This window comes from Eleginops maclovinus, chromosome 4 (genome assembly GCF_036324505.1).
Source record: "Eleginops maclovinus isolate JMC-PN-2008 ecotype Puerto Natales chromosome 4, JC_Emac_rtc_rv5, whole genome shotgun sequence".
Classification (NCBI taxonomy): domain Eukaryota; kingdom Metazoa; phylum Chordata; class Actinopteri; order Perciformes; family Eleginopidae; genus Eleginops; species Eleginops maclovinus.
The window spans coordinates 14,516,203-14,633,473 of record NC_086352.1 but is presented as its reverse complement, the minus strand read 5'-3'; the positions used below and the strand labels follow the sequence as shown (position 1 = coordinate 14,633,473).

The window sequence follows — 117,271 nt, the reverse complement described above, 5'->3', positions numbered from 1 at the left end:
CCCTCTTTATACTCTTATTGCAATTAAAGTATGTATACTTCATTTCTAATTCAAATGCAATCAAATTAAGTTGGAGAGAGGTGAGCTCGGTAAATGCTAGATGCTGAAGTAAAAATGTGTAGGGTTGAATGATCCCTCTGAGGCTGGAGGCGTAGGGCTCTTGGGGGAGCATTAGATATGTTTAGTAGTTGAAAAAAGGAAAATGAAGGACTATCAGGGGTCAGACGAAACTGCAGTTCACTTTGAAAGAAACATATCCCACTCCATCTGCATTTTTGTGTTGCTTAGAAACATGCCAGCATTTCTTTTTGCATGGTCTTTTGACGTGGATGTCGATTGTTGGCCACACTGACTCCCACTCACTCTCACTGCTCTCTAGAGTATGCTTTATACCCAGCATATGATTGAGCAGATACAATCTACATTAAAGATTAGTCCTAGTATTCTGCAGCTTAAACAAAAGACAACATAGAAACAGAATATGAGGGAGGCAGCCTTTGCATTCATAGTGTCAACAAATGAACAACTAACAACTTTGCATTTCGTATTTGAAATTTAGGAAAACACATTTTTAAAGTTGAAGTCTTAGACTACAAGAGCAGGAGACCCCTTTTAATTTAGGGCAGTAAAGAATTTTTGAATAGTATCATTCTGGCTTTATTCTTCAAATTACAGCTGTATGGTAAAAGGTTCATCATTTCAATAACAATTTTAAAATGACTTACCATCAGTTCATCCAAACATAACAAAAGTAATTCAATAGCTGTGCTTTTCAAGATGTCTTTACCAGTAGTAAGTAAGAGTGCATATTAAGTGATCAAAGTTCATGACACTAAGCATCAAAACCAAGAGCTGAGTGCCAAATTAAATGGGTTTTTTTCTTTTGTCAACTTAGAGTTTAAAACCTTGTTATACAAATAGTGGGGGTATAGAGATTACTCTCAAATCAATATTTTGCAGGCATATTTTGGCACAAATACCTGCATTGGCAACGTGTGTTAGGGACTTTGAGTTAAGACTATTTTGTCAAACTAACTGTTATTCAAGCCAAAGAAAATGAGAGTGTAACGAGAGAAGTTGAATATCAAAATGATTGACAGAGGCGGCTGACCCAGTAAGAGGTGACAAATGATCTCTCCATTGCAACAAGGCACTATTAACATTGTTCCGTCCCCTTTCTCATACCCCGCAGTGAGCTCATACAGTATATCACACATAGATACAAGCATGCTTACACACAGCTTATCCACTCCACAAGGTTTTAAATTATGCAGAAAACCCTTTTCTATCTCAGTCTAGCTCGATATTTGAATGTGACAGATAAACCATCCACAAAGAAGCAAGATAAATTAAATCCCAATGGAAAGGTGATTTTAATTAGACCAATCTGCTGCATCATTCACTCTCTCCCTCTCATTGTCTTTCACATAATGTACCTCATCAGCACTGACAAAATCACTCCTCATCAAACACGGCAGAACAGCATGTCTTTGATAAAAGTGATGTCACTTTATGCCCTGCTGAAGAGTTGGTATCCTCTCCAATCTTATGGAAAGAAAATAGTGTCATAAAACGTGTCAAGGTGCCAAGTTACACTGGCTAAATGTCTACCACGGAGGTACAGTTAGAATACCACCAGCCATCTCTTTTGAACCTCTAGTTGACAAAAGTTAGAGCTGTTAGACACGGTCAATATACTTGGGAAGTAATTCATGCAGGAACACAAGCATTCATCTCCAAATGATTAGTAAATCTAAAGTCAATTTCTTTCCTGCACAGTTTATACCGTCTGTGATAAATTATTTACATCTTATATTTACCAAAATAATGAAATAAAATACACATTTGCAAAAAGTATATCGAAAAACCCCTTTCACAGTACATCTTTGTTGGTGGCTACTTGTTGAAAAGGTTATGTGAGCTCAGTTATTGAATTAAAACACCTTGCCAAGTGCACGGTACATAATAGGCACACATGCCCCGTGGATACAAAGGTAGAAAATTAAATGAAGGCTTGTGAAGCAGTTTGAGAAAAGTGCAGAGCATACAGACGTAGATAAGTACACCTACAGGCAGTTACCAAAGACGTGGACAGATAAACTCACTGGCAGATTGACAAAATCCACATTGTGCAAGCTAAAGAACAGCCTCAGGGATTAACATAAGGAAGCTATAGTAGCACATAAATGACCCAGTAACCAGAGATACTTAAACACAAGTGTAATCACACTAAATAACAATCATTATGACACCCACAGCATATAAAGATCCTGGCCCTTATCTCACCCTGTATGACAACAGAATAACAAGCTCCTAACACACAGGCTGAAAGCTGTACGTACCCATCGTTACACTGAAAGTGCCATGGAAAATCCTAAATATTTTACACTCCATAAAAAACACCTGACGTTTCATCACATGTAATGCAGTTTTAACCATGTCATAAAAGAAAAAAGGTTACACTTTTTGATTGACTGGTTGGTTTGAAATGACCAGCAAGCATAATATATAATATACAAAACAAGCTGAAGTCATGAAGAGTTTTCATAAAGCACAGCATGCTCCAAATGTTCAGGTCAGGGCTTCAAAGCATAACGCTTATTCTCTTTTTGCCGATTGTCATTTAAACTTGTGTTATACTATATCATTTTATAATCAGTAATCAAAAAATCCAATACCGAGACAATAAATGAGCTGGCCCCCTGACAGTGTTAACAACTACTCGAACGACCGACAAATGTTTTTTAAAACAGCAACTGCTGCTCTGACTCTCAGCCACTCAATTCCCTAGAATTATCTGACGACCAATTTTAACCAATTTAGATGTTTAAAACCTCAGGCGGTACTATTCCTACCCCTAATTTGTATGCAGCTCCAGTCCTTGAACATGGGAAAAGAAAGAAAAAGGCTGCCATTGCCGGAGGTCTTTGAACTTGTCCTGAACCTGTTCCTTTTATTAACTCTCAGTCTGGTCATTTTATGAGTGCACAGCAAGACAAGAAGAGACCAAGCATTTTTGATTAAGACGTACGAGACACGACTTCACATCTTAACAAACACGTGTTTAAAAGCACACACTTTCAACAAGTCATGAAAAATAGAATCAAATATTTTGTGATAAACAAACCTTATCATACCTTGTATTGAAATCATGTCCAGGTAAATATAATTACATCTTCAAATAGAAAAAGAGTGCATATGGGGCCATTTTGCTATCTGACCCTACTGTTACTAATTAAAAGGAGCAATTAAGTCCCAGAGAAATGTAAGTCAATGCATACGATTTAAGACTAATTATAATATCGATGTGGTTTACTCATTTGGAATATTTTTATTCTTTATATGCCCTCCCTACATTCTCTTCATCAATCTCAGGAAAAAAGAGAGCACTCTGGTGTGTCCACATTTCTTTCTCATTTCCCTTTAGGAAATCTCTGTCCTTCAGATCACCTTAGTTAGTTAATTTGAAAGAGTTTTCTTCAAAGGCACTGGCCTAACACATGGGGAGGGTGGTAATGAGCGAAATTACAGGGCTTCATTTAGGTACTTTTTCTCTCTTTAATCTACTTTGTTGAAGTAAGTGTGACTCTGTGAGAGAACTGTTAACCTCTCTTTCTTCTGGAGGCTGGTCTAATAATGAGATGGATGCATTTCCCCCTAAGACAATCTTTCTCACATCACGCCCATTTTCGCACTTAACCTTCATTTTGATCTCAAATACACATCTGTATCTGGCACTGTCACACGCTGTCACATTGACATCTGTCCAAACACAGACAGACGAACATACACACTGTAGTAGTTCCTGCTACTGAAGGTGTGTACAGGACCACATTTTGACATGATGACACACACACAGACACCCAAAAAGTGAAACATCCTGCATCTGGTAAAGACAAACAAAAGCTGCCTAATAGTTAATCTTACTGAAATGTACCTTCTGTTCTCGCTTCAATAGTTTCACCAGGTGATGTCATTTTGGGACATCAGGTGAAACAACAAACCTGAAAATAGACAAACCATTTCTCTAGCATTTTCTTTCCGTAAATGAATTATAAAGGAGTCAAAATGCATTTCCAAGTATGTAATCTGAGGCTTGAGAAAAACATTGTCATAAAATAATTACGTCTAGAGCTCCTGGAAATAAATACACTCTTCCAAATGACAATTTTGGAAATGTTAATTGAGTTTGGATAATTCAGTCACTCTCTCGATATCTGGTAGATTGAAATGATTTTATAGTGTCAAAATAATGAACATGATTAAAAAAACTCATTTAACAAAATATGACAAACATGTTTTGTTTTCATTTTCTATGAAAGTTTATACTGAATTAGTTGCGGATGCATTTGTTGCCCGCAGCAGCAGAGTAGCTTTCTCGTTTCATTTGAGTACTAGGTGGTCATTACAGAGCCTCATTCTGATGCCATGTTTGGTGCTCTTGCTGGGTTTGCAGTTAGCAAAGATCATTCAAACATCAGGAGGGCTGCAGCTGGAGGGAGTGAAATGTAATAGCCTGTTTGGAGTATCCCAACAGCAAAACTCTGTGTTGTTTGTTCATTTGAATCTTCAAATGTTTGCACCCATAGAGAGTCTAAGGCAACATCTAAAACATACAGCAACCTCTGCTTTGCTGTATTTAAATGGCTCATAGTGTTTATATTCCATAAAGAAACCATGTGTTAAAAAGGCCAATAAGCATACATTACAGCAATTTATTTCAACCTTTGAACTCCATATTATTTAAATATTCTATAAGCAGACCTAAAGCAAACTTGATATCATTTTTTCCCTTAATTTGCATATATGCCTGACTTAAGGGGCATCCAAATATACTTAGGTGGGCTAGCCTCAATGATTATGGCAGCATTCCCAGTCAGGAGAAATACTTTCAATAAACAGCCATAGATCATTGTCCACACAATAGGCCTAAGCTTATTAATTAATGGTTTTGTTGTTACATATAATTGTTTTAAACGTTTTAATTAGCTGGAGATAAATTATATATATATACAATTTAAATATACAAAGCACATAAAGACAGATCCTTAAGCTGAGCAGAAATAAATGAAAATCTGTGCCGGTTTTCTTGGCTGGTTTGAAATACTGAAGACATTTGGTGCAGTATCCCATAAATAACTTCAATCTCATATTTGCTCCTTTTCATAACTGGCGCTTGTACAATATTGTCCCGAAATATAGCTTCCAATAATCTCTGTCAATCAAAACATGACACAAGGCCACAAAGGCCCATTATTGTCCGTCAACAGACCGACCAGGCTGTCACTGTTGTCTGAAAAAGCAATGATGGATAGGCATGAAAAGAGAGAAAGAGAGTAGGCATGCCATTCAACTACCGGGGCAGGGAAATAGCCATTAGGCTTTATAAACAGAGAGAAAGGGAAAGAAGGAACCAGCATTGTGTTAGTCTGTTGACAAAGCTGCACACTGGTTGATGGTCAATATGAGCAGCATAGCCACCATTACAAACAACAAGGACTCGACTATTTTTTGTTTGTGTTGTTCTTTTACTTTTTTTTTGTCCTATAGCTACAACAATGCGCACATAGGAACAGTGAGTGCCGACACTTCATCTCTTCCTGTTCAAATACCATAAAGTATAATATTCTTAACAGAGCTACAGTGAAGTGTCATCTACGACCTCCCTCTTCTTCTTCACCTCTGAGATAGTAAATTAGATTCATGGGGAAATGAGTGCAGAGGACAAAGTAATCAGAGACTCCAGCTGCTCCATACTAACCAGGGGATCTATGTAGTGCATGTCTCAGGTAAATTAGTCGATCAGAGAACAATGACATTGAAAACAGTCAAGAGTGAATTTTAATCTGAAAGTTTTCTCTGTGGTGCCAAGTCAGTTATTCAATACAACAGAATGTAAGGGCAATTAAACACAGAGTTGTATTAAAATACAATGCCCACTGATCTTTAAGGTTATTTCTACCCTTGGTTTAACAGAGATAGATAGATACAGTATATTGAATTAACAACGTCATGCCAGACTCTATCATGCATGGTTTGGTTAAATGGTGTGTGTCTTGCCAATTGTGTGTATTGTGTAAGACAGCTATAAACAGCTGAAATAAATAGCAGATTTATCATTGAGTTGACTCCCAGAATTGGGAGACTATTTTGATAAACAAAGAAAAACAGGTCAAATATTTTCTTATTGCAGCTTCAAAAGGAGAGAATGTATCTTGGGGGATCTGAAATCAAAATTCAACACAGTAATATTGGATATTGGACTTCTGACATTTCAAATTGGGCTGTCTATTTCTAATATGTGTATGTTCAAACTGAGATATATATTTTTTAAAAGCTGTTATAAAACAACACGCACAACAGGTCTTGGGTCACGATGGTCCTACTTCTCATGTGTGCATAATTACAACTGCGTGTTTGAGTGATCATTGACAAATCACTTTGGAAGGGTGGTGTGAATAATGGGATGCCTTGAAGGATTATAATGAACTACTCTAATAGAAATTCACCTTCAATGTCCATTTTCAAAAAAAAATTCAATACAAGATCTATCAAAATAAGCATTCAGTGCCATCGCTGAGTGTTTCTGCCTTGGGACTGCAGTTTACCAATGATAGTTTCAGAAACGTGGAGTCAAACAGCTGGGGTTTGATACATGCCTAAACAGAAATCAAATTCTTGCAAGGTGTGGCAATGAATCAGTATTTTGTACATTTCACTATTTTAAAAGTTATGGCAGGGACATAAACTTTCGAACAAACTTTAATATCGTATTATATATTATGTTTAACACCCACTTGTGGTGTTTCAGTCACAGAACTCAACATTCTGATATGTATGCTAGTCGCCTATTTTAGTGTGAAACAGACCCCTCATCTGGGTCTAACATGTAAGCCTGAAGTATCCCAATGTTTCTTTAAACAAAGAAAAAAGACACTCAAACTATAGCACAGCAGATGACGAGCCTGTGGTTGAGCTATACACCACCAGAAGGTTGGATTAAAAACTTCTCAATCAGGAAAAAAAATAAGATATGCCTTTGTGTTTGTGAGGAAACCATGTTCAAAGAAACAAGGTAATTCCTGCACACGCTTTTATCACCTCTGGATTGATTTATTTAAAGAGTCGACATTTCGGTCACAAGGACCTTTCGGAAGACATATCCCATTTATTCTTTTAAATTGGATCTTCAGGGGATTTTGTTCCTTGCATCACAAAGGAGACAAACCAAGGGATGTGTTATGTCTTCTATTCTTCCTGTGCCGGAAAACCATTATAGGCAAAATAGAAAACATTGTGTTTTTACAGACTTAAAAAGGTGTCTTGGGGAGATATTCAAAATGCATTACTGGAATATAACTGCCCTGTGAACTCATAGTGTAAATATATCTCAATCAAAAGTAAGATTTCACAATGATAACAACGCTTCAGTGGCTTGATATTACACTGACTACATTAATTAAGTGATTTTAAAGTGCTGTCATACACTGCCTGGCCCAAAAAAAAGACTCTAATATTCGTTGGACCGCCTTTAGCTTTGATTACGGCACACATTCGCTGTGGCATCGTTTCCACAAGCTTCTGCAGTGTCACAACCTTTATTTCTGTCTTGCATTAATTTTTCACCAAGATCTTGTATTGATGACGGGAGATTCGAACCACTGCGCAAAGTCTTCTCCAGCCCATCCCAAAGATTCTCCATCGGGTTCAGGTCTGGACTCTGTGGTGGCCAATCCATGTGTGAAAATGACGTCTCATGCTCCCTGAACCACTCTTCACAATTTGAGCCCGATGGATCCTGGCATTGTCATCTTGGAACATGCCCGTGCCATCAGGGAAGAAAAGATCCATTGATGGAATAACCTGGTCATTCAGTATATTCAGGTAGTCAGCTGACCTCATTCTTTGGGCACATAACATTGCTGAAGCTAGACCAGACCAACTGCAGCAACCCCAGATCATAGCACTGCCCCCCACAGGCTTGTGACTTTTTTTTTGGCCGGGCAGTGTATAAGCACAGAGAAAACTTCACAAACAACAGGCCATGACTTTCTGACTGTCATAATGCCTTATTAAACCAAGCTGTGTTAACAATTTTCAGATGTAATAAAATGTGACCAGAATATCTCTGACTAGATGTGGTCGGTGTTTTAAGAGGGGTCGTGTAAATTGCGGATATTGCCACAGACCCCTGAGGCACTAAAAACAGCCCCGCTTCAGAGTAACGTAGGTGGCAGGGGGTCCTACTGTATACCTCTCTACAGGGAGGCATACAGAGAAAAACAGGGCCCAGTGGGGACCAAAACCACAGCTTGGTGAAGAGGCAAGGTCCATATGAGGCTGTAAAGCTTGCAGATGGAGCCCAAAGCTACATACACCCTGGGCTTTTCCAATCAGACCTCCAGCATTGAGCAGGCCCTACAGAGGATCTAATCCAAGCAGCCACCACTGGCCAGCGGAGTGGGGCAAAAGGGCACGACGATAAAATTAATGGGTACGCTGGAAGTGAATCACATGAAGAAGCGGGAGCATCATCACAAAATGGAGTGCAGCACAATACTTTTTGTATCTCAATTAGCTTGCTTTTTACAATTGTTGGAAGCTTAAATTGTCATTGGAAATAAAATGTAATTATTCTCTAAATCCTTTTGCTTGTGAGTTTGGGAATGCAAGTGCATTGTGCATCAATAAAGTAATATCACGCTCCCAACTCTACAGTGAGAAGGCCTACTCGGGGCTCAATCTGACATCTCACTATTTAGGACCATATGCTCACACATTGGCCGAAAGGGGCTTTAAAACAGTCCATTGTCCCTGGATAGAAAGTGACAGAACATAAAGAGCCACCACCAGGATGCAGTGGATGATTAAGGGGAAATGACATTTAATATGCAGTCCTTAGGAAATCCACAAGGACACAGCAGTGTCCTTCTATTCCTGTGATACAGCGATGTACAACAAATCTCTCATATCTACATACCTTCCTCTCTGGGCTATTCAGCAATGTCAGATTGTTTGAGTGTAAGATATGGGGTTGTCAGTATTCACCAGCGAGGGTGGTGGTGTGATAGAACTGCAATTTCCAAGCTGTAGGCTCTGTTGAAAATCATTCCCCCACCTATGGAAAGCCACATATTGTACAAATCACTGCCTCACTGAAACGCTGTTGTCCTCAGAGAGGATAAATACATGGAACTGTTCAGAGCGGAACAAAGAACCCCTGCTGTAAAAACATTTTTTTCAGAACAAAGGGAAAAGAAATGAAAGAGTTTGTGTTAGATGAAAATAATATACTCATATGGGTTCAAGCTATCTCCCCATTTTAGTTCAGTTTAGACAGAAAGGGATGAAAAAGACGGAGAGTCAGCCATGCGTAGAATTGCCTCTTCAATGGGAGCCCATCTCTTACATAGCAAACTAACATTATAAATAAAACAGTAAAATGGATGTTATGGCATTGATCCCATTGCAATTGTATTACAAGAGCATTGCCATCTGGAGACTTGCACGTGGACAAGAGCAGTAAGACTAACTTACAGTATGGGATAACTCAGCATCATCTTTTCCATCATGTGCTATTGGTGACATGTTACAGCTTGGAGACACAGAAAGTGGTCTTCTTGTGTCTAAAAGGGCAATCCCTGTCTAAGATGTAATTCTTATTCAGTAGATCTGCATTTTGTTGTATCAAACATATTTAAAAAGCAACTTTACTGACCAGCACTCTTATCGATTATTGGCTGTGATATTCAACATTTCATTTTCCTCCATCTTTCAACCGATTGCAGTCAAAGTTATTTCAAAATGAGCTACTTTTGATCTGTCACTGTCATGACTCTCTTATTGTATTGACCCCTCTGTGATATCACTTATGCCGCTTTTCCACCAACCCGGAGCTGAAGCCGGAGCTGGAGCTGGAGCTGGAGCCGATAAAGATCTGTTTTTTTTCCGTGTTTCCACCGCAGCGGCGTCGGCTTCAAGCGCCGAAAAACCGGATCTTTCTGGCCCCACTCCGCTGCTCGTCAAGATCCAAGATCCAATGAGAACCAATACGTCACGCTTACTTTGGAGGGGGGAGATAACCTGAGCAATAACAGCTCATGGCGAGTACAGCGAGTACAAGTAACAAGCAGTAGCCCTGAGCAAAGTGACTACAACGCGACCACACACTTATACAAAAAACACCCTTTATACAGTCAGGCAACATTTAACAGGCTTAGTTTGATTCTGTTTATTTTTTACCGTACTTTAATCACCATCCGTTCACTGTTATTGATCATTGGGAAGAGCAGGCAGACGTTTTCCTGTTGTTTTGTATTATTGCAGCTAGCGGATGGAATCAATACATTGGCTACTGTAAGAAATTCAAATAATCAATCTATTGAAACGGAACATTAAAAGATAATTCACTGTTTCTGGACTGACCATAGCTATTTGTCCAATTCCGGTATTACTACCGGATGTTGTTTTTAGCCTCAGATAGCATGTAGTTAATATTGTATTGTATATATGAGTAGAGGGAGAAGGACGCGTGGAGTTACATACTAAACACACCGCCTCTACCTCTCACTCATTGATGCTGCAATAATACTATTACGTGTTTAATAACCAATAAACCTCAGAAGAATTGCATAATAACAATATCGTGGGTGGAAGCTTCTTGACTACGCCAACAGATGGCGACGGTGACGTCAAAAGACGACCCGCCTCTGACGACGTCAGCCAATAGAAGAGACCGGGAAACACCCATGTGAGGACAAGGAGCCAACAGGATCCAGCCCCCGCTACCAACCAATGAGAGAAGACGAGACCGGAACTCGTCTTATTTTGAAGTTTATTATTATGACTGGAAAGGGACAGTAGCATAAAATATGATTGGATTGTAAAATCGCTCTTTGTTCCCTACCGCCAGACAGATATAACCGCTTTGAGTTTCGACTCTTACGTGGCCTGTGGAAGTGGTTCTGAACAGTTGAGCCACAGCTGTGAAACTTTTGTAAAACTTATTGCTGCGTCATTTTATTAAATACTCCTTTTAATTCAGTCAATTCAGACTGAAACGCATTCAGTTATGGGGAAGGGGGGTATGCATCAGCTGCTTGTGTGACAGTCAGACAGTGAATGGGAATCATTGATAAGAGGGCACATAAACGTTTAGTCATGACGCTAACGATGACGCACTGACGCAGCTCCACTTGTACTCCACTCGACTCTGAGCGGTGGAAACACAAGGGGTGCTCCAGAAAAGCTAAAGATCGGATCTTGAACTGGATCCGGTTTGGTGGAAAAGGGGCATTAATGTCCCGGCCACAGCACTAACAGCTTATACAGAAGGCTATGTCACAAATAACAGCCTTTCAACACTACTGAAGGCTACTATTCCTTAGACAGTGTGCTACAATAAACATCAAAGTCGTTTGCTTTATGGCAAAGTCAAGCAGCAGATATTGATGCATTAAACATCACAATCCTCAATGCCTAATGTATTTTTCAAAGTGTTCTTTAAACATACGCTTAGAGGCATTCAAACAAAGTTTTTTGATGGAGGTGATGTTTTCTTGAATTCAGTCACTAAAATTTACATTTTTAAAGCAAATGTACATGTACATCCATTATCAATGTAATAACAATCAGCATCAGCATTGAATTAAACGTAGGTCGACCCCTAGTCCTGAAATAAAGGTCAGACAAGAGTGTGCCCCAGAAGGGTGCCTTGCTGTAAACAACATCCAAAAGGACTAATAGACTCATTCATGCATGCTCCAAACCCCTTTTGGCTTTACAGCTAGTAGATTAGCAATCAAAACCTCAAAAAGGATGCCACTTATGCCGTCTGCATACTTTTTTGCATTCCCACAGAATGAAAAAAACGGTCAAATAAAGTTAGAGGTGTAGGGGTATTTTTAAGTTTAGAAGTGTGGCAGCACTTAACTATTCACATGAAAAGATCAGATGCATCATCGTTGTTTGACAATAAAATATATATCATAGAATATTTTAATATGCACAACTTTAACACATTATTGTGGTTCACACACCAAAAGATGCAAGGAGGATCCTCCAAAGACACAAAAGTACAGAGTACATGATTCTATAAAAGGTTGTTGGTAGCCGTTCATCCACTGGTCCTATTAGTTTGGAAACATTACGTTTTATAGAGTCAATATCTTATCCAGGTTGCCAACATTTTTCAGTACAACCATGATTCACTGGAAAGTGTGGACAGTTCAAACACAAACAACAACTCTCTGAAATAACCTATTTTGTCCTAACAGTCCCTCAGAACTTTGTTCTCAAGAAACATTCAAAACAGCACACCTGCGAAAAACAAAACAAGACACCTGAAAGAGCCGATAACTGTACTGTATCCTTGAAAAGCCTGAACTAATCACACTCACACTCTGGCAGCCCTGAATATCAGGTGCTCTCATATATTATTTATTTTGTGCTTTTGTGTGTGTATAAATTAAAGAGCAAAGAGCATGTCACTCCAACAAAAGTACAAAGGTGTTTTGCAGTGCATGTAAAATATATTAATAAAGAACAGCAGGGGCAGATAACTCATTGTATGTGGCTCCTTTTTTTCATAAACGAAATTAACGGCATGAAAACACCATCACTCCAGGGAAGCTAAGAGGTGAAAACGGGTTCATTTATGATGGACAGGAAGAAGCTCACTTTGTTGCTTTCTCAAAGCTTGTCATTAACTGTAAGGTGGATTTTTTTTTGCAAAAACAAGGTTGCACAAAGAATGTTTTTTCCAACACGAGGGTCTGCAACAAAAGTGTTAATTGTGGCTAAGAGCACTTTCTGTGCTACACAGTGAAGTAGCAAAACAAAAGGTTAACCTTCTGCAAGTAATTTATCCTTAAAAAACATTAGGATACAGCAATCTGTCTTTGGAATATTTAATTGTCATGTCTGGGTTGTCTTTGTGATCCACAGCATAGATATTTTTCCATTTTTTTAAACGCTAAATATTATTACCAATGTATTTTCTACACATTTACTAAGAAATATAATGCATGTCTTAATCACTCTGCACTGTCAACACTAAACTCCTACATTATAGCCTACATTGGCGTCCTTATAAAATCACATTTGAATGCATTTATTCATCCTTATTTCCATGCAGTCAGAATATGTTATCTAGTCCTAAACTAAACGACAGCTTCAATCAAGTGGGAAAGAAAAATAATGGTACCCATCCCAAACAAAACACTTCATGAAGACATCCTGTGCATAATTTAACTCATGACTTACATAGAGCTGTCAGCCTGTTGCTGACTGCCACATCAATATTTACTTTACTACATCAACAAGTTATTGTAATTTGGGGGCATAAAAACATGATTCACAAAACACCTTTTTTAATGTGAGGAGATTCATTTAGCATTTTTAAAGGAAAGAATGTCTTTTTTTGAGGGTTCAAACTACTTGGTTAGTACAAATCACAAACATTTGACCCCTCCCATTTGTCAGGCTCTTTGGGGAAGACACAGCCCAAACTAAATGTAATTGACTGCAGAAAGGGCCATTCATCGAAACGGTAGCTATTTCTCGTCCAGCTCAAACATCTCACTTAATAAAGTCACCAATATGACTCTCTGCAGAATCATAATGGGTAAGGCTGTAGGGCTGGCTCCATTTATACATCCTAAATGGCAACAGAAAATTTACTGTCACCCTTTTCCTTTTTTCTACCTGCAAAAGGTCCAGAAAACTGGCAGCTTAAATGTAGATATGGTCTACAGAAGGATTGGCAGAAGTGTCTAAAGGTAAAGAGAGTTGAAGGATTGCGAAGTAGGGAAAAGTGAAAGTGAAGACATGATGTAAGAGGTGGACATGGGATCAGAGTTCATTAACTATCTCCCCCTTCTAATGAAGCTTTTTCTGGCTGAGGGATTTTAGCAATCGCTGCAGTAAGGCTAGTGAGGCATGAGGAGTCAGGAGCCTACGAGCACAAAGCCAAATTCACCCGGCACAGAGAGCAGACAAATTGGGTCAGGATCAACGTCAACCTTTAAAAAGCAGGGACTATACACTCCTAAATAAATGTGACTCCGAAAACTTAACTGCAGAGACAATCACAATTGAATTGAGGAAATCATAGGGGTGCAAAAAGATCAGAGCTCAAATTGATTTACATGTAAGTTAACTTGTCACAGTAATTTGAAAGTGTATTATATGTTGCTTCAGAACACACAGTAAACACTACTTAAACATATTTAATTAACAGGCATTTCTTTTTACTAACGGCCACAAGTATATATAAAAAAGTCAACAATGGAATTACTACAAAGGTGTGTTGAGAAAATGTCTAAATGCACTACTGCTCCGTTAAATATGTGTGTTATACATTCAATCATGATCTTCTCAATGTGCTACGAAACACTACAGATGGCAAACTGCAGAAGGTGAAATACATTGAGAGGAAAACTGGATACAAGATAAGATGCTCATCTGTTCACTGAAATGAATATTGATTCCACATATTCTAAGCGAAGAAGCTGCTCAGATTTCATTTCAGACTTACTACAGTGCATCACACTTCCACCTTGTAACTAAAAACCTATGCATTTGTTTATGTTACATCACAACAATTCTGCCTTCATTCACATCCTTGATTACATTACCATAAGAAGAAACCTACCAGTCTGGACTTAGTAAGAAAAAGGCTGGACTTTGAATGATATCTTAGATAGAGTCTTGACATTCAGTCTGATCCGTGACAATAGCATGAGTTTAGATCTGGATTTCCTATTGTTTTAGGAAATAGTTCACAAGGACAAGCTGGGATATTATGGTTGCCTGTTCAGGTATGAACTCTGTGTGTCTTTGCACAGTGCCAGAGATTAATGCTGCCCCCATCGTGCTGAGTAAGTGCCCATTTACCCAAAGACGAAAGAAGCACGAAGCAGAGCAGTAACCTAAATATTGCTTGTTCTGCAATAACCCCAAATTCCTGCAAGAGAAGGAAGTGTGAGGAAAGGAGGAAAACCAAATAGAAAACAACAGAATAATGTCTTCTATCATTGGAGTCTTGCCTCCTAGTAGTATGCCTGGCTGTGTACCATGATATACAGAGAAGTGGTAGAGATCCATTAGCAATGAAACAACATACCCTCCAACCAGGTAGTGATTTATATATATACTAAGCCTCTCTGGCTTTCATTCCCTCCTTCCCCTCATTTCACTTCCTTATTCTTGACAGAAGCAGTAAGAAAAGACACAGCAAGAGGAAGTCAAATCTAACAAGCAAATTATCATATAGGTGGGAATACAACTTTTCTGTTCATCTGAGTTCAATTGACATCTTCCACACCAGCCTTTCCTATAAAGATTTGTTTTGAAAGCAACATCTTTGAAATCTGAGAACAAAATCTATTCTGTTCCAATTTAAAACATTTATAAATTGCTAAAGCTACAAAAGAAATATCAATGATTAAACAACAAATAGCCCCATCATGACAGGGCCAGCAGGGAAAATTGCTCTGAGAGCAGAAGATGAGTGAGAAGGTTAGAGGACAAGAGGAGGAGCCTTGAAGGAGAATCGGAGAAGAGAGAAGGGAGTGCATAAAGAAGTGGCAAGTGAGGATCGAGCAGACCATTTCTGCTGACTACTCTGTTTTCAAACAGCTGGGTAGGGAAACTCACAGCAGTCCTTAACATACGGTATCACTGAGCAATTAATCTACAGAGGGAAAGTATGGGAGGGACAACAGAGAGGGAAAAAGAGCTGGCAGAAGGGGTCATGAAAGTAAGAAATCAGCACAAAAAAAACGTTTCAGGAAGAAAGAAAGCTGCTTACAGTAACACCCATTAATTTCCCCAAAGACAGGTGTTGGGGATATTAATCCAAATAAGAGAGCTAAGCTTTGCCAGCTTTTCCGCTTCAGCTTTAGCCAAAGCTCTGCATCTCCTATAAAGCCAAAGATGCTTTCACTTCAACTGAGGGAGAGCTGCTATTTAATGGCCAAGCTATAAAGGAGAAACCCAGCCTGCTGTTTACCACAAAATACATAGCCTCCAACCTAGTTCTAAATTTACTACAAATGTAACCTCACTGCTCTATGTTGTTGTGTATACATAGAGACACTAACTATGGCCATGAAATTCAAGGATTTACATATATATTTATTTTTTACTTGCAGTATGGCCAACAACTGTAGTTAAAGTCCCATAGCTTTGATGAGTCATATAAAGAGGAGGTATATGAAGGAGAAGAGTATACACAGGGATCAGATTTAAAGTACCATTACATGATTCAACAGCAGGAGCTTTACAATACTTCTGAGCCTTTACACTACAGCTGTCTCACCCTCTATTGAGCCAAATCAGACACTTGGAGCAGTTCATCCCACAGTTAGCATGGAAGAATGGGCCTAAATGGTTTTATAGAGTTTGCCTTCAGGAAGAACACATTTAGAGGCTTTGCCTCAGCAGCTCTTTGAAAAGAACAAGGGCAGACTGAAGCAATACTGGTCTAGTTAATTGTTGTCTGATGCGATGTGAGCTTGTATTGTGTGTGTGTGTGTGTGTGTGTGTGTGTGTGTGTGTGTGTGTGTGTGTGTGTGTGTGTGTGTGTGTGTGTGTGTGTGTGTGTGTGTGTGTGTGTGTGTGTGTGTGTGCACCTTGTGCATAATTAACAGCTAGCTAATCAGCTTCCTCTCAGTACTTTGCTTAAGTTATGATGAGCTGACGATCTGACATTTTTCTTTGATTGGACACATGCTTTGGTTGTCACAGCCACTTAAATAGCTTGTCATTGAATTTCTATTTCAGTAAGTTTACAAGAAGCCTGTTCACTTTACCAATACAGCTCCAAATAAAAATAAAAAGATTCGTACACATGAAAGTAATTATAAAACGGCTTATTGACTGTCTTAAGTAATGATTAATCATAGAATAGTAGACAAGTCCAAATGTGAATTGTAGTTGGGAGACTGTTACTGTATGAAAATCGACATAAAATATTTCTCTGTATTCCTGCAAAACCCCAAAATCATGCTGACTAAATGCCTATGCTTAGGTTTCTTTGGGATGCAGGTTAATATGCACAAGCTTACTTGCATAGAAGCATTAAAGAGTCAGTTGTGAGACTGTCTCTTTAATGCTTCTATGCAAAATGTTTATGTATATTTTTTCTCCATTCGGGATTCCCAAAAGAAAAGAAAATCTACTTGCTTGACCCACACAACTCGTCCAGAGTTGGGGTTGTTTATGTCAGCTCCACTGTCAGCCTGTCATAGGTGTATTCCTTAATGATGCCAAAGGTACAAAATAACCATGCCATCTTTTCTAAAACACAAAAGGGATAAGTAATTTCTCCCTATCCAGGCATGAGGCAAAAAATTGCATTTCACTAACTACATGTATTCATTCACCTCTGGCTCATGCATACGTGTGTATTAGAAAAAGTTTCAGTATGCTCATGGAGCGTAACAGCAGGCACACGTAAGCGCAACAGAATAAGGATAAAAAATGAATCAGGCTAAACCTCATCCATCTACAGTATTAGCTTTATCCTTTAAAGGGGATCCCATCTCACATTGTGCAGGAGGCGGGATAACAACCTGGACAGGTCGCTAGACATCTCAGTGCGACACCTTTAGAGGCAGACAATCATTCAGACCCACATTTACAACTACGAGCAAGAGAGCCAAATACAGTTTTATAAAAATGAATCTTTCTACCCTGGAGGTATCTAGTCATGCAGATTGGGCTATCTTTGGTTTCTACATTTCCTTCCTTAAGAGACTTCTGCCACAACCCTTATAAAGTAAATGGGGCAGGGCAGTTGCAGTACTAATGTCAAAGTCAGGCAATCAATTTAGTGAATTAAAACTATGTTTAGCAACCTGGACCAGTAATATTGAATACGTTTTATTCAGTATAAAATAACAATCCTTATTAATTCAATCAAAAGATGATTATTTTTCCTGGAGATGAAAAGCTATTGTGAGCAAAGGACCAATTTGTGATTTTAAAAAGTCTTAAATTGGTAGGTTTTATGCATGCAGATGACGCAGCAGCTTGATCAGAGCATAAGCACTGCATCTAGCTTTGACTGTGTATGATAGAGATGTCTTTAGTTCATTGCCTTTCTTCAGCAGTAAGGTGGTGACTGAGGTCATGTTACATCTACATGGTTTATCTTGGACAGCCCCTAGTGTCTTCAAAAAGCCAGTACAACAAAGTTTAGAAGAAAGAGAGTCGTAAATGAGGGGGAAGACTGAAAAGGGCACACAGTTATCTCACTATTGTGCAGGAATGCAATAACTAAGACGTTTTACACTCACAGTAACCTGGTCATAACAGCACTCTGATCACTTTTTGAGGAGGTGGACAACTCATGTGGACTAGAATTTGTTAAAGTGCACTGACCGAAGTAGGCAGAGAAATAATCAATACAATCTCATGAAACAGCAGGCTGAACCACACAGAAGTGCTGTTATGAAAACACCAAAGGTTTGTCTATTTAAAGCCTCACTACTCTGACACAGAAAAAGTTGCAAAGCTTTATTTACTGAAAGCATATGATTCATTTGAACTAAAGCATCTGTTGCAGAGGCACGACGAGCGATACGGTAATCTTAATGTTGTATTCCAGTGCGTAGTTCAGAGGCGCCTCAGTTAATGAGACTCAGTCAGTCTGGTTTGAAGGCTGAATTTCAATCCACCACCCACTGACATATTAAAATTGCACCACTGGGGAAGAGCTCAGTCAGTGGAAAACAATGTGACATTTTCTTCCATATCAAATGATATGGATATACGAGGAAAATGCAATCTTTTATTATTGTCACCTTGTCATTAGATAACTTAATGTTGAGGTAATGTATCATTGTATGTCTCATCAAGTACTCTACTAGAGTATCTGTGACTATACTTCATTTCACAAATCTCCTCCAACACCCCAGGCTTCCAAGCAACACTTCAGTCTGAATTCACTTAAGGGAGAAATGAGAAAGTGCATCAGGAGAGTAGAAACATCACTTTTAGTGTCAGAAACAGTCTGACACTAAGTGTTTTCCTTGACCTGTCCTTGCAAACTCATAGTGGTAATTATGTTATCTATGTGCCGATGTCTACTCAAGAAGGCTGTACTATAATTACTTTAAGCAGCCTTTATTAGAGATAATGGACCCTCAGCATTAGATCACATCTAATTAGAGCTGCCAAATTAGGCTTTTACTATCTTCACTAAACCTGAGAGAGAAGACATTATCAAAACAAGTCGTTTAACACATGTTGTAAATACTGATGAGTTAAAATGAGGATTTGCCATAAGGAGATGTGTTTAGAAAAGTACAGAAGTGATAACTTTTGACATCTAAAAAAAATCCTGTGTTAAAAAAACTAATGTATTATTTCCTTTGACAACTGACATGATTTATTCTTGATTTGTAAAACACTTAAGTTATTTTTGAATGGTTAATAATGATGTCTACAAATGGCAACCAATAGACTTTATTTTGCCCACAAATGTAATAATCCAAGCACAACAATTACTTTAAAACACATTTAGATCATTTAGATATGATAATCTAAATGATCTAAATGTTGTTATATGACATTCATGGATTGTATGTTTCACTTATTAAAATTGAAGTTGAAATTAGATTTTATATCGCTTCCTGCATCTGGCCCATTGCTTTTGATACACAAGAAAACGCCATGACAGAATTGCTGTCAAAACGTTAACACACACGTCGAAAAAGGGGGAATTTATTGCAAAGCTAATGTATTAAACTATATTATACAGAACTGACTAATGTTCCAGTTATTTTGTCCAACCCTCCCCATGTAACATTTCATGAAATCCTCCCAGTGAATGCACTGCCCTCGCTTCCTTTCCCTCTCCCTCTCGCTCTCTCAATCTCTGGAGGAAAATCAAATTAGCATTGTTCGTACTCGCCTAATTTACCATTTCGATAAGATATGCTTCCCTGGACAAGAGAGAACATTTGTTTGCATAGCTTAAGGCTGAACCCTGGTGGGAAAATGCTGAACTACAGATTTACACACACACACACACACACACACACACACACACACACACACACACACACACACACACACACACACACACACACACACACACACACACACACACACACACACACACACACACACACACACACACACACACACAAAACAATAAGGTCCAGGCACTGGTTCGGGCAACTGCTTACCTACACATTCTTTTTTATATAAGGGAACACATAAATTAAGTTAGTAATGTAAAACATAGAATCAACACAAGTGTTTTTCTCGTTTCCGATCTTTTCAGTAATACATTTTCAGAAACACTGGCTGGTCTTTTCAAATAAAAAATAAAAAATGGGAGCGAACAACTGAGCGTTTAGATGATTTATCCTTGGTTGAACATCTACTTAAGCGTCTGTGTATTACTATTGTGCTTGTACAACAAAGACATAATAATATAATTATAATAATAATCTATATTGAGTTTGGAGCTGTACTGTACCTTTAGAAAAACTATTAACTTACTAGGAGAGAAACTCTTGAAGATGTGCTATGAACTGAGCTTGCAGGGGATTTTACATTTATATTTCAACAAATGTCTTAAACTAAAATGTTTTTTTTACTGTTCAGACCTTGCAATCGATGACCTGTGGAGAGCACAGCAGCAGCAAGCTTGAGGGTTAGCAGCAGGAACTTAGTTGAAATGTAGTTAGCTGGACCACATCTTTTGGCACCCTGGGCACTGTTCAATTAAGACATCAACTAGCCTTCATACACAATAGATTTTTTCTCATATGAGAGGGTTATTCCTGGTGCAGGGTCTGGAAAAATGTAGAAAAGGGTTTGAAGGTCAGGGGAAAATAAACCACACACACATGAAGATGTAACAGTTACCATGCAAAATGCAATATTACTTTGTCTACCTAGCTCTGTGTATGTTTCCTATATGCGCATAACGCCTAATGACAGGTTCTGTACTTTAGTCTGAAGGTCTGAGTTGTTCCACACAGTGAACACACAGAGATCATGCCTGCTGTATGGTGACATGTTATTCAGCAGCTAAGTCTTCTGTGTTTCAGGCCAACTGGATCAGTTTGGGTCTGAACAATGATGAATGTTGTCCTGGTTTGAAATCTTTCTCAGTCTCAATTTACCTCTGTACACAGCCGTCTGTCGAAGCTAGTCTGGCGGACTTTAAAGACAATAACCCCAACATTTAGGCCAGCTTAAATGATTGGCATTCATACCATTAGTGATAGAAATAACAATAAAAAACATCGATATCATTCGGGTTCAAATTACAGAAAAGATAAGGAGGGAGTGGTTTCATAAAGTCACCTGTTCAGGAGTTCTTCCTCGCTCGCCCCCTCAAACACTGCTCATGTGTAGGCCTTAGCGCACAGTGCTGCCACTGGTGGTTGGACATTACATTACATAAATATTGAAAAATAAAAGCGCTTCAGCTTGTTGTGAACACACACACAACGCAGTAGCCTGGAGCTATGTGTGCTGCTGAAAATGTATGCAGATTAAGAGTCTGCAGTCAGACATGTCATGAATGCCAAATTAACCAAGCCAGCAGCATCACATCGATCTGTGGGAGAAGCTTAAAATAACATGGATGAGACTTGTGGATTAATGGAACGATGAAATTATGAGATGGGTTGTGTAATATGTTGCATTTTCTTCTCACTGGTTGTGTTAAATGTGCAATATGTAGCTGTGATGTGCATACATGCTGTTGATTTTTTAAATTTTTTTACTTGCTGTGTAGTAATACTATAGAGGCAGCTATATGGGAAGAAGTGTCATGTGTGCAGCATTTGAGCCCAAGAATGATTTCCCTACGGGGACATTAAAGTATGTTGTTTTGTATGGTATTCTATTTTACAAGCCTCTGTTGGGGAAGATGCTTCTGATTGTCATCGATCCTACATAAGATTGTAGCTCAATGAATGCACTAAAATACCATCCATCTTATCTTCACCACCCACGTAATCCACTCTAAAAATGGCCATAGCCTGAGTGCAGACTTCTAACATTTCCTTTAAGAGAAATGGTATGAAGTTTGTCACAACTGGATCATATCATCTACCATCCAGTGACTGTGCTGAGTGTACAGAGCAGGTGTTAAATGGGGAGAAGAGCCTTAACAAAGCTGTCAAGTCTGTCTGCTGAATATCGGGCAACCATCCAGAGCCCTACTGGAGCCCCACCTGCTGAGCTGCTAATGGACTGCAGGAACAGGACATAGTTGGACCTCTGTGCTACGCAAAACAAATAGAGCAGACGGTGAGAGGTAAAGTTGGAGGGTACAAAGGCCAGAAATGCTTTCCAAAACAGGCTAGTGTTCTTGGAAAGTGAAATTTATGAGGGAGATTTGGTGAAAAGGAACTATAATTGTCCAGGGTATGAGAAACAAACTGCATCCAGTCTACAAGCTAAGAGCTGTATGGTAACATACGAATGTGTAGAGATTATTTTAACCAAAAGAACACTTCACTGAGTGATCCCCGTTGATTATCTGTTTCTTTTCTTTTTCTTTTAATATCTTCCCTCTGTTCATAATAGTACACCAAAAGGAACACAATTCTGTCTCGTTTTTGACTTGGTATAGCATCAGCACTGTGAGAGAGGTAGTATCAGCTGAGAGTACACAACGACCTCTGAGTGCCTTTATCTTTAATCATTTCTCCTGTAGCAAGGGAGTTAACTTATATTTAATGCATTATGATACAACACATTTTTCCCACTGTGTGTTGTAAACACCTGTCAACACAAATCATCTCTACTACTAATTGGTTCTAAAATTATGATATGGTCACATAGTTTAATGACAGGGAAGTCTATAAAGGTCCAGCATCAGTGCATCAGTCCTCTCAGCTCTTTTAAAACTGCTTATCTGGAAATATAACATGTACAAAGTAAAAGAGGTATTAAAGACACAGGTGATGGTTGAATCTTCTAATAAAACCTTTTATTTCATTTTAATCATGTAGGCTAATATTTCTCTCATTCTCCATCCGTCTCAAAGTCTTTCTGTTGAATCAATCACTGAGCCACATCAAATATAACAAGATCAGGCAGATGAACAAAGGAAATTAGAAACAAGTCAGGAAGACAAAAAGACATCGATTTTTAATAGGTTTAGCTCACTTCATATTTCATTGGATAGAATAAATACTCATCATTTTTCTAAACCAACTAAAACCCTCTTATTTAATAACGCCGAGTTTTCTCAGTTATCCAGCATGAGAATGTGGAAAGGTGTTCATTTCTGGTAAACACAAAAATGGTTTCACTGTATCTAGTACAGTTCTTAAGACATTAAGTGCTCCTCTGAATGATGGGTAAAAGGAATATTGGGAAAACAAGCTACAACAAAGTTCTTGTTAAGTTTAAGACAGACAGTATGTTGTTACCTACAGTATTTAGACAAAAACAGGCATGAGTATAAACAAAACATGTTAGGGGGTTAGGGTAGTTGTTGAAAAGTAAAAAAGCTTAAGTCATTAAGGACTGCTGTAAATGAACTGTGTTAAACAAAATGAAATAATGATTTAAAGGCATTTTCACTCATTCTTGTCTTCCTGTGTAACAAATGCCATCTATCTTATGACAGCATTGCTTATTATTATCAGCTCAGTAAAGCATTCTGCAAAATGTGCAATATTATAGGGAAAAGTAGGCAACAAGAAGTTAATGCAAACATGTTGCAGAACCCCTGCTATTATCTGGAGGCAATCCCCCTTTCTATTCCCCAGGCAGCAGTTCCACATTAAGAGTTCATCATAACCCCATTGAAGACTTTTATGCCGCAGTGAAATATAAGTATGAGTCTGTCTGAGAAATGTGTATTCCAATAATTTAATAACCTGTTAAAAGGGAGTCTTATTGAAAAGTGTAATGTTTTGTTTTGAGCATTACCCTGGTTACGTGGCCATAGTCTAATTTCATAAACAGACATATGACAGTCGATTAAGATGGCCAGGTAAGTAGTTCAGATGAAAATAAGTGTGGTATTAACATGTTAATTGAACACTGTCATCAAAAAGAGTAGTTGAATCCTCAAATTGCCAAATTTTCTTCTAAGTAAAGAGTTGACCCACTCAAATTGATATTTATGACAGTTTATGTACCCGGTAGGTATGAGCTTGTTCCTTGGCCTTGTGTGTATGATTTAAATTATGATTGAATCCAAAAAACAAATGTAAAAAACGCATTGTAAACAAACTTGCAATGATAAAATTACCTTTTGAAGTAAAATGTCTACCTCTGCATAAATTCATTTGCACTTTACAAAATATATGATCCCAGAGAGCACTGATGCTCCACAGTGACATGTTCTCACTGAACAGGGTGCTTCTGAAACATTTCTTTGAAAACGACGAGTGCTGTATTACAAACTCAATCCAGGTCGATTCTCAGGCAGACATTCACAATTTTACACAACGACTTGTGCACTTACAACTTCTTATAACAGGAGTACCGATGTAGGACCTTTCATCAGGTCAAGATCTTACATGAACTTTGTATTTCATTCATGAAATGCATCCGTTGAGACCTCTTAAATGTTTAAAGGCAAGTAAACAAATGATGAACTCTCCTTGTTAAGTGTTTTTACCTTCACAAGAAACTGTGGCAGCAGCGAAGAGAATGGTTTTGTGAGAAGGGTTTGGGGGTTGTACTGTATGTGCAATAAATCCTCTGTGCATCTCAAAAGCACTGGGCTAGTAGGAAAACTCTTACTCTGTGCAAATGTGAATAAACCTGCATTTGGGTTTTTGAGAGCGTGTCTATGTTTCTTCTTTTTCAAAACAAAACAATAGTTTGGTCAAAGTATTCACGCTATGTCAACCAAGTCAAGGAACCTTGTGCAAACAGATAGAGAAATACTTCCCTCTATTTCATATAGATGAAGGCAAACATCTATATATTACATCGTCATGGATGCAACATCCATGTTTCAATTGGGTTCAACTAAAAAGGCAAATGCTTTTGTACTGTGTTAGTCCATTTGTTATTTAACAAAAACTAATTTAAATCTCTAAAATAGTTAGCCAACCAAGTACAATCAGCCATATGTTTGTTATTAATGTTATAGTGTAGGTTTGGGATATGAAAATAATAATGAAAATATATAAAATGTGTAGTTTGATGTGGGATGGATGCTTGAATGAACTGATATTGATGTAGCCTGTCTAGCTAATGGTTTATAAAAGGAGATAAGATACATAATGTCCTAATACTGTACATGCTCATATACACTGTGGTTTATACTTATACCATCTGACAGGAAGTATTTGGTCCTCTCAGTACAGACAATAATGCTTTTCTCTTTTCAATCGACTCTGATTAACACAACAAATCGTGGGAATAAAATTATATTTTCCATATTAAGCGTATCCTATTGACATATCTACAAAGAAGAATTGCATGTAGTTTCTAGGGACATCATCAATAGAGGGCGAGATCTTTTATATTCCTTTAAGTTTGGAGCTGCAAAACAACAATTGTGTGTATAAAGAAATCAATCAGTGGGTAAAGTCCATTTTACAGTAAAAACATCAAAAATTAGTCTGAAAGAGTACAGACTTTTGTGTACCGGTTAAAGACCAATGCACAGTCACCCTTCCTGCTCATAAGGGGATTACAACTAGAACTCAAACATGTCATTCTGCTTCTTCGCCAGCTTGGCCACCTCCTGCCGGATAGCCTGCACCAGTGCAGAAGTGGAGAGGCTGCTCAGGGGTATGCTGTCCATGTCCTTCACCAGCTGGGGCAGGCTTTGCTGGGATGCTGTGCTCGGGGCAGTGGGCGGCGGCTCCAGTGCCTGGTTATACTGCAGGGGCAGCCTGGGGGGGCTCCCCTGTGGGTAGCGAGGATGAGGAAAAGCTTCAACATACCCGGGCAAGGGCACCTGGAAAACAGAGAAGACATGAAATCAGTACTACAGTTAATTTACAATATTATTACCGACGAAAGTAATTGCTGCCAATGAGATAATTAGGGGATGACAGTATGTGCAACATTTTCTCTTGCAGCACTATTTTAAAATAAATTAAATGGGATATTTAAAAAAATACACGCAATCGAAAACATATTAGAAATGCAAAAAAACAGGGAAATAAATGAGTGTGAAGATGTACTGAGTAAGTGTTTGAAGTTTGAACTCCAAAAACAGATTACTTTTCAACGTTGATAAAAAAATCTTTAAGTATTAGATATATTCGACTAAAAGTAGGTTTTCATTTAAGAAATTATCAACTTCCCCAGTGTTTTATTGTGTCCACTCACCGTCAGTCATAAATTCAGCTCAGAAAATGGTTTCTAAATGACACTGGTTCTGCAAAAAGACACTTGATGAAGGCATCTGGTAGAAACCGGCAAATAAACAGGGGGAAAATGTATAAAACATTCTTTACAAACAAGGAAACGTGTGTGCAGGGTAAGGGAAGGTCACATGGGGTGTAACAGATCTGACCATAGACTCTATATATACAGTCTATGGATCTGACGGGAAAAAAAAGGAACCCGTCTTTTTTAAATGGAAAACAGATCAGTAGGTGAAGTGAAGAAGTGAAGACTTTAATATTCAAGGGTAGTCAGGAAGAAAAGAATAAAAATAATCATGTTAGTGTCGAGACGGTCTGCAAAATAAAATATTTAATATAACTATACTGATATCCCAAAATTTCCGAAACACATTACATTACATAGCATTTAGCTGATGCTATTATCCATAGCGACTTATAGCGACAATAAGTGCAATACACTATAGCTCTCAATTTAAAATCCTGGAAACACAGCTTAAACAGTAATGTTTAAGTTGTCTGTATTCAATTAAAAAGGATTGAACTCAGTACAATATATAGTCAAGACACTGGCTTCTAACGTCACGTCACATTTTTTCGAAAATTCAAGACTTACATACAAAGATCCGTTAGTGTAATGGGAACAATTGTGACGTTCCTAATTATATCAAGACATCTGGTCATGTTATTCTGTCACTATAATCTAGTTATCAATCTATTTATCTGTTAGTAGTATTTGGTGCTTCCCAAGCAAGATATATAGGCTTTCTTACAGAATCTGCCCACTGTGTTGGTAAATCCTCAGGTTCAGGGGGATAGGACATCCAGGAGGGGCTGTGGTAGGAGGTGGTTGGCGTGGACACAAAGTACTCTGAGTACCCCGGCCTGGTGGCTGGGATGGCGTAGACAGCTGTTATTGGGTTTCCTACAGAGAAGAGATGACATTCACTGATGAATGCATTTCAGGAATGTGTTACCATTCTAGAAAAATGTATGCTAAAACACATTATGGTTTCTTTTAAAAATGCCAAGTCATCTACTCATATGCTTACCTGAGTAGTTGGACACAGGCTCTGCAGCGATAGATGGAAGTGCCGCTCTAGTTGTTGGCCCATATGGGTTGCTGTCACGTTGGCTCTGCATTTCAGTGACAGATGTCTCTAAACTCCTTCCCTTAGGCCCCAAGTCAGAAGTGGAACTAAATTGCACAGAGATTGTAAAGGCATAAATGTAGAGTGTCACTGAAATACTTGACCAGTACCACTAGATGGCAGACACAATCCATTTTTGAAATGCTAGTACCTCATTAACATTCTTGCCATCTCTCAATGCACTAGTTCAATATTCAAATTTAAACAAGGCCTAAAATCACCCTGGCAAAAACACATTACCTGGCAAATGTATCTCGTCCCTGAACATGAATTTAAATGTGAGAGAATGTGGAATATCTGATGGGCTTTGGGAGGCTACAGACAGTATGTGTTTGTCTCTGTCTGGCTGTATGTGTGTGTGTGTGTGTGACCTATTCAGCCTTACCGTCTTAAGGGGTTCCCAGGGGGAGGACCAGTGCGGGGCGGTAAGGGGGGAGGAGAACCAATGGCCATCTCAGGAAGCTGGGTGAAGCGAAAGGCCTTAAAAACATAGTGAAGGGCATTTAAGGTTACATAAGCTCCAACAAAGCTCTAACAGGAGGAGAAAAAATCAAATCACACTTACCGGTTTTGGAAGGCTGCAGTCATATATGTCTGAGCCATAGGATGGTACCCACTGCAGACCCTGTCCACAGCTCATTGTACCAGGGGCGCTGGTTACGACGTCTGCATAGGGAAGGGGAGGCGGCGCGGGGCTGTAGTGGTCAGGAGGATGGTGGTGATGGGAGTGCCTCCCGGATGTGGATTGCCCCCCCGATGCCAGGCTGAATGCCTCCTCCAGCAGCAGGTGCATCTGCTGTCGCACTTCATCAATGGACGGCTGTGAGCTCAGAGTGGACGTCTCTGAGTGGCCTTTCAAACCACGGCCATACATGTATCCCCGCGGCCCCATGAGACGGTCAACATTTGTCTCCTCAATCAACTCAGGCTCAGTCTAAATAACATGTATAAAACACATTTAAAAAAAGAATATGAATTGAGACAGAGTACATGAAGACAGTGTAAACTATTTCATAACATAATGGGCAAGGGATCTGACTGAGAGGCAAACAGAGTAGCAAACAGAGTAACAAACAATATGGAAGCTTTAATATAAACTGGACAACACTGCAAACTGGTTTACAATTTTAAGAAGAGTACCCAAATGTTAGTTCTATTGTGATTGCTTGTAATGTTGAATCTGCAGCAACAGCCAGGTTCTGGTTCGTACTTACACCTTGATCAAATATTAGAAAATCAAACCTTTCCTTACTGAATTAGTGAGATATAGATATAGAAGCACGTGGAGAAAGCTAGAAAGTTATATATCCTGTAATGCCTCCTGTCCTTCTCTCAGCGGTTTGTTGACAGTTTGCTGAGTGAGCTCGAAGAGGCTGTTTAATGTTTGCAGAGCTGGAAGAGTTGGATCCAGCTGTGTCACTGCTTGGTCACAGTACGTTTACGCAGCAGGACCAGGCAGTTTTTTTCACTGAGTGCTAACCAGCTCTTTTCTGTACTGAAAAGCATCCAACAATACTCAAGCAGTTGCTAGAGGTCTTTTGTCTGTGTGCTAATGCTATTCTGCATCTTCCCTCAGTTTCTCCTTTCTTATTTTCAATACATTATATACGGTTTAACCAGTATCATGTTTCCCATGTATATTCATTACATCCCCATCTAAATTATTTACCTGCTACCTCACTTTTCCATTCTCTTTCTAACATTTTTCCCTTCATCGGTTCACACTCTTTACTCTTTTGCCATCTCCCAGCCTCTTTGTCCATCTTTTTGGTCCTTATATTCAGCAATAAATGAGTTCAGGCTGCCCTACTTCCTGTTCGAATAGCAGGTAGCCACAGGAGACCTAGCGTAGTGCGCCTCATAAATCAGCCAGCCCTGCAACAGGGTACGGCGGAGGTTTGCATCTGCAGTGATGGGGTCTGCAGCCACACTAGTCTCATTGTACAGGGCCAGGAGTTCTTTAAGAGGACTGTGTAGCTCGTACGGACTATAGAGCCTGCTGAACAATTAGCTACACAGGGTTTAACCAATGCAAATACAACTGACCAAAAGTCATGACGTAGAAGTTTGGATAAACTCATTTTGTAGAGCTTGTAATTCTTCTTAACATAATTCTGGAGTCATATAGCCTTTTGCTCATGGCACCACCCTGTCGTCTAAAGAGTCAGATAGATATACGTAGATGATACGGACTATGAACAATATGCATAGGAGGCTATTTTTAAAGCAGACATAAGACCTGAAATAGCACTGTATATAATAACTTGTTTTTTTACCTTTGAACATCCCAGTAACAATACCAGAGTCAGTCACAGTGTCATGTGTTTGCTGTGAGTGGTCAAAATGGCTGGCAGGTCAATGGCAGTTCAGTGAAATATTCTAAAGCCGGTCATGTTTATTTTACAATAGCAGAGCTCAGATTGAAAACACTTTTAAGGAACAGTGTACTGGATGACTCAGGAGCTCATATACTATTACTCTGACGTCATGACGGAAAGAGACATATCCATAATAGAACAATATGAGAGAGGAGGCATAAACCAGCCATCCTGAGAAGCATTACATATCAAAATGACAGAACCTTATAAATTGTAATTCTGAATTATGAATGAACCAGTTCCCTTCTTTGCTTTGGCATAACTGAAACCCTGTCTGGGAAGAACATGTCTGAGTTCTACCTCAATTGCTGCACAGTGCCTCAAATAGGGCAATACGACTCAATTTACCACTTACAAGCTCTGATTAATAATGACGTTTTATATTTTTATACTTCATCATAATAGATTGCAGTGGCATTTTTTATTTTGGAATTTTACCTATATTTACTTAGAAGAATATGAGCATATAAATTAGAAATGTTTTGAATTTGAATAATGAATCCTTATTGAATCTTTATTACAGATAAAAGGTTAATAGTTGACTATTTTTTAACAGCTTTTATTTTATGAGCAACAGCACTGTATGTTTTAGCAAATCCCTTTGTTAGAGTATGTTTTCATAATGGTAGAGGAGGCTTCATATGGATCTGAAGAACAGAGAGGCAATTCACTCATAAAGTTGAATTCTTATGGTAAGTCAGGGGTAGCTGGTGCTGACATGTGACTCACATCATAGCCACTGTTGCGGATGCCTCTCCTGGGTCTCTCCCTCATGACAAGCAGGTCCATCTCTGTCCCGCCAGGACTGGGACTGCTCAGACTCTGTCTGCTACGATAGGCCGTCTGTCCTACCTGCGAGTGCCTGTCAATTAGTAGAGAGTAGATAGAGGATTCATTACAAAACATACCTGGGGTGTAGTTATTATTCAGCTTTCATACTTTCAGCTATGGTTGTGCGCCTGCCAGTGAAAGGCAGGTACACAGTACAAGTGTTGGAGAACACAATAGGAGAATGTTAGGATTTCTCATAAGGACAACAGCTAAAAGAGCTGTATCAATAGTTTGCATAATAATGTTGTGCCGCTTGCCAGGTATCGGAGTATCCATGAGGTGTTGCACAGCAAATGTAATACTGATAAAGCTTCTAGCAGCACACAACATCAATCATTCAATCAATCAAAGAACAAGATGTATCAGCAAACCTGCTCAGATATGATCACTTTTGAAGGATGTTGGACTAAGCAGTGATCCAAAAGCCACACAGTCATGTATTTCGACAGTGAATGGCTGTTAAATTCATTATCTTGCTCATTTTTATCAACACACAGGCCAAAATCCTGCTTTCCGTTCTGAAGACAGCTAGTATAGCTACATGTTAATCTAATGTGGACATGTTGATCTGAGCCGGTAATAAGCGAAGATTCTGTCAGTCTTTATGTGCATGAGTAAAGTAGAAACAGGACAGAACCAGCAGAGTTCGACACCCTGCCAATCCTCTTATCTCCGTTATGGGGGCTCAGGGCTTGGATCAAACTAATCAGACAGGCCTGATGGGTCTCTTTCTGCCGACTAATACTGGATAATGACAACATTAGAGGAGACAGTTTTTCTTATCAATGAGCTAATTAGGCAAGGCAGCGGTCAGCAGAGATGGATAACTGTCTATGGTTAGAACCCCAATCCACCATTGTGAACTGCTACATCACCTTTAGCACTTTCTGACTGCTCAAATTGTTTCGTCACACCCTTGCTTTCCCACTCTTCCCTCACCTCCTGTGAGACTTGACATAAGTGGATCCTCGCTCATCGTCAGGGTCCAGTGGTCTGCCATGCTCACCGGCTGCCCTGTCATGGCTGTGCCGCTGTCTCTGCACCACTACTTGACCACTGCTGCTGCCGTCTGTGGAGGGGAAGTCATAATAGCCCTTCCTCTTAGCTTTCAGCCTCAGCTTGTTTCTGTAGTGCTCAATGTCTGACTTCTGCTTCAAAGCCAGGTTCACCTGCAGAGAGGAAGGAGTGCAGGATGTTATTTTTCTGCATGTGGTTTGATTCTGCTTTGTTCAAAATGCATGTGTGTGGATTAAAGACCAAAAGGTTTCCAGGAAGAAACTCATAAAAATAAAATAATAACAGTCTAAAGAATTCAGAACTATTGTTTTTAATGTCTATTATATTGCTTTAGAAATCCCACATTAAAATGAAAACTTAAAGAAAATAGAGAGGTCACCATACTGTACAATTTGTAGATATATATTTGACCTTTTAACACTATACTTATACAACCCCTCAACATATTCCCATGTGATCATTTGAGGTTCAAATCAAATGCCACAAATAAAGAAAATATTTTAAAGAAAAGTTGAGTTGAGTTAATATTGTATTTAACATAAAGCCCTGGAACCTTCTTTAAGTTAATATAATTTAGTTTGAGACTCAAAGTCTGCCTAATCAGGACAGCGTATGGGTGGTTTATTCAAATATGATTGACAGTTGTGGCAACATAATGTAAGCAACGCTTAACCTGGCATTATATTTTAATCCAAAAGTTATTTAACTGTGATTGTTGAGTGACTCTCCCATCAGAGTCTGCTTTAAACCAGTAAGAAAGACTGAAAATGTAAAATAACAAAAACTTTATTTAACTTCGTCCTAAAAACAGAAATAATAAGAAGCTGTTAGAGAAAATATGTTTGGAAGGCCTTTCATGCATTTGTGCATACATGTTCAATGTGTTCATATACATACGAGTGCCCATTATGAAGGGATATGTGCATGTGCATCACCTCTCCATTTACGATGGCTGATTCCTGGCTGCGGTCAGACGATGCAGGGTGTGTGTAGTGGGGCTGAAACGCAATGGGCTTAATGGAAATAAGCTGCAGGGAGCCAGAGGAGGTGTCATATGGATCTGAAGAACAGAGAGGGAGTTCACTCACAAAGAGACTACAAATACCTCTAATCTTTACATTGTCAGTCAAAGGGGTAACAAACTGTCAGACTCCCTTATTGTCTCTCCGTTTGTTTGCCCACTCTCTCTCATCACCTTGTTTCTCTCCGGCAGACACTGTGGGATTATGTCAAACATCCAACGCCTGTGTCAGCAAATGAAGTGGCGGATGGAGATGACAGATCACAAAGATAGCGTTGGCTTCAAAAGGTTGTGGCAATGCATCTCTGTGATAGATGAAGGGACCTGACTTTGCACTTTTATTCTTTACCTGACATCAACTGGATTTAATTCCAGTTTCCCTTAACTCAGCTGATGAATTATTCAAATCCAGCCGTTAAGAAAATCATAATTTAGAAGGCTCTATCACATTTACGAGCAAAGTATGTGAACTCGATTAATTTACTTCACACCCGCCACATGTGGAACATTTAGCAGCTGTGGACAAGAATAAAATGGCGAATAGTTCACATTCTGAAAAGGCTTTTACCTAAACTGCTCTTCATCTTAGAAGAGCACGAGATGTGTGACCAAATGTGGTATTTCTGAATATTTGTATTAGTGAAAAGTGTGTTTCTGCCAGTGTCTATGGTCACAGCATCCACTAATCTGACATACTGTAACATGTCAGCAGAGTGTCTGTCTAATGCATATTCATCGGGTCCATCTTCGCTTACTGCTGAGTGGCTACCTTTCTGGCTGTAAAAAAAAGAAATCTGCAGCGGCGGTGCATTTCTCTGAGAGTACCTGTGTGCATGAGAAAGAAGGACTACAAAAGTGTTTCAGGCATGAGAGAATGGGAAAAGATTTTTGGACACATTTGTGACACCTCTGTCCAAAGTAGCAGTAGAATAAATAATTTGTATTTGCATCAGCGTATGACTCTCACCGTCCCTATTGCGCGTCTCCTCCTTTGTCAGTTTCTGCTGTGCTGTGACTTTCAGCACTGACAGGCCCCTGCTGGAATTCAGCTTCTCTGATTCGTTGCTGATGACGGAACCATCCTCGCTCGGCAAATTGCTGCAAGTAACCATAGCAACAGGAAAAGGCGGTGAGCTCTCAGGAAGCTGGGCTCACAGCCAGGTTATGTCATCCCTCCTTAAACAACCTCGCCTTCCCCTCTCCCTTCCTTACATGTGTTTTGTACATTCACCTGCATGTTGCCATCAATAAACTTGTGTGTTTTTTTTATTAATATGTCTCTACCTCCTTATGTATGGGTCAACCATTGTGATTCATGTCTAATGTAAAAAATAGTTCTTCCATTAATTGGATAAACAATTGCTTCATTCAATTCTTGTTTCACTAGCTTCAAACGCAGTACTGTAGTTGGAATTAGAGCTGATCAAGCAGCAACTCCGAGGACCTCGAGGCTGACATCAAAGCTCCGTGGTCTATCCCCTAATTGTCTGGTAAAAATGATAACAGCAAAGAGAGACAGAGGAACAACGGCTGCCCTCCCTGCTGTCGCCGAGGCACTGCTGCACAGAGCTAACTCCAGTCACAGGCTCAACAGAGACGTGTAATGTGTAATAATTAATTGAGGTGTATGTTTGATCCTGTGTTGGTGTTTAGAGGCTAACAGATGTGTGACCTTGGTACAAATGAAGGGATTTCAGAGAGGAAGGAGCAAATTGGACGTGATTGTATACAGCATGTCTGCGTGAATGTGTTTAAAAGTGTTTGTATCCAAAATGCTACACATAAATACATGAATAATCCTATCTACAAAGATTACAAGGTTGCACCTTCACTCAGACGTCAACAGAAACTGTGGGTCTGATTGATTCAATGATTCGCTTGTCTGTCAATCTTGCACTTCCTGAAAATTAAAGAAATAGCTTGTTTTATCCTGGGATGATAGCTTATGACTCCTTGAAAACCGGATAAACTGATGACTTGTGACTTAAGATCGGAAAAAAAAGGAAACCTTTAAGACCAACAGTTTGATAAAAAACATATGAAAGCCTTTGCTGCCTCAGGAATCTCATAAATCATTACTGCAGGACCTCCAGTCTATAGATTCCCTTTTCTGTCACATACATTTCATTTGATTTTATTATCCCACAAGGCGTTGAGAAATGGCTCCCTTTAATCGAGGATCGCAAATCCTCGATTTAATAATTTAGCATGATTTAACATGGCAATTAATTTCTGAAACAGCGCTTCTGACTGTCAGATGAGGAAAATGGTCAATATAACCTGCCCACACAGAGCGCTCTGTTAATGACCGCCTATCATTCAGCATCGGGGTAGGATGAGGACAGACAATCGAGCTGGAGGGATCCTCATGTTTTATCATCCTGCCTCTGCCTATGTGGCCCAAGAGCTTTCTGGCACAGCAGTGGTGCAATTGTTGAGATAACTGCACATACTGTGAGCATTTGTACTTTCCTTTAGGAGGGTGCTTGGCTAGGGTTTGATTTAAAAGGGAAACCTTAAAAAATGTCTGAAGAAATTGAGATGATTCAGCTTATTATTTTCTTTTTGAGGAAGCAAAATGTTTCCTTCCAACATGCTTACATTTTAACCAAGACAATTACATCTCAGATAAGTAATGTGAAGCCAAAATCTACAGCTCAGTCGTGCTTTTTAAGGGAGGTGAAGGAATCATAATGGTGGCTGTACAGAAGATAACATCTTTATGCAACGCTCAGCTTTCTTTTAATTTTTTTTTATCTCTAGGTCAGTATTTTAAATAAACGTAAAGATGTGCTCAGCTCGGTTATAAAAAGTTAGAATTTGTGATGGTACAGATCACAACATGAGGAGTTGAAGCTGTGTAGATATGATGATACCTCTTGTGTTTGTCAGAGGAGAGGCTTTTCTTGTTGGCAGTCCCATCTTGCTGCAGTGCCTTTTCTAGTGAAAGTGGCGTGTCCCGAATTTGTAGAGACATCACAAGTGTATCCTGACTGGCAGGCAGTCCCTCCTCATCTCCTCCCTGTTGGCCTAGGTGTTGCTTGGCATAGTCAAACCCCTGGACTGGCTGATGGACAAGTGTCAAAATGGAGAAAGACAAAAGAGACAGCTTACAGTATGATAAGAACACCAGAAGTGTAACGTATAGAGAGTCCAGAGGACTTAGTAACATAACTGGGATTTCTGTGCAGCCTTAAAACAGATAAGCACAGAATCAACTAAGGCCTTTTATACATCTCCTTCCAAATTCTTGTCAAATAAATGACTTGCAGTGGGTGGTGACTAGATGAGATCGACAGTAATACTGTAGTAAAGGCAAAAGTTATAGCATAAAAAGGAGGAGGAGGACACTGGTTTATATTGGATGTAACTACCAATAGAGCTCAAATGCACACACTCATGCAGAAACACACACACACACACACACACACACACACACACACACACACACACACACACACACACACACACACACACACACACACACACACACACACACACACACACACACACACACACACACTGAAATATTCAGGACTACTCTCATTGCAGTGTCATAAATTGTGCCTCAATGCAGCCATGCTGTGGAACAAAATCAATACGTGATACTCCCCCGACTGAAGAACATACATCCTTTCTCTTCCTATAGCAAACACACATAGATATAGAGAGTAAAGATTGTCTTTGGATCCAGTTTTCTCACAACTAGAAGTGCTAACAGGGCTGGTATCAACAGTTGAAACGCTAACAAGGGTGTGTGATGAAAGTGTTTGGCATACAGATGGTGAAAGCAATACAGAAGAAGCAGTGCAAGAGCCTCATTTACATTTTTAGGAGTCACTGTTTCTAGCTTTCCATTACTTGTTGGAAAGAAATGGCTGTACACTCTGCTTAGAATGCTATGTTTTGTCAGAAGCCACCCAATGTTGTTTATAAATAAATGCTGTGAAAGTAGGACTGAAGTGTGTTTCACATTCAATGAAGATGATTTTATTACTTTCGATTCACTGAAATTCAATAAATAAAGCAGTCGGATGTTACAAGCTATACGACATTTCCATTCTTCTAAAATACCGTAAAACAGTGAAGACAGCAACTGAGCAGAAAAAAACAAAAGACTTGGAGGTGCAGAGATAACTGTGACGAAGACATTGTGATGACACCCTTGATGGAAACAGTTCTCAACACAGACAGAATCTCAATTATAAGTATTTTCTGTAAAGCTTCATCTTTTAAATGTGACATCTGGAGACCATTATAAGAACAATAGGCAATACCAGCCTTTCATCCAATAAAAGCCGGATGTGAAGGGTTTGTTATTCAAAAGTGTTTTGTGTTTGCTAAGTTTTCATCAGCACAGCCGATTTATCGAAATTTAACGTAAATTATGTCTTTCCATAATACTTTTCAAATCCCACTAATGCGCAGTTAAGCCCTGAAGATGAAAAAGCAGATCGGTAATGAGAGGATATACAGAGAGGCAGATACCTGGTGATAATAGCCCACATCTCTCCGATACGCCATCTGAAAACAAGAGAAAATATTTTTAAATAGTGAGTTTTTTGTTCACAAGATTGACTTCTATTCTCCCAATGCAGAATAACACAACCCAGGGCAAACAGAGGGCATTATTAGGATAGCAGAATACAACACAATAGACATTCTGTATACAAAAGTCACAAGCATTTGACCATAGCATAACCACATTAGACAACGACACAGCCCGAACCACAGTCTGCACAAAGAAACTATGAAGAGAGAGACATACCTTAGCTCTGGGATTGAGGTTGCCGATGGCATCAGCTTTAAAGTCATTTTTATTCTTCCTGCACAGCACAGCTGTGATGATGATGATAATGAGTGTTACTACGGCAATGGGTGCCAGCACTGCAGCGATTATCCAAAGGTTATTAGGAGGGTTCTTGACCACAGCTGAAAAAAGAAAAACACTGTTCACCATCATCACTTTCTAACACAGCATCCAGCAGACTTTAAACAGTAAGTCAATTGATTGTCTTGTTGGAAGTATAATACACAGCTCACTTTTCCTGCTTTAACATGCAGAAGCATCCGTCACACCCACGCTAACTGACATTGTGTACAGCTCAACCTGATATACAGTGCGCCTGATTCAGCTATTGTAGGCCACAATCTATAAAATAATGCAGCATGCACTCTTTCTTTTGTTCCCTCTCTCCTGACCGGCTCTATCTCCACCTCTACACCATTATTCTCCATTTTCTCTTAGCAGTGAGCAGCACTGCAGCCTAAACAAACCGTGTCCTGCCGGGAGCATTTCAGAGAGATTAGAGAGCACAGAGTTTTCTCAACCTTTTCTTCTTCTCCCCTCTCCCCACCACCAGCTCTTCTTTCTAAACTCAGCATGAGTCATGTGTTTTGCTTTGCATGTCTGTCTGTCTTTGTCTCTGTCTATTTGCCTACTTGAAAAAGCTTGAAGGATGCTGTGCTTACGTTCTGCTTGCACCTGGACAAAGTAGCCCAGGGTGAGCGCCATGGTCTGAGAATCCACTGTGTTCAGGACTTTGGCAGCAGACGTGCCCGATAATGGAACGCCATTGTGCTGGACATAGTAGGTCATCTCTGCTGGATTCTTCAACACTGGCACCCTGCGGATACTCACCATCTGATGGGAAAATAGGTCAATATTAGCTTTGGCAGACCGATATAAAAACTGGAAATGATAAAATAGCACAATATCCTTTCTTCTTTTCTCTTTGTGTCTCTTCCCTCTCCCTTTTTCTCTATCTATTTTCTGTATGTATTTTTCTTCATTATGTGTTAGGATTACTGATAAAACTGTGTGTTGTAAATACTTTCAGTATCCTCTGTGGGAAACAATAAGAACAGAATTAAACATATATAAAAAAGGCTGTAATGGAATTGGTATTTTCAGAATTAAAATACCAAAGTAAGACCATTCATTTAGGCTTGCAGTCTCATGAGAGGAAGAACTACATAGACAGAACAGTACTTGTTTGGTTAAACATTCAACCTCTGGCTTGTTTTGATGAGCAATTAGCAGATGATGAGCTGAGAACCTCCCTAATTATTAAGGGCTGACCACAAGTAATCATGCAAGCTTGCGGATCAAAGTGTACATCTCGTGAAATATTCATACTGTAAGAAATAAGCCAACAAAACTATTGGACTAATTTGTTCATTAAATTTCTGACTAACAAGCGTTCTGGCAACATATCAGAACATTTTCACTGTTTAACCCAGAGCTTCTCAGACTGTTAGTTTTCCCAGCGAAAGTCAGACTTGGCATTCTCTGTGGGATGCTGTGCCAGTTTCTTACCTGAACAGTGTAGCTGCCTACAGCGGTGGCTCGTTTGAATCGGGTGCCCTGCTGCCCTGCCAACACAAACAGCTCAGCCAGCCGCTGCTCCATTAGACTGGCAAAGCTTTGGTACTGTCCCTCCAGGCTGGCATTATCCACATCCTGGATCACTGCAAATGGAGACGAAAAACAAAGGATGGCCAGATGGTTAAGAGAAAATAAATGATTGGGGAGGAAAGATTCTCACAAAGAAAGAAGAGATGCAGGAAAACATTTAATGTGAGTGTGTGAGACAAAAACATACTTGAATGTCCTTACTTTTCCCATATTCCATATTATATTAACCCATTTCCCATAATTGGGGTGACTGTGGCACTGAGGTGGAGGGAATGTCTACTAATTCCCAGACCCTGTATTCAACAGATGTGTTTTTGGGCAACATACTTAACCCCAAGTGGTTTCCGATGGGCAGGCGCATGGTGTGTGAATGTGTGGGATCGTTAGTTTCTAATGCAGCTTTAATTTATTCTATTTTATCAACAGTTGAAAAGCAATAACCTTTGATGTACAAGTTGTTAAGTGTAAGTAAATCCTATTATACAGGGGACGACCTTAGACTCACTCGGCCTCTCATTGTAGTAAGTGCAGGGTTAAGAGCCACACAGCCTGATCTGAAAAGCCCATCCATTATACAGCATAGCAGTTGGGTGCCCTTGAATATTGTAAAATGTATTCATGCTGCTGGGTGCAATCATTCATAAAGCCAACAATGAATATATATTAACAACAGACAATCCAGGAGTCATGGGCATCTCGCTGCTTTAGGTTAAGGAGATTTCCGATCATTAACACAAGCAGACAAATTATTTGCTCAAGTTCCCATAAAAAGTTCACTACACAAAGGCACACTTGGTTCAGCTGTATTTTGGTCTATGAGTTGTAAATAAAGGAATAAAACGTATAAGCACTGCAGAATTATGATGTGTGCATTAAACAACAAGAAAACACGTAATTTCCCCAAGAATAACATGTGTTTATTCATATTTAGTTTAAATAGTAATTTTATGATTTACCCACCTGTAATTACCCAGAAGTCTCTAGTGGCAACAGAGGTGTTCAGATTGTGGTACTCCAGAGCTGCAATGACACGAGAAAATGATGTTCCCCGTCAGCGTCAGCATTAATAAGTTGTGAATCTTTATGGAATAAAATGTTAAATGTACACTTTTTCAAATATCCAAAAGCAGTTTTACTTCCTTGGATACGATTTTATGGAGACATTTTCATTCAATATTAAAATACACTCCCCTTTGCTTCTAACTGTAGCAAAATAGAAAATAATATAACACAGGTTTCCACAAAAAAATGTAGTAAAAATAGACATGGAAACAACATGGAAGGACATTAAGTGAAAATGAAAGTTAGATCTATAGAATAACATGATGAAAAATGATGCAACTGTTATCATTGCCATATGAAACAGTTCTAGTGTGGTTGATATCTCAGTTTACATCCTCATTATCACTGCATCTCAGACAAATACAGAAGCGTGGAAAGCTTTCACCTGCTTGAGCTCTGCTTGTCTCTGTTCTTTGACATCTATTTCCTGCCTGATTAAGCTCTTATGCTTGAGGCTAGTGGAGTGGGAATGTTGTATCACTGGCCTCTGAAAGCATGCTCTCTCTACAGATATGAACACTCAGGCATGACAGGAGAGAGGAGAGAGGTGTGAAGGAGGAGCAGGCTGAGAGAAAAAGTAAGGCCTTTATTATTGTTAATGGATAGAGCTGCAGGGCTTTCAGTTCACCATTGTCTATAAGTTAGGATAATTTGGTATATTAGTCAGTGAGAAGGCTTCCCATGAGCCCCTGCTGTTGTGTGATGAGAGCCTGGGGTCATTTCAAGAACAGGAAATCACTTCAAATTCCTAGAAAGAAAGCCAGTATTAAAAGAATATTTCATTTTGTGCATCAGCAAATGGTATAAAAAAAGATACATTTTGCAAAGAGCTCTACTCATATTCCACCTGACAGAAATATTTGAAGGGCAAAGGGGGAGTAAAACAGCTGAGCGCAGCCATCCAGCCTAAACAAGCGCCACAGGAACGACGGGGAACTCTGTGGTGCAACAAACAGGCCGGGTGTGAGATCCCAGGCCTTTTCTGTCAGAGCAGAGCCCAAGGTGGTATGATAATCCCCCACTGTTAATTATTTACTGAGATAATTGCCTTTGAAGTGAGGAGGCAGCCACTGCCAGCATATGCTCACACCCTCCGCAAATACTGTAATACCACTAATGTTGAGGCTAAAAAACAAACATCAAAATCAGTGTCATGAGCTCTTTCATACTTTCTTTTATTCTGGTGCCTTCCTGGATTGTTCTCTATGTCAGTTTATGCTCTCTCAGAATCCCTTTTGGTCTTGAGCGGCCTCCCTCTCTTTTCTCTGCTCCCAAACTGAATCATCCTGCCTGTGGGTAACTTCACTCTCTGACTTGATTCAATCACAACACAAAATGAGTTTTAATTTAATGCTCGCTAGCAGAAATCCTATTCATCTCAACTTAGACAGTGAATCAACCAAATGTGCCCTCAGAGAAGCTGATGTTGTATCCTAATTGAGGAGCTGCATCCTCAGAAACTGTATTAAAGCAATGTGAGCCCAGAATAGTTATGTTTTGGAGGAAACAACCAAAACCAGGCATTTGGTCCAGCTAGTCTTCAATCACATGTGAATATATGGCACCTTGAATATGTCATTGCAGGAGGTAAATAACAGGGAACAGGCATGTATTTGTTCTTGTAACATACCATTCATTTAGGTCTTTGTACAGTTAGGCATTATTCAACTAATCGAGCAAGGAAGCAGTTTCAGCCTTGCCTTTCACATCTCCAAACGGACATTCCAGTCGCTGAATTTGGAAATAGTGTTCTTATTTCCAGACAGACAGATATTATCCAACATACTCCAGTCTTAACAGCACTTGATTGAACATTCATTTTTGTTCTAAATTCTGCTCAATATGGTCCAGCCAGGTACAATCTGAGCCTGTTGTCACACTTGGCTCAGCAAAGGAAAACAGAAGAAACAACGTTTCAAAATTAAGATCAGCTAGATGGTAATACAGGGAAGCCCCAAACATAATTCCTGGCTTTAAGCTGTGCTCTGCTTTGACCCTGCATGGCCTTGATGTGTCAAACTGATTATAATGTCTGGAGATATTCCAGCAATGCACCTCCTAGAAACCATTAAAAGTCAGCTAGTGAGATTCGTTCCTGCTTGAAAGGAAACCTAACCACAAACCTCAGAATTTCTAAAGTCTTTTTGACCCAATGTGTCTTTATATAGATTTTCACTTTAGCATTTTATATCAGATACATTATGGAAGAAACTGAGGCGCCTTTTGCACTCTTGTCCTCTGGCAGTGACTACACAGGATTCGTTCAGGTTCAGTTTCGTGATAGCCCTACTGAACTGTATTTGAAAGCAGATGATTGAACTACACGCTCTCCTTCTGTTTTACTGTTCTGTCTTGTTATTTCTTGTCTATTGTGGTGAAGCCAAAGACCATGTTTCCAGGATCGACAATAACGTTTCTAACCTCACCTGAGTTTTGGCAGTCAGCTCAGAGTACAATGCACTGTCACTAGTGTAATATGAAAGAAAATAGTCTTGAAGCTCAGAAATACTCTTTGGGTTGCGGTACACATGAGAGTAAACTGTGTGTGTAAAAGGAACTTGAATCCCTAAATCTGCTGTAGGTCCTTACATCTTTTGCTGAACCTATATTCTGTATTTACTCTGAAGGCATAAAACTTCAGGGATCAATACAGTACCATAAAAGTGATGTCTCATATATGTCTCTACATCTGTTATATCTCCCCCTATTGAACCGTTTACATATCACACGGTAAAAAACTACACATTGGGATTCCACTAAGATTGCTGTTTAGACTCCTGCTGATTCCTTCTTGCAAAGATGGAGAGCTTGGCTGAGTATGCACTTAAAGGAGGCTGAGATGAAAGGCATGGGCTTAGTTGTGTCCCTGCATCAACTATATTTAAGTGACTCAATCATTGAAACACAACTGTGGTCGTGTAAGCAGCAGAACAGTCGCAAACATCCAATTACTAAGAGTCTGTCAGTCAAGTTTAGTGATTACATTTCTGAGTTCTACCATTGCTTAGATAGACTGATATACTAAGGTACATATAAATGCTAAATAATACTAAGAAGATAAGTAATAGCTTTCATTACATTAAAACAGCTACAGTTTATCACATTGGATTTGTACTTGATTTCTTTTAGTATGGACAATTACTATATCAGTTCCTTTGTTAAAGGTCTATACCGAAGATATGAGATAAGCATGCTTTGTGAAAGTCAAAGACGAAAGGAAAAGCACAAATTTAAGTCTTTATTTCTAATGTATTTAGTATAGCATGCTCCATTGTTGGAGGAGGCGGGGACTCCATTGGTTAAAACTATGCTGTAGGTATTGTGCATACGACAATAAAGCCTTGAATCTTGAATCACTTCATTGTTGAATCTACTTTGTGTTTAGGGAACAAATCGTTCCAATAAAACAAAAGAGCAATTTCTTGTGGTTCCTCTTGTAAGTCGACTGAATTACTCCTGACTAACAGATGTATTTTTAAATGTAAATTGTAACTTACGCTCAGCAATTATAAGTGGTGGATAGAACAGGAAGTAGCCCACCAGCTCAGCTGACAGCTGACCGAGGAGGTTTGAGGCAGCGGTACCATTAAGGAAGACAGTCCCGTTCTTCACAGTGTAGACCAATGACACAGCAGGAGAGTCTGCTGTCTGGGAGACATTCAACATCTGGGAGAAAGAAAAGTAGAGTACAGGCTCCGAGTCAGAAGAGGACACAAAAATTGTTAAACCACATTAAACGTAAAATAGTTGTAACTTCTTAGACAAAATGCAAAAAGGATGAGATGTAAAAATCAAGTAGCACAATGGGAAACTGGCAAAGTACGAAGGGTGTAAAAACGTTGGAGCATAATTTTTTTTCCTCCATGCATAACCGTCAATAATGCATTAATATTGGGTGCACTTTAATGTGTCAGTTTATAAAAAAATATTTAAACATTGCCTCCCTAAACATAATTAATGTTCATCCTTAAAGCTGCTCTTGTTTGAAAGGCAAAGCCTGAAGGGGACAATTTTGCAGAAATTGCAAAGTTTGCAGCAGCAAAATCTCCTAAACCACATAGTTAAATTGATCTGTTATGGCAGGGGACAAAACATTTGAAGTAACAAATATGCGAATATGCTGCATTTAATATTAATCAGACTCTAGCTTAACTTCTGTTTGGGTTGCTGGATGTTTTGTATACATGTTGTACAGAAAAATAAATCATCAGGGACATCAGGTCATTATCAATGTCAGAACTCATATCGTTTTGATCCATTTAAGTGCAATGAATACTTGAACACTGTACTAATGCACTTCTACACTGGCATTATATTACAAATCACAGCATTACCACTGTAACAGTAAGCACAACACAGGAAAACACCATGCTACACCACTGTTACACAACATTACCTGAACAGAGAGTCTGTTGTTTGTGTTGAGCACTTTTGCCTGCGCTTCAGAAAACACCTTCTCAAGCCTCTGCTCCATCATTTGAGAGAACCGACAGGACCGAGGATCATCGCCTGCTCCCACAAACTGCAGCACTAGAACATAAAAAGAAATGGGCTTAAAAATCTATAAATATTACTTTTAATAATTCTTTAGTTTACGACAAAATTCCCATATTTTGATGTGTATTGGGAACGCTTGGAATATGATATATGTTACCTTAGGTATTATTTAGCTAAACTCTAAGTAAACATGCTCTTGTCATTTTCTGCTCTGATGTAGATTTATTTTTTATTACTTTGCAAACCTAGTTTCCTCTAAAAAAAAAAAAGGCTCCAGTGCACAATCGCAGCAGGAACAACTACCCGTATGTCTCAAGCTGTTGTCTGACTTATATCTTTTCTTTCATCCTGAGTGAACACTAGCTGACCTGTTTTCAGCTGGAAGCCAGGGGCCGGGCTGGATCTCCATAACGCCACAGGGAGGGGCAGGGCTGTTACCATGGGGAGGTACTGTCGCAGGTCTGAAATCAGCTTATCACGGCCGTAGGAGTCCAAGCCTTGCATCACCACAGAGGGAGAGTAAACCATGTCCCCTCCAGTCACATGATAAGCCACCGTCATGTTGGGAGAACCAAATACAGTTTCCACCTGAGAGAGTAGAGTAGAGAACAGACGTACATATTAATAGTTTGTACCAGTAATTGAAAATGCTAACAACTCAGTGGGCAATATTAATATTTCAGCTGTTGCTGAAAGTTTTGTGCACGTCTAACCTCTAATCCCATCAGCATCACCTTAATTATTATAGTCAGGAGTGTGATTGTTGTAGCAGGTATCACACCTCAGAGTGATGTCACAGGGTCCTGTATTACACTTAGATACACTGCCCGGCCAAAAAAAAGGTAACAAGCCTGTGGGGGGCAGTGCTATGATCTGGGGTTACTGCAGTTGGTCTGGTCTAGGTTCAGCAACGTTATGTGCCCAAAGAATGAGGTGAGCTGACTACCTGAATATACTGAATGACCAGGTTATTCCTTCAATGGATCTTTTCTTCCCTGATGGCACGGGCATGTTCCAAGATGACAATGCCAGGATCCATCGGGCTCAAATTTTGAAAGAGTGGTTCAGGGAGCATGGATTGGCCCCCACAGAGTCCAGACCTGAACCCGATGGAGAATCTTTGGGATGGGCTGGAGAAGACTTTGTGCAGTGGTTCGAATCTCCCGTCATCAATACAAGATCTTGGCGAAAAATTAATGCAAGACAGAAATAAATGTTGTGACACTTCAGAAGCTTGTGGAAACGATGCCACAGCGAATGTGTGCCATAATCAAAGCTAAAGGTGGTCCAACAAATATTAGACTGTGTGACCTTTTTTTTGTCCAGGCAGTGTATAACTACATCGAAAGTAGACATTAACCTACCTATAAGTTAGGTTACTCTTTAGTTAAACGTTCGTCAGACTATACTATAATCACCTATTAACAAAACAGTGGAAATATATACTCACTAATAAAACCGTAGATAAGCAAAGTTCAGTATAAAACAAAAAAAAACTGTTTATTAAGGCATGCTTAGACTAAGTCCTAATTAATAACTTCCTGACAAAGTTCTGGGTAGGACTATTTTGTGTATTACCTGTAGAATAAAAAGGAATTTCATCACATTGGTGCATTAGTTGAGTATATTCAATGTAACCATAGAGCTTTTTATTTGCAGCATAGTGGCTTGATTGGCATTATTAGCCACAAAACGACAACAGGTGATAAAGTAATAAACGATGCGATGAAGTCCTGGAAGGGTGACACATTTCACCTTGTGGCATTCACACTGCCAGTCTTTTTCATAATACCATCCCATGTTTTTTGTGTAATTCTTTACTGTTCAGATTGCTTTTAATTGATTTTATTATAGTATGAAAATGCATCAAACCGATCAACTATGACATCACATTTGCATCAAGTTACCTTACGTTTACTTTACCTTCTTTGTCAAAGCAATTATTGTGGGGTAAAATGTGGACTGAATTTATTTTAGTTGCTTCACTTTAAGGCTCCTAGTACTTCTGCATGCTGGCCCCCTTTCACACTGTCAGAGCTTACTGGTTCACTCTGTGCAACACCTGTGCTATTTCTTACTGACATAGTCAAAATGTCTGCAGTTAAAAAAGGCCTGTCTGAAGCAGGTTTAAAGGTTATTTTCAAGCCATACTCAAGTAATAAATGAAAAGAAACCATCCACTGCATAAAAACTAGTAAATCCTTCCTTTTTCCCATTTCTTTAAAAATTGATCAACTATGCTGTGGACATTTTTTTGTGAATCAGCAAAAACCGATTGGTGGTATGGTCCTTTAGACAGGATGAGATGGTAGCATCAATCAGTCATATTAACAAATGAGCTGAATGACAGGATGTTAAACTGTAATGGATTGATTGAGCACTTCAAGAGTATATTTCAACGCCTCGTTAATGAAAGCTACATTAGATGGAGTGATTTTGGAAAGCAGATATGTGGAAAGAGAACCAGGAGGGACTGAAGGGCTGCTGGCAGAAAGAGAGGAGAGTAAAGATGAGTGAGACATGGGAGAGACTGATAAATAGGGAGTTTGGGACCAAGAGGATTATGTTTCTTCACTTCTAAGGGCCGAGCTATCACAGCATTCTCATTGTGACACAGGTGAATGAATGTGTGTGTAATGGCATGTACCAATGCATGTGTTTGTCAGTAAAAGTTTGACTTTTTGGTGAACTCTACATACACGGAAACCGGAAAGGGAATGATGACAGGTGTAGTGAAACTAGGTGTGTGTAGGAGAGGTGAAACCATTCAGGTCTGTTATCTAAAACCATCTGAAAGCCTTTGCTGACAAGGAGACTCACTGGCCAAAACACTGAGAGCCTATCCTCTCTGGAGCTGAGAGTCACCACTCTGCCTCCTCACAATTCAGCCTTGTTGGGAGCGCTGTGAAAAGAGCCCTTTATCATCGCTTTATCCTCTCAGGCTTCATCCGTGTGAAGGTGTTATTAAGAGATTGTATTTCCAGCAAGCCAGAGATTGGTAATACACCCACTAACTCTATCTAAAAGAGTGTGAATACGGCCAACAGATTAACCCAAAGGATATAGTCAGTTATCTAAAAAGTTTCCAGTCCCTGCAGAGCCCCGGATAAAAGGCACAAAAATAGCATACTTCTACAGTGTATACATTCTTTAGAGGTTTTAAAATGGTTTAAGCCTTGTGGTTCAATTCATTTGGTGTCTTTCTCATCATCTTTTTTAGCATCAGCACACTGCTCTCCTCCCAACCATTTATAACCTATAATTAAACACAGAGGCAATTTCCCTTGCCAACAGCTTGCTTCCCATTGGATGAGAGAGCAGTGGTACCAAAAGGAACCCAAGCAATGTTGAAATGGGTGACAAGTGTGCAGTGAAGCATGACACCTTCAAAGACCAAACAGAGAGAGAGAGAGTGTGAACATATGAGATCATTGACCTTCACATCCACAGGACAAACACACAGTCTCCCTCAATTATTTGATACTTCCACTTTGAGAAATACAACACGTCGGGACATTTCACCGGATTGCAGCTATAAAACACACACAGATGAATTTAAAACTTGCTCAACATTGCAACACTGTTAAGGCATTCCAACCCACTGGAGACCAGGAGGAGAGGAATTATTTATGTAGGGAATGAATACCATTCCTGTTTTTTTAAAACCTAATTTATCTCTGGCTTTTGATTTATTTTCTCATGTTCAGTGAATGTGCAGAAAGCATACAACCTTAAAATCCTTCCCAGGGGTTTGTATTCATCTCTCAGGCACTATCATTGAATCAAACATTCATATTTCTACTTTTCACCAGCAGCTTTTTAGCGTAGCTTCTCATAGCCAAGCGGAGGCATTAGAGGCTTTTTGAAAGAGAGAATGGTTTTGGCACAGCAGGAACCATGATTGGTTCCACAAATGGCTAATCCCCAGACATGAAGATCATTGTGTGTGCCCTGGATCTGCTGCTGCTGCTATTATTGCAGGGGAAATGCTGGGGTTGGTTTCCTCCTGAGTTTTTGTTTAAACTAAATATGGTTTAGGAAAAAAAAAACAGGTGCCATCTGGTTCGATGCTGTGGTAAGATTATCTTCCGGTAAAATGGGATTGATTCTTTGGACTCTTTATTTGTAAATAGACAAATTAATTAATATGAGGAAATTAAAGCAACAATCCTAATCTTCATTTTGTTTGAGTGTTGGTACAGCTTCTCCAATGTGTGACACCCACAGCCTCCAGGGACACAGACAGTCAACCTAATTTCTATATTTGTACTCATGTCTTCACACATAGCCTACATGACGGTCCTTGCGTGTCTCATTTACTCCACGCTAATAAAGCCTAAAATTTCTGGTTCACAATAAGAAACTATTCTCTATTCAGTATGAGAAAAAATAAGGATTATCAAGCAAATATTAAGCAAGTTATATCAAGTTAAAACTACAAATATAAAACGTATATGAGGTACAAGCTTCAAATAAAAAGCACCTTTTATTTCACTTTATGGACAACTTTTGTTACTGCATAAAGAACCAAGAATATTGAAGCACCAATTATTATAACAGAACTTTTAAAACATAACATTTTTTTATTGCTTTCTGACTGAATTTGAAATTATTTTCAGCATTTATTTGGATTCTCACCCCATTTTAGTAAGCACATTGTTTGTTTTTGAAATTATGTGGAGATTGTGATGTTGCAAAAACTACAACTTAATTAATAGTCTCCGTATGTAAACTCAGCATGCTATTCGTAATCTGCCCTCGGGTTGAGATAACTCCTTCAGATTTAAGTAGCTTTAGTGATAATATCAGTAAAACATAAACTGTTAGCACTTCTTACATAAGTTGCTACAGCTTCACAGCCACAGTATATTCTTTGTATGTGAAGTAAACATACAGTCTGTCAAATTATCTCATGAAGTTTTAGACAAAAAGTAGTGATAGAATTTTTAAGAGTTGTCCGTTTAATAGGTATCTAATGCTTTGGTCCTTTATTATCTGGTAATTGTTCTAAAATATGTATTAAACATTTTAGTCACTGTGGAGGTCCCATTGGGATTAAAAAATCTCTAATCAAAAGAGATACTGGCCCAGACTGAAGCAATGGTGCTTCAAAACAAAATACATTCAAACATATAATCATTAAAACTGTATATATGTTTTAATGTTTATTCAAATATGTTATCCTATTTATCAGCTGAAGAAGCTATATTTTCTTATGTGATTAACAGTCTGACCTGTGCTTGGGCAGAAGTATCATTCAGTGCTTTTCGGAGGCCCTGACTTAATCCCCTCCGTAGGTTCTGCCTCTGAATGCTGTCCAGCCTGTTTCTTCTCACATAGATGGAAACCACTAAGAGAGAGATAGAGACAGAGAGAACAAAAAGAGGCAGAAGCCAAAACATTTACCGGACAAAACATGTTAGAGGAATAATTACCTTTTACAACTAAACATTTTTTTGTTGCAAAATGACTGTTTACCTGTTTTCATCCACAATCTCTCTGTGATGTTGCACTGCTGTGGTGGAGCCTCTGTAGTTGTGGTGAAAGGGGAAATAAATATGGTGGTGGCCACCCTGGGAGGGCTTGTTCTGGGGACAAGTGGTGTGAACGTTCTCCTGGTGGTTAGAGTCCTAGTTGTTGTTGTTGTGGTGGTGGTCGTTCTCCTGGTGACAGGCACAGGCTGTGGTGTTGCAGACTGCGTGGTTCTGGGGGAGACGCTTATCGAAGGCATGGTTGTGATGGGGTTTTTTGTTTTCGTGGCTGAAGCTACAGTTGTGGTGGTAGGGTGGACAGATTCTGTCGGGGTGTCCTGCGGATAGGGCAGAGGTGATACCTGAAATGTCCTCTCGGTGGGGATTCTGACTGGTTGAGAGGGGGCTAGACTGGCCGCTTTTTCTTTGGGGAAAGTGGGCGCAACTTCTCTGGATGTGTCATCCGTCCCTGCTTCTGTAAGGACAACAAACGTCTCAGTCACTTCCTTTGAGCGACCAGGAACTATGGTCAGACTTGGTGATGAGGATGGAAATGTGGCTTTTACGGACATGGATGAAGAGGCGGTTCGTGGGGGCATGGTTGTTATTATTGACAATATCTTACCAACTGAATGTGAGGTTGACAATGATGTCGATGAAGACACTGAAGTAGGTGGTTTTATATGTAAGGATGACTGAAACATGATACTGCTGTATGATAGTGATGAAGTCACTGAAGATGATGATGAATGGAATGAAGAAGACGATGGCCCCAGCTCTGTCGGACTTGTTAACCCCCTCTGTCTCAGATCAGTTGTGTTATTGATTGTTTCAGTGTCTGTGAAATCGAATGCAGGGTTTGTTGAAAGTGAGACAGCATCATCAAATGCATGTTCAAGAGAGTCAACATCTGCCTGAGGGGTGCTGTGTTTGCTCACCAATGAAAGAGTAGAAGCTTTAGAAGATGTTACAGAGTCAGTGTCAGAAGCAGCTGAACCCCATGCACCATTGACAGTGGCTCCTTGCTGTACATTGACAGAAACAGCAGATCTCAGATTAGCTGGAGACAAATTCAGTGTCTGTTTTTCATATTCAGATGTGCCTTTTACATATGTAAAAGATGGATGTTCTCCAACAGTTGGATATAACAAATTTGGATCACTGGAGAGTACATTTGGATCGTTTGAATTCAATAAATGCACATTACCCTCTTGTCCATCTTCCAGCTTTGGATGTTCATGTGATGGGCCATCTGCTGGTAAATTAGAATTTCGCCTATCAAAGTCAATAGATGTATTTTGTAATTCAAAGGCGGGGCTTTGAAAAGACACAGGCTTGGTGGCTTTCCCTTTGTATATGATGCCATTAGTTTTGTGCCAAAGCTGAAAATAGCACTAAGTGATTCACTGCTGTTATGTCTATCACTGGATGAAGTAGTTGCAGCAGAGATGTCATTTGAGGGAATGGTTCTTTGTCTGCCTAAAAAAAAACTGGATCCATCATTTATCACACTGGTAATTGGTTGTTGAGAGAGAGAAGCAGTGTTTGTCTTCGGTGTCATGGTGATTTCAGACCAGAGGGATAGAGAAGACTGCTTAGAGCTTCTTGTAAGTGTCACATCGTCTTTACTAGACATACTTTTGAGAGGTGTAGCACCAGATGTTACTGGAGAAAAGGGGATTTCAGTTGGAGATCCTTTGCCAGAACCCTCAGAGCCTTTATTCCTCTTGTCTAACTCTTTTGTAGTTATGAAAGATGGAAACTGTGTTGTGAACTGCCCTGATGAAACAGTGTCTCTGTTGACAGTAGACTCCTCATTTCCATTAAGGAAAGAGGAAAATGAACTAAAATCATTTTTGAGGAAGCTCTCAATAGGCATATATCCATGTGTCATTTGAACATCTGAGGCAGGTGAGTTTCCATTACTCCCTGCAGTAGGAACACTGCGACCAGTTCTATCAGATTTGATGATATGAGCAGAGATTTCAGCTGTCTGGTGAGATTTATTGGGGGGTGGAGTTGGACCAGATGTTGCATAAAATTTTTGGAGGAACGTAGGTACAAATATTGTTTCCAAAGGTCTTTGTGAGGCGGTGCTTTGTGGTGATATTAAGGTTTTGGGTAGCCTTGAAAATATAACCATACTATTTGCAGACAGGCCAGTGTAGTCAACAGTGTTGTATGGGCTGTGACTAAGAGATGAGCGCAATATGTTTGTAGGCTGAGTGGTGTGTGAAAGACTTTCATATGTGGTTGTATAGGGCATATCCTTAGCCACACTAACTGGCAATGCTGAACCAGCAAGAGACTTTGTCTTACTATCGGAGTAAAATATTTTTTTAGGCGTTATCCATCCTCTAGGCTCCTGAGTAATGCCCTTGGAAGACCCTGTTTGTGCAACAAATTCTCCAACATTTATGGCTTCATTAGTTGGTAAATGAAGCAAATCTGATTCTGATGATGAGGATGTTTTTCCAGTGCTGGTGATCGACCTGGGGATAGCTCCACTGGTTGAGTCCAGCCTCGGCGCTGGGGGTGAAAGTGAGTTATTCTGGTGATCCTGATTTGAAGTGGATTTGAGCTCTGCTGCTGTTATATCACCCTGGTTGTAATTTATATTGATGGTAGGAACTCTGAAGCTGCCGTGACCCACTGCCATCAGTAAATCACCAGGATTAGTTGCATGCTCTGAGGACACCATGCCAGAGTGTGTAGGAGTCGGCTCAGTGATTGCAGTTTCAGAGAGAGATGTTTTACCTGCTGGTGTCTCACTGGGTCTGAGGGTCAGCGCTGGTGAAACTGTTGGATTAACAACATTTGAACTAAGAGGGGATATGGTTGTATCTCTTGCACTTCTGTGAATAAAAGTCTGACTATTTATTGCTATCTTTTTCTCCTTTTCCACATATGATGTTTGAGATAACATCTGCTGTGTGACATGACTGGAAACTGAATAGCCTTTAGGATGGACAGACAGCAGTGCTGATGTGGGATTTTGTAAAGCTCCCTGCTGCCTTTGAACAGCTTGGCTCTCTTGATTGGAGGGAAATAAGCTGCTAATTTCAATATTATTGGCTGTTACAGAGTTCACACCTGGGATCTGGCTTTGAGAGGTTTTGTATAAAATCTTTAAAACAATTGGAGTAGAATATGAGGTGTATTTGCTTGTTGCTGGTGTCTGGATCACTTCTGTGCTTGCACTCCTTATGTATGCTCCACTTACTTCATAGATTTTATCGACGGACGAGTATAATGAGTGTTTTGTCACTTCATTGCCCTTTTCAATGCTGGTTTCACTTAGAAAGTGTGCTGGTTTGGGTGTTGTGCTTTGCAGTCCTTGTATGACACGTGGTAGGTCAACATATGAATGAGTAGTTGAGTGTGTGGTTGTAAGACTGTCTGTCGAACCTAGATACCCTGTTGGTGATAATGTCTGTGGGTTAACGCTGGACACTATACTTTGACCTTGAGATAAAGCTGCTTTGTTTGTCCTGCCAGCAGAAAATAAAGACACTAAGGATGATAACACAGGGGAAGTGGATGGAGCTGATGAAGACAATGATGATGACAACGAAGATGGTGGTACTGTTGATAAAGACACAGTCCTGTCTCCATCCATGAAGGACACACGTGATGGCCCAGAGACAGTCGACGTTATGGTAACAGCTTGAGGAGGTGTGGTGTGTTGGTGAAACATGCTGGAAGTCAGACCTGAGCTGTCTCCCGCAGACGACGACGAGGAGGACATCTTTGAGCCCTGGCTGGAACTATGTGAAGGCCATTGGGTGGTGTAGGTCTCGTCCCTGGTGATGGTTGGAGAGGTTATACTTTGATCCAGGCTCACTGGATTTTTGACAGTTCCTGCCATCACGGTTAAGACAGAAGAAAAGGCGGGCTGCCCTGATAAACCTTCCCCCTCAGACTCAGAGTCACCATCTGAATGGATGACTGAGAAAGGCAGGTCAGCCAATGGATGGGCAGGAGCAGCTGTGACTGCAGGGTCACTTGGTAAAGATGAGAAGCCAGAGGCATCATAGGTGGGTCTTTCTGTTAACAGGAAAGAAAGTGAAGAGACAGGTTAATATTGGAAATCATGCCAACACATTTCTTTTATCTTATACAACTATTTTTTAATTCCATTTCAAGTGAGAACATTAAAATGTTAATACATGTTAGTCAAATCTCTCAAAAGGCACTCTAAGGATGGGTCAAGTGGTGGAAGCAGAACCTGGTGTTTAATTGAAAGTTTACACAACACCAACAGTTTGAGCTGGTTTTGGCAAGCTAGGGTCTGACATCATTGAAAAAACTACATCAAAAGAAGTAGAAAAAGCTTTCAAAGGAAAAGAGGGAAAACCTTAAATCAGCTAGACAAAAGTATGCCTATTGGTGAGCAAGTAGCAAGCATCCTCAACTCAAACAAAGAACTTTCTATTCTAAACATTTTAACACTTAGATAACAAAAACATATCACTTGTTTGGGTAATTAACAAAGGTTATTTCTTAAAAGCCAGCTCTTGTCAGGCTCTATGCTCCTTTTTATAGGGTTTATAAATGAAGACTAATGGCTTTATGTATTTTAAACCATGTATCTCTATGCTTTGGGATGCTGTCAGGTGGCCATTAATAAAGGAAGGTTTTTACAACGCTCCTTCAAGTACAGTCTGCAGCTGGGATAATAAACGGATGTTGGGGTGAGTGGCTCTGCGACTCTTCTTTAGCCAATTGGAGAGAAAAGGTATATATTATTCTCCAGAAGGATAAATACCAGCCAAATGTTTTCTCATACAACATATCGAGCAAACGTGGTTCTTATCAATGGCTCAGAACTAATATACAAAGCATTCGAGAATGATTCATGAAAGCCATTGTGTACACCTTTTAAACATATCATAAAAGGTGCTTTATTAGAAAGTGGTACCAAATTCCTGTGGTCTATAAGCCAAACAAAACATTATAATACGACACAGTGATGCTCAGTCCTTTTAACTGGCAGCGTGAATAATCTGACTGCCTAAGGGGTGTGTGCGTGTTCATTCAGCCTGCATGTCAGATGAAGCTATTACAAAAGGCCAGATATGTCACACCACCTTGTAAGACACCTGAGTCCTACACTACACTATGGTAGAAACAAGTTTTGAGACACCTACACATTACAACTACAGGAGCTTTTATGACATCCCATTCCAAATTATTCTCAGGCATTAATGTGAAGTTGTTCCCCTTTTGCAGCTATAACAGCTTCCACTCTTCTCAGAAGGTTTTCTACAAGATTTTGGAGTGTGTCTGAGGGAATTTTTGCCCATTCATCCAGAAGAGCATTTGTGAGGTCAGACACTGATGTTGGACTTGAGGCCGTGGCTCGCAATCTCCCTTCTAGTTCATCCCAAAGGTGTTCAATGGGGTTGAGGTGAGGGCTCTGTGTGGGCCAGTCAACTTCTTCCACACCAAACTCATCCAACCATGCCTTAATGGAGTTGCTTTGTGCACTGGGGCACAGTCATGCTGGAACAGAAAAAGCGTCTTCCACAAACTGTTTCCAAAAAGTTGGAAGTATAAAATTGTCCAGAATGACTTAGTTCCAGTGAAGGGGATTCTTAATGCTTCATCTTACCAAGAGGCCTAGGCCAACCCCAAAAAAACATCCCATAGCATTATCCCTCCTCCACCAAACTTTACAGTTGGCACATTGCAGTCAGGCAGGTAACGTTCTCCTGGCATTCGCCAAACCCAGACCCGTCCATCAGACTGCCAGATAGAGAAGCATGATTCGTCACTCCACAGAACACGTTTCCACTGCTCCAGAGTCCAGTGGCGGCGTGCTTTACACCACTTCATCCCACACTTGGTGGTCACTTGTTGCAACGGTGGTGTCCTATTAAAGTACCACGTTTGAGTTCAATGAGCTCTTTAGTTTGACCCATTCTTTCACACATGTTTGTAAAGACAGACTGTATGGCTAGGTGCTTGATGTATACACCTGTGGCAATGGGACTGAATGAAACACCCAAATTCAATGATTAAGTGGAGAGTCTCGATACTTTTGTCTATATAGCTGGAGTTTTACAACACATCTAATGGTGTTAGATAGGCTGTCAAAGTAATTTAAAATGTTTAATAAATTGACTTATGAGGTCAGTCTTTTGATTGACTGTTGAGACACTATCAAAACATCAAATGTGCCAAGGTGAAAATCCCAAACTGCTCTCACGCAGGGTTTGAAGGTGTCAACACATCCTTGTAATAGCCAAAGACAGTACGATGCAGTGTGCACTAAGGGGAGACACTTATGTATTCCCAAAGGAAAGAAAAAGAGATACTCTTCAAAGTGGAACAAATAGAATTATTCAAGAGATGGAAAGTGTAGCTTAACAAACAGTGGACTCATGTTGCAGTGGTTTGTGCGCAGAAATTACGTTTCAATAAAAGATAGAAAGAGAGAAAAGATATGGAGATATATATTACAACGACTATCATGAAGATGATGGAGCTGATTAATGCACCAAGACGGTCGTCATGAAGTTGTCTCATCCGTCCCTGTCCTCTCCTCCACTTTCATTCTAAGCACATCCATGACACATTCACAGAGGGGTTCTTTTATCCATTTGTAAAGCTTTGCAGTCCTGTCACACCTTCCACCCCCTCAGCATGTTTCTGCTGCTGAAATGCATCCAGCCAGCACTCCCATCCCTACAAGACCTTCAGTGTTAGGGGAACATTTTGATGACAAACTTGTACCTAAACAAATACTCACATATCATTGATTGTTATTCAAACCTTTGCCCCAGCTTGCTTAAATAAAACACCCTGAAAAAAACTGTAAACTTCAGAGAATGTTCCAGCACAAACTGTGGAAATTACTGAGGCCCTTGAGTCCACGTTTTCTGAATTTCACACATGATGGTTAGCCTAAGGCAGTGTGTACTCACATGCTGGCACTGTAAAGCTATCTAAAAAAAAAAGGTCTCTGTCTTTTGATATTTCCAACCAATGCATGTAAATTGTAATAGGATCTTTTACTTACAAATTCAGTCAAGTTCCAGGTCACCAAATCTGAATGTATTCTTAAATGTCACCAATACAATATCCCATAGAATTGGCACAATGCTTTTTATAATTTGTTTTCAATGAAATAAATCTCTGCATTTCATTTACTGCTGCTATTCATTTATTAAAGACAGCCCTTTCATGCTGTATTCGCTATCCCACTTAATTCCTTTTCTTCAATAAATCACTAATATGCTCAGATGTGATTAGGGAAAATGCTATACTGCAATTTGTAATCCATTATTAAAAACTGAGGTATAAGACAATGAGGTGTTCTGTGATCACAAAAGACCTCTCAGAAAACAAAAGGGTATGTGTCCTGCTTCAAGGCCACTAAAAGTCAAACCCCCTGGTCATTAACTTCCTGTTCCCCCCTCCCCTGTTTAGTGTGCCAACATGGCAACATGAAATTGGGTTTGCGGGACGGAAGCCAGCCCTGACGGAGATGTGGGGTCCACCTGTGGTTTGCCACCTGCTCTGACAGCGCTGAGCATATGGGATGATTTTAACAATGGACGAGAGAGAGAGGAAGGTGTGCAGATAAAAAGGAGACAGTGATGGAGGCTGAGAGTGATGGGAGAAGTTGGGTTGTGAAAAAAGAAAGTCCCCCCAAGAACAGAGAAATAAGTACAGCAGTTGGATAAAAGAGAATGAGAAAATGATTGAATTTGCAGAGAAGTGTCTGCAGTCTGCAGGTGCTTTCCAAAGTCACTAATCCTCATGATTCCTCATTCTTCAAGCTTCAGCCTTAAAGGGCCAAATATCAGATTGTGTCACATTACTACAGGCAATGTTAGGTGTTGTAATACTTTGTGGTATTATGTTATATTAAGTGCTGAGGAATAAGCCGGGTTGACTTTCTTTAAATAAGTGGAACTCAAACAAGTTAAGGGTTTAAAATGACCTTAGGAAAAATGTATCAGCATGTTTTTAATTAATTCTTGTTTTTATTCCTTGATGCATAAAAACCTGTCAATGGCAAAACTTTCCATCTTACGTATGTTGTAAATTCACAACCTTTGGGTTTTGTCATGTTGAAATAATAAGTCTTTTTAAATTGTACCCTTGGGTTGTGGAAAATTAACACATCATAAAATAATTCTTAGTTACTGCTATCACTGATGGATATATTATTACAAATGTGTGCTTTGCTGCCAAAACACAGGTATCTCTTCACAGTTTGTCTCAAGCTCATTGTTCACTAAAATGGAAAAGGGGAGTTTTTGGGAGTGTATCCCACAAAGGATATCTAGAATAGTTTCATTTGATGGTTGCTGCCATAAAAAACATTGCATATTTTAATCAGTGTAAACATCCTATAAGGTCAACAAAGAGCTGATACAGAACGATGTGTAAGATAATGACAAGCAGTGTGGAATAAGGGATTTCCTAAAAGCCATTTCATGAGAAATAAATGGGGAAACTGATTGTGAATTGGGTTAAATAACAATTGAAAATCAAAATTAACACTTGAAGCAATAATAAATCTATATCTATAAAACGTTTTTTCTTTAGCCACTTGACAGCTCTATACTCCTGACTTGTCCCTTAAACCTCCAGCAACCACCACAAACCACAGACCTGATTTCCACACTCATATCCCCTCTGCAGCCGGCACTATCTAAGAGCTACCAGGACACAGACATGACACTGCCGGGCCTCCCACTGCTCAACTCGTATTATACACTGCTTCTCCTTTTGCTTTGAGCTGTTTTTGTTCCCTTGTGTGAGGGGAAAACGGTAAACAACAGAGCATAATTCAATAGTGAGGTGGATGGAACCCTAGCAGCAGGGAAACAAATGTAAGAAGCCTTGTCAAATGCTTCTGAGGAAGAGACTCAGTAGTCCCTCATGTGTTTATGGAAGGCAGCAGGATATACGACTGCTTTGAGCTGTTGTTCTATCAAAATTAAAATAAGAGCTTCAGTAGTAAGGTGGAGGGACGACTGGGAGAAGAGAATTTGATTGAAAACATTTGCATACGGTATGTATTGCACATACCCTCTGTGTGTTGTCTCAGTGTCTGTATTTGGAGGCATCGTGTCTGTGCAGGGATGCAGGGGGATGGCGGCAGTGATGCCAAGCACCGCTGAGGTGACAGTATGGAAGGGAGGGAGGATGTCACACACACCCAGCACCGGGTTTTTTTTTTTTCAGAGTGTACAAACAGCACAGCAGGATGGGACACACATCAGCTGTCTGGAACACAGCCCAACAAACACTTAACCCTGTAACCATGCAGAGAAGCTTACATGATATTAAAAGAGATGTTCCTTCATTCATTCACTCATTTAGCACTGCTGACAACGAGGTTACAGTAGTTTTTCTCCAGTTTGACTGTTTGTTGACTCTGTGGCCAGGGAGAAGAATACAGTTTGTTTTATGGAAATGGTTAAGCCACTGCAAATAATGTAAAAAGAAACAACAAAAACATGTGTCTACATAAACAAGTAAACATTGCTTCTATAGCCTTTATTGGTCAGATATGATGAATAGTTTATGGTAGCTAATGTTAGCTAATATCTATTAGATATAAAATAATTTAAATGTTCTGCTCATTATGCCTTGGTTCTACGCATGCACTTCATTTCAGTGTTTACCATCTTGTGAAAGTCTCTTGTTTGCACAGGAGTAGCTGTTCAGCCTTTATAACCCATCGGTTAACATTACAACATAACAGGGCATTTGTGGCAACGATTGAACTAAGATTAATGGGACATTTCGGGTGCACTAACCAAATTGGGATGTAAGTGACCTTTCATTATCTGCATTAGCAGCTTTCTAAACATTTCTTGTTACTGTAAAAAAATAACACATTGTGCAGATATGTGTGGTCATGGTGGAGGAATGCATTCATGAACGCATGAAATTATTGCTGTAAATATGGATGTTGTGCATTATCATCCAAAGTGCACATCTAACAATTTCCACATCAAAGCTTCTTCTCTCATTCATGTTAAAAAGCAGGAACCCTTAGATTGACACTTGCATTCTCCCTCTTATGAAATCATAGGAAATACAAACTTGATTTAAAAAAAATCAGCTCTGGACAATCCACTGGCTCAGAGCTCTCTCTCTACTACAATATTTTCTGTCCTCATTCTCTCTGAATGTCGCTGTATCTCTATCTCTCTCGCTCCAGATAAAGTAGGCCCATGCACTGACTGACGCTGAGGCTCTTTGTCTCTTTCAGCCCGACATGTCGACACATTGCCTTCTGTCCTGATGCAGCTCAGGACGTTGCAGTCATGGCTTATGATGTTGCTCCCTGTCCATTCCTATCACTGCTCAGCGAGGCACTCCACTGTCCTGTGCTTGGGCTAGCCTGATTTAAGATTTGGTGGTATTATCATATATGTGAGGTGAAAGCAATTTATTGAAAAATGTGCAAGCAGTCACATTCAAGTGAAATACTATTGGTATGGTATCTAAATGATCACTGATACTGCCATACATTTTAATCAGTCCAAAATCAGACATCACATCAATCATTTGCTGTCTCTGTATTTCCCTATACAAAGCAGACGATTAGGTTCCTATTAAGTGTCTGTTTTCCACTGCAGGCACTGGCTCAGTTAACGACAACAGAGAGCCAGTATTCAGGGCTTTTAGCAAGCTTTTTGGAAGGTGACACATTCTCTCCGCATTCACATGAGGGATCGTATAACTGCTGGCTCAAACCCTTCTGGAGAAAAAGATGAACGGCAGCCAGCTTAATTGATTTTTGGGCCTCGTTAAATTCAGAAGTTAAAGTCTTGCAACCATTTAACGGATAAATGATATAGACACATAAAGATCCTCGATATGATGTGAAAACACTCAACACTTTTACAATGTTGCTGTATTATGATGGGTAAAAAAAAGTCATTCTCAAGAGATTAAGTCCCTTAATGTGGAACCAAATTTGCTGACCAATGAGTTATAAATAAACATGATGTCCCAAACATTATTAAGAATATGCTTATCAGTAAGCTACTTTGGTTTTTCCTTCAATATTTAACTGGCTGCAATTTACTGTTTTTTCAAGCGTCTGTCCATGTTTAGTTTTAATGTGCTGACTATGTTGACAGTTATTGCACGCTCAAGCAAATTCATTCAAAAACTTTCTTTATGAATCATTGTCTATTGTGGTCCCAAAATGAAACTCAAACTGAGCCGGGCATCACAACTAATACATTTGTTGGGTATTGTTTTTTGAAGAGAGCACAAAAACACTAAGATAATTCAGAAGCATTTCTTTCTGTATATGTATTTTTTGTCTGACAGTAAACAATGTGCCTCAAATAAACCATCACATTAGCAACTATTATATCAGCAGTAAGGCATCTATGAAGAGCAAATTAAAAGCATGCATGTATTCCTTGATTTTGTGCCCTTAAAATCTTTTTTTTTCTGAATGAATTTGCTCTTACTCTACATTTAATTCTAAAAGTCATAAATAAAAACGTTCACAATTCTGTCAAATAATGCTGAAAGTCAAACTGTTTAGGCAGTTTCAAATAACATTTCTAGAACTGAACTGAACAGAATAAATTCAGCATGTAGTTGTAGCTTTGATGGAAGCTCTTCTAAGAAGCTCCGGATCTTTGGGAGTGTAATGGCTGGGTGGCTAATGCAATTTTAATATTAGAAAGACGGCACTATGGCATCATCAGCAGAGTAGTGAAATAAAATGTGGTGCTGTTTCCAGACGAGGAGGATGAATTGCCAGTGGCTATTGCTGAAGGAAATCTAATACACCCTTACATTGCAATGTACTGTAGTGTTGAAGAGTAGCCTACTACTAAGTACTGAGAGAAACAAACCAAAGAAAACTACGATAACTTAAAAGAAAACTTGCCTTTCCTCTTTTAGAAATCACAAATACACACATGCCGATGCGGATTCTTAAAGTCTATTTCGATGTGTCGAGACTATTTTCGGCGGATATTCGACAAAAGCACTGGTGAAAGCAACATTACGTTATTAATGTCACCTGTGTGTTTCCTCTGTCTGAATCAATATACCGTTATTCTAGATCCTGTAACGAATCATTTATTGGATTTGAAGAAGACTGGTTAAATTGAGTAAAACTAGGTGCGCTTCATCACGAAAATCAATCTCCGAAATGCACGAATCGTTGCGGATTAATGGTACACTAAAATGTGAGAATATTTTCAGGGTGAAATATTCCTTTAATGCAAAGCGATCAGATGAGACCTTGCTGGGGCCATCAGGATGACTGGAAGTGAGAGAACTCAGTTAGGGTTCTGCAAGCAATCTCACTCCCATTAAAACCACCAGAAAGTAAGTCATCTTTCATTTTAGCACCCAGAGGCAACATTGGCCTGTGAACAGTTAAGGTTGAAAGCAGCAAGAGCATGTACCAGAGGAAGAGATAGAAGCAAAGGTAAATGCATGTAGCCTCTTCCCATGAAAGCATTATTCAAATTCAATTAAACTATTTAGTTATTTCTCTTCATAACATGTATCACTCAAGCTGTACAAATAATATTAGAGGGATTAAAAAAAGATTCTGGTCTTGAAAAAACGATTACAGCACAAAAAGGTTAAAATATTGATATGTTCTCCTGAAAGTTGCTTTAAGACAGACTTAATAAAACAGTGAAGCTTTCTTTTATGGTAACCATCACTTCTATGATGACCTCAAGCTGCTAGATAACATTAGCACACCGCAGATGTCTGATCAACACAGGGTCTAGAAACATTAAACATTTCTAGACCCTTTTTTTTGTATACGGTCCGTCTTGGTAATCTGGAGACAAATCTTATTAATCATCAAAGAAATATTACATCCCTTCCCCTTCAATAAGGCTCTCCGAATGTCCTGGTTTAACCTCATACACATGCAGAGAGAAGGGGCTGTATCAAACTGGAGCTAAAGGCATCCCCTGGGGCCGTGCATATCAGAGCAGGCAAGGGACGAGTCTAGGAGTTTGGCTGCATGCTGAGGCCATGATGGGCTTGGGGATTACAAAAGCCATTTGACATGGCAGGCTGTGGCTGTGAAATGACAGGTGGGGTCAAGGGGGGGCATCCAATAGTGGCATGGCAACTGATGGGCCTTCAGGGGTTAATATGAAGGTCTCATCCTGAGTTATGTATTTTCTATGCTTATTTTGCACAATAGATCAAATAAAGAAGTCATTTTTTTGCATAAAGGTTGAAATATTGAAGCAGTTTTGACCTCCAGTAGCACTATGGAAGGGTTTTTATTTGAGTGCACAAGGACTTGCATGCAAATAAAAGTAAAGCCCTTTTACTGTTTACACACACACACACTCATCTGATGTGACACACACTCCTGCCAATGCGTTCACACTACTGCACTGATATACAGGCAGCAGAAATTCTCAATGGCATGCTGCAATGCACCGGCAAAGGCAATCATAACTGCAAGCCTGTAATCATGGAAGTAGACATCCCGGATTGTAAATTTCCTATTACAGATCCTTAAGAATAAAGAAATTCTGATGTTAATATTATATAGGGAACACATTCGACATGTTTTTGGGCCTAATGATACACACTATGCATTTTGGTGAGCAACACTTTCTGTAAACATAGGTTTTGTCTTTTTACAGAGAAACTCAATAGGGCTTAAAAAAGCAAAAATCATGACAACATCTATAAGCAGACCTCTAATTTTAAAAAGAAACAAATAGCATATGTGCATTTACTATACTCAAGTGTAAAGTCGTTTGATACTGATCAAGCATAATAGTCATTTTATATACTGCAGCTGTTTCGGTACTGGGTCAAGATGTATGATTATATTCTTAACCTAGATTAGAAAAGTATAGGAATAGAAACTCGAGGGCCTATTTTAGACAAATTGGAGGCAGATAAGTAGCCAGCTGAGAGAGATTCATTCATCCTACACGCATTGCTTATCCTGTTGAGAGCTACTTTGCGTCTTTAGGTAATTTTATACTTCAGACTTCTAAACTCTGTAACAGTCAGTGTGGGAAATAATTGGGGAAAATGTGAAAAAGGAAAAAACGGGACAGAAAAGGATGGGGTTAGTAATTGCAAAAAGGATACAGGTTCAAATTAGGCAACCCTATTATAAGACATCTCCAGATTTCACTACATGCAAGCCCTACAAACAGTAATGTAACCTTGTTGGAGAGTTAAGGCCTACAGATTGCTTTAAAGACAAAAACAATACTGTGCATGACAGGAAAGAAAGGCAAGGAAATGTCGGGGTCACCTGTGACAGTCTGAGCAAGAAAACACAAAGTTACTCTGGTATCACTGTTGGGAAAATCACATGGCTTTTCCTCTGATTTTCTAATTGGGCCCTCAGAGAGACTTCAGAGGACGTCAAAGCTCATCTAAGTGACACTATGTTGAATGTGCACGCCTGCTGTGTCTTACATGTCCTGTGTTCACCTCCTACACAGATGTGACGTCCCCCTTTCCCCCTTATAGGGACAACTTGTTTCTATATCATCCTCATAATTGCACTATTTTCTTTAAATGACCTCAAACTACCATGCATAAATGTAAACTTGATTTTAAAAGTTGCAACCTTATTATTCAGCTTCGTGTGACTCCGAAGAAGGAGAAGAAGAAACGAAGAAGAAGAAGAAGAAGAAGAAGAAGAAGAACAACAAGAAGAAGAAGAAGAACAAGAAGAAGAACAAGAAGAAGAACAAGAAGAACAAGAAGAACAAGAACAAGAAGAAGCAGAAATACATTACAGTGCATCATTTGTAACGTGAGTGCCAACGTGAAGTGCATTCAAATGTGTGCAATTTAGCTCCTCCTTTCTCACCCTCCTCATGCCCTGAATACCGGAGATTGACTGATAGGAGGATGAAAGAGATGATCTACCTATTCAGGTCAGCCATCATAGGCATAACCGTCGTCTTCCTGTTATATGGATAATTCAAGCAAAAATCCAACCCCAAAGAACATCTCTAATAACGCAAGCAGGCAAAACCTAATTGATCTTATTTATTTATGATAATAATACTACTTCACTTTCCTGAACCTCTTGTTTTTGACATCAATGTTATAAGGGCACAAATTATCTGCATTCTCTTTTGAATAAAGTGGGTTTGATTCTGTCACAGTGATAAATAATTCATGACTCCCATGTCAAACCAAATTGCCTCTCGAGTGCATTTACATAAACATGATGCAAAAAAAGGCTCAAATACACATTGCAGCAGTTGTCCACTTAAAATGAAGCATCCTTACACTTGACCTTGATCATAGATGCACAATGGTGAGCAGCCAAAGCAAACAGAAACCTCAAACATGTGTTATTGAGTAGCTCCCCCCCCCCCCCTCTCTGACCGAATATATTGGCTACAGGCAGCAGAGTTTAGCAGAGGACTGAGGAGGATGGAGGAAGAGGACAATGGAGGATAACAAGGTGGGGTAAGCCTGTTAAGCCTCCAGGATCCCCTCTGAAATGCACACTTAAGTCAAGCACAAGAATGTCAAAATGTATGTAATACAATCTCAATGCTCTATAATCTGCGGTCACTACAAGCAGCAGGCCACACATATCGTTGCTAATGTTTTTCCTGGTGACAGTGTCAGGAAAAAGACTCATCAAATATATATACTTTTACTGTATCACAAATATGTCTGTTGCTTCGTTTATAAAATCCTATATGTTAGATAATAGGGCTAATCAACAAAATATTTGAAAATACTTTAAAATAATGAATCGTTTCACATTATTTTACTTTTAAGCAAATCCCAAATAATGAGTTGGTATCAGACCTTAAGATGAGAGTATTTGCTACATGTTATTCGTATGCGTGTTGGGCTGATGACTGGCTATGTGATATTAACATTTAAATATATTTAATTTTATTGTAATGGGAATTTCTGACAGTGTAATGATTTTTTTACCGGACAGATGAGTGAATTGAAAATAACAATTGGCCGATCATAAAACCCTGAGATGCTCCTCAGCTCTCCGGAGGTGAATGGAGCCAACACTTGGAGCCTCTATCCAATAATATGACCACTGGTTATATTGTGTGTTGGTGAGTCAGAGACAAAAAAAAGTGGCAATAACTGAAATATATATATCACTGAAATATTACCCAGACTTCAAAAAACGTACAGCTGCCTCTCGCCAAATAACAGTTTAAAAACACTTCCTGTTTTGGGCACATACGGAGACAGAAAGTGATAAATCCTTACGGTAACAGCACGCTAGTGAGAATAAAAACATGACATTATGCTGTTTACCAGAGCTGAATAACAGGTCGAAGTCGAAAAACAGCAAGACTGTCTGTGCTTCACATCACAGCAATCAAACATCCGACCTTGACATCCACACAGTCAGAGCAAACACAGAGATCACCAGCAACTCTGGAAGGCAGAATGATGGATGAGCTCTCAAAACAGAAGCCTCGGCCGCATCTTCAATTCAACACCACCGAGGGCTGAGTCACACTGCAGCTGGCTGTGATCTTTTTTCACATAAGATCCTATACTATCATGGCTTTAATTAGAGTCTGGGGGCTCATTTTGTAGCCATTTACAGCAGGATAGTGCAACGTGAGCATCCACCTGAGTAGCTTCAGAACACAATGTCCGCTTCAAGGGGCATTCCAGTATGCTTATATAGAAAACTGCAATTTCTATCCTTAAAACTAAGATTATTTCTTATTCAGATTTTCCCCAAGGCAACAATTGGTTTGATTAAATACTTAAAAAAGCAACACACTCCAGACCTACTGTCAGGTGAAATTGTCTTGCATTATAAAATGTAACTGTAATTGCAGATTTCTGTTCAGAAAAATTACAAATTACGTCTTTTTTCCCCCTGCACTTTGAAAGGGTTGCAATGAAATGATTTAGAAGCAATTATGTAACACTCTTTCAGCCGAGTAAAAAACAAACATCTAATTAAGCAAGTTAATTATGAGAGTTGCTCAAAACAAAGAGCTTTTAGAAGGGCATATCCAATTTAGGGCATGCAAATTTAAAACCATGAAAACTAGCTTTGCAAAGGCTGTCTTAAATAACTGAATTATGAAGTTAGGGGGTAGGACGTTTTGTCCGCAAGTAACACCAGAGGTGAGACATAGGAGTGGATATAAAACATAAGGCTGAGTGGAGGCTTGAAAACAGATTTAGCTAATGTTTCTAATTTCCCAGATAAACTACTGCATAGTAATGGAAATTCGCAAAATCAATGCATAATACATTTAAAATGTTTAGGTGGAAGGAGCACAAAAGTTGGTCTTGAATTGTCATATTGATTTTTGTTCATCATATACTGTACAAATACAGATGGCCACTGTGTGATCGATGTAAATGAGATTCATCATCAGCAGCACATGTTTTAGCATTATGGATAAAGATCTCTTCAGTTTAATATCTTGTGGTATGGGTAATGTACTTGTGCATCTGTGTGGGAGAAGGACAGACCTATCAATATATTCTCTTCTTCAAGACAAAGTATTAAACAAGAATTAAAAGGGAACACATGTTAGATTTTTTACATATCTTTGGAATGAGGGGTATGGGTATTCACAAGAACACAGCGGGAAAAAAATAGCTTTTGGTAAATGATGAAGTTGACCTGCTAAGAGAAGGTGGCTGTGTGGCAGTCCAGTTAAGATTAAATGTTACTATAGCTTCTAAAGTGTAGCACTGACTGGCAGCTCTGATACACGTCAAAACACCAACACAGATTGTTTCCTGAAAGCCAGCTCACTAAAACATCGAAATGCCTTGACTATCAACACTTTGGTATACACCACTGCCTTGCATTTCTCAGAATGGACCTGATCAACTCCACAAAAAAGCAGGAGTTTTAAGACATTTGCACCCGTGATCATGTCAGAGAGTTTCAATGGTTTAATGACAAAATAGACTTAAAGCAGATTCCCAAAACAGGCAAGAAACAGCAGTTTCAGCAGTCGATCACCTAAACATGGAAAACACACAGATTAAATACAGAGACCCTAATCAAATGAAACACAGGTGTGGTAGGGAAAGGGGAAGGTAGGAAGCATATTTAGACATGACACAAGAGGAGAATGACTACCAAAATAAAACAGGAAACATCTACAAACACAACTGGGACCATGACAGATTGCATTTGTCACATTTCAACTACTTTCGCCTACGTCTTTTCTCCATATGATTTGTCCTGTTTGCACTATTGTGATACATTGACACGACATTATGCCATGCAGCTGGTCAACGTTGGAGCTGCATAAACCTGTATCCTCTCGAAGGCTTTTAAAAGAAACAATTTCAGGCTGGTACTTATCAGAAGGATACACCAAAAGCTCCATTCCTTTTGAAGTGCAGGGTTAAAGGGAAAGCATCACTGTTTTGTATCAGGATTAATAAGGGCTGGAGACATTTGTTGCAAGTAGAAAGGTAACTCTTCTAAGAGGTAACTCGCCTCCAGCCAAGACACCTCCTCTGAGCTTCCACATCAACACTTGGACTGAGTATCAAAGTTCATAACCATAATGGAGCCGATATACTATCCAATGATTTTTTTTCACTTTGTCAGAAAATGGAGCTCTCAGATCTCACTTACTGAAAGTGCTTAATGTAGAGAACAGATGATTTCTTTCCTAAATAATAAAACCGTCTACTTCAAGGTACTTAACTGATTCTCCTGGACACTGTTCAAGATGTGGGTGGGCACATAACGCAAACAGTCGGAAGTGTCAGAGTTCAGATGAGGCCGTCTGTTATAGGAATGTCTTCTAATACAGATTTTCTTTGGCAGAAAGTGTGTTATTTCATACAACGCTTACAAGTGCTCATTTAAATTTTGGATCAAGATTATACATCTACTCGCAGTAGCACACTGTGGTGCTGCAGATAATATTAAGAGGATGGACGCCCCAAGGCAGCCACCTTTTCAGGAACAGCTTATCCAGCAAAGCAGCCTCCTTTGAGAAGTTATCTTTCAAAATGAGAATTAGGACACATCAGAACATATGAAAATATGACCAATATCTAATCTGGTATATCAATGGTGTCATATTATGAAGTGTGTATGGATAATGGTATGATGCATTTGAAGTATTTCTAATAGGAACTTTTCCAATGCTTTTAATTTATCCTTTTTTGTTTGTTTTTGCAATCTCTTATATCATACAAATAAATGACAGATAAACAAGTCATAGAGTTTGGCTTTTAAGCTTTTTGATACCAGGTTTAAGATATATAAACTTTTCTTAATTTTTGACCAGTGAATAAAAGATAAAAATATGTCTTCCATCCATTTGAATTGACCTCATTTCAACCTAATACTTTGTCCTCTATCCTTACATCACTACTCTTAGGATTGGATATTTTCTCTCAATATGAAAACATTCACTTCGCACATCTTAATGGGGGCCATCCATGACTCCTAACGGTGTCCACTGTCAAGGACAGGCCTGTCTCCTAGGTGACAATGTTGTTACTGGGATGTATGTATGAGGCACCATGATCTAATACTATGAACAACCAATTGACCTTCACATCCGGTGACATTGAGTAAGAAGCTCTCTCAGTCAGTCTAAATTACATTTCACCGATATTGTGCAATAAAATGTTTATTTTGGTTTACATATCAAATGTCAAACGGGGACATTCATTGTGGTTATGCAAGTTTGAGATCTTATGCCTTACTTTATTTGCAGTTTTAGATATATTGATGCAAAACACTTTTTATCTAGAGACAAATTGCACATCCAATTTAGGAGCTACATAATTAAAAAAGGAATATTAAAAAAGGAATGCTCCCACTCTGTAGCAGGTTACAAAGTGCTGAGAGTAGCATCTTCTGACACTCACACATGCATAGGCTCTTGTGGGGATAAACTAATAAGGTCTCCAAACTCTGAACCTTGCATAGACATTTAGGGAGGAGTTGGAGGATGTGTAAAGGCTTTGTTTGTGTGAACGTAAAAGGTTAGCTCTCTGGCAGCAGCAGAGCCACCCACACTCGGATTATCCCGATAATGAATTGGCCTTGGGGGGGGCAGCGCATCTGAATTCAAGACTTAAGGGGTTACTTCAGTGCACTAAAGTAAAGGCATAAATCAAACAAATGCTTCACGGTATGGATTTATGAATGTGCAGAAAGTGAGTGTGTGTGTGTGTGTGTGTGTGTGTGTGGGGGGGGGGGGCAGGGGTTGTATAGGAGCTGGGCGGCCTCACTGCAAGCGTTAGTTTTTGGCAGGATGTTAAGCACTGAGGTCTGCACAGACACTTTGCTGAATCCTGGATTGCCGTACATTTTATTCACCAGAGTGAATATTTTTCGTTGTGCTGATCTGGCGGCAACAGTGTGCTTTGTGATGAATCATGCACAGGTTGAAGGAGCTGACAAGATTGCATTGATTGAATTGTACTAAGAATAATTTCAGGTGACAAATAAACTGATTGAATCTGTGCAAACTACACACCTGTGCCAACCGACACAGTGAGGAAGAGCCTGCTGCACAGCTGACTGACTCAGATCTGGATGACCATAATGATGTTGACCTAGGCGTGGGAGGCTTGTGTCCGGAAGGGTAGATCGCATTGTCCTAAAAATCCTCAAAATGACTCGACACATTTTGAATGCAGCTGTTCATGTACCCACAAACTGTTTTTGATGGAGCAAACATGTAGTATAGTTTATTAAGACATGTCTGTTACACACTGTGCGCATGATTCAATCCTAACTAATACTGTAGTACTCTATTAAGCACTGGCAAAATATGCCAGGCAGACTGCATCTATACCAGATATTTTCTTACATTTGTGCAATCATCTTAATGACCTCCAAAAGTAATAAAAGTAGGTTAAAGCACTCAAAACTGCCTCTAAAACTGCCTCATTCTGTCAATGTAAAATCATCTAATTCCAAAGACAGTTTGATTACTGATGAATAAGATACGATAGAAAAACTGTTGATCACTTCCTTTAATGCTCTTAGCTTGAGCACTCTTGAAGCTTCACTGACGCTGTCATCTCTGCCTCCACTCTAAACCTGCTTCACTAAAGCTAGAAATCACAGAACGAGCCCCTGAATCTGTGATGTCACAGGGATTTAAAATCAAAAGCCTCTCTATATAGACTGTGAGCGGAACGGAGATGTTTCAGAGACATAACGTACTACAAACAACCTCTCTGTGCCTGGGGCTCGGGACACTCCATGTGCTGAGTAAGTTGTGAGCAATGTCCAAGACTGATGCACTGATGTTGTTGGTTGTTATGAAAGGTATCTTTAAAAAAAACTATTTCACAATATTGAATATTTCTCTAGCAAGAAATTGTAATATCACACGTATACTGTAATGATGAAATGGATGGTAAAAGAACTCCTAACATTGTGACACAAAAACTCAACCTTTTATCATGGCGTGATTCTATTGAAAGTCACTAGAGGATGAATTATCTCGGCCTGGTCCAAATTCCTATACAATCCAATTAGAGCACACAAAAAAAGTATTTACATTTACATGACAATATAAAAATAATGCTTTGATACATTGTGCTCATGAGAATTCTGACATTGAAAAATGGGGTCACAGATTAACAATAGACCATTCATTGACAATTTTCTATATGAATGTTCACTGCATATGATGAGGCTGAAAATAATCAACTAACTCTGAAGCTTGACACAGCTGTTTGCTTACATATTATTTATCAGTTTTCTGTTTTACAACAACAAATAAAATGATGACAAATGCAAAATAATAGACATTTCTTAAGCGCCTGTCCAAATTTTTGTTTTGAAAATATTGCCTTACATGTAATCAAAGGTTATTATCTACAAAAACCTAATGTGGATCAAATCGATATCAGCCAGTTTTAATATAGACTAGTCATGTAATCATTAGCTGCTGCAACAACTATTTTTCTCTTGCAGTCTGGCATTTTCAATGTTCCTTTTTCGCTTAAGCCCTAGAAATCCTTCTACATTGGGCGGAGACTGTTGGAAAAGTTTTATTTTCTTAGCAATGTCTTTTCCCCAGGTCAGAATGTTGAAATTACTGATGTTGAAGTTACAGATTTGATACTTCTTGAAATCAATTTTTAATGACCACGCTGGCTGAATGTATTTTTAGCATTCAAATTGCAATTATAGTCGAGTGTCTTCATTCTTGAATTTCAATGGTCAAAATAGCTCTCACAGATCTCAATGGACAATGATATAATCGAGAAACACTCATGACTAAGTCAAAACAGAAGAAAAGCAAGAATTTTGACGGGATGTAGCTCTGAAATGGTGTTATTGACAGGGTTTGACTGAAGTGATATTGTGACATGATCCAAGACAGAAAGACAGAAATGACCCCATACGGGCCAATGGCGAGCAGCTCACTACTTTACTTGCTGAAATTCAACATCTATAGATTGGATAAAATGATATAACCCTGTTTCCAGCAGCTAGAAGCACTGGTTTTTGCAAACAAGCTAATATAAACCCACTTTACATCACTTGTCTAGCTCCAAACTGTAGACAAAGTTAGCTGGTGGATAGCCAGCAGGCTATAAACCAAGACACTTGCCTTTTAAGTAAGTGCAACAGAATACAGGGTATGCAGTATATGGCATATTGATTTCCTCTACAGACAAAAGGAATAAATTACCAATATTGACTGAGTTGCTCCAATATAGTTTTTGCTTGTAGGCTTATGCGTTGTCTGACTGTTTGTGTGCCAGCGGGCATGGTTTGCTAGCTTCTAAGAATGTAACATTTCGAAGGCTCAGTGTAATAAATGCCTTTGTATGTGTCAGTGATCTCACATTTCCTCCTCCAGTAGTTCAAAGGGATTAGCTAAAATGCCACCGTCCAAAGAGGCGTCTGTGTAAAATTGCAAATCCTACAGCTACTCTTAGCCTTTACGTTAATAACAGTAATAGACGAAAACTAAATATAATACTATGTCAGTGACACGAGTAAATGTGACTGATGACCCCATCTGTGAAGAGGGAAGCCTTCCCCTATCTGCCCATCATTTTGTTTCACTCCTTTCTTCACAGCAAAGATTAAAATCCTGGTCTGATTCAGCCTCATTTACTTGTTAATTTCCATCAAATTCACTTCCTGCTTAAAACTACAGAAAACAACTTCAGTCCTTCAAACAAAAGCTACCAGAGTCAAGATTTGTAGTATATATTATAGAGCAGCATCATGTAAATTACACAACATTTTAAAGACCAAACACACTTCTGTTCGAGCCTTACCCAACGCATAGGGTGAAAAGTTTAAGAAGGGTAAGAAATAGGGATAAACCCGTATAGTAACGCAACATTTTTTTACCACTTTACGAACGTTATGGATTAAGACTAGTTTAGATAGAATAAGTATACTGCACATTATTCTCTAGAAGGAAGGCCACTGTGTAAATTGTGTAAAAGTTTAAGATCACAATTTATTCTAATGGTCTTCAGGTTGCATGACATATTTAAAAACGTTTAGTATTAAAGATCACAGAAGTGGATTTAGACATAACAATCTTACAAATTGTGACAATTACTGCATTTTTGGTCTCTTTGCTTGGGTCAGCCTAATTTGAAAGACTTATTCATTCATCATACAAATCAAGTTGTTATATATGATTTCAAAAATATTAGGGTGAGTCTTCAGTAACAGCGAGATGCTCTTTAGAATCTGACTTTTCTAAAGATCCCAGAGAATCCGGCCTTTAATGTTTACTTGGTACCGTGTGATGTGATGTGATGAATGGTGGCCTTGTGAGGAGCAGTGTGGCGTCCCAATAAATCAGGCAGCCTGCTGTCCTTTCTCAAGCAGGAGCAGAGCCAAGGTTTTGTCTAGCATCAACCTGCACCAAGGAGCCAAAACACAGAGAGACTGACGGAAGAACAGAGGGGCGCAAAGGTACACAGAAATACTGGAGGGAAACACACACACACTATACAGACAAAATATTCCCTGATCGCACTGAACTATACAAGGGATAATACGAGGCAGATGGTCCAAGATACTAATTAGAAATCTGTTTGCTTGTCTTATCATCACATCTTTATGTGTTGTAGAAGTGCTGTTGGTTTCTGCAGAAGGAGAAAAAACTAAATACCTTTTGTCTCTTTATAATATCTGAGAGAAACAAAGCGACCTGTGGTTAAAATACAGCGTAGATGGATAAAAATGAATGTTCTTTTCCCGATTGCAAGTATTAATATGTATTTTAATTATATAAAAACACTCTGCCCTTTTAGCATTTTCATTTCAAGCACTCAAGTTCTTGCTTAATGTTGAATAGACCTCTCACAGTTTCTCTGTTAAAAACATCGGCAAAGCATGCAAAAGAAAACAGATGGAAGACTGTGAGTAGAATGTAAACATTGCTTTTTTATCACTGGTTTTGTAAATTGACTTTTCAATTTGATATATTTGATATGTCTGTTCACAAAGACAAATATTTGGTTCATGACTGAGTGGAAATCAAACGAAAACTCAGCTGTAGCTCCACCTGAAAAGACAACATCTATCTATCTATCCATCGTGTGCACACACATGCACATACATCTTAAGCTCTCCTGACAAGCTGTACCCGCAACATAATTAACTACTGCACGCTAAATCACTGCAATGAGGTGAAACGAGGGAAATAAACAGAGATATCGTGTCCCCTGAGTGGTCCTGCAAACCCAGAGCTCAGGGAGGCAGGTCATCAGACCAAGGGTGAGTCATGGTTGCAGTTTTTAAAAACCAATTCCTGGAAGTCATTTTAACATTAACCATCGTGACAGCCCTTAAAAGGCTAATCTAGACACAGGGGAAAAAACAGCAAGATACTGAACCACACAAAACAAGAAGCAGAGGCAAACAGCCACGGTTGTGATGTGTAGCTCACCGTTCGATTGACACACGTTAACAGCTATTTAAGGGCTAAAAGCCCCAGACTGAATTGCAAAAAGGAAATGGCTTTCAATCTTATTGTGGAGTCTCTTTTCAATGAATTCCTAAGCAGGAAGTGATGACTGGCAACAGTTCAGGGATAGCTTCTCATACAGCGAAAGAGCTGTGAGGTTAACCCCTGTCAAATCCAAGACGTCAGTACTCATAAGCAATGGGCAGGTTTGTGGTAGTAAGAGTAAACACAGCTGATGTCAGAAGACAGTTGTTTGATTGTGGAAAGACCAAAGATGGCTTTGCTTAGCTCTCTCTTCCGGGTGTCCTCCAGCTGCTGCTGAGCATAATTTCACCTAGCTGTGTTAATAGGAAAGCCACAAATGAGTTAAGAAATCCTTCAAGTTTATTAAAGATCAATTTAACTGAATGAAAAAGCTTCGTATAGGATGTCCACACTACATTCTCCACTATGTTAATGGGTTTGGGAGGGGGAATGGTTATTGTTGAACAAAAATTGTTGTTTGTATAGTAGCCACATATTGTATTGGGTTCACACATTATATGGAGGAAGCTGTGATTCAGGGTAATATTAGCTGACAACTGGGGGGGGGGTGTTTTATTCAGCAAACCATGACATTGAAATTCAAAGCCAGGTGGTATATTAATGAGATTGTGAAGAGATATGAAGGAGGACGAGTATGAACTTCAACTGTGTAAGGTTTAATTTATCACTTATGATTTATTGTCTACCCTGGTGATCGTGTTGTTTGAATTTGTTAAGCCTGAAGCCACCCTGAAGTCCAATATGATGGATATCTAAAACAACCAGAAATGCAATTTTTACAACCCAAAGACATTTTGTGATGTATGTTTAATGTCAGAGAGAAGGCCTTCTGGTCATCACTACATTTAATGTGATGGCTTAGTATCAATCCAATACAACTGCTGTCTTTTCATAAATGTAGTAAACAGTATGTATGGCTTATTGCATAGGATCCAATGGAATATTTTTTTATGTCAGGTAATATGAGTCCAGTTGTAGCTGTGGCACTGAAACAATTCATTAGTGGCCCGCTGTTGCTGAATCAATGTATGAGCGGGACACATAATTTCATAATGGCATGGAAAAAGAAACAACCTTTGCGTATCGGTCACATCATGGCCGATACCTGATACACTTAATGAGGGCAGTTTCTGTGCCGAAACTGGTGTGGTGCATCGGAATGGGTGCATCTAACTGAATAATGTTTCCTATTATAGATCCATATAGGAACCATGAAAGGGGGAGGTTTTGAATGAGCCAAAGATTAGAAATAGCATTCTTTTAATTACTGAACCATATATAGATTTCATTTTAAAGATGAAGCAGAGTCTCCCTTTGTGCTGGTGCCGTACCAGATTAACAACAAAAAAACAAACACATTGTGACGGGAGTAAATCCAGGATAATTCTTTGGAGTAAGGAGTACATCCTCCATGTTTGTAACACTAGTAAGAGACAGTCTATTGTAAACACTCACCTCCTTAAAGCCGGTTTAAATAATATGTTGCCTTGCTTACAGTATCACAATACATAGCAATATATTCAGACGCAAGCCTTTTTTAACGACAGTCTAAATATTGTAATGCTAGATTTTTTCACGGCCCAACAGCCAAAGTCCTACAGTCATTGTCAGTAAACCTCTGCTTATATCAAAACAAAACCCTGCAGTCCAAGTGCACAGTTTTGTTTTCCTAGAGTCTGAAGCAAGTGAATAATAAAAGTAGGCCACTGGTATGTCTCTTTAATCAACATAGTGTAATGTATAGCTCAGGCTGCTGCTGCTGCTGCTGCTGCTGCTGCTGCTGCTGCTGCTGCTGCTGGGCTTGTGTGTTTAAGAATGGATGTGCTGACTGTGAGCAGGAGGAGGTGGGTATGGGAGGAGGGAGGAGGAGACTCTGCTACTGTAGCAGTGCATCAGCAGAGGTGAGACTACAGCCACTACATCACAGTTTGCAGACTGGAGGGAGGTGATGGAGCTACTGTTGGACCTACACACTTAATTCTTGCTAAGAGCCTCGTTTTGCTTTGTTTCTAATGTCAGAGCCATCTACATTGAGGTGACGTACATGGATAAATGTGGGGGGGGAAATGTAATGTAGCCAAATCAGTGCACATGCAGAGACTTGTCTTTAGCAGTCAAGCTTTTCTTTAAGCATTCATGTTTGAAGGGAAGCTATTTCGGCCAACCTTACTCCAGCTGCCTCTCATGCCGCCAGAGACACACAGACCTCCAGTGGGCTACAGTATGTGTGTCATTAGTGCTGACCCAGATGCTCTGAAACACTGACTGCCCTGTGACTGCATTGCATTCCCAGAATAAAACTCCCTTTAGCTCATTACACACAATAGGAACACAGAGGCTAATAACCTCTTTCATGGAAATGCAACCAACATGAAATGCCTATTACAGAACAAGGGGGAAGTGAAGTTGGGAGGAGAGACAAAGTTGAGGTTGAGTCCAGCTGCAGAGGAGAAGCAGATGTGCAGTGCAATCTGATGAGGGACAAACGAGTTGTCTGGCGTCAGGTGGAAAGATTATTAGGCTACAGGGAGGCATTGCACACAAGCAAATCCTGCATGGTCCAGATTTAACAAAATGTCTTACAACATATTATGTCAATGCGGTCAGTAGGGGGAATTCATCGTGAATAATAGCTGTTTGTTTGGACGTACAGCCTCACTGCGCAAATGTCAATGCAATAACAGCCTTCTGCATGTCATGTAATGGTAAGAACAATAGCTGTCTGGACCTCTAGTTACATTTTTCTTTGTTAAAATGATAAAGCGAGCTATTCAGTCATCCTTGCAGCCTCTATGTGGATGGTGCACCCGGCAGTAATACATGTGCAGATTATAAAACGCTGCCTGTGGGAAACAAAAGACCCATTTCCCTCCCAAATATATATGCTAACTCCTCACAATAGCTGTTTCTTGGAATGTAGATGTGACAGAGGTGAATGCATCACGTCAGCATGTGTTTTGTTGGATCAGATAGCTCGGTGTGGTGCTTACCCTCTGCGGCCAAAGCGCACCGGACAAGAAGTGAAAGCATCCCCACAGACAGCAGACAGTTTGCAAGCATCCCCGCTGCTCCGGCTCGCCATTTGGTCCTCAAACACCTCCTCTCTCCTCCGGTATCCGTCCTTCGCGGCGAGCGCCCATCGGGATCGGGTCCCCGGGCTTCCAATACTTCGGGATGACCTGTCCGCCCACTGCTCAAACCGGGAGCCATATCCAGTGGATAAGTTGCTGAAGTTTCGGTCGTAAATAATACATTGGATCAATCCTCATGAGTGGATGGGAAACATATCGGTCCCGCGGTCTCGTGGTGGTGTCCAGGGCTGGAGGGGGCACGCGGCGATGAAGGGAAATTAAGAAAAGCGCCCTATCGCTCCGCTGCACTCGGTCCACCCATCATCACAGAGTGGCGCAGGGAGGCGCGCACACTTTGCCAAAGGTTTGACATTTAGCTGTTGTCGGTGAACTGACTCGTACAGACCTGCTCCGCATGGATATTATGGATGTGACTGTGCTCCGGTGACGTTTAGCCACACATTTAAAGGGTATGGACGCTGCTTGGTCATTGATGTGTAAGCTAACACCCCCCTGGTCAAGCTGAACAAATTGGCCTCTCTGCTGTTAATTGTCGGGGTAAAGTCAAAGCGAGCAGCCTGCAAGACGACCTCTGCTGGGGGAATGAAGCCACACACAACCCCGCAAGAGGACCAACATGTCAGCTTGTAAAGTGGATTAATGTTCAACAGTGCGAATTTAGTTTTCCTTTCTTCCACAAATATGTAACATGTGTACAACGTCCGTAGGGCTAACATTTTTGCTACCTTAAAATCCGATTATGTAGTTATGTAGACTCTAGGCTGCTGTACTGGCTCACCGCCACAAGATGGCAGCACTAGCCCAGATACTATACTAAACTACAAATGCTATAAGCAAATATAAAATCATGCAAAGTCCATTGCACTTTAGTACAACACAAACAATGGCTTTTGATGTATAGTGTACACTATTACCATATTCAATTAAAAAAAAGTTTAATCCAGGTAACAGTAAAGTGCTTATACTTATGACTAATTTGAGGTATTGCGATAAAGTCGATTTAGCGGCTGTTTTGGATTATATGGCAAGATCTTCATCGGAAGATGGGAGTTTCCTCAGGTATAATGTGCTTTGAAATGATTACGTTTCCATTAATTATTTTGTGGAGCAAAAAAACTATTTCATTTGATCCATTATTTGATTGACATCATTTTGATGAACAATAAATCCTCAACAATATTTAATTAAACCGGAAAAGAATAACCAGTTTCTGCTTGTCTAATTTAATCTGTAAAAGTTGCCAGTACTATCATTTCAAATTTAAGATTTTTTAAAATTATATCGTGTTATGTTCTACAGGCAAATGGTTCGGCCAATTAATCCACGTTTAACAATTTCAAACACAATTAACTCCATAAAATAATCAGTTGCAGGCCTTTTTTCTTGTCCAAATTAGTTTGAAAATCACTGCAGTAAGATGTGACAGAGCTACTAATCAGCACCAGAAAAATCACCCGAATAAATAAAATAATGGGGAGAAAGAATAGACCATAGTCAAAAAGAGCTGCATCAATAGATTTTTTTTAATTCAAAGTGAATCTTAACAATAATACACCATAAAGTCTTTTTTTGACACTCACCAAAAGAGTCACCTGGAAAACCCGCTTAATGTGACAAAGTAGAGAAGGCTTGGTCACACCTAAATCACTGAGAACTAGAGAGGAAACACTATCGCAAACTGTAAAGAGACATCACATCCATAGTTAGTTTTCCCAGTCCTCATACTGTAAATATTGCACAGTGCAATTGCTACATGGCAAACTAGTGTAGCACAAAATAAAAAAGCTAAATTAAACCAAAACAAAAATAAACAAAGCCACACAAAAATCTACAGGTATTAAAACAGTAACAGTTCAGATTTCCTAATCAAGTCTATTTGATAAGCAATCTAAATAGATGATTCTATAACTTGCAGTGTGAATTAACTCTGAAATTGATACAGATGACCAGAAAAATAAGAGCTTGAGTTAAACAAATCTCATCAAATCAAAGAGTAACACAGTAGTACATTTAGACCAATAGACCCTGAATTAACATCTCTAAAGGATTTGTTTACTGATATCAAAGTCATAACATTTGACAAACTGTTTAATCTGTTAAATTATACATGAATCCTCAAAAACAAAAACGTATCCATAAATCCAAGATGTCAATTGTGTGGAAAATTAAACAGTTTCAATATTTCTCTCCTTTTGCATCCATTCTTTTCTTTAACAAGTATGGGAGAGTTTATGCAGGCGCATTGCTGGTGAATACCTTTGGAGGAATCAACACACAGATTACATTTCACATGCTTATTATTGGGGAACTATTTCAAGCGCTAATCTGCCAAGTTCATGCCTTGTCATCATAAGCTTTCTTTCCCAAATTCAATGATCAGTAAAGCGTACAGGTAAGAAAAAAAGCTATCAAAATACATACAACCATATCGATGTAAGTGTTTAAATGTGGAGTATTACACTCACGACTGACTGTACAGAGAAACCACAATAATCTCCTTCACAGAGCAGATCCCACACAGAATTAACATCCAGAAAAGACTGGACATAAAGCAAGCTCCTCGGCTTTTAAAGGCCAGTGTTAACTGTGCTCTGGTTACTCCCGCTCTGCCATAACTTGCACGATGGAAAAGCTGCTCTGAGCAGACAGTTTTCGAGGCAGACAAAGTGAAGCAACGCAGGTGAGCATGCAAGCTAATGTAAAGCATGGAGATTATCTAAGAACACTTGGTGGTGCAATGACCGCACAATGTAAAGTATTGCATCTGCTGTTCAGCCAGAGTGACTATCCATAGATCGTTGAGTGTCATATCATTCAAAGTGTACGTGTGTGTTATCACAGAGAGGCTTTGGTGGCGGCTATCTGAAACAAGAGGACCGCCACCATCATGCACACGTCCTCTGTCGTGTCTACAAGCGGGTCAAAGGATGTGGTTTTTGTTCTGTTTCTTATTTCTGGTTGCGTGGCCATTAAAACACTGTCTACTCTATACAGTAATGGACTGTTCGTGGATTCTATGCCCTCCTCAAATAACAGGTGAGGAATCACCATCTTGAATTCTCACTTTCTGAAGCTCAAGGCACATACACAGTGCTGCTCACACTGTCTCAATTTCGGTAAGGAACACATAACAATGGCCACAGTTTCGCATTGACATAACATCATTTTGATATGAGACACTCATAAAGGGGAGAGCGATCCGAACACAAGGCAGTTTAGAATAGCAGAATAACAAAGTGTGACACTGATATTCCAGCCAGACATAAAATTGAACAGTGAAAACATTGCAATTCATTTTTCAAATCAATTTAACAGTTAAACGAGTTGTAAAACATTGTTTTGGAACAGAAACATTGGGCTAAATTTGTGTTTTGGAAACAGTCTTATCACCCCAAACCCTTACAAGCCTTACTACCTGCATGAGTGCTAAGTGTGTTTGTTTGTGGAAACATTACAGACGCTTTTCAATGAACATAATGGATTATTTTTTTTCTGGCATCTCACAGTGCTCCTGTTACACGCAAAAGAGTACTGGTAGTATATATAAGCACAATGAAAAAGTTAAATCAATCCTGCAAGCTACAGCTTTAGATGTGTACAAAACGTCAATATGAAAACATACAAAAAATTAAGTTACATAGATACATCATTTATATGCAGTGATGAGCCCGAAAGGTTAATAAGGATAAAATACTGATGCAAAAACACACACCCCGAGAAACAACAAATGCAACTAATGTTCATCATCAGCAATACAGTAGTTACAATGACACTCCAAATATGAACGCAAAACACAAAAATCAAAACCACTTCTATTTCATATAATTAGGGACCTATACAAAAATAGCAACGCTAGGTTTAAACTCAGAGAAATCACCTAATTTCACAGCTATCGAAGTGGCAATCATCATATAGCAGCTTATCTATGATACATTCAAGAAAGAAATGATACGACTTATTAATTGCCCAAAAAGCTAGACAAAACCTCTGCCGTTTTTTTAAATACAATTTTTTTTTGTTGGTTTTAATTTAACCCCATTCTACAACTACAGTATATTTGAGGTTTATGCAAACAGAATAGCTACCTTGCTCAGGAAATGAATTACAGTCTTTGGTGCTGCACAAGCAACTTCATTTGAAAATAAAAGACAAAAAGGAAATACACACATAACTAGTAAAATGAACAGATAAAATGCACACACAGCATATCTACATATATATAGCCTGGTGCTACCATCATATATATGTATATATCCTCCCTGACGGAATGTATAAAATAAGCAGTCGACACCGAGAAGCCTCAAGCCTTTAACAAATGGTATAATGTAAAAGGGGAAAAGTTAACTTTGTCACACATGCATAAATGAGCGAATTGCACACAATTAACTCACACCTTATCAAGCATCAGTACTAAATAGTCTAGCTCTATAATATATGTCCATATATGTGTGTATATTGAATACTGCATGGTTCGCTCAGGCTTAGAAAATTCCATACCGTGAATTAATTTGCATTTTTTTCCTTACCTAATCAAAGCCATGCCCACCACACTTCTACACATCTAATAAACAAAGTGAAAACACTCAAAATGAAAATACGAAGACGAAAAAATAAACTAATCAATGACTATTTAGATTGTATTGCAGTTTCAATTAACAGTACAAATACTGTTTGTAATAATAGTTTCACTAAATAGAAAGTGATTATCAAATATTAAGCAATACTCAGTACTTGCACTTTGTACACTAGTTCATTTGAGGATAAGGGAGAACGAAGAGAAAAAACAATTTTAATGAAACGGTAAGCATTCGCAACAGCAAAGCATGCTGTTCTTCTTGTAAGAACAGAAAAGTAACTCACTAAACACTGAGATATACACCGACTCCAAAAGATAAGCACCGCTATCCGCGATACATCACATCCATGCAGGCTATGCATGGACATATACACGTGTGCATATATATACTCACACATAGGATGCATCAACTGATTGGAATTTCAAGTGCTGCAGTCCAGTACATTAATAATCATGTATATAGTCATATATAAGTAGTAACATTAACAACCCCAAATATGTAAGGCACTATGGCTGGGGACAGTTATACAATGCAGCGAGTCTTGTGACACAAACAATAAGAGCAACGTCTATGCTTCTTTCCGTTTACATTTTTGCTCATGCAAGACCACATGCAGCGTGAGGAACAACCCTACTGTATATAAATCGGTTAATTGACTTGACATTGCTAACACCAAAAGACACCGAAAAGGTACAAATACTTCAAACGCAGTACAACATACACTGTGGACGACGTGTGCATCTGTCGATCTAGAGCTAGAGACTAGGATGGCTTTACAAATATGGATGTGTCTTGCACACGTAAGAAGGCAATATAGAAAAATAGCTGGGATCAGGGGTGCAAAGTCTAACTATTTAACACCACCCCAATTATTTTACCTGTTTTGAGGAGTATTCGTAGAAGATCCAATGCAAAGATATATATCAAATGTGCAAAACACATTAAGTGTGAGTTTACTACTCATTCATTCTTTCATTCAATCATTCATACATTGTTTCCTTCTTAATTTTTGCCCTAATCGTCTCCACCATTGGAACTCTTTTCTTTTTGTTTTTTTAAAGCTTGAAGTTCAATTACACCCAAGTCTACATGTTTCAAAAAATAGCTTGCTCTCTCTGTGGTTGTGCCATGGTTTAGGAAATGAAAACCATGTTGTTTGTGGTTTAAGATAACCCTCTCCCTTAGCCCTCGGGTGGTATAAAGGGTACCTGGGCAGCTGCGCTCACATGTAAGGGTACTGGTTTATTTTGGTGGGACTGAGGGGGAAACTGGCGTATGCAGGCGAGGCGATGTAAGAGTGCGGGGGAAAGAGAGGCTTGAATTGGCCCTGGTGGTGCAAGGTGGGAGAGGGCAGCAGCCGGGGGTTGATGCCCACGGTGACCTGATGCACGATGCCTGCCGGGTGGGAGATGCTGTAGGTGGGCTGGAGGACGGGGCGGGAGGCTACAGGGGAAGCCAGCAGGTGGGCCACGGGCGCAGCCGTGACCAGAGGACCAGACGGGGGGTAGGACAGTAAGGCGGGCTGGGTGTGCGGGTGGCCTCCAAGGTGGGGGTGGGGCCCCGTATTGTGGTTGGGGCTGCTGTGGGACAGGGTGAATGTGTGCCCATGCATGGTGGGGGGGATATAGGCCTGTGGTCTCCGGTGGGCAAAGTTGCCATTCCATTCCTGGTGGCAGGAACCGAAATGCTGCACCTGAAGGAGAGAGCATCTGGCTGATCAGTATCACAGTGTTTATCAACTAAGATTCTTTCTGTAAGAGCCACTAGAGGCTGCTGTCCGTCCACATCTTCACACGTCAATGGTTGCATATATAAGTCGTTAACAATCCAGACACTGTTCAAACCGCTACAGTGCTATGCAACTGTGTTGTTTTACTGGAAATTCATTAATTAAGCAGTATTACAATAAAATGCCTTATGTATTAGCAACAACTCTACTGTGGCAGATGAATCAAGTTCCAGTTAGAGTGTTAAGCGTGCTCTTACCATATAAAAAGCTAATATTTGCAATTTAAATGTTCTCTTTTATCACTTAAATGTGTAGTCATAAGCACTTAAGGAATTGCACTGCATTTCTGGTACAGTGTGCCAACATCTTTACTTCTTCACATAGCAGAACAAAGACAGATGCACGATAAAATGACTTGAATTACTCAAATAGATATTTTCCACAAGCATCCACTGCCAGTTGTGTTTATTGAAACACCCTGTCCACAGCATAACTTCTGCCAGTTATTAAACCAGTTTTCTTATAAAGATGAAATATATCTTGTCCTCGTCCGAAGGCTCATACTGTTTGTTGTGCTTGATTGGTTTTCCAAATGTCTGTCTGCAGCCAACAACCCTCAACTATTAAAATATGAAAAGGTGTATAGGTAGAATAGATAGATAGAATCGGAGGATGAAACCCTCTTTATTTGTCACATACATGCACACAGCAGAGCACACACAGTGAAATTGGTCCTCTGCATTTAACCCATCCCAGTACTAGGAGCAGTGGGCAGCTATTGTGCAGCGCCCGGGGAGCAATGGGGAGGGGGGATTGGAGGTGTCCGGTGCCTTGCTCAAGGGCACCACAGCAGGGCATAGGAGGTGAACTGGGATATCTCCAAGTAGCAGTCCACTTTCCATATTTCAAGTCTGTTCGGGGACTTGAACCGGCGACCCTACGATTCCCAGTCCAAGCCCCTACTTACTGAGCCACTGCTGGACACGTTCCTTTGTGTTTATGCATTTTCGATTGTGTGATACATGTATGTGTCTGCATGTGCTCACCTGCCCAAAGCCTATAGGCTGCTGTTGCTGGGGCTGGAATGCAGGGGGGATCTTCTGCGGCCGGTTGAGGAGTGGAGTGGAGTGGTGATGCTGGCGCCCAGGGTGGCCTCGCCCTTTGGACTGGCATGATGACTCTAAGACTGAGGGCAGGAGGTCATGTAAAGAAGGACATACAGAGAAAGAGATGACATGTGTTAATTAAGACAATTTGGTGTCCCGTTATTTATATCACAACGTAAATAAGGGCAGGCAAGAGACAAAAGAAGAAGCAACCAGGGGTTCGATCCAACTACAACTGCAGCAAAGTCAACGTTTGTGGCAGGAGGCTTTGCAGGCTTATCACTGATTTCAGCTGTGTTTGATCACATCCAAACCTTTAAAAATGATGGCACCTGTCCTCTGAATTTCATCTAGGTGATTATAAATAGATATGTTTGTGGGGATCCGGGAGGAGTTGGTAACTAAGCTTGTTCATAGAGCTTATAGTGGGGTCAGACCATCAGCTATAAATACACCGGGTAGCACTAAAATAGCAAGCTGTGCCCTTTTATGTGGGGCTTTAGTTGCAATAGATTCATGGTTGGGGGGGGGAGGAAAGCTGATCTGACTGTATGATTTTATCAAAGATTTATAGTTGAACCATCAACTTTAGAATACCTATAAACAGGTTTTTAAATGTATTCAGTTGCTGAGAAATACAGAGATGTACACAGCTGTTAATGAAGCCTACATATAGCATGCGTAACGCCACTTTAACACCAGGAAGGAACATTCAAACATGTATTTGTTTATGACCGCCAGAAAACGTCTTCAGGTTCTCTGCTTGACATCCAGGTTTTGGATATTTATATTCTGGGCCTTTACCATTGTGGGGCAATAATGCATGTGTTATTTATCTTTAAATAGTGCACATCCACACAGATACAGGGGCACTCAGAAACTGGAGCCAGAGTAGGGAGTGATGACAGCAAACAAAGATGCACTCCAGAGGTTAAAGCCCATACTTCTGGGCAGGTCACCCATAATCACCTGTGAGAACCTCTGTGGTCTACAAAGACAGCGTAATCCCAGGCCATGTGACCTGTGGAGCAGACAGCAGCAGTGATGACTGGATGTTTGAGCTTGCATGACCTGCTCATGCACTTCCATGTCTTAAGGGGATAAGGGGATAACACCATCAGACCGTAGTCCAGTCAGAGAGCAACTGAGAGTGCATCAGAAAAGGTGTCCAGTCACCTGCTATACCAATGTGATAGTTTAGGTTAAGAGATAACCTGGGTCTCATACAACGGCCCGGGAGTCACTTCCAGAAGTCGAACGAAACGTGTGTAAAGTGCATTTTTAGGCAGCTCCATGTCAGACTAGGCCAGTCACGAAAAGTATTACTTATTAAACTATATATTGCCATGACTGTATAATATGTGTTTGTCACAGTGCATTTTATCAACAGAGCATTTGATTATTTTGTTCATGCGGTTTTATTTTATTAAAGCTAAACCTTTTTTTAATTTGTTTATATTTTTCCACATTCCAATTTAAAATGTAAGAACTAAGGGTTCTCAGATTTTAGAGCGCTATTACAATGCTATTATATTATCATTATATCAGTAGCAAACAATGGTCTTAAAATGATAGTTTGTTTATTTCTAGGACAATATGTAATCCAAAAAAGGTCAGACTTAAAATAAGGATGATAGTGAATGTGAATGAGGTTGTGTTAACGATCCATCACATGTCCAGTTTTACCTGTGTTGCCGTATGTTTCACTGACAGCAGGGTAGTTGTTGTTGTTGTTCTGCACTCTCATTGGAGGCACCACAACCGTACGAACTGCTGGCTTGCTGGGCTCTGTCTCCGGGGCGACGCACGCCACACGGGGCTCGCAGTTCTGGTTGCTGTCGGCGATAAAGCGCCGCTGTGTGAAGGGACTGTTGCTATGGCCAGAGGCGTCTGATGTGGGCGAGCTGTCCACTGTGTCACAACCACTCTCCTGTTCGTCATCGGACATGCTGCAACAAGGCAACGAATGATAAGGGAGGTTAGGGACATGTTGTGCAGCCACTAATTAGAAATCAGTGAAAAAAATGTGTTTGTCGGAATGAGTTGTATTGAGCGTACCTGTTGGGGTGTTTGCAGGGTGAGGTGCTGGACTGGGCTGAGGCTGAGGAGCTGGTGCTGAGAGTGCTGTCTGGGCTGCTGAGGGAACACACTCTCTCCATACTGACGGTGCTCTGACATGCCTCACAGTCCGCACTACCCTTACACCTGGGGGCAGACATACACAATTATAAGTATAATACAACATTTCAGAGGCTAACAGACATATTGTAAGAAGTAACATGATGGTCAGTACTCACTCCCCCATTGAGTGTCTTTGTGCGCTCTCGTCATCGTCGCTGCTGATGCTGATGACACTAACAGTCGGGCTGGCGAGGTCAGAGATCACCATGGCCTGCCGCTGCTCCTGCGAAACTGAAAGCTCCTCACAGTGTGGCTCCACTTTACAGCAGTTCTGCACCACCTGCCTGTCTGTCCTTTGTTCCTCTTCAGCAGTGCGCCCTTCCGCTGGGCACCTCGCTTCTACCTGCTGCACATTCTTTGCTGTATCGGCCATCTTTGGGGACTGGCATGCTAAGTTTTGGACGTTCGTGTTTTGGGAGTAGTTGGTACCCCTGTAAAAGAAACAAGCCAATTTAAGAGAGGAAGGAACCCTATTTATTGAATGTATGCGTGTTTCATTTGCAAAACTCACATGTTGTACCTGTTCACACAAGGCTTGGCTCTCTTGTTGGCAGCGGGCTGTGGCCACACCACATGTGCAATGCCTATGTTGATTGGCTGGTGGTGGGTGGACATGGTCATTTGGTTGGTTAAGAATGGCTGAGGATGTGCAATCATGGAGCTGTAATGGTTACCATGGGGACGCACTTTCCTGCATTAAGGAAACAGAAACATCGCAAAAGCCTTTAGCCCCATTACCGACGAAATGGTCTCAGTCAATGGTCCCAAGGGACATGTATGACTCATCGATCATTAATATTCAGGGGAGCAGACGTGCTGTCTCAGAGCAGTACTGCCATTCCCAAAGCTGCATATAGAAACCAGAAGTACTGAAACACTAAAGGATATTGCTTTACATGATGTTCAATTTTTTAATTATAAGGAACATATCGAGGGAGGAATCTGGATTGTGAAAAAAAATTGATATTGTGATGTCACCCAAGTAACAGACAAACAAATTGCTTACCCCCAGTCACTCAACCTTTGTGAGCCCGCCACAGAGTCGGATGCCAGAGTGGTTGGTGGGGGGGGCACTGATGTCACCTGCTGCCAAGTGGGCAGCAAGATCTGCTGTGCACGGTTGGACCAAGCCTGTAGAAGTTCAGAGGAGCAAAGCTGTTAAATCTAGTACACCAAAGAGGTACGTTTTTGTTTCTCAACGATTTTTAATTTATGACTACCAACAACTGTCTACATGTTGACCTTATATATACACACTAATAAAAGCAACGCTGGTCCTTCCGCTCAGGCTTATTCTTTGACCTCCTTTGCCATTATTCCCATCCTTGCTACCCCCTTACCTGTGTGATGACTCCAGGTCTGATTTGTATGGGCTGGATGGGGGGTGCTTGTGTGAATGGAGGCACAGAAGCCTCCATTCGAACAGAGTAGCCTGATGGTTTGGTTGGGTTGGTGGGGATTCCTGCCGGGACAACGGAAAGGAAATGTAGTCCAACCACCACAGATAATAACCAGAGTTAATTAAAGATATAAACCACCTACCTTGAATGGTTGGGGGACATAGAATCAGAGCCTGCTGAAAGGAATCGTTGCATCCAAACTGACCATTCCCGGTCTGCAGTGGTATCCCAGGGTGCATTACTGACGTGGCTGATGGGGCTAATCCCTAAAAAAGGAAAATGTGATGTGACTGGAGTTTTCTTTGGTATTGCAATGATCAACAATAGCATCAAAGAGCCAGTAGGTGGTGACATATCTGCCAAGTGTGACCTGCATTTCAGCCAGACTGTCTTCCACTGAGAGAGCTTAATGGGTTAGTCAGTCAACCTTACCTATAACCCTGGCTTTCCCATTGGTTGCTATGGTAGTTTACCTCCAACACATGGCGGATATAGTACAGAGGAAGTTGAGGATACTAAATAAAAAAATACATCCAAGACCCATTTGCTTAACTCCCTTGAAAAATGGAGTCACTATGCTTTAAGGATTCCTTCAAGCTAATCTTGATCAATACTTTCATCTACCGGTAATTAAAAAACAGCTCTTTATCTGTGAATATTGCATATATTTGGATAGATTTTGTATGAGCACGCTCATAAACAAATTAACCACTTTATCCAAAGGTTGATAACTAAAAGGTTGTCAGGAAATGTTGAACCTACTCTCTGAGACAGGCCTGAGGGCTGAACAAAGAACAGTTAAGCATGTGCCTCTGCCTCACTGCTCTCGTGCCTGGCTATAATCACATTTATTGAATAACGAGAACTAGGCCTATATTGTTCTGCCACAGCTCCTGCATGTTGCCCAGCCCCCATACACATGATAGTAAACACAAAGCAGCCTTTCACTGGAGAATACTAAAAAAGCCTGCACATTTCTTGTTGAATTTTCTTGAGGAAGGTAAGAAGAAACATTGACTTTACTGCTCCATGGAATCAGACATTATAGCTGAGCAGTTTTACTGTGCAATGAATGCGACCAGTTGTTTTGTCATCAGCTTTGGATTCTAGGAATGAAGGAGCCTTCTAATAGTACCCGTATGTCTGTACTGATGGAACACACAGTCACCATTATTCAGTCACTCTTTTCTAGTATCATTTTCCCAATAATTGCTTTCCAATAGGAATCGAGATGTTTTCCATTATTGAGATGCAAAGCCAAAAAGAGGGTCAGCTCCTGTTTTTCCTCAGCAACAACAGTGATTTGCACCGTTGCCATGACCTCAGAAACATGACGTGATTTTGTTGCCATGACAGCACTGCTAGGACGCAATAAGATGGGTGAGTCGGCATACACGAAAGCAATAAAGGCGAGGAAATTGTCCACGTGATCAAGTCTTCACAGGAGCAGATGAACACAACAACACATCAGTGACACACACCATCTGTAAATATATCATTTAGGTATTGTAAAATGTGTGAAAACAATATCAAATCTATTTAATACATGTACTGCTTGTATTCCCTGTAGTAAGGGTAATAACACTGCCAACACACATATATTGAAATGGCAGATTGTGCTAAAAAACATCCTGGTCTTACTTGAGTGTGAATCTTGCTGAATGGGTGGTTGACAGAGGCAGCAGCGGTTGTGGTCACAGGTCTGATGAAAGGACCTTTATTTCTGTTGGCCGCCTCATATGCACTGGGGCGAGTCCAGCAAACATCCATGATGTGGAAACACGACTTCACGCTACGGAAAGAGAGAGAGGGACTTTGAGTTAGGTAGGAAGGTTAAAATGACCACACGTGTCCAAAAATCTGAGGCTAATTGGACCTACTGGTTGCTATGGGGAAAGTCGAGCAGGTGTTGCATTGTCACAAAGGGGTGGCTGAGAGCCTCGGCGGGGGAGATCCTCTCTTCTGCATCGATCAACAACATCTTCTTCAGCAGACTCACAAACTCCCGACGGTCTGCCTTCTCCACCAACAAGTCACTACCTTCCAGATTCATCACCAAGTTCACCTGCAATACATTTCACTGTTAAACGGCTTGCTAGGATGACTGCTCATAAACAGAATAACATACTTAAAAGAGAAGGTCCGGTAAAACTCCGTGTATGATGTATCAGTATATGTTTTGACACGAGACCCATGTTCTCAGAATGATAAACAATGTGTCATGAACATTCTCAAGAATCTCCTCTGACTTACAAAATAACAGACCAAAACGAGCATTGGTGGCTGCCTGGGGAATTTCCATGTGCTGTGTTTTTACAGAGACCAGTAAGTGAAACCTGAACATTCGTTTTACAAGTTGGGTTTAGCATTCATCTGAAGGGAAGTTGAGCTAAGAGGTGCTCTTTTATTTCTCAGTAATGAGATGTGTATTGTGTTCAGCTGTGGTTGTACTTCCTCTGGTAAACAATCAGTAGCCTATGTTCTCTAAACAATTGATGTTGAACTTCTTCCTCTAGTCCTGTTAGGTACATTGTGGTAATAGCAGCTGAACATACATGCGCTATGTCATCCAAACAGCTGAAGATGTACTTCCTGGCCTCCTTTGATTTCATTCCCGTCTCCGTCTCATGCTCATCTGTTGACTACAGAAAAAGAACATGTTTAGTGGGGCGGCAAAAACTAAATATAGCAAAGCAGTTGCTAAGTCAGGATTTTATATTTTATGTTGCTAAAGATTGGTTAGTGCATGTTAGTTCAGAAATGTAAAACACTGCATATTAAACATTACTGATTAAAAGGGAGTCATGACTTATGCTCCCAAAGTACTCTGCCATTATAGAACCCTTTGATCAGTTTCAAAGTATCTGAAACAATGCGACTTAAAGCCTGCATTTTATTTGTAAGACATGTCCCTACAATTGCTTCTTTATTTGGAACTGCATTCGGTGTTTACCCGGAGGGGAGTAAGAAAATATCTGTTGACTGAGTTAGCTGATCAAAGTTCCTTTACTATCAGTTTTTAGTGAAGCAAAAACACAGTAGATGTTAGTTGTTTTCAATATATGGCGACAAGGCATCAAGCATATGTTGCAGGGGTGTAAATAATCCTCACCTTTAGTCTCCATGCCGCATAGGTTGAGTCAGACTCTCTGCAAAAGAACCGTGCTGTCTTTGTCCCCACATTCAATAAATGTTCTCCGGGCAAACCTTGTGTCTGCGAAATGTAGCGAATCTGTTTGACACGGAGAGAAAAGCAAAGAAGAAACAAATAAGGACAGAAGAATAAATGAATCTTATAGCTGAAATAAAAGATCATTTTCATTGGTGGGAATGAGGAATCAGGAAGCTCTCCAATACCATTTATATTGAATTAGGAACATTATTAAATAAAAGGTGTTATCGTTGATTTACCTATCGTCCATACTCTCTGAAACCAAAGCGTCACCCGAGAACTTAAGACAGACACACTCTTTATGTTCTGATCATTTACAAGGTAATGCATACTGACATTACACTATCAAATCCCTCAGAGTTAAAGTTACAGTGGACATGTCCATAATGGGGTCAGCTGCTGAGACCTTGAAGATGGCACATTTCTGACAAATGGTTCGACCCAAATGAGACTTTTGTACTGAGTGCAGCTTGTGTTTATCATCACTGAAAGGTGTCACGGTCTTTTCATGTAAAGCTTGACAATAACGTTCCTTCAGTCTCTTTGGCAAATGCTTTGGCTGCGTAATGATGCTCGTCAGTCAGATGCTGTCGGGAGAGAGTGTGACACACAGGTTTATGAGAGGAGACCAGTGAGAAGCCCAGCTGACGTCAATCACACCCACGTGCAAAGGACAACAACCATTAGAGATTCAGCGTTGCTTACAAAGCAAGGGCCAGGCATGGGAGAACAGAGAGGATCATGACGACATCTAACTAACCCTTTCCCTTTGATCACCAATTTAGAAGAAAGGCAAACAAACAAGTCCACACACCTTTACTTCACTGATATAAAGTTCCCACACTGCTCAAAAGGAATGAAAGAGTTTCTCTGTGTGAGTTCCATGACAAAACCTCACATTTAAAAAGTGAAAAACGGACAATAACACTGTTTCTGTTGGAAGCTCCTCATGTGTTAGTCTTCAAGTTGCTCCTCCAGGCAAATGTGATGCTTGAGCATTTGGCTTATATCAGTCTGTTGCTGAGGTGCAAATCCTGCAATCTGTCTGTTTATGCGGGTGGGAGCGGCGTCTATGTCAGTTGGATATGTATGAGTTAATGATCACGCAATGATGAATGTTGTCTCATCTGCTTAGAGATCTGAATGGGATGGTAGACAGCCCCTCGCTTATCTCAATCCACACTACCAGCTCCAAGTATCATAAAACTCGTTTTGTCACTGTCCACTTCTCCCTTTTGGGGACATTTGTGCTTTCTTTTAATCATTTTCCAAAACATAAGCTTACATCAACGAAAATATTTCTAAATGATTTAGTCTTTCACATTCATTTTTGGTAACTGACACTGCCAATTCCAAAAAACCTTACCCTGAAACTACCCTAACTAAATTCCCCTCCATTCATGTCCATAATATAGCTGTGCTGTGGTTTTGGGAACATCACATAAACAGAAACAGACAAGAAAACAACACAGCCAGTGTGTGTGGGTGGGTGGAAAATTCTTGTGATGGGAAAACCCTTATTTTTCCTGGAAGGCGAGTCTCTGCAGAGATCTCACAAACCAGTGAGATCACTGGTGCACAGCTCGGCTCCACAAAGCAACTATCTAGCGAGCCCGGGCCTGCTGCAGAGCAGAAAGGAAGGCCAGGCAGCATTTATTTTATAGCAGTTCAGATAAGCATACACTCCATAAAATATGCACTTCAATGATATTGCTCTGTCACAGCAATGAATTAAAGTACATCTCAGCTTAGGATAATGCACCACACCTTCCCTGCTGCGCAAAGAATCTCTTCCACATGTTTGCCCTTAGGTTATAGAAGTTTGTACCCGCTAAATTCTTTCTAGAGTCTTGCCACTTTCAACCCCCACTTATCCAAATCCCCATTGCTTCTACTGACCCTCCCTACATCGTTTTATTCTAACAGATCGCCCAAGTTGCGAGCTAGGCCAAGCTCCAGAGAAAAAAGCAGGTGAGCATAGCTCTGGTCTCTGCCATAGTGTGCACTGATCCCAATGGTTGCACTACTTGTACAGTGCTTGAGCAAGCAAGACAGTGAGTGTAAAGAGAGCCTGAAGAAAGGGGAAAGGGTAATCATAGCCAAGACTACAGCACCCTGGTCTAATCATAGACACTCATAATAAGACACTGGCTGAGTCGTGAGGCCCGTCACATCAAAGGAGAGAGCAGCCTCGTGCTGAAGCAAAAGATGGTGTGACTGGATGATGAGGTAAGGAAGGGAAGAGGAGGAGCAGGAGTTATAAATACAGTATGCTGTGTGGCATGGAACAAGACCCCCTGCAGAAAGATAAGAAGAAGAAAAGGGGGAAGGGGAGGGCGGCAGCAACTCTCAGCTCCAGCCAGATCACCCTGTGGCCCCTGGATGACACCTCACACCAGCAGGCAGCTGTCTAGCTGTTTACTAACGACAGTCAGTTGGTTATTTATTTTAGGAGCTAATTTACAAGCTTTCTATTTTGAATATTTGAAATATATTTATATCGGACTGAAAGCACATGGTGTGCCAGTTCAGGAGTATCCCTGTGTCCAACCTTTTAAACTCATGACAACTCTGGCTTTACATGTGAAAGCCAACTCATGATTGCAGAAGCACTCTAAAATAGTCTAAAGCTAGGAAGTAATACAGCAAAACATTCTGGTTTGGATCCTAGAAAATCATAGATGTCCTTATAGCGAGTTAAATCGGAGCATCTATTTTTTGTTTGTAAATCGCGGACACTTAACAAACAATATTAAAATAGGTTTGCGTCTGCTAAATCATTGCCCCTTTGAAAGTAATCCTACATCATTTGACATCAAGTTTTGTCACCATCAGAGCTGTGAATTAATGTGAGGATTTGTGGACAAGTAAGAGTGTCTGGTCTTCATGCGATACTATTTCTATAAAATGGATTTAAAAACAACGACTGGTCGTGATCTTTAAAAGCACAAATTAGTTCCAGGCCAGGGTTTGTTCTATTTCTCAAAGGCACAGGCGCAAAAACAAGGAATCTCAAGGATGTGCTTCTGACTTTACTACATAACCATTCTGCTAAAATGGGCAAGGGTTGTAAGTTCAGTCATCCCAGAGAACATCCAGAGCTTAAAACCCACTGCAGGTATTCTAATCAGCAGGCAACAATAGACAGTAACATGAGCGGTGCACGATACAGCAAGCTGAAATCTAATGCGACAAACTCCCGTTCCCTTTAGATTACTAATGCCCTGCACCACCATCCACCACTTGTGTCTACACTGTATTTGAATTTAAATTCAGTTACCCATTTAAATACAGTAGGAGGATATCTGTATCTGATTCATTCTACATTCCACAGGTTCCTTCTCACCTGGTCTCTTGCTTTTTTATTTGTTTGTCTCCAACCCTCCTTATTAATGCCAACTCTCTAACAACCAATGAATTAACCCCATCTGCTCAAAGCAGTCCCTTACAAAATAGAGGAGACTGCGACATGCTGACTGGCTCCTGCAGAAACAGATTCATCATATTCAGAGTGGTGGTGCAGCGCTCAAGTCAAATCTTTTTTGGTAGTGTTGAGTTATCTCTCCTGTCTCAGTCCTGGGAAGAGTGAAAAATGATGCCTGGCCATAAAAATACTTTGGTATGACTGCAGTGTGCAGCAGGGCTGATTGCTGTAATCTAGAGTGCTGCATGGGACACAGCGGGATCTGACCCAGGCGGTGTTGGAAGGCTTTGAGTAGATCGGGCTCCGGGGGAAAAGCAGCTCAGCATAAGCCCAGATCAGTCTAGTCCTGGGAAGACACTGTCAGGTCTCCGCTTGGGTAGAGGTGGGGCAGACGGCAGCCCCTAATAGACATACCATCAATCATAATAATATGCCTTTCTGCTCACTGTCCCAGATGCCAGCTGATACAATCCTCGGGGTATGTACGTCACAAGGGAAGCCGTAAATACTGCACTAATTTGTTACTGTAAGTCTTTGAGCCCACTGTCTCTTTCTTCATTCAAACAATCCATCGCCGTCCTTCTTTCTGTGGGTAGTTACGCTGAAAAGTTTTTCTTTCCCTGAACCTCAAAAGTGTTCCTCTTCTTCCTGTCCATTTCATGCTCATACAGAAAATCCCTTCAGCGCCTGTAAAGTCATATGAGGCGTAGATCTCACACAGATTAAAATAACACATTGTTTCAGTTGTACACACTGCTACAATGTAGCATTCTTGTTTTAGCTTCAAGCCATCTGTCATAAACGTAGCTGCAGAGTGCCCCTCTCTGCCTTTTAAGGCTTCTTTGGGGGGTTTCGACTACAGTGTTCATCCTGCAAACTTCAACGTTGGGAGCCATGTCTGAATGAGTAACCTGAAGGCAGGTCTGTAATAAAAAGCTGGATGAATGCAAACACAGAAACAAACACACTGAACCCATTCCTGTGTGGGTGTCTTGTTGGAAAAAGAAGGGTATAATAAAAGAAAGGAGTCAAAATACAAAAGAGAAGAAGGTCAGAGAAGAGACCAGGAAAATAACTGGTTGGGTGGAAACAGAGGGTGGAACGATACTTGGGCAGTGCAAGGATGGGGGGCTGACTTATTGGAGAAAAGGCTATGGAAAGGTAAAACAATAAATGGAGACAAGGAAACCAGTTTCCACGTGCAAATTGTATAGAGGAGAGACTGAGTCAAGGAAACTGGATCCATAAGTAGGAGATGCTGGGGTAAATCAAAAACAGAACAGATAATGGAGAATAGCAGGAGGACCTTCTGGGGGATTAATAACCCTCTTAAAAATGATTAACCAAGAGCCAATGGCAGATGGAAAGTAAGTGATGGTGAGAAAGTAGTTTACCTGGTCGTACTCCAGGGCCCCAGGGTAAAGGGGCCAGCCCAGAAAAAGTTCAGCTATCACACAGCCGAGGGACCACATGTCTATGGCTTCACAAAACGGCATTCCCAGAATAATCTCTGGAGCCCTGTGGAACAGACAAGACACACAACTGTTAGTCTGATGTGGCACAATTACATACAAGTTATTTGAAAATGTAAAAAAAGTAATACATTAGTACGCAGGGTAACAAATTAGCCACATTTAAAATATGCACTGGTAAAATGCAAATGGTAGTTAATTTGCATCTCTCAAAAGGGGAGAAAATGGTTTATTCTGTACCCTGCCTGTACAGACATTTCACAGAGAGGTTTAAATAACGTTTTTGTAAACCTTATACAACCATTGAAACAAATCTCTAAAACAAACAAAACAAATTCAAGAATCAAAAGCTCACTGAACACAACAATTTCCCCTGGAAAATAAATAATATCCACTACTTAGGTTTGGGCTATTCTTTCTATTTTGTTTTGCCGTTATTATATTGTCACATTAGTGTTCACATAAACGATACAGTCAATATATGCTGTATAGCCTGTTGGCTTTAATGGCTGAAGACTTTTAAGGCAGTGCTGTTGGTAAGTGTTGGCCCGCCTGGCATCAGCAGGCTGAGTCAGTGGGTTAGCAGGTCAGCTGGACGGGATCAGAGCTTACATGGTCTGCTTAGTCTGCTCTGGGATGATGGGAAATAAGGAACAGTCACTGCCTGTTTTCCTACGTGCTGGCTAGTGTTACTGTTAAGCTCCATATAGCACTGTAATACTCCGTCACAGGGATGCTGGTGGTGACGCAGGCCTGTCAGCACTGATACAGGTAAGACGTGCTGACAACTGTCAAGAACTTGTTGTTTAGGACACACCACAAAGCCTGTAAACAGTGACAGTGCAGACGGCAAGATCTAGCGTGAGCCATTGTCCCTGACACTTGTATGTGCAGGGGAGGCCTCTAAGCTTATTAAAGTCACAAAGACACATTAACTTACTAGACCTCAGACCAATACGAACATATCAGATAATGCGGGGGAAATAACCATGCTATGAATAGGCTAAAATGATGAGCGACATGGGTTGAGACCGAGTACATTCTCTCAATCCCTAATTCTTACATGGCATGTGGATAATTCAACACCATTGTTTAAAGTCAAGATAGTTCCATCTAACCATATGCATTGAGATCATGCTTAAATGATTAGTTCAGTACTAATTATGCCTTTAATGCCGATAAATGTTGGCGAGCAGATATCATTTCACTTCCATTCGGCATCTGTCACCTCCTTAAGCTATTTAACAACATGTTAAGAATCCAGAGGATCAAAAAAATCAAAAGTATGTTGAGGATAAGATTCCCATACAATTAGCTCAAGGTTCCGAGATTGCTATTTCCACCCTAACATACCAACTAAGGCAGTCTGAGCTTCCAAATGGCAAATATGTTCAATCCATATCCGACAACGACTCTATGACGTCTTTGGGGCCGTATGGGACTGAATGGTTCAGGACATATGGATAGCAACAACAAATGCAAGACCTGCTAAAATAAGTTTTAGACTTATTTATCACATGGTTCACACAAATGCATGCAACAGCTGGTGCAGTAGGCAACATAGCAGCCGAAAACCAACCGGGCAGTTATGCCAACCATTTCAGCCTCACAGGCGTGTTCTATTAATAAGGAACAGGTTTTCCCTGGAGGAGTGAGGAGAGCAAGGCTACATATAAACACACCATTATAATCATCAAGACACAAGGCTGATACAGGGATATACAGTATGGCTGATCGGCACAACACGCCATCATTGGGTTGGTCTAGCTGCTGGGGTCTACTCTGTAACCAAAACCTCAGAGCTGCGCAACGGCCAGGGCATGGATCCATCAACCACTCTTTTTCAACTCCTGAGTTTTAAAGTAAGTCGTGCTGAATCAGAGCTTTTATACCAGGCTCGATAATATGCTTTTATTTACACCCCTTCTCTATTTCTGGAATTCCAAATAAGCCCGCTAATTGGGTCCTGTGAAAACAATAGTTACTTTGAGATTCAGTATTAAGGTCTTGTCAGGGAGAAATCATTCTTATCCATGTGAGAAACAACATTTTTAAGATTTGTTTTCAAAATCTAACTACCGGGAAGAAATAAAGCCAGTATACGCTTTGGAAGTCAAAGAAATCCAAATCTATATCGTCCCATTGCCAGGAAAATACAAAGCGCATGATTTGGAAATAATAGAACATTCAGGAGTCACCTAATGTTAAGCTCTCCCTCATTTGTTTATTTCTTGGTCCGATTCCACCGGAGATTATGCAAAGTGCTTCTGGTTACACGGAGGATATTAACACTGCGTTAGTTTTTGAATATGTTACAGTTCCCTTTCCCACCTGAATGCACAAAAGCAGTGAACCACATAAAAAAAGAGTGAAATAAATAAAGCCAAGCAGTAAACAGCAGGTCTCCTTTTCTTTGGTTTGGGGTAGGCGAGTCGATGTTGCTATGGTTTCACGTCCTAATCAAGCCTCACCGCCCTCCTGTGAAACCAAATGTACTTTCCATTGCAAGTATATGAAGGACAAGTTGAGGGGCCACCGAATGCGACAGAAGCAGAGGCCTGCCACGTGCAAGAGGAAACGAACATGTATTACAATTACTTATATTCTTTTCTTCCGCCCTCCCCACCTCCATGTAACACTTTTGAAATAACATAATGGAGGTTAAGAGAGAAAAATGCAGTGCCAAAAAGGCATTTATTCATCCAAATCCAACTTTATTTTGAACACTTCCACATTATGTAGAGAAAGCTATAGCAAGTGATACATCCGAATCAATAATCATTTAAAAACACCTGCTTATCACCATGCTTATTCGGAATTCTCTATCCATTTTTTATTTATTTTCAACACAATATCAATACATCTACCATCTGATTAATGCAGTGCATTGGTTTCTAATGCGATATTGTGCTGCAAGTATATCTTTCTATAAAAGCTGCACATTTTTCTCAGCCACAACTCAAAAAGGTCTGTTTGATACGGCTTCACTGTTCAAAGGTTGGAAATGAAGGACTATGAGTGAGACAAGAGTTGTCTACAGTATCACGGTGTTCAAAGGTTTCCATAGAGCCTCGTGTGTTATCTGTGCAAAACACATCCAGAGGCAGCAGAGAGGAAAAAGACACATCTTCAAAGAGCTTTCTGGGACGCAATTTTCAAAACGTTCCTTGTTTCACGGCTCACTTTTAAAGTTTGAGCCTTTCAACTTCTGTAGGCCTATTGCACACAATTTAAAAGATGCTCATTAAGTTGAGCATGGTTAACATAATCTGATAAATGGATGATATTTAACAGATTGAGGGTGATGTGGTGCGATATGTAACATTTAGTTTTGGTAAGGTCATTACAGAACATGCCTTACTGAGAATAACCAACTCTGCATTGGCTTGTCTTTAATGGAAACCAGGACAAACAAATCCTAATGCAGAATGCTGAGTGCAGCAGTAACAGCAGGCCCCGCATGGGCACACCACTGTGCCAAATAATACCCGCCCACACTGCAGGTGTGATTTCCAGCAAGCAAAATAAAACCCAAACAGACCAAAGCTATGGTACATTCTGATACTATTTCTCACAGCCTCAAGCTTCCACCATGTATTACTGCTCCTTTGTGGATAGGCTCTGGCCAATGGAATAAATTGTTTCCCCCGGTCAACAAGTTCAACTGCTTGCTCCTCCACCTCAAACAGCTGCTTCCCTTCATCCATCCATCTCTTCTTTTCCTCCCATTTAGTTTCTCTGTCGCTGATACACAAAGAGGCTGAGGCACAAGCCAGTGTTATGGTACACCAACATGATGCATGGCGAGATTCCAAAACACACGCTGTACATGTGTACTACATTTTTCGGCAAAAGGTCGAACAGCATTGCTTTTGTAAACATTGAAAATTAGTGAAGTCCTCGATCCTAAATATTTTTAAAATCTAGGCACATAAATCTTTGCTTAGCCAAGGCTGCATTTATATGTCTTCTATAATTATAAATTAAATGTAACTTTGACTCATTCTAATTGTATGTAGTTCTGCACAGTTCTTGTGTTTTTGGTCTCCATTGAACAACAGTAACAGGCTTACATAAGAGTAAAATGTATCTCTCCATGCTGTACAGATTTACTGAAACAAGCATATTTCCCAAACAGTCAGTATGTTTTTTTCTTCAATCATACATCTTCTTTGTTTTTTCCTGAAAGACGAACACAAAGGAGTGGAGAAACTAGTTTTATTCTTGCTAAAAGGGCCATGGCAGAACAGAGAAATTACCCCCACGTCTATTTCTTATTCATGCCCATTATCTTACACTCCAGAAATAGATCTCTGATCCTCCATATTCCATCCTCACAGGGAGGATCCAAGTGTAAAGTGGCATCCAACCAGCTCACAAAAAGAACTGAAAATAAGGGTGACTAGACAAAGGAGGGGGTCATTGTTAATTGAGAGATTTAAAAGGAACTCAAAAATCAGTTCACACCTCAGTTTAGTCACCGTTCATTCAGCAGGATTTTGTTTTTGTTTTTTTTAATTGACAAGGCGGTAGTGTCAAAGACAGACAAAGTCCTTTGTGTTCATCATTAGTTACCCGTTGGTTATTTTAAAACAGTTTAGAACCAAACATTTATAATCCAGTGATCGGTACATCTGGACGATGCCGTGGAATGTGCATTAGCATGTTGGATGTGTTTGCATTCACATCCTCTACATCTGCCCGGCACCGCTGATGCTCTTTTCTTATAGAAACTCTCTCTTCATTGCCTTTGTAGGTCACCGGTCTTCCAATTGTGGTGTTTCATTTGAGTCTGACTCACATGCCGATCTGCCTGTGCTAAACTCGGCATATGTTGTTAATAGTGTACAGCTAAAGGTTTCCAGGAAGAATTTGCGCCTGTGAACTTTGGCTCTACATAACATGCATCGATTTACATGACGTGTATTCTGTGTGCGGCTTTACTGTGACCCACTGTGCCATTGCGAATGTTTGGAACAAATAGACACACACGGTCAAGGAACTATACTTTTTGCATTCTCACGCAGGCTTGTTCAAATATACTCACTAATTTGGGCTCAGCCACAAAGACAAACTTATAGTGACTCCATGATGGAAGAATGGAGCGTTACCGCAGGTCTCTTCCAGGAACTGTAATTCCACACACTGCCAGGGCACTCTGCATTATTCAGTGGAACACACAGGCAGTGCAGCAAAGCCGTAGCTAGCACTTGCACTCTGATCTGCCCAGACCTTAGATTAAGGATACAAGGCTTTAGAGATGTTTTACAGATGTTAAACATTCAATGTACTGTCGTAGAGTAAGTGAGAAAGGGATACTTTGTTTCCCCAGTTATTTTGGACAATATAACAAGAAACTTATACTGAGTGTGATTAAATAATACAAGGAGCAATTCTAAAAAAAACACTGATTAAAACATTTCTTCTTTCTAGAACACCTATATTGAAATTCCTTGACCAATGTCCTTTAATTTATTTAAAGGTAGCAGTTCCAGCTTCTTTGACGTGTTCTGTTATTTTAGGAAAGGAAAAATGATTCCAAAGATATAAAACCAAACAAGCAGACAACTTACAGCTTAGTAAATCAACTGTTTGGTTCTCAAGCATTCATTTAGTAAAACGCATGGCTAAAGGAGGATGGTATCAGCAGTGTACAGCCTTGACATCTCACATTTGTGCGTGATGTTGTCAACTGAATGGCCTTAGTCATGAAGGATGCAATTTTCAAGGTGAAGTCCAAAAAGAACTCCGTGGACATTACACCTCAAAGCTATTAATTTATGAAAGGCCAACAAGGACAAGGCTTTCTGTTGCTTCCATTCCAGGACTGCTAGCACTTATTGTGAAGCAGTAGGATCACACAGTACATTATGTTAAACTGCTTCTGCCCACTGTGGTATTATCATCAAATCTGAAGGAGTATTTAAACAATATTTGTACCATAACAAAAAAGGCAAAGACTAAAATCAAGTGTTCACTAAAATGATTTCTTAGAAGCGGTAACAGTTCATGTTGTTTTTACCAATGTATTAAAACAACGTGGAGAACTACAGCAAAGACATTTGAAGCCTCGTATGTCAGCACGTGATTTAGATGGAATGATCAGGAATAAGCCTTTAGCCTGTGAACGCGAGTTGGAGTTATTCTTGTAAGCCTTAAGGGAGTTGGTTTCGTCACAGATCGAACAGGAAGTTCAAAAAGTGTTCAAAAGATACTGATCTGAGACAGCATCACTGAAAACTAAAGGATCTTTTGAATGAAACACACAATGTTGCAAAACACACCAACTAACCTGGATGCATAATTTAGGTTCTTGATAAATAACACATTGCCAGCTCCTTTGGCAAACTACTGAGAACATATAAACACTTAGAAACACTCATTACCCACTAACCCACAGAAGTTCAGTTCAAACAAGGTCCCCAACACACAACACATGTTCTGAAGATGGTCTGGGGTAAAACTGGCTCATACTGTTATAATGTCAGATTTAATTTGAAGGGAAAAGTGAATCCACTAGGCCAAATCTGAGAATGAACTACAGGTTGTGGTTTACATAGAGGAACCTTTCCATTATGTCTATGCTGAATTGTTGCATAGGAGGAACAAATAACTGATGGTTGCTACTGCATGTTCAATGTAATACAAATCTAAATATGCGATACAATTAAAAAGTCACAGGGCGCAGTATTTGCAGATCCAGAATAATTTACAACCATGCTTCATTTTTCCAAATCTGACAGGATTATTTAATCGTTTGTAATTATTTGGTTCATTTTTATCTCAAAACTTTATTAAACAGCCAATTCAATAAAACCTAAGCTGACTGTGCATATCAGGGTGGCAAATTACGAGCTGCATCTGGGCAAATGCTTGTAAATTGTGGAAGCGGCAGATGTAGCTGTCAAACGTATTGCTTAGAGTGGGTGATAGATTTACGGTATCCACCAGCCACTTTAAATTAATGGACAAATATTTATTGCTGGGCACATTTCAAAACACAACACAAATGGACATATGAAAATCAAAACAGCTGACGTTAGATATGGTTGACCTTGAGTGAGTAAGTGAGAGCTCTCTAGTATTTCAAGCTGTCCCCATTTCATTCTGGCTGCCTATGTGCTTCACCATCTATAGAAGTCAAAGCCCACTGGCCGGCATCCCAGGAGCTATTTTAGGCAACCCTTCACTCTTAGCCTCGGCAACGCTGTTCCCTCACAGTATGCTTAGCATACTCCTTTCTGTGGGGGATATAAAACACAGAGGGAACATTTTTACAAAGCATTTTCCATCTATGAGTGTTTTGTTATTAACACATTTTTCCTAAAAAGAGAATTAAATGAGAAAGAAATAGAAAATATTCAGATGTTACAGTACATACTAAAGTCCATAACGAATAGAATGAAACTAGCCCTTTGCTCAAACCTATGACAAGTATTATTGTACGATATAACCAGTGAATTCATATTTTCTATATTTATGCGCTTTGGTATAAACAAAGCTGGATGTAAATGCGAAAGACCCCTAACACGTGAAGGGATGGTTATAATATGGAAGGTTTCTTGTTTTTTATTTTTGTCAAAAAGATGTTGCAACATGAATCAGTTGTTTATCAAACCCTCTTCCCTCTGAGAATCAAAATACATCACTGTGAAACATCTGTTAAAGAAGTGCTGGCCACCAAAGTTGACAGAACAGACAAACACAGTAGAAGCAGCTACTCTTTTCACTTCCTCCCTGGCAACTGTACAGCAAAGTGCAGATCTATTTTGACTATCTGCCTAAAATATTCACAAGACTGATGAATTGATTGTGAACTGTGAAAAGAGAATGCAAAAATAAGGTTTCACAAGTATTTTTCAACTGAAACCATAAAACTATAGCCGAGAAATAGGCCAAAACATTGTTTCCTTACTTTGGTCAGTGTGGAAAGCTATGGTAAATGCAAATAGAGATGGGCATCAAATCATCGATTTGCATGAATTTTCATGGACAGTATTTCTATTCCCTGCAGAGCACGCTGCTTCACTGGCTCAGTGTGCATGCAGTGAGAATTATTCAAATGCCATGTAAATGCCTTTTCACTGAAAACAGCTAAGACTTATCTGAAAGTGACTCATAAATCCTACTCGCTTCTTCAGAGTTTCTGAAACCAAAGACTTAAGACGAAAAAGCACAACCTGTACCACAACATCCAATGGCTTAATCTCGCCATCTGAGTAGCGTTCAGATAGTCTTGCCAGACCGTGTCAATCTGTAAGAAACTGTGACCAGGAGACATTCCTGATTTATTTTTGCTGAGAACAGGGACAGTGTGTTATAAAGTTACAGAAGAGGTCAATATATGCTTAGCAAACTGCAGAGAAGTATCGACTACATTTTGACTGTTTCCATATGGACTCCTTAAGGTTTTTGATCTGCAAAATGTTTATTATGAGTTCATTAAATGTCTAAACCTAGATCTCTCTTTACGAACATCCGTTGATTTAGTAAGGCCTGAAGTTATGTAAAGTTGTCTTTCACTTGACTACGAGATCACAACTCATTGAAATTAGATATCGACTTGAGGTGGAGGAGCTTGCCATGGGGCAAAGCATGGTACAAACACTTGGAGAGAGTGGATGAGCAAATTGTTCAGTTGGAGTTAAACCACAAACTACATGAAATCACTCCACAGGATCAAGCTGCTGCCTAGTCAACATCTTACCTATTATAGGATGCCGTCATGGTAGAAAGAGAACAGGGGCCGCTTTCCATTAATGGTTAATGTTGGCTGCTAGTATTGACCTACAATAAGTGGGAATCCAACCAGGTTTTTTTTACTTCAGTGCGGTTAACTTAAACCAGCTGCTCTATCTTGTTAGAAACCTTAGAAACAGATGTCATATAGTATATTATTGTTTAAGCATTGCATTATTTGAACAAGTTGTTTTGTTTTCCATTTGTATTTCGCACCAGCTGTGGAGGCTCACAGATATTTAGCATTACATATGTCTGGCCCAAGCAAATACAGGTGTATGCACACAGCAATGCAAATAATGACCCTATATTATATAACAGAGGTCATAGTATATAATAATCTATTTGCATGTGCATATGTGCAAACGGAGGCAAATAGATTCTATAGACTGGCGCAAATGAAGCATGAGACTTTACAGGGCCAGTGTAAACAGGTGCGTCGGTTAAAAAGGAAGCATACTTGTTACATAAAAAGGAAGACTGAAATACAGCTGGAGTAAACAGGGTGTTATGTGTTTGAATATGCCCCTTTTTCATGGGCTAAATGTAACACGCTTTGCATGTTCACTGCATCCTCGCAGCTTTGGGAGAGCACTAGTCCTAACCCTGGGCAAATATTGACCGTCCCAGTTCACTCCGTGTGCATTAGGAAAGGTCCAAGCAAGGTGTAATGATTAAATCACTACTTCTAATGAAGGCTAGTCAAAGTGTACACCAGCTGCCAAAGTTAGAAATTTAAATCATTGACCAACCATTAGTGCTGCCACTATAAGCAGCTAAGATTAACTATGTAAAGCTCTGCACAGAAACTCATGTAAATTACTGGATGTTATCTGATGAGGCCATTTGTGACAAATTGCTTATACAATTTTAGGGTCCGTATGCAAAACAGGAAACATACAAAGCGAACGTCTTACCTAACAGATGAAACCCTTTCAGGCATGCTGTTCTAATCAAACCAAAAGCACTTCGAACATAATGCCAAAGGTAATTTGTCCTGCCCGTTTTCCTAGTGCACATCCAACCCCAGTAACACAAACCTCCTCCTACCGTAAGGGACTACTGCGCTGTCATACCCTGTGACAGCACACTTATGTTTGCAATAGCACTCTTTAATGTCTCTCTCTCTCTTTTCCAACTTCATTTAACTGTAGATGTATTAACATTCTTCACATGTACCTGGTATATCTATTCTTTTTCTAGCATCACATAATCTCTGCGATCCCTTTTCCCTCCTAAGGTTAAACCTCTTTGCCCTGAATGTAAATAACACCACAAATGTCCAGAAATCAATTAAACTAGTTTTTTTTCCTTATAGTTTTAAAGAATTGCTCAGCAAAGCTTTCTTTCCCAGGCATTGTGAACATTAACAGGGAGTCTGCTAGTAAACTCTTCAGGGTCACATTTTCTCAAAGTCTGTGGTATGTCGCTCTTAAATAGACAGGATGTTGTGCAGTATGGGAGACGTTTCCTTGTTTTGATAGAGGAAGGACATTTTTAACCCGACTATGGCGTTCTGGAAACCAAAAGAGCCTGATGTTTGAATATCAACTCTGACTTGCTCTGTTAAAAAATTCTTGTTGTACTCACCTATAGTACCGAGACTGGAGGTACGTGGAGCACACTGCCTTGGACACATGACTGGCAGAGCCGAAGTCGATCACCTTCACCCTGTAGGGCTGCCTCACTGGGTCCACCAGCATTATGTTCTCCGGCTTCAGGTCTGCATGAATCAGACCCATGCTCTTTAGCTTCTTCAGAGCTGTAGCTACCTGCTGTAGCACAGGTCTGATCACTTTCAGGGGCAGCGGGCTGAACTTATTCTGCTTCAGGAAGTCGTACAGGTTCTGCTCCAGCATTTCGAACACCAGGCAGGTGTGGCTGCGGTGCTGGAAACATTCGAAGGCCCGCACCAGGTTGTGCTCGTCCGCATTCTCCCCACTCAGACGAGCAAGGATTCCCACTTCGATTTGACCTTGCCGTGCATATGAAGGGTGGTTCTTCAGGATCTTCACCGCCACCACTTCCCCCGTGCCCCTCTTCCAGCACTTTACAACCTGGCCAAATGTGCCACGTCCCAAAAAATCCAGCACTTCATAAGTATTCTTCATGGAACAGAGGACTTCATGCTGCACCACCTGGTAGTCCCCGTCCCCTCCTCCCGTCCCTCCTGCTGCACCTACACCCTGTTTGGAGGGGCCGCCTCCAGCCCCCACGGTCGCAGGCGCAGTCATGGTTGCGTTTCCCACATTCGTCGTTTGCATCATGGCAGGCAACATTGACAGTTCCTCCACAATCTGCATGGTGCTCCTTCGGTTATCCAGCTCCTCGCTTTTACGTTTCAGCCCACATCGCTGAGAGCTGTCGGCTGAGTTCAAACCTCCACAGTTCTCTTCTCTGTCACCCTCCTCCTCTCCACCTCCCTCACGTCCTCCACTGCAGCCCTCTCCCCTTCCCCCTCCTCCTGCCCCTGTTGCTCCACTGCTGCCCCCACTTGCTGTATCTGTCTGCTGCTGCTGCTGCTCCTTGCCCTGCGAGGGGACAACCCCTGCGTCCTGTCGCTGCCGGGCCGCAGCTGGGCCTTGTCCTCCTCCTCCTCTTTTACAAGGCTGTTGTCTCTGGACACCGCGCACCACCACCGTCTGAATCGGGTACTCTTGTCGTCCACGCACTTTCACGCCCCCTGCCAAGTCTCGGTTCACAAACGAGTGGGCTTGTTTGGTTGGGTGCACAATGCCAAGGGTTCTGCTGTTCAGATAAGTCCACGGGTGTGCCCTCTCATGGTAAACACAACTATTGGGCTCAACTTTAAGTTTCTTCACACTGCTAAAGGCACTTGTCTGGGTTTGATAAATGTGTGGTGGGTAGACCAAGACTTGTGAGGCCATACCTGCGGAGAAAGAGAATAAAGATACTGATTAGATTCTCAAACAACCATTTTAGAGTGTAAAAATAACATGGCTTCATTTCAAACAAACCATAGGAAAGGAACAAAGTGAATCACTGTAAACCCCGGAGCATTGGGTGAGTGGGCTATGGATGAACTTTTTAATATAAGACGCAAAAAACATGAGAAAACAAACATTCAAGGGTTAGGCAAATTCAAGGAGCAGCATCAAATTTGGTTGACCAAATTACAAGCCAGCTAAATGACTGCTATGTAATTGTCGTCATGTGCCATCCCTCGTCTGAACCAAACAGAGATCTTCCAGTGTGACCGACAATCCCTGCTGAGTGTGTCATGTGTGAAAGGGAAACTGCTCATGAGAAAACTGCTGCAGTGTTTTCCTGTCTTTATTGTCTTAAGGACAACGGTGAGTTTAGGTAACAATGTGTCCAAAACAACTGACAGACACTTCCAATCCCATTGTGTTTTTGAATTACTCCTACCTGATGACATCAGAACCAACAGTGCCCTCATAAACATCTGTCACCCCAACTGCAAACATCACGAGGATCAGAACAAGATAACCTGTTGTAGTGGGAAGTTTAAAAACAGCTTCACCATTCTGCCCAATCCACTGTAATCCCACTAACACCTCCACACAGTTTATGACTAACTTCTCCAAGGTTTGCCTGACCTTTTTCTGCAATTTCCATGCATCCTACTGCAGGTCTCTAGGCAACCACTAGAGAAGGAGACAGGATGAGGGATAGAAAGAAAGAGAAAATGTCACATAGCATCATCAGGCCCACGTGTCCAATTATTAAAAACAGGGTTTATTTTTCCCTCTTGTCCTATCATGTGTGTTCAGGGAGGATAAAGCACTTCATGCTCAAGGAATAGCCTATTGAGTTTCAAAATTCTTCAGCAAGGTGTAATGGTGATTTTACTAAAATATTCAGAAACTCAATTATGTGTTACAGAAAACTAGCAATTTGGTAAAAGAACAAGTTTCCAGATCCAAATCCATATTCAGAACTGGCTCAGTGGCTTAGTTAGACTCTTACTCTGAACCACACCTGAGCCTATAAGATACCTTTATTCCAGGGAAATTCAGCAATATATATATTAGCAGCTTGTCCCAAGGGCTCCAGTTTTGAAATCAACAGTAACATACAGAACCATGTTTTCCTACATATAAAGATCCAATGAGAGGGCTTTGTTTGAATAATATAGTCCTGCTAGTACCCTTGTAAATAATAATGCCATATGTCCACAGGTCAATCAAAAGAGATCAGTTTTTAGAAGTCTAAAGGTAAAAGGACAAAAGAGAGACAGTCCCAGATTTGGGTTGTTCGTGCCCCGTAGAGTCGCCTAAAATAAATACCACTGATGGAAAACACACTTGTGCCGTGATAACACTACCGCTGCGAGCCACCCCTTTGACTCTATTCTGAGCAGCAAGATAAGGTCAACCTATTCCCCTGTTAGCTCTTTAAACAAAAACACCTCCCATTACTGTTTGCTGACACCGTTTACAATCTTCTTTTGTCGAAACATTTTCTCAAACAGGGCCCAAAAGGGCAAACACTTTGGTTGTAAATTAACCAGATTGGATATTTTCCAAGGGGAAATTAAAATTGGCCACACTAGCACAGCTACAAATGACTGTCGTGGCTGTCTGGAAGCCCACCACAGTGACACAAACGTTTACATTTTATAACCTAGACAGCTATAATGATCTGGAATAGTGTTCACTTCATTTATATTAACAGGTTTTAATTCGTGTAATGATAGCTGGGGCTTTTCAGGGAAAAGTTTGAATGATCTTTCTGTATGTTCATGTTTTTCCACAGTCCTGCATGTTGGATAAATTGGACACTTTAAATTACAAGTAGGTGTGGAAGTGAATATGTTGCCTGTTTTCATTTGTAAGACCTTAATAGAGACAGCACCCGACCTCTTCCGATGTGTACACTGGGATCTGTTAATTGTTGTTTGGGCAGTTGCTAACGCGCCTACGTTTGTCGTGTGTTGCCTGTAATTTAAGAACCCTGCCTCTATTATTTATTATAGCCAGTTAGCCACTGTGGGTCTTACTTGGGAATTTCCTGAATGAAATAAAACATTTGGGTAAAAAATAAATCAATTTTGCAGAGCCACAGCAAAGTATTTTTGATGGCGCCTCCACAAATGTTTCATGACTTGACATGAAATACTTCATTTACTCTGAGTTTGGTCTCGGTGCCTGGGGAAAACGGGTTGTTAATTGTCTGGTCTGGAGATGGAGAGCAATCTGTCTGGTGCCAGAGTCCCTAGAGAGCGGAAGCCTGCACTTCAAATATTCTACTATATCTATAGTCATGATGATGTTGTAGAAGTAAACAAAAGACAAAGCTATCTTTCCACTCCATATTTTCTCACCTCAATATGTATCAAGGATCTGACCCTCATGTAAACATTAAACCACCTGAAAACCAGATCTTATCCTTACTTTGTAAAGTTGTCTGGTGAAGCAAAGGTTCAGTTGAATGCTGTGTCGTATTAAAATAAAAAACATTTGTTTAAAATAGAAGTGGTCGAATAACACACCTCACTCTCACCACTTATCCCAAAAGGTTCTTTCCCTCAGTTAAAATAGGTAAGAGGCAATAGAACCCAAAACTGGAGCAGTGTTTTATACATAAAACCCTTTTTGCAAGACAATTAGGAGCGGTATAAACTATTCATAGCCATGTGGTTCCACTTCACGGCTAAACGTTATACAGTGTTGCTGTGATCAGTGCAGCTTGGACTTATGATACAGCGTTTACGCATTGGGCATTCACACTTTTGTCAAAGTCAAAATGATTGTGAGACCAGCTTGGGTGAACATCATCTAGCTTCATACATTCTGTTATATGGCTTGGTTGTCCAAAACGCAGAGGCCTAGTCCAGTTCATCAAGGTTTGACTCGTTAGCAAACATCTTTTTTCCCCAAATTGTTTTAATTGCTTAAACGTAACCATTAACCTTTCAAATAAAGAACAAGCAACATTGTGCACCCAGCACTGTTGTCACACATGCTAATGTATTTATTCTTCCTTTATTTGAGTCTGCAAACGGTAATGTGTGTAAGAGAGTGAAAGCATTTTATTCATGTCAGATTTGAAAAAGAGAATCAGACTATTGTGGGCGATGACATATGAAATTAATTCATCATCAGCGCACTTCAAAGCCATTTTGGTTGTTTGTTCTATAGCTGACTAGCAGCATTAATCTTGGTCAATATATAGGCTTCTGAAAAATTGACTAAATGTATGTTAATTTTTTGGTAATCTAAATACAATGTAAACAGCCATTTGTGTTATATACAGGGAAGCAGAACCAAAGTGTTTTATGACATCTAGAAAAAGACATTGGCCTGTAAACTGTATCTTCATACATCACTTTTAGATTTGAGACTTTAGATGTTTTTAAACATAGATTTCAGAATGCTTTAACTGAACACCTTGTTGTTGCTATCCTTGTCATGCAGGGGCTGCTGCCCTAACTCACAGTCCAACAACCTCAGTTCACACTGCGGTGCTTTGCCTGCGTCTCGTGAACATGATCTTCTGTGCTCATTAGATTAAAAGAAGGCCCTCTATTTTCTCAAGCATGTGACCACATGGTATTTCCACTGTGAACGTATGACTATCATTTAGAAGCATTCTCCTTGTTGGGTTAGCGACTGTATAGAGGCTAGGGTGGCAAAATTCTGGGAATTTCAAAGATGGAAACTTTCCATGGGAAGGTTGGCTCTTCATAGGGAACTTAAATATAGTTGGGGAAAGTATATTTTAGAATACTCTTGACTAAAACAAACAGATGCCATTCAAGTATATCCATGCTATTCCTCAGTCACATGCGCATAGCACATTGCTTACTGCATGGCTATTGAGACCACACCCACTACAGGCACTGTGCATTCCTCCATCACATGCACATATGATTTCTAGAAGACACACTTTTGAGCCCAAAGCACAAGAGTATTGAAGCCACACATTTGAGCCTGTGGACTACACAAAGTGAAGTAAGGTTTGTAAATATCACATACAGATGCATTCATCTAGTAGATAGCTAGCTGATAACTTAGATGCTAAATAAGCCATAGCTAGCATCACTTCATTTACCATCTATGAGGCACTCTTATAAAGATGCTAGCTACCCCAAATGTGATGCTGTTTTTATCTGCCTCCTGCAAGATGTTTTGAAGATCATTCCAGTTGTTTAGCTAGCCTAACTATTTATATATCTGTTCATGCCATTGCATTAATTCCCATTAATTCCCATTATTCCCATGGAAAGTTTCCAATATGGAACATTTCCAAAAATTCCCCAGCTTAACTTCCCTTGGAAATTTACCGGAAACTTGCTGGAAATATACCGGAAATGTTCCGCCCCTTTGCAACCCTAATAGAGGCAATATACTGGTATACTGAAGGAACAGTCAATGCTGCTGGGACATAAGAGTACCAATTTTTACTTTTTTTAAAAGATCAATCATATTTGCAACTCAAGGGGCTCTGGATAGGAAGACTGATGCCTCATTCCCACTGAAACTGGTCAGCCTTGCTTTCTGTCATGAAAAATAATAAAGCTACTAGAATTTCAGATGGCTTAAGCGAGTTAGGTTTCAAGTAATTGATTTTGCATTAAAAGCCACCAGTCTATCAAGCACATATTTACAACTGTCACCACGTCTCACATACTGAACTACAAGACCACCAAACAAGAACTTATATTATTTCTCAAACCCTATATCATAGAGCGGCTCAAACTGTTACACCTATCATTAACCCAACCAAGAATACAGCAGCAGAGAGAGCCATAAACCAGGCATTTTTTTCCTCACCAGTTTCCAGACAAAAGCATCAACTGTGTCATTAAAATCCAGAGCTCTGACCAGACCGCTGGACGCATAAAGGTAATTATGCACCGTGTGCTGGAACAGATGTTTATTTCTTGGGAAATTGGATGTCCACCCAACACTTGTGTTACTCATGCAAGTCACTGAAAACTTTAGTCAGTCATGGTGCTCTCCCCAAAACCTCTCAATTATTCTTTTTTTGTTCATTGCTCTATATATGTACTCACATCTGAGGATGGCATCACTCTTTAGATTAGCCACAATGCAATAGATAGATAACCAGCTGCCCAAAGTAAAGCACATCAATGCGGCATGACAGCATTCAAACCCCCCTCCTGTACTCCTCTTAACAACCTACACCACCAACTAATAACAATTATTTTAAGGGAAAACACTGTTTACACATGTATGTACTGGCAAACACAACCTTGCATTGGTGGCATTGCTACTAATAAGTTAAAAAATGTGACACATAGAAGACCAGGGTTTCTTTATGCAAAGGGACATCACACAAACATAACAGTAAAGTGATGAGCTGTACTGTGACAAAAGGTTTGAAGTATTCACAACACCTCTTTTTTGTATCTTTTAAGAGTAGTGTTCAATATAATCAAAGAAAATACAAGTAGAAACAACAGTGATCCTTGGTCCGATAATAAGAAATTAAAATACAAAAAGGCCAGCGCCCGTAATTTATACTTTTAGGACAACACTAGAAACCATGTCTGTTTCATAAGCCAAACCAACCTAAACATCCACAGTATTTGCGGAACCAGTGGAAAGTTTCAGCTTAACATAGGGCGGAAAAACAAATATCTACTATCTGTTATCTTCTGAGTTTCAGTGCTACAAACAAATAGTAATGCTGTCATACAGGACCTGACGCACATGTAGAAGGGAAAGTAATGTTGAGTAGAGCTGCTAAGTCCAAGTACAAGTCTTGATTTTCTCTTTCTAGTTTCACCATGTAAAAAAACATGATGGCACCTGTCACATCAGGGCTGAGAGCTCAAACAATGTCTACACAAGGGTACTTTCGATTTGCTGGTAGGTGGTGGTGGGGCTGATGTCCAAACGTACATAAAAAGGGAGCTCAATAATAAACTAAACCTCTCCTTTAACACGAAACCATCACTTTAATTGTGGTAATAAATAAACAAATAGTTTAGCATGATTAACATGACATTCACTGCAATGTTGCATTGTAAAACCTATTCTCTTTCGTTGTTTGTTTATATCAATATATGCACAGCTGGCTAGGGTGAGTTGGCAGTACATGGAAAGGGACTATTTTGTCTTAGCTATGTTGGTCAAAGAATGCAAGTTGTGGTGCGCTAACACAACTATGTCTTTATTAACGGGTACTACGCAGATCCAGAACCAAAATACTAAACAAAATCAACAAGCACAACTTAAAATAGGCTTGCGAGATAAGTAGCTAACTAAATTCAGTACGCAGTCTCACGATACACGTATAAGAGCCACTGAGGTCCATTACATATGACATAAAATCGCGCTTACAGTTTAATATGCGGTTAGTAACAGGAAATATTGTACACATTTAGACCAAGTAAAATCCAGCAAGTGTAATTTCGTGCTAAAAAAACAAAGACTTTTCTGAGCTTTGATTAGTGATAACATTGTCTTGCTATGTTTTACTAAGGTCAACTGGGTGACGTGCGAAGCCAGGTGAAAGCTAACACATAAAGAAGTAATACAGCACTCACAAGTTAGGTCCCTCGGTCTAAATTGTCCATATACGGTATGCAAACGAGAGAAGAATATCGCGTTAGAATGTTAGTTAGTTCGTAAATAATCAAAGCAATATTTGAATAACAAAACCTACAGGTCCCCGTGACAACTGTGTTAAAAACACAACTGTGTCCAAAGCACTCACGTTAATAATTAGCACCAACGTCATCGCTACCGCTGTTCAGCATAACAAAACCACAAAAAGACAATCACCACTAGTATATTAATTAACGCTACCCAAAGTCCGGACGTAAATAATGTTAGCTAACTTACTTAAGATTAACGTAACAGCAAAAAGCTGGATAGCTAAGTTTGTAGCTAAGTTATGACTTTGTATGACGTCACATTTGGACTGTCGTCTCAAAGGTTAGGCTAAACAAATATCACCATAGACAGCCATAATTGCTCCACTTACCTTCACATAGAGTCACTATAGATATAATCCAGGGCTTCTCTGAACATGTTATGGATTTATAAATCCATACCATGCACAGTTCGCCTGCATTGCTGCCATCTTGTCATAGACGACAGGAAGGGAGAGCTCGCTCTCGGCATCGCCACCATCTCCCACATTTTAAACATTAAATAACTCTTGCATATGAGCATACAGAAACACCACACCGAGCCCAGGTTGTAGCTACACAGTTCAAAATCGTCTTCTTCCTCTTTGGGCGAAGTAGCCCATCTCTGTAAGGGTGTCCGTTACCCCGTCTAGACGTACTGCTCCGAGGCCCTGCCTGCCTCCAACATGTCTCTTTTCTCGAGCAACTGCAAGCGAATGTTTGTGAACTGACGGCATTGGTCAGACCAGAGTAATCAATCAGCGAGCAGATACATTCACAAAGCATCAGATGATGTTACATACAGCAAAAGGTACAGAGGTGGGAGAAGATCTTGCACTTATTTAAAAGTAAAAGTACCAGAGTGTAGGAATACTTTGTTATAGGTAAATGTCCTACAATCAAAATGTGACTTAAGTAAAAGTATTAGCATTAAAGCTACTCATTGTAAAAATTGGCCCATTTCAGAATCATGTTTGTATTATAATTATTGGTGCATTAATGGGCTTATCAGAGCTGGTAAAGATTAAGCAAATTGTAACTACTTTGTATATTTTACAGGCTAGCTTGTGAATGTTACTACAGGTCTAACTAAAGTATTATATTTAAGTGTTGATTACGTTTCACATCTTAAATCCAATTCAAAGTGACTCAAAGTATTTAATAAATGTAGTGGACTAAAAGTACATGATTTACATCTCAATTGCAGTGGGGTAGAAGTACAAAATAGCAAAACATTCAAGTACTAAAGTAAAGTACAAGTCTGTCAAAATTGTACTTAAGTACAGTACTTGCATAAATGTACTAAATGTACCCTTACTTTACACCACTGATCAATACATCATTAGGTATATATACCTAAATACTTTTTTGAAATGTTAAGTTATATTTGTATGTAACCACATCTTCCAGATAATCTACTTAATAAACAAAACCTAGACAGACAGTTATGCAGTAGAATATAGCGTTAAACAACTATAATAGACAATGAAAATGAGTAAGAGGGGATCAACTGAATGAGCAAACTGCACATTTTATTTTATATGCATAAGTGTTGATAAATGATTGCCCTTAAGTAGTTTATTCAAAAATGTTATAAAAAATAATCAGAGGTTATGCACAATATCAGTGGGGTGAACTTATATTTTTTTGTTTCTGAAATGTACATATTTGACATTTGGGAGAAGCTGGTGGTAGCAACAATTCATTGTCTTTCG

At 40.0% G+C, this 117,271-nt stretch overlaps 2 protein-coding genes across 4 annotated transcripts; both read right to left on the bottom strand.

The window, feature by feature from the left end:
* Positions 1–22,993: 22,993 nt before the first annotated feature.
* kiaa1549lb (KIAA1549-like b) lies at positions 22,994–78,419 on the bottom strand. Of its 2 annotated transcripts, XM_063880715.1 has the most exons (23): positions 78,066–78,419; positions 53,890–54,199; positions 52,925–52,929; positions 50,160–50,654; positions 49,916–50,031; positions 45,050–45,269; positions 44,581–44,714; positions 43,682–43,850; positions 40,083–40,142; positions 39,024–39,175; positions 38,177–38,348; positions 37,473–37,636; positions 37,193–37,228; positions 35,581–35,771; positions 33,672–33,802; positions 32,619–32,743; positions 31,606–31,835; positions 30,565–30,697; positions 28,023–28,391; positions 27,843–27,937; positions 27,359–27,504; positions 27,080–27,231; positions 22,994–25,912 (listed from the first exon to the last, which is right to left on the bottom strand). In XM_063880715.1, exons 1-23 carry the CDS (start codon positions 78,283–78,285, stop codon positions 25,649–25,651), a joined length of 4,089 nt encoding a protein of 1,362 aa, XP_063736785.1. In that variant the 5' UTR covers positions 78,286–78,419; the 3' UTR covers positions 22,994–25,648. The 2 variants fall into 2 exon arrangements, with proteins under 2 accessions (XP_063736785.1, XP_063736784.1); XM_063880714.1 differs by lacking the exons at positions 52,925–52,929; positions 53,890–54,199; positions 78,066–78,419 and having other exon boundaries at positions 27,843–27,919; positions 50,160–50,446.
* A 1,253-nt stretch (positions 78,420–79,672) lies between these two features.
* hipk3b (homeodomain interacting protein kinase 3b) lies at positions 79,673–116,258 on the bottom strand. Of its 2 annotated transcripts, none has more exons than XM_063882669.1 (16): positions 115,910–116,258; positions 107,558–108,857; positions 97,151–97,274; positions 92,273–92,392; positions 91,716–91,802; positions 91,041–91,225; positions 90,802–90,952; positions 89,303–89,426; positions 89,101–89,222; positions 88,767–88,891; positions 88,272–88,451; positions 87,877–88,191; positions 87,638–87,784; positions 87,266–87,528; positions 85,520–85,659; positions 79,673–84,437 (listed from the first exon to the last, which is right to left on the bottom strand). In XM_063882669.1, exons 1-16 carry the CDS (start codon positions 115,980–115,982, stop codon positions 83,967–83,969), a joined length of 3,927 nt encoding a protein of 1,308 aa, XP_063738739.1. In that variant the 5' UTR covers positions 115,983–116,258; the 3' UTR covers positions 79,673–83,966. The 2 variants fall into 2 exon arrangements, with proteins under 2 accessions (XP_063738739.1, XP_063738740.1); XM_063882670.1 differs by having other exon boundaries at positions 88,281–88,451.
* Between the last annotated feature and the right edge of the window lie 1,013 nt (positions 116,259–117,271).

What these genes read in the sequence shown, in the direction of transcription:
- kiaa1549lb (XM_063880715.1), bottom strand. Translation starts at nt 78,285, where the DNA reads ATGGCTCCCGGTTTGAGCAGTGGGCGGACAGGTCATCCCGAAGTATTG. An exon ending in GTGCGCTTTGGCCGCAGAGG is followed by an intron (nt 54,200 to 78,065) that starts GTAAGCACCACA and finishes TCCTGTTAACAG; the next exon opens with AAAGACCCACCTATGATGCC. An exon ending in CAGCCATCGTAAATGGAGAG is followed by an intron (nt 31,836 to 32,618) that starts GTGATGCACATG and finishes TCCTCTCTGCAG; the next exon opens with GTGAACCTGGCTTTGAAGCA.
- hipk3b (XM_063882669.1), bottom strand. Translation starts at nt 115,982, where the DNA reads ATGGTATGGATTTATAAATCCATAACATGTTCAGAGAAGCCCTGGATT. An exon ending in GGGCCCTGGAGTACGACCAG is followed by an intron (nt 92,393 to 97,150) that starts GTAAACTACTTT and finishes CGTGTCAAACAG; the next exon opens with ATTCGCTACATTTCGCAGAC. An exon ending in CAAAGACACTCAATGGGGGA is followed by an intron (nt 87,785 to 87,876) that starts GTGAGTACTGAC and finishes GTCTGCCCCCAG; the next exon opens with GTGTAAGGGTAGTGCGGACT.